Below are 144,179 nucleotides of genomic sequence, written 5' to 3'. Positions count from 1 at the left end.
ATCACCGACTCTGTGGACATGAGTTTGAGTGAACTCCGGGGGTTGGTGATGGACAGGGAGGCCTGTCGTGCTGTGATTCATGGGGTCACATAGAGTCGGACACGACTGAGCGACTGAACTGAACTGAACTGAAGCTTCAGTATGTCTTTCCTGGGCAAGTGGCCACCTGGAATCAATGGTAATGGGAACCATGACTCTTAATTGGTAATCTGTGAGTGACTTTACTTACAAAAAGTCTCTCAGCCTGACCTAAGAGAAAATCAAGCCATGCTATGCCTTTTAATCTCCAGTCACCAGAGTTAGCAGGTGTCCAGTTCTGAAGCCCACATCTGATTAAGGTTAGAATTCAAGTTTGCTTCTGCCTCCAGGAAGGGTCCCATGTTGCCATGCCCAGACCTCTCAATGATGGCAAGTGAGGCCTTTGGGATGCTAGGTCTACACTAATTCTCCACACTCTCCAGAGCATTCAGCCACTGGTAGCTGCCATGCAGGGGTGCTGGGTGACACACGTCCTTGAAACGACAGTCCCTTTCAGTTTGAAGATGCCTAATAATCACAGAACATGCTGGAAAGATGCCCCCAAAGGACATGCATGGCTTCCTGAAAGGTACAGAGGATTAAGGGGAGCAAAATTAGGCTCAATGACAGTGTCTTTCAAAGCCAAATGCCATAACCACCTAGTGCTACAAGAGAACGCTATGTCCCAAGGCCAACTGAGTTGAAAGTGGAATGGACTGACATTGAAATAATCAAGGTTTGCATTCTCCATGTTGCCAGCTCTTATTTTACTTTTTTATATTTATTTTATTTGTTTATTTGGTTGCCCTAGGTCTTATTTGCAATATGCAGGGATCTTTGATCTTCATAGCAACGTGTGGGATCTTTAGTCACAATAGGCAAACTCTTGGAGCTTCCCCAGTGGCTCAGCAGTAAAGAATCCGCCTGCCAATGCAAGAGATGCAGGTTCGATCCTTGGGTTGGAAAGATCCTCTGGAAAAGAAAATGGCAGCCCACCCCACTATTCTTGCCTGGGAAATCCACGTATAGAGGAGTCTGGCAGGCTGGCGGGCTACATTCCATGGGTTTCCCAAAGAGTCAGACATGACTTAGCAACTAAACAAAAACAACAATGCAAACTCTTAGTTGAGCATGCAAACTCTTAGCTGTGTCATGTGAGATCTAGTTCTCTGACCAGGGATAGAATCTAGGACTCCTGCCTTGGGAGCATAGAGTCTTAGCCACTAGCTGCTGCTGTTGCTGCTAAGTCACTTCAGTCGTGTCCGACTCTGTGTGACCCCATAGACGGCAGCCCACCAGGCTCCCCCATCCCCGGGATTCTCCAGGCAAGAACACCAGAGTGGGTTGCCATTTCCTTCTCCAATGTGTGAAAGTGAAAAGGGAAAGTGAAGTCTCTCAGTCGTGTCCGACCCCTAGCGACCCCACGGACTGCAGCCTACCAGGCTCCTCCGTCCATGGGATTTTCCAGGCAAGAGTACTGGAGTGGCTTGCCATTGCCTTCTCCGTGATAAATAATAAATGATTATAATTTTAAGCTACTAAACTTTAGGATTGTTTGTTATACAGTAATAGCTAAATGATGCATTATTTTATACAGTTTCTACGATTATCAAATGATATCATTTATTTAATATGCTTAACACAGAGCTTAGAGCAGCCTAAAAGTTAGTTGTGTCCAACTCTTTGCAACCCCATGGACTGAAGCATGCCAGGCTCCTCTGTCCATGGAATTCTTCAGGCAAGAAGACTGGAGTGGGTAGCCATTCCTTTCTCCAGGGACTGAACTCAGGTCTCCTGCATTGCAGGCAGATTCTTTACTATCTGAGCCACCAGGGAAGCCCAAGTGCTCAATAAACACCAATTTGTACTATTAATAGTTACAGTGCTCATAGTAGTAGCAAAAACAGAAGAGAATACTCTAAACTTCTTATCGTAATGTTCAGTGTCTCTTGTCTATTTTATGGCACCTGGGTTTAAACCAGCTTGAGCCCCCTCCACACATACTTTGCATTTCTCATATCTTGAGCTTGATCTAGACGCTTCCTCCTACCTGAAATGTTCTTTACGATGTGTGCACCTCCCAAATCATCTCAAACCTTGAAGGCTTAACTGAAAAGCTACCAACTCTAGAAACTTTCGGTGGTGCCCATTATAGAATCCATTTCCCATTTTTCTGTGTATCAGTAACACTTGGACAATTCATCATAAGATCCTACTTTGTCTTGTTTTGGAACTAATTACACCTGCTCCACCACCTCTGCGTGACTTTAGGCTTTCTGAAGGTAAACCTAGCATGTGTTCATCTCTGCGCTTCCGCAGGAGACACAACACAGTTCCTAAATCAAGGATCGCAAAAACTAAAACTTAAAATTTGGGGTGCAAATTATCCCTAATCAGTTGGTGGTCTTCCTGGAGTGCTAAGTTGAAAAGGATTGTGAGGTTGTGTCCAGCTCAACTAACAACAACTTTCATGGGCACAAACGGGAAAGGGGCACCATCAGAGCCCCTCAAATTACAGTTTTAAAAGTCTGTATCTGAAACAAAAAAATATGATATTGCTTTTGTATATCGTGTCTAATTATTATTGCATTTATCCTCATGAAAGCTCTGTATTTATTACTCTCCACTTTACTGAAAATGTTAAATGGCTTGGCTGAAATCACACAGCTAACAAGAGGCAGAACCCAAACTTGAATGCAGATTGGCTGCCTCCAAACTTAAGGCTGCTTTTATTACGGGATATGAATTGTCCTAATTGACATCATAGCCTTGAGTTTATATTTTCATGCACCATGGAAATTCACTAAAATTATGTAAATTGGAATATTTATTTAAAACACAGGAAAGCACAATATGGCCAATAGCACACAGGCATATGGGCAAGCGTACATGGAACAGAGAGACATAAAATCAAAGAGCTTGCTTTCAGTTCTTTCCTACTATAATTCTCAATGCGGGCAACTGGGCACAGACATCATTATTGCTATAATTGTATCATAAGGTCATAATTTAATGACTGATTTACTCGGTAGAAAATGAAGACAATATTTCTAGCAAAATAGTCTTGGCTGGGGAATAAAGGTGTTCTGGTAAATCCAATGTTCTGGTTAATAAAAAGGGATGACATGGAATATATAATATACACAGTAGTGAGGAACAATGAACCAGACACACATAGAATGATGTGGACAGATCACAAAACAGAAGGCTTCATGAGAAAAGTAGGAAAGAGAGCAATATGCTTAGTATAATCCAATTCATATAAATTACACACACACACAAAACCGCATTACATATTTTACATATATCACACATATCCTTACATATGAAGGGGAGTGAAATGGAAATCACAGAAAAAAGGAAATAAAGTTAGCAAGAAATATTCACTCAGTGTTAATAACTGGCTAAGAAAAGAAAAATATGAGTAATATAATTCCATTTTTTAAATATTTATTTGACTGCACCAGGTCTTAATCGCAAAATGCAGGATCTTTTAGCTGTGACATGTGAACTCTTAGTTATGGCATGTGGGATCTAGTTCTCTGACCAGGAATCAAGGCTGGGCCTCTTGCATTGGAAGCATGGAGTCTTAGCCACTGGACCACCAAGAAAGTCCCAACATAATTCTATTTTTAACTAAAACCAAATAAAAGTTCCTGCTTTAAACAGAAAATGGATTCAAAATACACAAATACTTCAAAGCGTGCTTTATTATTGAAAATCATTTTCTCTACCTGCCATTCCATCAATACATAGGGACCACTCTCTATGATCTAGATGTTGGGAGTCCAAAACAACGTAGACTCTCAAGGAACTTAAGAACTGCTAATAATTCATGTCAATGTATGGCAAAACCAACCAATATAATATTGTAAAATAATTAGCCTCCAATAAAAATTAAAAAAAAGAACTGCTAATATTTATTGAACACCTATTAAATGCTAAGTTCTGCTGAAGGTATGCTACATATATTAAAATTAATTCTTAGAACATGATAGCGGTTATCATCCCCTTTTTAAAGAAAAGGAAATCCAGGCTAACAGAAGTCAAGAATTTTACCCAAAGACTCATCCAGGAAGTAGCAGAGCTGGAATTCAGACTTTCATCCCCCTGTCCATGAAGCCCAAATTTTTTCCATGGACAATTTTGTGCAATTTGGTATTGGGGCAAAGCAGGGATGGAGATATAAAACATATACTCCTGTTCTTATAGTGTCTTGGTGTAATTATTATAAATGTTGCACGGACTATGAACTCCTTGAGGGCACATACCAGTTCTCATTTATCCCTACAGTGGCAGCACTCAGCACAATGCCTGACTTCACATTCTTACCAAATGAAAAAAGTAATAACACTAAGAATAGAAGAGCATGTTGCTGGTTGAGATCCCTTTTTTGTATTTGTTCTTTTATATATAGACTAGGCAGTTGCATAGACCACCATAGGTATTGACACTTAATTGGTTTCATATATACAATAAACCGTGCACCAGTATGAGCCAGGGCTTCCCTGATGGCTCAGCTGGTAAAGAATCCACCTGCAATGCGGGAGACCTGGGTTCGATCCCTAGGTTCGGACGAGCCTCTGGAGAAGGGAACAGCTACTCACTCCAGTATTCTGGCCTGGAGAATTCCATGGACTGTATAGAGTCCATGGAAAGAGTCGGACATGACTGAGTGAGTTTCACTTTCAGTATGTGCCAGAGAAGATGCTCACCCCTGCCCAGAACTGGAGATTAGCTGGGTTCTTCTACTTAAATAAAAGGATTTGAATCCAGTTACTATATCCTGATTCTGAATCACTGCCATCATCACCATCACCATCGCCCACCCTCATTATTACCATCACTATTGCCATGATCATCAAGCATATTCTATGGCCAAATCCAGAGCTAAGCATTTTACATGCATCATCTCATTTAATAACCTTACGAGTTGATGCCATTATCTATCCTATTTTACAGATAAGCAAAAGGACGACTCAGAGAAGTTACTTGTCCACACAGGCAGTAAGCAATATACTAGTCAGGATAGGTTAGAATCTGCTGCATTAACAAATATCTCCCAAATCTCAGTCTCTTAATTCTTGCAAACTTTGCTGCATGTCAGAAAATCTTAAAGCTAACCATCCTCCATGCAGTGACTCTACCATGTCCACATGAGACCTGCACATTTGCAAATTCAAGGAAAATGATAGCCCTCTCACACAGAGATTTCTCATTGCCTTAGCCTGGAAGTGACTCATATTGTTCATTATCCTGTGGCCCAGACTAGTAACATGGCACTGTCTAATGGCAAGGAAGCTTGGAAGTGTCTTCTCCGGGCCACCAAAAAAGGAAAGAAGTATATAGGTGAACAATAAAAATGCCTACCACAAACGAGGACTCTAAAGATCTCTTGGTTCCTGGAGAGACCCTCACTCACCATGAATGTTAGATGTGACTTCTTAAACACTTCTGCAGGAGCTGGGGAGGATTCTCATGTGCTGTGCCTGGACCCTGTGCTCACACCCATACAAGATCACTTGCATAAATGATCCTCGAACATTCACAATAACATCGCAAGATAGGCACTACTGTCCCCATTTTATAGATGAGGAGACTGAGGATCCGAGAGGCAAGGTGACTTTCCTAAGCAAAGCTGAGACCCAAAACAATGATTTTCTGCCTCCAAAACCCAATTCCAGCAAGATAATCACATTCACTCATGTGTTGTTTTACAAAATGCTTTCAGTGAGTTCTGAACTTTGCACTCATGACAGTCCTATAACGTCAGTAGAAAGACCCTCATTTCACAGGTGAGGATCCAGGAGCTCAGCAAGTTTAATTACATCACCCAAGAGTTCCAGCACTGGGCAAATGAAAAGTAGGTGCCCCCAGCCCCCAACCTTATCATGGTAGCCCAATCCTTGGGGAGAGAGAAGGCAAGAGAAATTCCAAACCCTACAGAGTTCATGCTCTTAAACACTTATAAAAGCTTTAAGATCCAGACAAAATCCAGACCTAAGTGCAAAGGTTACTGGAGTTGGGATTTTATTGCCAGATGTAAATCCATCTTCTCTAAGACCTGTTCCAGGTCCCTTGTGCCTCACTTGAAATATTTCATGTGTGCTGAATGGATTTGTTGGCTCCCTGTTGCCTTCGTAAATTATGAAGTCCAAATTTCTTAGGGCCAGGATCCAGCAGAGGTAACTCTAACTGCCCTCCTCCAAGCCCTGAACGGAGGATAACTTTGCTCCACTCCTGGAGATTGTCCTGATTTATTCTTTGATCCACCATTTTAGATTTCAAAGTGTTGGTTGGTTTATAACAGGTAGACCCCGCAAGCCTCAGTGCCCAAGTTTGGGCCATCACCCCATCTTTCTGTGGCCACAGATGATTGGTCCAGTCACAATAATACTGGACTGAAAATGGACCAATCATATTCTCTCTCTCAGGAATATCACACTTATTAAAAGGGATATTGTTATTGGATGCTTAATGACAGCCTTCTGGAGGAAAAAGTCCTCAAGTCTCTTGCTGAGATCTCTGAATGTGTGTGCTCAGTCACTCAGTTGTGTCTGACTCTTTGCAACGCCATAGACTGTAGCCCGCCAGGCTCCTCTGTCCATGGGATTTCCCAGACAAGAATAATGGAGTGGGTTGCCGTTTCCTTCTCCAGGGGATCTTCCCTACCCAGGGATCGAACCTGCATCTTCTGCAGCCGAATTTTTTATCCCTGCAACATCTGGGAAGGCTGAGCTCTCTGGGTGTGTTTTTCTAAAGTAGGATGCTAACTTGTCCTAATCCTCTCTCCATTTACCTTTTTGTTCTTAACTGAGCCCGGCTTCATCTATCGTAGCAACAAAAAGAATCTTGACTGATACCTGTGTTAGCACCCACTCTCAAGACACAGGCATATCATCTTCAGCCTTCCCACAGCCTTTGTTGTTGTTCAGTTGCTCAGTCATGTCTGACTCTTCGTGACCCCATGGACTGCAGCAAAGCAGGCTTCCCTGTCCTTTACCATCTCCCAAAGTTCGCTCAAACTCACATCCATTGCTTCAGCGATGCCATCCAGCCATCTCATCCTCTGACACCCCCTTCTCCTCCTGCCCTCAATCTTTCCCAGCATCACAGTCTTTTCCAGTGAGATGGCTGTTCACATCAGGTGGCCGCTTCTCTCCCAAACTCAGCTACGTTCACCCCTTTCTTTTGGAGCCCCCACAGAATGGGACAGCCTGGAGGGTGGGAAAGGAAAGACGCTGAGAGTGTGCACTGGGCAAGGGTTGCTGCTGCTAAGTCACTTCAGTCGTGTCCGACTCTGTGTGACCCCATAGACGGCAGCAAGGGTTAGAGCTCTAGAAAATGCTGCATTTGTCATTTATGACACTCCCAGATCCCAGAGACATGAATCAGAGACCATGATTCATGTCAGTGGTACCCAACACCCTTCTCAGTCTGTTCACATCACCTTCTCTGGCCCCATCCCATCCATGCCTCCCCATGTACCCTGTTATCATCCCCAATATCTCACTTCATGGCGCTGCCTATGCTAATTTCCTCTCACAAGGAATGCCCCCTCCCTCCTTCTCTGATCAAAAACCCAGCTTGCCTGTCATGGCCAGCTTATTCCCTGGTCTTCAGCACAAGCTATAAGCCACAATTAGGTAAGATTAGTCACTCCCATTGCCCTTTATGATATTCTCCCTCATTACACTTCACATGTTACGGTATTATTATCTGATTTATTTCAGGTATGTGCCCCCATTGGACTAGTTGTCATTTAAACACTCCTTTCTTCATAGGATTAGTGTCACCAAATTACCTATAATGTTATCTCTGTACATAGAGGACTTCTAGGTTGGTTTCCTTGTTTGTTCGTTTACTTGTCTGTCCATCCATCCTAAAACAAGAGATGCAGCCTCATGAAGGAAAAGTCTGCAAAGATCCAGTTCTTAAATGCTGAAGTAGAACGTCTCATAAATGCTTCCCTGTGAGTGTGCCTAGCTCTGAAAATAACTAAAGGGGAAAGTTTATTGGACAAGGAGCTGTGAAAAGGAAAAACTAGCAAAGATAAAAGAAGGCCAATCTCAGCAGATTCTCCTTGTGCTGTTAGCCAGTTGCTGAGTGACATAAATCCTTTTAGAACACGATCCTCCATCAAGAGGGCTCATTCAAATGTCCCATGGACATTAAGAGAAAAAATACTGATCTCTGTAGTAAGGAATAATACACTGGGGTCCAAAGGAGGGATATCTGTGTGCCTTCTGTGTATAAAGTAACAAACACTTTTGAGTGGTCACAGTGTACCAGAGAGAGCTGTATATGCTTGACCTCATAGTATATTAATCATCAGAAGAAACTGTGATAAGCTTGTTATTCTCATTTTCCTAATGGGGGAAATTGAAAAACAGGAATTAAGAAATTTATTCAAGGGACTTCCCTGGCAGTCCACTGGTAAAGAATCTGCCTTCCCATGCAGCAGATGTGGGTTCGATCCCTGGTCAGGAAAGGAAGACTCCATGGACCCCAGGGCAACTAAGCCTATGGGCCACAACTGCTGAGCTTGAGCATTCTGGAGCCTGTGTCCCACAACTAGAGAAGCGTACGTGCTGCACAAAGAGCCCAAGACCCAGCAGAGCAACCAAAAACATTTTTTTAATTAAAAAAAGGAATTTATTCAAGATAATCATGGCTAGAAAGTGTTGGAGTCACTACATAGGCAGCCTGTATATCATGCAATACTATATAAACTGCATATATAATACCTATGCTATACTGCATAGGTTGCCTATATCTAAACCTCCAACCTCCATGCTATCCTGTCATTAATTGTGTGTGTGTGTGTGTGTGTGTGTGTGTATGAGAGAGAGACAGAGAGAGGGATTAGGAGATTGCATGTATAGCTTATATTTATATGACTTGTATTAACATAGAAAATTTCTGGAAGGCAGCCAAGAAACTGTTAGGAGTCTGTGCCTCTGGAGAGTGGGGATGAAATAATCAGATGACTTACTTGTCTCTTTGTACCCCCACTACACTGTCTCAGGAATTCATTCAGCTGAAAGTAATAGAAAACCCAATTAACAGAGACTTAGACAAAACCAGTTTGTCTGACATAACCAGAGGTAGTGTTTATTTGGCTCCCTGATAAAGGAGTACTTTTGTGCAGGCATCTTGACCTTTCACTCACAGTCACTCTCCTTCCTTGTTTTCTTTTTTTCCTCCATAGCCTTTCTCTTCCTCCAGAATCTCTGTACTTTTCCTGTGTACCTTGTTTATCGTCTGGCTCATGCCAGAATATCAGCTCCATGAGGATGGAGATTTTGTTTTGTTCACAACTATACCTCCAGATCTTAGAATCCTACCCGGTAAAGAGTAAGTGCTCAATAAAACATTTGTTGAACTAATGAACAAAGGAAATTTGCTGTTCAAGACTGAAAAGAGAGTGTGTGTGCCACCATTGCTTCTGGCCTCTCTTATCATGAAAACAAGTGCTTGCCCAGAATCCTCCATGCAAATCTCCTCTATGCTTTATTGGCCAGAATTGGTTCCCATGGCATGCTCCTCTCCCTCATTGAAAGGTGCTAGAAATCCATGAGCAAGTGGTTACAACTGTGCATAGTCACCCCAGACAACATCAGAACATGCTTAGCCAGGAAGAAGCAGGGAGTGGGTACGAGCTAGACAATCAGTCATGTCACCCACAGGTACTTCAGCATTTTATCACATGCATATTCTATTTTTATTTTTCTATTTTATTTTTTTCTTTTTCCTTTTTAAAATTTTTATTTTATATTGGAGCATAGTTGATTAACAATGTTATGTTAGTTTCAGCTGTACAGAAAAGTGATTCAGTTTTACATATATATATATTTCAGATTATTTTCCCATGTAGGTTATTACAAGTATTGAGCAGAGTTCCCTGTGCTATACAATATGTCCTTATTGGTTATCTATTTTAAATATAGTAATATGTAGATCTCAGCAACATGGATGGACCTGGAGATTATCATACTAAGTAAAATAAATCAGATAGAGAAAGATAAATATCACATGATATCACTTATATGTGTTATCTAAAAAAATTATACACATGAACTTATTTACAAAGCAGAAATAGACTCAAGATTTAGAGAATGAACTGATGGTTACCAGGGAGGAAGGGTGAGCCAGAGAGATAGATTGAGAGTTTGGGACTGACATGTGCACACTACTATATCTTATATTTTTCTTGAATACAGATGTCCAGGCCACACTTCAGGCTTGCTCAGAATCTCAGAAGGCGAGGCTGGTCATGTGTACTTTTTAAAAATGCTCAAAAGATTTAAATGTGCCATCCATGATAAAAAAAAAAAAAAAAAGAACTTTCCAGAGAGTCTGTGCTTATAAAGGTAGCAGAAGAATTTCTAAGTCCTGGAAAAGAAAGAGTGACCTGACTCCCAGAAAGATGTGAGCCCAAGGGACCCTTGTAGATCACAGAATTCAGGCCCTCCGTTTTGCAGATGAGTAAACTGAGGCTTCCAGAGGGAAAGAGACTTGTCTAAAGCCTTCCAGACAACCAGCAGCAGGACCAGGGCTAGATTCCAGCGTTGTCTCTCAAACCAGTGCTCTGCTCTGTTAAGCTCTTGGCCATCTTTTCCTCTAACACCAAGTGTTTACAGCCAGGGGCAAGACCCTCCCGTTACTCACATTTAACTTTTACAGAGAAACAATCAAGTATCAACTTTCTCTTTCTCCGTTAACTGCATAATCTAGAGTAATAAATTAGTACCCAAGCAAAAAGATGTCCTTAATCCCCACACTGCTTTTCCATATCCCTGTGGTGTATAATGTAAAAGGAGTTTTAGTGGTTAATATCCACTTTCAGCCTTCCCCTTTATACATGTATAAATTTATATTTCATAATTATAGTTGCAGGTTTCCCCTCTGCTCTGCCCCTGCCCTTGAGCTGGAGAGTGACACAGGAAATGGTTTATGTTCTCCGGTCTACACTGACAGTCTAATCCCACTCATGTATTTCATGCTGTCTCCGTCAAGTCCATTTTCTCCTGGCCATGAGATAGACACTGTGTCCAGTGTCTCCATCTCTGCAGGTTCAAAGCAGGGAGCTAATGTAGGTATCCCCTCTGAAAGACGTCAGCTTTGGGGTTTCAGAAATGCTGGCAGGAGATCCAAAGTCCTGTTGGTGGATTTATTACTGTTGATTAAATGTCTCACACTCAGTGTCATGCCCTGTCATTGCTGTGAACACTGCAAACTTTCTCTTCTGAGCTCTCTGTTAGAGTAAACCTGAAACATCAGAAAGCTTCCCAGGTGGCTCAGAGGGTAAAGAACCTGCCTGCAATGCAGGAGACAAGGGTTTGATCCCTGGGTTGGAAAGATCCCCTGGAGAAGGGAATGGCAACCCACTCCAGTATCCTTACTTGGAGAGTTCCATGGACAGAGGCTACTTAGGCAGAAAGCAGAAGCATGGATGCTTTAAAGCTGCCAGGGGAAATCTGATAGCAAAACCAAAATGAAAGAGCAAGGTGCCACCTTCCCAGAGATATAAAGAGCTGCTAGGCTACTTCCCAAAGCCTGTATAGGAATCCAAGGTCGGACTGCATGTTTTCTTGCAAAGGGTGCTGGAACCCGTGAGAAGACCATGCATCAGTTCAGCGACCCATTGGTTCCAAGGTTGTCTCAAATGCTACTCAGTTATGTGCCCTAAACCAGAGGTTTAATCCCTCTGAACCCTGGTTACTCATCTGTGAAAAGAGGGTAAGAAAACCTCCCCTATTTAACCCTCAGAGTGACTAGGAGAATGGAAGAAAGTAAGTAATGGACCTGTAATAGATGTACCAGATAATATGGGTAGATTTGAAGCAACTGAGTCACAGCTCAGCAGTGCTCCATCTCCTATGCCCATCAGCCAATATTTATGAGATGCGTTTTCCTAGTCATTTAGACATTATATACAACCCTAGTCATCAGTACATCAGTCAAAGGCAAATGTAAAAACTAACCCCTGAGAAGCCAAGGTGTTGGTGTCAATGGGACCAAAACATCCACTTAGCTGCTCCATTGTTTTTCATTTCTATGCAGAAAATTGGTATTACATAGACTTTAAAAGGTAGGGGAAGCCAATAATATGCTATAAAAAATAACACAGCAATTCAGATCATCTGTATGTTAGGGGAGGTGGTTATTTCTTGAAACAGCATCATCTCAGCAGGTAAGTATTTTATCAGAAATGTTATTTTCCCCAGATTTTAAAGCCAGAAGTTAGTTCAAACCCCAGATTTTCAGAACTAGCTCTGTTACACTGGGCAAGTTAAGCTCTCTTAGGATCCAACTTCTGCAAAACAAAACAAATGATTTCTAATATCAGGTAGACATTACAACTAAACTGTAAAGTCCATGGGGACAGAAATTTTCATCATCTCTTTGAACTAAATTCACAGCCCCTAAGTCAGTGCTCTTAAAAAACAAGAACTCAGTGAATACTTGGCAAAGGAATGAATGAAGGTATAAAGGTCCTTAACTTCATGCTAGAGTCTTGTGAGCATTCAATAAATACTAAGCCACTTTCCCAAAGTATTACAGTGCTAGATAAGTGATTTCAGGATGATGCAAATAATATTTAACTCATTTGAATGTAGCATTCATGAGGCAAGAAACTGTTTTGTTCAGTTCTGAATCCTCACCTCCTAGAACCAGGCCCAGCATTCAGTAGACACTCAGAAAATGTCTATTGAATAAATGATTTGTGTCGTTCTTCCCAGACAGGCCATGTGCTACTTGAAGGGAAGAATTTTCTTATATTCTCACCCCGACTGAGAATATAAGAAACATTCAAAGCAGATGAGTTCAGTGGACTATCACGGGCTCAAGGTTTCTTAGAACCACCACCATCTGTCCATTACATGTAAGTATCATGAGGGTTATACAGTACTTTTGAATCCAAAGTAATGGAAACATCTTCTATTGCCCTGGAAACTCTTCCTGCAGACAGAATTTTGAGAGAAAATTGCACAAGAAAATACTCACTGTGAAATTTCACAACCTCTGTCACTATGAAAAATGTCATGGAAAAGGATTTTTCTTATAAAACAGCAACTTATGAAAGTAATCAGTGCTGGAAAGCTCAAAGATAGATGAAGAAAACAAGAGGAACCGATCCAACAGCTCTGGTTTTATAAATAGACGATTCCACCACCCCACTCATTTGTAAGATTCTCATGAGATCTTTTTTTTTACAGCAGGTTATGAATCATCTTCATGATATCTTTAAATGGATGATCAATACTATATTTTCCCATAAAATGTTTGGTTTGAAATCCGATTTTAAGTGCATTAGAGTTTTTGTGCACTGAATGGGTGAATGCCATAATAAATTGTCATCAAATATGAAAGAAATATAGCAGAGATTAATTGCCATATTTATTTATGAGTCTATAAAATACCTTGTGAAAGTCCTGGCACATTTTTGGGATACCAATTTGAACCTTCAGGAAAGTTAAAAGCATTAAAAGAGACTGCAAGGAGATTTATTATCAGAATGTTTTTAATTGCAGACCTAAGCAGACATGCAAGTATTAGAACGGCTATGCCCCTAATGGGCATGTCTCATATGTTTCTCTTTTTTTTCCCCCTTTAAAAATGATATACTTCCCATATTTTTATTGATTTGTGAAGATTTGTCGTAAATTACTCTGGCCAGCACGTGACATCACAAATGGTCCCAGCTTCCCTAAAGTAGTGGGCCCCAGGTGGCACCAAAAAGAAGGCTCCTGGCCAGTTCTAATGCTCAGTTTTAAAAGTAGGAGAAACCACAGTGAAAGAGAAAACTGGCGGAATGCAGCTAATCAGACAAAATGTGTGTGGCTTGAAGCTGCTCGTATTTTAATTGAAGCCTTAAAGTCTACGACAGTGAAATACTTTAGGGAGAAGAATGACAAAATAGCATCCTTAAAAATGGCCTATTAGCATTGGTCCAGTTAGAGAGCTGTATGCAAAAAGGCACAGTCCCTGGCTAGAATCAGAGCCAGCACCAAATCAGCTCCCTTTCCTACTGGCCTTGGCCATGTAGGTCTGTTCCCTAATTGTACACTCAAAACCACTCTCAGTGGTTGCAAAGGGGGGAAAGTACACAGCATCCTATCCTAGCAAGTCTTTATCTGTTGTCTCTTTCAGGTCTTTGTTTTTACATGCATTTTTTTTTCCCAAAGACTTTGGCTTCTGGAAGTGTCCCCTGGCTTTCAAATCCATACATCTCTTGTTGACTTTCAATTCCTTGAGCTATCATAAGAAAAATGTCAAAGATAAAAATAATGAATTTCTATACATAAAAGCTGCTTTGTAACTGAGAAGTTAATGCACCAATCCCCCCAGTCTACTGATGCAAAAACAAAGATTAAAATATATATATATATACAAATATAAATAATTTGGTTGGTAAATATATGTATATATACTGATCCAGGGATCAAACCCGGGCCTCCCAACTATGTATATAGGAGACCCGAGTTCTATCTCTGGATGGGAAAGATTCCCCTGGAGAAGGAAATGGCAACCCATTCCAGTATTCTTGCCTGGAGAATTTCATGGACAGAGGAGACTAGCAGGCTACAGTCCATGGGGTTGCAAAGAGTCAGACACAACTGAGAGACTAATATTTTCACATATATATGTGTATATATATATATATACACACACACACGTATATATATGTATCTTTCTGACACAGTCACTAACCAAATTGCATTAATTGTTTTATAAACCATCATAGATATATAGACATAATCTTGGGTGGATTTTTTTAGAAGTTTTTTGTTGTTTCTGGGATTTTAAATTATTATTATTCTTATCCATCACAGATGGGTCTGTTTGGCATTTTCTATTTTAATTAATGATCTTCATCAAACTTCTAAAACTCCTAAATTATCACATAAGCTCTTTCATAAAACAAGTTGATATAAAAGCATGTAGTAGAGACTTGAACTAATGTGCTTACTGTGGTGTCTCTTCAGATATTTCTGGGCTAAATTACATTGTGCTATTTCAGGGCACTACATCTCCAGCTGTATCTGGCTTTATATATGCTTGAAATAAGGTTTTGTGGAAAGACCCAAACTGTAGTTCTGTTTCCTCCTCTGTCATCTGTTCATTTGTGTGATCTGAGGTTTGCTTCCCACCTTTTCAAATTCTTTATCATGAGCCTTAAATAAGATAAAGCAGAGGTGTTTAGAATAGCTCCCAAGAATCTACAAATGCAAAGCTATAATTTTTTTAAGTCTGAGCTCAAGTTTGTACCTGGCTTGCTGACACACCAGGATCTCTGCATTGTCTCATCTTTCACTTTATCTAGAAGTTTATTCTTTCTATTTGCCACCTTCCTAACAAGCAACATCAACACCCTCATCTGGGAATTATTGCCTTTTTATTTTCCTCTCCTGATGCCAGAGTTGCTGCTGACAATATGCATTCAGGCAAGGCAGGGGCTCACTGTGTTTCACAATCAGATGCCATGCACACTACTTCCGTCAAAACAATTAGTGTTCATTTCGGTTTTACTCGGGAAGACCTGTGGTGACTGATCAGTATAAATTATAGATGCACGTGTCCAGATGCACTTGTTCATTCATGCATAGATTTGAGGAGATGTCATCCTTCTCGGTTCAAAAACAGTCACTAAAAAAAATTCATACTTAAAAAATATAACACCACATTTTCATCAGTGTTATTTTATCCATATACTCACTCATTCCATCTATGATCTGAGGCATCTCAAGTTGATTTGGGGCATTTTGCAGTTATCATCCTTTCCCTGTAAAATCTGTTGTTTTTCTAAATCATTAGGAAATCAGAGGTATTTAAAATATTCAAAATAGTACAGTATAATTTCTTTTCCTTTTTTGTGTGTGTGGCACCTGCATTCAGGTTTACTATCAAGACACATCCTTTACTCTGCCTGCTTGAGACCTGAAGACATTTCAATCAAAGCAACCTGAACTTCAAATAAACAATGTCAGATTAGTACTCTCCCTGCTCCAAAGAGGCCTTTGACTGTTGACTGTTTCAGATTTGTTTTAATGAGCGGTTAGAGGCACTATCAGGGTATGTGGAATAACGCAATAAAAGACTCTGTATCATCTGTATAAAACAAGGTGGAATGACTCCCTTAAATATAATTGGGTCTGTATTCGATAGGTTTATTTACTTGCTTCAGTAAAATTCAATACGGACACACAGACAATTGGGCAATTCTCCCCAAACTAAATGAATCAGGGCTGAACAAAGCAATGAAAAGCTAGCACAGTGGAGAGGCTCAGGGCACTTGGCTGTCGATGTAACTATCTGTCAACAAGTCCGGAAGAGAGCAAATTCCATGGCAGCTTCCCTGAATCACTTTCCAGGAAACACTCCTTTTCACCCGAGGTTTCTGCCAGACAGAGGTTGATACTGGCTGAATCTGATGGTTTGGTTTTGTAATGAGGGCCCCCCAATAATGGGAAAAGGCACACTTCATAGGAACACTTTTAGGGAACCCTACTAAATGCTTAAGGTGGTGACAATCAAATGTCAGTGGCACCAGGTAGACTTGCTTTGGGTGCCACCTCTCTCCAGGAAAGCAATGTGAAATCAAGGTCTCCATGCCTGGAAAGAGCCGCCTTCCTCCCCAAGACATTCTTATACCTTAAAGCAACTTTGAACACAATAGAAAGAAAGATGCCTTAACAGAAAAACTGGCTCTTTTGTTTGTTTTCTTTTCTGCAGATGAAGAAAAATGCTGAAGTATTTATAGTCACACATCCCAACTCACTTCACCACTGTTCTTCCTCCTCTTTTCTTTTTTTTTCCCAAATCACATTCCTGTTTTTGAATCCTAGAGAGGGAAGACAAGAGGTAGGCCTGGAGGCCCTGCACACAGCACTGATACCACAGAGATCTTATAAATCTCCTGAAAATCAATAAATCCTATATGGTAGTTTCTCCTTTGCAACCAGATCGCCAGGGGACAGAACTAATGCTTTTTCTTCACCACCCTCCCCATTTTTCTGTCATTAAAAAAAAAAAAAAAATCTGCTTAGGAATGAATGGGCAAGCAAAGTTGCTGAGTAAGTATTTCAACTACCTAATTTTATTACTTTACAATTGACATACCTTCCCTCTGGAAATGCTTGCAATTAATTAATTAGCGGTAATCTTCCCCAAGGGACTAATTTAATGAATTCTCTCCAATCCTTACTTTAAAAAAAAAAAATAGATGTATCCCAGCTGCAAACGTGTAGATTGCTCCAAAGTGCATTTTGAAAAATCAAGGAATCTTATCTATTATGGTGAATTTTTATCACTAAATCAATCTGGCGATAACTGTAATTCTTCTTCTAATTAGGATTTTCCCGGGTTGAACGCAAGGTTTCTCCAAGGTAACGCCACTCAGTAGCCGCAGCCAGGAAACCTCACTGGGTTTGTTCGTATTTGGAATGGATCTGGTGCTCCTGTTAATAATCTCTTAGGCGGTGGAGTCTGCGGTTTGCGGCTTATTCAAGCTCGGTGCGCGTTCTGCAGAATCTGTAAAGAAAAAAGAAGCCGGTGTCGTTCTAAAGAGGTCGCTGACTTCCGGGCCTACTAGTCTACGCTGAAAGGTGCCTGAGGAAGGCTTGGGGCCAGGGACCCAGACCTTACCCGTCCCTGGGCTTCCTCCTTGCCTCGCCAGAATCCAGGTCAGAGATCTCAGTTGTTCTTAACCTCCAGGCCACGTTCTTGCGTTTCAGCTAGAAAATAAAGCTAGGCCCTTGAGCCACCACCCCCGGTTCCTCTGGGAAGGCGCAGAGAGGGCCTGGGAGAGTGTTTTTGTAAGATGTAAAGCTCGGTGACCCCTCGAGTGACATTCTGAGACAATCTGAGGTGTCTGGCCTGCAAACCTGAAAACCCTAGAGTTCCACTCGGATGCCGGCAGTATCCCCGGAAGACCTTCTCCCACCGGACTGACAACTCCTTTACGCCCCCAGATGTCCTGGGGTTGGAGGCCCCGGGAGGCCTGGGGATTGAGCCTTCAGGAGTCCAGTTTCTCCCGTACTCGCAAACTGGCGGCCCCTTGCCCTGGGGACACAGCTCCCTCCCAGGCACCAATGAGCTCGTCCGCCATCAGTGCCCCTTTGAGGGCCCCTGGGATGCAGGGGATGGTCAGATCGCTGGGCCCCGCCAGGAGACCCAGAGGAGCGCAGGGAACCGGCCGCCCTCCCCGCGCGCTGAACCGTGGCTCGCCAGCGCCACCCCCAGCGGAGCGCAGCGGCTGCAGCCGGGCCCCAGCGCCTTCGTGCGGCTCCCCGGTCCCCCGTGGACCCAGCGAGCGGCGCGCACGAGGCAGCCAGGTCTCGCCTTCCGAGAAGATGCCCAGGGGTCTCCGCCTGCCGTCTGCAGATGCCCAGGGGAGTCCGACTTGGCGCCTTTCCCCACGCAGTCCGGGGAGGGGGCGGGGGGGGGGCGCGGGAATCTGAACTTGACCTGGAGGGGGCGCTATTCGGTATATTGGAAGACCAGAGAGCGGCAGAGAAACCCTGGGGTCAAGACCCTAGTAAAGACCGGGTCATGAAGATCCTGGATCGAGGTAGAGTCCTAGGACGGGGAGCCAGGCCCCCGAGGACAAAAGACGGCAGGAACAGTGGCTCCACCGACGCTGCCCGCAACGAGCTGGGGGGCCAGCGGCGCGAGCAAACTTTCCTGCAGCGGAGGTGGGGGCGGGGGAGCCGGGCTGGAGGCTTGTCCCCCGAGCCTCTGCGCTCCTCCACCTGCAGCGTTCCACCTCCGCCCAGCCTTCCCCACCCCTGTTTCCTCCCCTCCCCCGCGCGCCTCTGCTCACTTAGACTCCTCATCTCTCCCCTCTCCCCTCCCCCTCCTCCCGCTAGCCTTTCTCCCCCACTTTCCTCCTGTTGTTTCTCCTGTCTCTTCTTTTGTATTCTCTCCTCCCTCGCCGCCCGGTGCTTCTCTCCTCCTCCGGGCCGCAGGGGAGGAGGTAGGCGCGCTGCGCCCGGGGCCTGCGCGGCGCGGTGGGAGGCGTTTCTCCTACTTCTCCCGGGTAATTTGGAGAGATTGTATGTGCGCGCGCGCGTGAGCTTAAGGCAAAAAGGGGTAGGATCCTGCGCCAAGCAGAGAGGGTCAGGGTCTTTGACGTTCCTCACCAGCTGCACAAATCTCCCAGAACAAGTGTGAGTGTGGTTAAGAGTGCGCGCGCGCGCACGGGCTGGCTGCGCTTGGCAGGCTTGGTGGCCCGGGGCCCCAGGGCCCGGGGGCCCGCCTGGCGGCCCGGGATTACCGTGACGTCACATTGAGCCTCTGGCCACCTTGGACTGGGGCACCTCGGGAGCCGCACAGCCCCGCACCGCGCCTCACCTGGCCTCGCCTCCGCGCGCTTTTGGGAACCCGCATCCTCGCCCTTCCCCTGCCCATCCATGGGCCCTTCTGTCTTCCGGACCACGCGGGCCGGAGGGGAGCCTTCTGGAGAGCAGGGCTCGGCAGCCGGGCTGCCTTCGGCTCTGCCTCCAGCCACGCCAAGCCGGCGAAGGACCCAGCATTGGGCACCGGCGACCGTGTAAGGAACCGAGGCCGCGGACGGCTGGAGGCGCAGAACCGCGGGGCTGAGGCGGCAATCCGCAAAGAAGAGGGCGGCGGGGTCACGGACAGTCACAATGTCCTTCCCGCACTTTGGACACCCTTACGGCAGTGCTTCCCAGGTAAGAGCCGCCCCCATGGGGGATGGAGGCAGACTGGAAGGAGGGAGTGCCCAGTGCCGGAACCTGCCCGCAAAGCCCTCCTCTCCCACGAGTTCCCAGGGAAGCCAGAGAAAGCAGGAACCTGGGTAGTGTGCCGCAGACCCCTCAGACATGCCCCATCCCTGGCAGAGAATGCGTCGCTCCCCCAGGCAAGCTGAAGAATCGTGTGACCCGAAACTTGGGCACTCTGACCTCGCGCTCCGCGAGGTGGCTAGGATCTCGGGAACCTTCCAGACAGGCCTCCTTGCTGTACAGATATCCGAAGTGGCCGGGAGGGTCTCAGACTCTGTCTCACTCTTTCTGGGCTCGTTCATTTGTGATCCTCTGTTCTTTTCCTCTCCCTTCCATGGGTCGGGCCAAGCTCTCGGCTTCCGGTTCCTTCGATTTTCCAGATCTGGGTGGACACTGTGCAGTGACAGGGTCTCCTGGGGAAATTCTGGAGACGCCCACCCCTGTTCAGTTTCTCAGCAGAGAGCCCGAGGACTAGCCCCAGCTTGACCTCTGCCCTGCCTTGTGATCTCGGATAAGCCTCCTATTCTCCGTAGTCCTCATTCCCTATCTATAAAGTGGGAAGAGTGAGACGTGGTCTCTAAGACAAACTTCAAGTTCGGCCTTGGGAGGATCCTGTGGCTGCGAGGAGGGCGGGTTCACCAGGGAACTGGCCGACTCTGGCTTTTGTAATTCGGGTTTCAGAACCTTCCCATGACCCGGAGCCCCTGGAACTCTGGAGCTTTAGCAAAGCTTTAGGAGTGTCTGTAAAGGCGGTTTGGATAAATGGCGTCTACGGATCATTTCCGTCACAGTCCTCAGGAGAACGCGCAGCACAAGGGGGAATTAAGTTCATACTGAAGGAAGGACTGATCTGGCAGTTCCGCCGCTGGCTCCCGCCAGCCCGAGGCGCCGGTCTCTGACCTCCTGTGCCCCCTCTCTCGCCCCCGTAGTTTCTGGTGTCTGCAAGTTCCAGCGCCACTTGCTGCGAATCCGCCCCGCGCTCGGTCCCAGATGTGGCCTCGGGCTCCACCCCGGCGGCCGCGCTCTGCTGCGCACCCTACGACAGTCGGCTGCTGGGCAGTGCGAGGCCCGAGCTGGGCGCGGCCTTGGGCATCTATGGAGCTCCCTACTCAGCCGCTGCAGCTGCCCAGAGCTACCCAGGCTACCTGCCCTACAGCCCCGAGCCGCCGGCGCTGTACGGGGCGCTGGTGAGTACCCGGGGTGGAGCCTGGGTCCGCGCGACAGAACCCACCCGCCTGGGGGCAGGAACGGCAGGGGCGAAATCCCGTGTGGTATTTCCATCTAGGAAAATCTAGGACGTACAGCACCAGTTTGAGGAAAGGAAATGGTTAGGCTTCTATATAAATTTTAAAAAAATAGAACATCTTTACAACGTTACAATTTGTAGAAGTCCATCCTGTTTGGAAAACATCTGTACCTCGATTAATTGTGTGAAGTAGGCAAGTCATCACTAGGCTCAGTGTACAGATGAGGAAACTAAGGTTCACAGTGGCTTGAATAACCTTACCCAAAGTCACAGAGATAGAACGAGGCAGAGAATGTGGCTCCGGAAAGGGAGTAAGAAAGTGCCCCAGCTGTTGGGAGGCAGTTGGGGAGACACAAGTAGCAACAGTTAAATGATAGCGAATATTGCTTATGCTGCACCAGGAATTCTGCCAAGCGTGTTTCTTCAGTAACCTTTAGGCATGATTGTCATCCCATTTACCAAGAGGAAACTGAGGCTCAGAGGGGTTAAACAGCTGTGCCCAGGATCACACAGTCAATGCGAGTTGTGGTGCTGCAGTTCTAACCAGACTTAACTCCAGAGTTCACACCCTTAGCAACTCCCCACCCCTCCTCCCCAAATGTAGTCCTTATTTCTTCCCTCCTCCCCCTCCAGAATCCACAGTATGAGTTTAAGGAGGCTGCGGGGAACTTTACATCCAGCCTGGCACAACCGGGAGCCTATTATCCCTATGAGCCGACACTGGGGCAGTACCAGTATGATCGGTAAGGCATGGGGCATTGGTGGCTGGCATCACAAGTCTTTCCTCCTCCCCTGCCAAGGTAGGACCAATCCACAGAGCATGGGGTGGGGGACTGTGGGCTAGGATGGTGAGCAGAGCCTCAGTTCCTTCAGGGACAGAGATTGTCTCCTGCCTGCAGTCCCAGGTTCCCAGCCCCAGAACTGTGAGCCAGGTTCCCCTGCAGGTATGGAGCGGTGGAGTTGAGTGGTGCTGGGCGCAGAAAGAACGCCACCCGGGAGACCACTAGCACGCTCAAGGCCTGGCTCAACGAGCACCGCAAGAACCCCTACCCCACCAAGGGCGAGAAGATCATGCTGGCCATCATCACCAAGATGACCCTCACCCAGGTGTCCACCTGGTTCGCCAACGCGCGCCGGCGCCTCAAGAAGGAGAACAAGATGACCTGGGCACCCAAGAACAAAGGCGGGGAAGAAAGGAAGGAGGAGGGTGGAGCAGAGGAATTGCTGGGCTGCCTAAATGGTGACACCAAAGGTACCCCATGTTCCCTGCCCCAACTTACCTGGGTTTTCCAATCATCAAACAGTTTGATTGGATTTTCACAACCACCCCATGGCATAGCGTCTGTGGAAGGCTTCCCCTGGCTTCCTTTGACACCTGCAACCCCTGCATGCCTCAGGGCCTTTGCCTGTGCAATCAGTTCCCTTTGCCTGGAATTCCCTATGGAACTGGGAACTGCCTTCTTCTAGACTTGAAAGCACCACCTCCAAAAACCTTTCCTGTGCACCCACACCAGCTAGCTTCCCAAGTTATTCTCTACCACATGTGCCTACTTTATTTCCTGTGGCATACTTACCCCCTTAGGGATGTCAGCTCCACCAGAGAGAGCCTCCACTGCTGTATTCTCTAAACTCCTAATACTTAAATGCCTCAGTGATGCCTGGCACATAGCTGGTGCTCAGTAAATATTTTCTGAATTAAATAATACACACCAGCCACCGGTGAGTGTTGAAATTGGATAAAAACTGCCCTCTGCTTTTTTAAGGCTGAGAAACTGAGATCCAGGTCTTAGGGAAAAGTGTCAGTTTCCTTGGGCTATCAAAGGGGAGGGCTCTTCCCAAGGGTGAGAACAGGTCTAACTAACGGCGGGAATTCTTTCCCAGCCGCAGGCGGGCAGCTCTGGGGCAAGTGTCGGAGGCGGTGTGGCTATCCTGGTGAATTACACCCAGCCTGCCCTGAGTGCAGGGCACGTCTTGCTAAAAGCTTCTCCGGGATGGGCACTCCCCGAGGATTTCCCTTGGGGCCTGGGGCTTTTCTCACTCCTTCTCGATTTTCCTCAGACGTTACTGCTGGCCAGGAGGCCCGGGGGCTCCGGCTGAGTGACCTGGAAGACCTGGAGGAAGAAGAGGAAGAGGAGGCGGATGGAGAGGATGCAGTGGCCACAGCTACGGACAGACTGGCTGAGCTCCATAAAGACACTCGGTCGCTGCCGGCGGCTCAATGTGCCGCCGCTCGAGAGGGCCGGCCGGAGCGCAGGGAGTGCAGTCTGGCGGCACCCCGCTTCTCGTTCACTGAGCCCCCAAGATCGGGAGAAGCCGACTTCCTCCGGGCCGAGCCAGGAGGCCCCAAGTTGACCATGCACTACCCCTGCAGCGAGAAACTACCGCGCATCTGGTCTCTGGCGCACACTGCGGCAGCCAGCGTCGTCGAAGGGGCACTTCCAAACCTGCCCCAGCCACGAAGTCCTGAGCACCATCTGATTCCCGGACAGCCTCCAGGCCCGGGCGCGCGACCCGCGGTCCCCAGAGACTCCGCGTGCCAAGAGTCTCCTCGAGTAGCCAAAGCCTTTGGAAACCCCACGTTTGCCCTACAGGGTCTGCCGCTGAACTGTGCACCGTGCCCGCGCCGGAGGGAGCCGGCTTTGCGGTGCCAGTACCCATCCGGAGCAGAAGGTAGTGGGCCCCCAACGGCGCTGGGCGTGTCTGACCAAAAGACCCCTCCCCACCTTCCCTCACCCCACTGCCCATACCCCAACTCCGGGGTACCCAGCCACTGCACAGGCTCTCTGCCCAGGTTCAGAGGTAGCCTAGCTCAAGAGTGTCTCACCGAATTCCTTGAAACAGAAGCTTAGAGATCAAAGTTCTAGCTCCTGAATCGTCTTAAAGCCAAATACCAGATTATGCTAGGAAACACTTAGAAAGTCATTGAGGAGAAGGACAGCTTAGATCTCTCCAACGTTTCGATCTCTCCAAATGTGCCAGGTGAGCACCGTCATGACCCTCCAGCCCAGGCATTCTTGTCCCCTGCCTGCCCTTTGGAGGAGGTCATCTGGCTCCCCTTATGGTCTTGTACCAAGAGTTTGCTAGGGCTCGGCAGGCACAAGGGCTTTCCCAGAAGTGTCAGGGGAAAGGCCAGATACCTACAGTCAGTTCAAGGCCAGTGCTTAAGGCCAAAAGTTCTCCATGCAGCCCACTGAAATTCCTAGGGGTGTAGTTCAGGTGAGTGCTACTGAATGGGTAGGGCCGTCTTACCCCAAGCTGGGTAGGACTGCCAATCAGCTGTCTCCTGCACCTGGATGGTTCACTGGTTCACTGGCTGTGTTGGGTTGGAAGGGAATTTCACCCCACAAAGGGACATTCCCAAAGCATTTGGAAGCCTCCAGCAATTACCTTCAGATGCTGCTCTTTGAAGTCATTTCTCTCAGGATTAACTACTAGCTTAGAAAATTGGGTTACACTGTTATTTGAATTTCCACCTAACAGGGTCCAAATGTTACCTCTGGCAAGCAAATTGCCTCTAGACCTTGGATTCCCTTGGGATGAGACACCACCGACCTCAGATTTCCTAGGAATAGCCCCTGAGTGGCCTTCGGGTTTTAATCAACCTTTCCTCTCTCAGCAGGTTAGCGCAATGGCTGCGATTAGCGTCCTGGAAATAAGCCCTGCTTTTTGGAACTCACCTCCACACTAAGAAGCTAAGAGACCTCGCCAGGGTCTGGGACTCTCACTTCACCTAAGAGACAGACACACAGAAATACTCCGAATGGCCCTCTTGGCACGCAGAGGAGGGGAGTGGCTGGCAGAGGTCCGTCCTTTCAGATCCCCGGAGAAGGTGGGAGGGCACCTCGGGGAAAGTCAGGTGGGAAGGCTGAGCCAGTGTGCCCAGGACACCCAGCTCAGCACTCTAGTCTGCCTCTTCCCTCTGGCTTCGGGTCTCAAGCCACTCCCTCTCCTGTTCACTCAGCCCATCACCCTCACTGTGTAACTGCAATGCTGACCTGGCTCCTAAGGACCATGCGTGTCTCCTCCCCTCTCTCACTCTTTGTGTCCTTAAAAACAATCCACCGAACCCAAGCTGTGTGGCCTGTTTGCAACTGGGGAGCTCGGTGAGGTCGGGGTGGTGGGGAGGAGGGGATGCGGTCAGGGGTGCTGGAGACAGGGCAGCATGGACTGCAGATTTCCGTCCCTTTTGTAGCTGGGAGAGAAACTGACAAGGTAATGGCCAAGGCCCACCAAACTTTGCAGACCCAACCAAGTCGGAGAGCCCATGGGACTCCTGGCTGACTCCGAGGAGTTGGAGGTGGGGAGCAAGTGCGCAACTTGGGGTTGGGGCAGGAAAGGGGAGAGGGGAGCTGTCAGGATATTTGGGTAGAAGCTGGATTTGTTTCCGAGTTCGTACTTGGGTTTTAAGTGTCTTAGGAGGAGGGGCGATGGGGGTCCGCTCTGCAGTGTCTGGGCCCGCTCCACCCCTCTGACCCAACGGCCAAGTCGGACAGCTTGCCGGGTCGATTAGAGGCGAGAAGAGGGCATCCTTCCCGTTTAATCAAGTGTCAGAAAACACTTCCGGTACAAGCCAACCAATGGGAGCCGACGAGCGGGGACAGCTTTGTCCCCGGAATGAGCAGCGTCCAGACTAGGGCTGGGGAATGCGGAGGGGCGGGGGTGAGAGCCCTGAGTTCGTGTCCCCGACCCAGTGGCTTCGGCTTTAGCCCACGAGTGCGGTCGCCGCTGTGCGAGAGGGAAGAGGGAGGCAAACCCGGGACCGTGCCCTAGAGGGAGGTCCGGGGAGCCGCTGGGCACGGGCAGGCAGCGGCTGCTGGGGTGTGAGCCTAGAGGCCGTGTCTCCACTGCAGGGCTCCAGCCCCTCTGGCCGTGGCTGGGTGACAGCCTTTCAACCAGCAGACTGGTCATTGAAGTCTGGGACAGGAAGGATCTGCAACCTTGGGAGGAGATTTTAAGAATCTTGGAGGCTGCAGAGAGGAAAAGTGGGTGTTTAAAAAATCAAGGGGAACAGGCCACCTCCCCGCGCCCTATTCTGCCTTGTTTTCTTATCTCAATGAATTACAAAAGCACAAACCCCTTCCTCAGATGAGGAAACTGAGGCCAAGTGACAGGGCAGGGACTGACTCAGGGTCATAGAGAACCCGTGGTGAAGATAAATCCAACTCTCCACTCAGCGTCCAAGGCCCCCTTTCGCTCTGACTCCTCTCCCTCTTCCTCTGGGGAACCCCCTCCCTGCCTTCTTTCTGCTCCTGGGTGACAGCTGCTCCTACCCCCAGCCTCTCCGGGGACCCTCCTGTCGCCCTCACTGGCCGGCGGCTTAAGGTCCGGGAAATTAAACTGCGAAAAGATAAACATTATTTCCAGTCGGCTTTGCAGGATTAACGCTTGTAATAAAGAGCATTAGCTAGAGGTTTCTTTCAAGGCACTTTCGACCCCACCCCCTCCTAGGGGGCCAGGTAAACCCACCCCCACCCACCCCGGCCCCACCCCACCGCCAGGCTGCAGAAGCTGGTTCCCAGGGCCTCCAGTTGGAAGTGGGGCACCAGCTAGCCATTCTGTGGAGGGGAGAGGGCGGTAGCATCACATGGAGTCAGATTTCCAGATGGGAAAGTGAATGCCAGAGAGAAGAGACTCACCTAAACCAAGGTCATGTGACTGAACTGGGACTAGGATCCAGGGTATAGGGAGACTGGTAGTGGGCAGAGGGTTTACCTGCACCGTGCCTCCAGTCATGGAGCTTTTATAGGATCCTGAACCTCAGAAAATAAAGTCCAGGTACCATCCAGGACCTCATCTACAGGATCCAGCCTCTCCCTACCTCCCACAACCCAGAACAGGAACCTGTAGCCCAGGCTTGTCCCAAAGATCTGGGACTGGTTGGCTGGAGTGTGAGAGGGGCCAAAAAGAGTAGCCTTCAATCCCAGGAAATAGCTTGGCCACCTCAATCCCGTTGCATTGCATGCTCAGTTGTTTCCTACTCTTTGCAATCCTATGAACTCAACCTGCCAGGCTCCTCTGTCCATGGGATTTTTCCAGGCAAGAATACTGGAGCGGCTTGCCATGCCCTCCTCCAAGAGATCTTCCCAACCCAGGGTTCGAACCCACCTCTCCTGTGTCTCCTGAATTAGCAAGCAGATTTTTTACCACTGAGTCACCTGGGAAGCCCATTACTTCCTCAATATGTGGCCCTTGACAAGCCCTTTGCCCTCTCTTAGTTTCCCCAGCAGTCAAGTACAGAGATAATCTAGCTCTCCATCCTTGTGCTCAGTGTTCGCTGCAGAGCTGATGGTCGGCTCCAGGAGTACAGCCAGAAGCCTGAGAATGGCGAGTCTGAGCCTGCGATCCCAGCCTCCGGCCCCCAGCAGCAATCTGTTCCCACTATCTCTGCCCCCAACTGAGAGCCTCCTGCAAATCTCCCAATATAATCTCCCAGAATCATATTTTGAATACTGTTTTGATTAAATGTCTGAGCAAGGGGAGGGGGGATGCAAGCTGGCTGTCCTTGACTGAGCCTACGGGGACCTGTAGACAGCTGGCCTGTGAGCTCTGCAAAGTGAGCGACAGTCAGGGCAGCAAGGTGACGGACGTTCTCAGGCTTGGAGAGACTATAGGAGGGTCTCTCCAAACTCCCTTGATGACAAATGTGCTTCTTCCCTCGGCTGGGGAGCAACCACCCGAGGACTGGGTAGAGAGGCTGAGCCGAGGGAGCCGAAGCACTTAAGTGCCTTCTTCCTTTATTGATTCCTTTCCGGCCAGTAGTCATGACTACAGTTGGCATGGGACTCACTAGATGACCTCTATGATCACTTTGGGCTGCAACATCCTATGACCCTGGTAATGATGATAAGAGCTTATAAAGCCCTTACCGTGTGCCAGACTCAGTGCATGTCCTTTAAATGCACTGACTCATTTATACGTTGCAAGAGTCCCAGGAACCTTTGTATTTTCTAGTATGTCCCATCTACTCAATGAAGAAAAAGAAGCTCAGAGAAGTAAAATACCTTGATGTCAGTTATCCAGTTAGCAAGTAAAGAAGTCAGACCCTGAGTAGGGCTGATTCTTAAGTGAAAAGTGAAAATTAGTTGCTTGGTCATGTATGACTCTTTGCGACTCCATGGACTATAGCCCACCAGACTCCTCTGTCCATGGAATTCTCCAGTCAAGAATACTGGAGTGGGTAGTCATTCCCTTCTTCAGGGGATCTTCCCGACCCAAGGATCGAACCCAAGTCTCCCGCTTTGCAGACAGATTCCTTATCATCTGAACCACCAGGGAAGCCCCTTAACCACTAAGTTCTACTGTCAGTGCATTTTCTGGTTTTAAATTTTTTTATTCTATTATGAATAACAGCCTTGTCTCTGAGACTCTGTCTATGAGTGTTATCTGTTGCCTCTGGAGCTCCAGGTTGCCCTGCTTCCTTCTCAGGAATGTCCAGTGGAAAAGGACTTTCAGTGCTTCCTGGACCTGCCTCCACATCCTGGCCAAGAGCATCCCCCACTTTCCCACTGCCCACCTTTCCCTGGGTCAAGACTGTCTGAGATACCCCTGGTCAGTGTTTGCTAAAATATAGCCTGTGGATCTCCACCATTGCAATTAGACCATGACTAAAGGACCCCGCTGAGAGGTGGGCTGCAAGATTTGCTTATGTGACAAGCACCCTAGGTAGCCTGAGGGGTCTCTGACCTGAGTAGTAGTGGCTGACCCTCAAGTGGCCAGACCCTAAATTCAGCCTGAGGCTTTAAAATGCCTGTTGTTGGCCAAGAGTAAATCACATCCCAGTAACAGGTGCAAATATTCCCTCCAGGATTTAATCTGGATTCACATGCAATCGCCTCAGCTCCCCACCCCTTATCCTGAAGCTCAAAGATTAGTTGTTATCGGAGGAGGAGGAGGTGACCTGGGAAACAAACTTGCCTCCCCCAGCGATCTGATGACTAACTGGGGTTCCAGCGTTGGAAGCATCTTTGGAGCTCCCAGCACCTCTTCATGTAAGAGAATTCTGCCCCCAGACCTGAGCCTGCTGTCCAGAATCCTTACATATTCAAGAAAAATCAACACCATGAAGGGAAGATTGTATCTTAAGCAAACTAAAGAAGTGATGGAGGGGATGAGTCTCTCACTGTCTCCTGTTGCAGCCTTGGCTGCAATAGAAGGTTCTTTCTTTTTAAACCAATCTTTTTCTCCACATCCCTCCTGAAATCAGTCTCTTGAACCAATGAGTCTCACTCTTCACGATTCCAGGCTGTTTGTCCTACCCCGTATGCCTTCTCGTTCCCGTGCCCTCTCAGTGGGATCTGCTTGGCCCTTACTCTGAGATCAGAGTAAGAATGGAGCCCAATGGCTGTCTCCCAGTTACATGGTGGAGGACCCCCTCCACTGGCATGATTTTCATTAAATACTAAGTTGGAGAGTGTGATTTTGAATTGTGGTGTTGGAAAAGACTCTTCAGAGTCCCTTAGACTGCAAGCAGACACAACCAGTCCATCCTAAAATAAATCAGTCCTGAATATTCACTGGAAGGACTGATGCTGAAGCTGAAACTCCAATACTTTGGCCACCTGATGCGAAGAGCTGACTCATTTGAAAAGACCCTGATGCTGGGAAAGATTGAAGGCAGGAGGAGAAGGGGACGACAGAGGATGAGATGGTTGGATGGCATCACTGACTGAATCGACATGAGTTTGAGTAAACTCCAGGAGTTGGTGATGGACAGGGAGGCCTGGCATGTTGCAGTCCATGGGGTCGCAAAGAGTCAGACACGACTGAGTGACTGAACTGAAACTGAAACTGGAGAGGGTGGAGAAGCAGTGACCTGAGTCCTTGGGCAAGTCACCAAAAGCCTCTGAGATTCAGCTTTCTTCTGGTAGGTTGAAATCACATTGAACCATATGGCTCTTTCACAATTTCTCTAGCTGCCATGGAGACAAAGATGTAGGTCAGTGTTACTTAAACTTTGGTCAGTGCAAATCAATGCCCTGATTTTTGCTAAGAGTTGGAGAGATGTTAAAGACATTCTAGCACCAAACAGAGGTTTCTCCTTTGTGAATCAGAGGATTCAAAGAAAGTTGAAGAGGGACTCATTTGGGTCATGCTGAGATTCAGTATTATTTAATGCCATGACCAGATCACATCAAGGCTGGTACACATTCAACTGTTTGGCGAGTTAATCTGTATTAATGTGAAGGGTGATTATTATTTATGAGATCATCAGAGACTGAGGTCTTCCCTCAATGCCTGGGACTGTCTCCAAATTCCAACTTGGCTTTATTTAGACTCTTAGACAACCTGCCTTAGCACAATAATGCCAACAATGATAATGATGATGAGTCTAGATTATTTGTTCTCAACCCTGGGGGTACATAAAATCAGCCAGGAAAGTGTTTTATTTTGTTTTGATTTTTCAGTCACTTCAATCATGTCCAACTCTTTGCAATCCTATGGACTGTAGCCCTCCAGGCTCCTATGTTCATGGGATTCTACAGGTCAGAATACTGGAGTGGGTTGCCATACCCTCCTCCAAGGGATCTTCCTGACCCAGGGATAGAACTCGTGTCTCTTAACATCTTCTGCATTGGCCAGCAGCTTCTTTACCACTAGAGCCACCTGGGAAGCCATACCCCAGACCAACTAAATTCAACCTCTAGGGGTAGGTCCCCACAGTAAATTTCAAACTTTTCAGTAATTCCAACGTACAGCCAAGACTGAGAACTGGTAACTACAACAAGGCTATTTCTCTTTCTAGCCCCAGCATTTTTGAGAACGGTGTAGGAGTAAGTAATGAGGTTTAGCAAAACAGTTGACGAGCCTCTAGTTGCTCCCTAGACCCTGTGGACTTCATGTTTTCCCCAGGATAAAATGAGGTATAACAGTTACATTTTTCTATTTTGTTTATGAAGGAGCTCAGAGATGGATGTCATCTGGGACATCAGTGGCCAGTGTCAAGCCAGGGAGACCTTCTTGAGCCTTGCTCATCTCATGTCCCAGCTGCCTGCACATAGAGTGGAAGGTCCTAAGCACATGCCTGGGACAGCTCAGAGATGGCTCTGAGCAGGGGTGGGAGCCCTTTGGAAGTGTTCCTTGGTGTTCCAATCATGTATTGCAGAGGGAAAAATCTCTCTCGAACTAAACGGCTCAACAGTCACTGATTTTGCCCATGGATCTGACATGTGGGCAGTGTTTAGTGGGAATGATTAGTTTCTGGTCCATAAGGTGTTAATAGATGCAGCTTGACTGAAATTGGAGGACCCACTTCCAAGGAGGATGTGGGGTTCCAGCCCCTGCATAAGTTTCCATCCTCCCCATGGGCTTCTTGAGTTTCCTTACATTATGGCAGCCAGGTTTGGAGAGCAAATGTTCCAAGAGGCCTGGGAGAAGCTGCAAGGTTTCTTATGACGCATCTTCAGAAGTCACAAAATATCACTTCCATTGTATTCTATTGGTTTAACAAGTCACTAAAGCTTGTCCAGAGTCAGGAGGAGAGGAATTCAACTCTACCATTTAATGGGAGGAGTAGCATAGAATGTGTAGTAGAGAGCTGGACCATAAAGAAGACTGAGCGCTGAAGAATTGGTACTTTTAAATTGTGGTGTTGGAGAAGACACTTGAGAGACCCTTGGACAGCAAGGAGATCAAACCAGTCAGTCCTAAAGGAAATCAATCTTGAATATTCATTGGAAGGACTGATGCTGAATCTGAAGCTCCCATACTGTGGTCACCTTGATGCGAACAGCCGACTCATTGGAAAGGACCCTAATGCCGGGAAATATTGAGGGCAAGAAGAGAAGGGGACAACAGAGGATGAGATGATTGGATGGCATCATCGACTCAATGGACATGAGTTTGAGCAAGCTCTGGGAGATAGTGAAGGGCAAGAAAGCCTGACATGCTGCAGTTCATGGGGTCACAGAGTCAAACATGACTTAGTGACTGAATAATAACAGTCTTTACCCAAACTGGGATCATTGCTGAAGGCACAGTTCTGAATGTACTTGCAGAGTTTATTATTCTCCCATTCAGCTTGTGGATTTGGGGTTCTGTCTTAGTCAGCTAAGGCTGCCATAACAAAATACCACAGCCTGAGTGGCTTAAACAACAGACATTTATTTTCTCACAATTCCAGTCTGGGAAGTTCACGACCAAGGTGCAAGCCAATCTGGTTTCTAGTGAGAGCTTTCTTCTTGGCTCACAGATGGCCATTGTATCATGGTACCCTCTCATGGTGGAAAGAGAGAATGCTGGTGTTTCTTTCTCTACTTACAAGGGCACCAGTCCTATAGGATTGGGGGCCTACCCTGATGGCCTCATTTGACCTTTATCACTTCTGCACAGGCCCTATCTTCAAATCCAGTCCCACTCAGGTTGAGGGCTTCAACACAGGGGTTCTGGAGGGCCATAAATATTTAGCTCATAGCATACCCTAACCGAGAACCCAAGTTAAACAAGTCCAGTTAGGAAGCAGGTGACTGAGAAAAGGGTTCTGACTCTCTGACCAATGATCTATACCAGCCACTAGCCAAGGAGATGCTGGCTGGGGCAGGCATCTAGCTGCCAGTCATATTCCCCCATCAACAGCCTGCCCTGGCGATCATGTCTGCAGCCTTGATGGGGAAGAAGAAGGCAGTAACATATAATCAAGAACCATTAAGTCTCTGACACCACATATACTTTCATAACACTCTATAAAGGAAGAAACTGAGTTTTAAGAAGCAAAGTCCTGGGACTTCTCTGGTGATCCAGTGGTTAAGAATCTACCTTCCAGTGCAGGGGGTGTGGGTTCGATCCCTGGTCAGGGGACTGAGATCTCACATGCTGTGGGGCAACTAAGCCCTCATGCTTCAACTAGAAAGCCTATGCGCCACAACTAGAGAGACTGCATGCTGCAACAGAGATCCAGCGCAACCAAAATTTCAAAATGAATTAGATAAAACACACACACACAAAGAAGCAAAGCCCTTTTTCCAAGGTGCCACATCTGGAAAATGACAGAGTTGGGGTTCCAACCCAGGTCAGTGTGACCCCCAAAGTCCATGCCATCCTTCACGGGAAGAGAGAAGGAGGCTGAGTGCCTCCACTCTAAGACCATGCTGGGAGCAAAGTGATAAGAACATGACTTCCAAAAGCAGACCTATGGGTTTAAATCCCAGCTCTGCCATTTACAGGCTGTGCCACCTGAGGCAAATGGCATAACCTGTCTGGACCTCAGTTTGCTCATCTCTAAAATGGGAATTATAATAGTGCCTGCCTCAATGGACTGTGGTGAAGACGAACAAGTTAATATGTAAAGCAGCATTAGAATTGTGTACTTGGTCCATAGTACGCATTATATAAGTTGCTACCTGAAACTTCTTTTCCTATGACTGTACCTGCATGGTCCCTGCCTCCCCATTGAAGCTTAAAATTACTGTCCCCACCCCCATCTGCCCTGTTCCTTCTGCCAAGTCGATGTCACAGCTCACACATATCCCTCTTACCTAGAGCAAAGACATGGGGTCACTCTCCCGGGTGTCCATTTAGGGAGAAACCTCACCCAGCAGATTTTTATGAATTGCTCACACTTCCCCTTATCAAGATTAATGGCATCATTGCCCACGGTCAGTCCTTCTGTGGTCTCAGCTAATGACTTCAACCCTCAACACGTTTCCTCTGCATTTGCTTCAGAAAATCGTTCTGAACAGCAAGACTGCTTTAATAGCCACTTGGTACTAATGATGCCTTTTAAGTGCATAAAGAGAATCTCTAAGTACCAAACGGGAGGCCCACTGACTGGTGACAACAGCTATTGACATTGACACGTGAGGCAAGGTCAGAACGCTGCCGACCACAGGGACTGTCGCTGGGCCTAACAGTGGGGATGTTTTTTTATTACATTGGAAAGCTCCTCATTTTTTCTTCTGGCTCTTCAAACACACCCACTAGCACCATTTACTGGATTCAGCTATGTTTGTGTCAGAGCTATCAGCCTATGCTAGTTTTCAGTTCACCTTTAAGATTCGGGCCGTAGCCAAACTTGCACCATTTTCTCTTGATATTTTTCTTAACATATACTCACTTTTACATTTTAAATAAATGTTTTTGAAAAGGAAACGTTGTATTGGTACCTACTCTTTACGTCTGCCCTTCCCCTGCTGTGTGGCCACCATGACACACTCAGCTAGTCGAGAGGTGGTGTGGTAGTGTGATTAAGAACGTGGCTACGGGGATAGCCCTGGTGGTCCAGCGGCTAAGACTCCACACTCCCAATGCAGGAGGCCTCAGTTTCATCCCTGGTCGCGAAACCAGATCCCACACGCCACAGCTAAGATCCAGCGAAGCTAAATAAATAAATGTGTGTGCGTGTTAGTCGCTCAGTCATGTCCAACTCTTTGCAACCCCATGGACTATAACCACCAGGCTTCCCTGTCAATGAAAGTCTCCAACTCCATTACTGAAACATGTTGGTTCTTGGTCTCACCTTATGCTCAGCTTTTTGTTGGTGGTGGTTGGTGTTTAGGCTCCATCCCTAAGGTTGGGGCAGAGCAGCGGGATGAGGCTATCCTTGGGGAGGGGAATCCTGAGCACTGGTGAGAGCCGTAAGCTTTCAGTGAGCAAAAGAGAGGGAAAGGAATACGTGGGGGAGAAGCAGAAATGGAGCCTGGATTGGGGAGAGGAAGTGAAACAAGGACACGAAGATGAATGGGCATGGAGAATGTCAGTTCAGAAACTTCAGAGATGAGGAGCCAGTTGAAGGGTGACCAAGCCTGGGACGTTCAGGAAATGAAGTCCCTCGATGGGTATCTAGAGGACTTTACTTCATGTGCAGTATGCTGTACACTGAATGCATGTGGCATAAGCATGGGCTGTGATTGCATTTAGTACAAAACTGAATACTCCAGCATACATTCTAACAGGAGCAGTTAGACACTTCTAATTTTTGATGTAGGCAGTATCCTTTCCACTGTGGTCCAGGAGGCAACAGGCCCTGGGATGGATGCAGAAGCTCTGTCTGTGGTTCCTCCCACTCTCTCTCCATCTAACTCTCAGCTCCTATTCAGCCCCCTCCCGTCACTGTGACATTTGACATATGACACCCATGAGTTTCACTTGACCCCTTTGTCGAGTGTCATTAAATGGCCTGAAGTTAAAATGTTAATTATCATTAATCATTTTTTACAAAATGGCTTTGCCAAGCCATAAATCCAGGAGAGAGAGACCTCTTGCATGGAGCTGACAGTTTATGGAATACTGACTGTCAGAGAAGGCACTTGAATATGTGGATGTTTCTAGAGGGGTAAGTTGTAAAGAGAAAAATGAGTGCCTACAGGTGGGAGGGGATGATAGTGACTCAGGACACAAAGGGCTTCCCTGGTGGCTCAGACGGTAAAGAATCAGCCAGAGATATAGGAGATCCAGGTTCGATCCCTGCGTCGGGAAGATCGCCTGGAGAAGGGAATGGATACCCACTCCAGTATTCTTCTCTTAGAGAATCCCATGGACAGAGGATCCTAGTGGGTTACAGTCCACGGGGTTGCAAAGCATCTGACACAATGGAGCGACTAATACCGCTAGTACTACAGGACAAAAAAACATAATGGCGCGATGAGTCCAGCGGTGGGGAGGTAGGGACCAAGTGCAGTGACCCATCAGAAGCAGATGTCCAAAAACCAACCTGGAAAGGTGAGCAAATGAGGAAGGAGAGAAGAGGCCAGGAAAAAGCAGGGAAAAGCAGGGGAGACGGAAGTTTACAGAGAGTTGGAGAGCAAATCAAAGGCATGTGAAAAGAAAAGAGCCCAAATGTGTGGCCTTGAGTTCAAGACCCTGGAGACCTCAGTATATATGGATCTGCTTCTTTATTTTTGGCCAAAGAGTGGTTTTCCTGTTTGATTTCTGTTCAAGAAAAATGTGCCCGTCATTAGTGATATTGCATTGTGCTCTTAAAAATCTGTTGTGGGGGTGAATCTCATGTCAATTCTTACCCCAAAACAAAACAAAAACAAACACACTCAAAAAGGAACACAAGAAAATGTTGGGAGGTGATGGACATATTTGTTACCTGGGATGTGGGCGTGATTTCACCAGTGTATGCAGCTGCTCAAACTCATTGAATTGTGTACATTAAATATGTGCCATTTTTGTGGATCAATTATACCTCAATGTGCTCATTCGCTCAGTCCTGTCCAACTCTTTGCAGCCCTGTGGACTACAGCCCACTAGGTTCCTCTGGCCATGGAATTTTCCAGGCAAGAATACTGGAATGGGTTGCCATTTCCTTCTCCAGGGGATCTTCCCACCCCAGGGATCAAAACCACCTCTCCTGCATCTCCTGCATTGTCTGGTGGGTTGCTTACCAGTTGAGCCACCAGGGAAGCCCAAATACCTCAATAAAACTGTTAAAAGTAATCTTCTTATAAGAATAGACAGAGAGTGCCAGATAGCGTCTATTATTTATAGAAAAAAATGTTCAGAAGTGCACCCCAAATATAGGTGTCTTTGTTTATAAATTACATGCATGTACTAAAATATGTAAATATACATAATATATTCATTTTTTAAAATAGAATGTAAGTGATAGTTTTAATACTTCCACCCCATCTCCCAAAGGAGAAATCCAACCTCCCTGGACACATTTTGGAGAAAGCCACTTCTAGAGTTGAGGTCCCCATCTCCCCATTCTCCAGCCAAACTAACCCCTGCTATAGGGTGCCAAGTTCCACAACAGGAAATAAAAACTTTGGTGTCAAATTTGACATTTATAAAACACTGAAAGTCTATAAAGCACTGCATAGTATCATAAAAGTGGAGATGTACTTCCTCCTGGCATAGTTTTTCTAGTACCTGTGGCTTCTTGGCTAAAGTAGTCACATCGCCAAAGTTGCCCTGCCACCTCAGCTTTAAATTCAAGCAGCAGTGGTTTTACTTTTAGGGTTTAATATAATCATACAGGGGCTTTCCAGGTGGCACCAGGGGTAAAGAACCCACCTGCCAATGCTGGAGACATGAGAGACACAGATTTGATCCCTGGGTTGGGAAGATCACCTGGAGGAGGGCATGGCAACCCATTCTAGTATTCTTGCCTGGAGAATCCCATGGACAGAGAAGTCTAGAGACAGAGGACCCTACAGTCGATAGGGTCACAAAAAGTCACACATAACTGAAGCAGACAGATGGGGGTCACAGAATGGACAGACATCCAGGGTGCATTTACCTCAACCTCACTCTGAAATTACCATGGCTTTCACCTTTCTACCTACTGTACAGCACAGGAAACTATATTCAATATCTTGTAATAACCTATAATGGAAAAGAATTGGAAAAATATATCATTCTGCTGTCCATCTGAAACTGACACAATATTGTTCATCAACTACACTTCAATTAAAAATATATATTTTTCAAGATGAAGTTTTCAACTACATGGAAATAGATGACGCTGCTTTTTATTTTTAAAAGCCTGGCTTCATTAAGGTGATTGTACCCAATACAATCACCCTTTTTCCCCTGGGGAGAAATGAAACCTGGGGTAAAGTTTTCTGAGGCATTCCCAACAGATTTCCAGTTGAGTACCTGTAACAGAGAATGAACTGTTTATCTTTGTCAACATACCGAATATTAAAAACTGTAAAGCAACCATGTAGTCCATTTTATCGCCAGCTCCCCATCTCTAAAGAAATAATAGTTAATTGGAATTCTAGTGCAGTAACAGCCATAAAAGCAAGGCTCTCAGCTGAGATTGAGAGGAAGTACCATTTTAACAATTACACTTCCTTTACATGTCAGGGGAAGGGATCTCTGCCCAAAGAATTCAGTCCTTGGCAAGTCTGGGTAAAATTACAGAAATGGAATCTAAACTGGTAGCTTGGGTGAAAAACACCTTGTGTTTTCCAGCCCACGTTATCCCTTTGCCCATTTAATGCTTTACAGTTTGCAATGTATTTTCATGTGCTTTGTCATTAACCCTCACAAGTGGCTATCCTAGTAGAGATTATTATCTCCCTTCCACAGTTAGCAGAACTGACATTTAAGAGGTTCACAGAGCAAGATTGGATTTCCCCTGGAAGCTAACTTGAAAGCAAGGGTTGAATTGTTGTTGTTCAGTTGTTAAGTCATGTCTGACCCTTTTGTGACCCCATGAACTATAGCCCACCAGGCCCCTCTGTCTATGGGATTCTCCAGGCAAGAATACTGGAATGGGTTGTCATGCCCTCCTCCAGGAGATCTTCCCAACCCAGGGATCGAACCAGCGTCTCCTGAATTGGCAAGCCGGTTCTTTACTGCTGAGTCACCAGGGAAGCCAGACAAATTCAAAAGAGACTTTAAATATGTGTTATGCTTAGTCACTCAGTTGTGTCCGACTCTTGGTGATCCCATGGACTGTAGCCCACCAGGCTCCTCTGTCCCTGGGGATTCTCCAGGCAAGAATACTGTAGTGAGTTGTGAGGTCCTTCTCCAGGGAATCTTCCCAAACCAGGGATCAAACCCACATCTCCTGCATTGGCAGGTGGGTTCTTTACCACTGAGTCACCAGGGAAGCCAAGACTTGAATACAAGTGGTTTCTTTGGAATATAGCCTCAGAAAATACCAGTGCAAGAGTTGAGAAAGAAGACAGAAAAGGCAAGGAAGTCAATTCATAGTGCATGGACAAACAAGTTACTTCTGTGGACAGTTGGGCTCAATCCCACTGGAAACTGACATGAAAAATGTCTTAGAGCTGCCCCACTGGAGGGCGAGGGAGCTGGTGTACATCTCCAGTGTTTCCTCCACTTCCGATTTGCTTGCAGAGGTATAATTTCCCAGTCCCAAGGGAATGCCAACATGCAGAAAAGAGAAACCCCCAGCCCCTCACAGCAGAACACAACTAGCATGTATGGAGAATGCCACAGAGATTCTGCAAGCATAGCCAATACATGGTAGGCGCCAGGGCTGCCGAGGAGCATCGTGCCCAATCCCTTCATCCTTACCTGTCTCCCAGCAAAGAGGTTTGCCCTGCTATCTCTGCAGCTAAAGTTGGCTTTCTTTTGGCCGATGAGATATAACAGAACACCCTTTGGAGGCTTCTGGGAAAGATTTTTTTTTTTCCTTTCCCATTGAAAGGAAACAGATTCACATGCTCACTTCCTGGCCTCCATGTGTTTCCTGCCTTTGAACGGGTTGTGTGAGGTCATGCCTGGAGCAGTGGCACCAACTGGGACCACTGTTTCAACCCTGACATCATCTGTATTCCAAACCAATACCAAGACTGCATATATCCAGACTTAACGTAATCTAACAGTGACTGTCCTTTGTTTGAAGCCACTATTGGTTGAGTTTTCTGGTACTTGCAGCTAAATGCATTCTTAATTGACACAAACTTTGCTTTTGTCTCTGAATACAAACCCTGTGTCGTTGTCTATTTTACTATTCTTCTTTGTTCTGCTGGGTGATATAAAGCATAAAGGCAGTCTTTGCCTTACATTTTTTTTTGCCTGCTCTGTGTGGCTTGTGGAATCTTAACTCCCTGACCAGGGATTGAACGCAGGTCCTCTGCAGCACAAACGTTGAGTCCTAACCACTGGACTGCCAGGGAATTTCCACCTTACATTTTTAATAATCATAATGAGGGTGGTGGTTTAAACCCATATATTTCAGCATATATTTATATTTTCCCATATAAATATATGCTGAAATTTAACATGCCATGTGACTGAAACAATCAAAATAGAAAACGAGCTATTATTTGAATAAATTTATGCTTGCATTTTTCACAATGCTCTTTTCAGCTTTTACACCTCACAATTTATCCTGGATATTACAGAATTCATCCCCCCAGCACAAGCCCTACCTTCTCTTCTCCCTGCAAACAGTTCATGAATCAGATATAATACGGTTCATCCACAATGGGAGGAAGGGACAGAAGGATAACTTTTGGCAGAAATCAAGTTCAGAAAAGACAGAAATACAAACAAAGCTTTACTAACAAATAGTAATGCATGCAAAGTCACTTCAGTCATGTCCAACTCTTTGTAACCCTATGAACTGTAGCCTGCTAGGCTCCTCTGTCCATAGAATTCTCCAGGCAAGAATACTGAAGTGGGTTGCCATGCCCTCCTCCAGGGGATCGTCCCAACCCAGGGATCAAACCTGTGTCTCCTGTGGCTCTTGCATTGCAGGCAAATTCTTTACCACTGAGCCACCAGGAAACTGGTTATTTAAGGAGCACAGGGGCAAGCTTTGGAATGGCAGGAGAGATGGCAGACAGAATAGGGAGTCCTGGGTTTGAATATTAATAGAAGCTTCACCAGCGCAAAGGGAAAACTCAGCTTTCCCTGTGTGGGAAGACCCCAGTTCTTTCTTAATATATGTTTCTGTCCTGTGTGCTCTCTGTACTCTCACACTACTGCCATGCTCACAAACAACACTTCACTTGTGACACGTCTGGCCCCAATATGTTTCTCCTCCACCACAAGCAATTCTTTGCAACACCAGCTGCATATCCTAACATTTAACTCACTTCTGACACTACCTACCAGGGGTAGTGTCAGAATGCCAGTTACAAGCCCAGATTGCCACCTGAGTTTCTGACCAACTGGCTATAGATTGGAGGGTCCAGTAACCTCTCTCCTTGGGTTGGATTAATTTGCAAGAGCAGATCCCAAAACTCAGGGAACCACCTACATTTATCAGTTTATTGAAGGATATAGTAAAGGACCCAGATGAGCATCCAGATAGAAGAGATGTGTGGGGCAAGGTATGTGGGATGGGACACAAAGCTTCCATGTCCTATCTGAGCTCACTATTCTCCCAGCAACTTCACACACTCACCAACCCAGATTCTCCCCAATCACCATACTTTGGAGATTTTAATGGAGGCTCCATCACGTAGGTGTGATCAATCATTAACTTTGTTTTTCCCTTCTCTCTTCTCTCGGAAATGGGGGTGGAGGGCAGTGGGGCTGAAAGTTCTAAACTTCTAATCATGACCTGGTTTTTCCCATGACCCACCCTCACCCAGGAACCCACTCAAGTTGTTTCATTAGAACAAAAAACAATCCTGTCACCCAGGAAATTTCCAGGGTTTCTGGAGCTCTGTGTCAGCCACAGAAGTCAAAGACCAGTATTAGAACAAGAGATGCTTCTAATGTTCTTACCACTTAGGAAATTACAAGAGTTTTAGGAGCCTTAGTCTGGGAACCGGGGGCAGAGACCAATAGATATTTTATATTATTTCATAACCAAGCACCTACACCAGGCTCTTGTGTAGGTCATTTGCCCCATCTAAGCCCAACTTGTCCCCCCAGTAAAATGAAAGTGCTATAAGGACTACCTCTAATGCAGTGGGATTCTAACAATGCCCTGATTTATCTTCATTTTCAGATTAGATTTTTATATCCCTGTTTTTCTCAAAACTGAGCACATATATTATTAGAAGCTGCAACCAAAGGTATGTTTGGTTTGCTGGTCACTTTTAAATCTTTATTCCAAATATTATTTGCAGAAATGTTCTAAAGACAAATAAAATAAAATAAATCAACCATGCCAGAAAATGGCATCCATTTATTTTAAAGTCTTCGGCTGCTACAAAGCAAGGAGCATGTTAATATGACATTTACAAATCACCCCCAACCACTCTCTAATTAACTTATTGTGTGCCTTCTCTAAACTAACATACACAGAATTAGAGGAGAAACACTTATTTGTTCTGTTGCTAAGGAACCAATATAATTTGCATAGTGAAAAAAAAATCATTAGTATATTTGAGCTGAAAATCTATCTATTTATAACAGCCAGATTTAAAACATGAGATCAAAATCTCAGCATTATTTTTTTTTTCTCCATTCTTAAGGAAGCAGCCCGAAGCAGGAGTGTGGTTGTACTTAATACATGATATTAGCAAGAACCTCTGGAGCACTTTCGGGTACTTAGTACTTCACAGTCAGCCGTAAGGACCAGCCTGAGGAAGGTCAGAATCAGTCAATGTAAGTGGACCACATTGACATTACGTGTCATTTGGCTTCATTTGACATTTCACAATAAACAGCTCAACATATACCTGGATTCCAAGTAAGTTCAGATTGACTGATTTATTTTTAGGCTCTGGATAAAGGTGACTATTTTTTCCTCTTTTCCAAACTTACTCTTCCATTTATATTTTCTGAGGGTGACGGAAAGGGCATTGGATTTAGAGTCAGAAAATCTGGATTTGACATCAGTTCCCCTACTTATTAGGCCTTGACAAATTATTCATCTCTATATAATCTTTTCCCATCTGTAAATTACACTAATAATAATATCTATTTCATAAGATCACAATAAGGATTAAGTGAAGTATTATGTATGAAAATATTTAGATCAGTACTACACAACTGTAGCTATTTTATTGTTGTGTATATATATATATTTTCAATTTTTTTAGACTTATACATGAAACTACAATTAAACATCTTAATACAATGAAAAAGAAAACCTGGATTTGAGTCTTAGGACATTGCCTCTGTGTCAGCTGGGTGACCATAGGCAAATGTCATTATTTCCCTGAGTCTTAGATTTTTCACCTATGAAGAGGGATTCCCAACATTATTATGAAGCATAAAAGAGAAAGTGGGTCAGAAAGAGCTTTTCAAAGAAGGAAGTAATTACTTTCTCCCAGTTTCACTAAGGTACAATTGACAAATAATATTGTGACATTTGAAGAGCACAGTGTGATGATTTATGTATGCACTGTAAAAGGACCTCCCTCACTGAATTAGTTAATATATGCATCAAGGAGGTGATTATTAATTAAGCATTCATTGAGATTTTTTAGAGCACCTTGACATAAGGATATCAAAATTCACATGGAAAAATAATCTTATAAGATTTTCCAGGAAAATTCTGAAAGTAAAAAATATTGTGGGGACTAACACGATAGGATATTAAAGCACGTTATGAAGCTGCAGTAATAAAAACAGTATGGTCCTGGTGCAGAACAAGGGAGGCAAATCAATGAATTAAAAGAATCCAAGCTAAATATATACAGGGATCTTACATATAATAAAAGTGTCATTTAAATTGATGGAGAAGCTATGGTTTATTCAATAAATGGTGCTAAGAAAACTGGCTAAACATTTGGGAAAAATGAAATTAATCATTAATGCATGTTTTACAACTTTTGCAGATGTCTCAGATATTTAGATATCGAATGTGAAACCATAAAAAAACAGCAAGTGAGCTTAAATAATTGTGTTTTAACAAAAAGGCAGAAGAAGGTTATTTCATACATGGCATACTACCCAGACACTATTATGTTAAAGACTGATAAGTTTGACTACATAAAAATATTTTGTGTGGCTAAAAATAAATCAGAAAACAAACTGAAAAAATACAAAGAAAAGGGCAAAATACATAAACATTACATGTTTTTTTAAAGAATTACCAATGGGTAATAAAAATGTGACTAGATAGTTAAAGGTGTCAGTAATTTGGAAAGTGTGAACAGTAAGATACTTTTCACTCACTGCATTGGATAAGAGTGAGTGGATTATCCAAATATGAGAAGATTGGATAATGTCTACAGTTATTGCCTTTGAAATTCAACAGACATTCTGATGTTCTTTTTGGAGCACATATATTTGTTGTAAACTGATTTGGAGTAATTTTAGTTGTTGTTTTATTCGCTAAGTTGTGCCTGATTCTTTTGAGACCCCATGGACTGTACCCCGTGAGGCTCCTCTGTCCATGGGATTTCCCAAGCAAAGAAATACTGGAGAGGGTTGCCATTTCCTTCTCCAGGGATCTTCCTCACCTAGGGATCAAACCTGCATTTCCTGCATTGGCAAGCAGATTCTTTACCATGAGCCACCAAGGAAACCCATAATTTTAGTAATAGCTACTAAATTTTGCCCCAGTAGTTTAATTCTCAGGAATTTTGTTCTCATGCATAAATTCACACAATTGTGCAAATATGTTTGTGTGATATTATTGTAACATTGTTTGTAGTAGCAGAAAGCTGAAGATAACCTAAATATAAAGGTGTCAGCTTAAATATAGTTTAGTAAATTCATGTAATGGAATAGTAGGTGACTTTAAAAATGAAGTGAGAAAAATGATCTGATATAAAAAGTTAATCTGTGTCACTTCTGCCCTTAAGCTTGACATGTATTTATTACAGATAGCTCATAAAGTCCTATGAGACAAGTGCTTTCACTCTGGTCCAGTTTTACAGATTGGAAAACTGAGAAAGGAAAGGAACTTGTCCAAGGTTATACTGCTGGTAGTTGGTGAGCCAAGGCTGTCTGACTCCAGAATGATGCTCTAAACACTAGGTTGCATTGCCTCTTTGCAGAGCCTGGCCACATCATTAAGTGAATAAGAGGTAAATCAAGTTACTGAACAACATAGCAAGTTGGTGTGGGAAGAGAATGAGAAATTTTGTATTTCCATAGAAATGTCTAGAAGGCTACCTAGGGAAACCACAGCTAGGGGAATGGATGGGGAAGGGGACTACTTTTCCCTCCTCATAAATTCTGGTTTCGAATTTTTTAAACCATGACAATGAATGACTTTATTATTTTAAATAGTAGTTATTAAACTTTCCCAGGAGGAAATTGCCACAGATCTCTCCATTTATTCTCTCTCCTTACAGACTCCCTCCTCTTTACCTCTTATCTTTTGGCTTCCAAGTACCGAAGAAATGTTGATTCATTCATTCACCTCTGTTGCAGGGCCACCTACAGTACAGCAAAGTGCCCAATGATGCCAGCTCAGACAGAGTCAGCCCGAGCCTCAAATGCCCTAGAAGCACAGCAGTGATCTCTGTCCTGTGCTCGTACTCACCGAGATTCAACTCTGCCTTTCTAAAGCAACCAGACGCCACTGTGGGTCCTTGGGGACTGAGCTCCAGTCTGCAGTGGATTGACTAACTGGACTTCATGACTCAATGGCCACTTGGAGTCAGCGACTCTGAAGGGCAGCTCCAGGCAGTGGTGCATTGGTTTACAACTGGCTGGCTCCGTAAGGCAGAGAAAAAGGAAGCTCTGATTCCTACTGTTGGCTGATTCCTAGAGGATAAATACCCTAAGTGCATGCTAAGTTGTTTCAGTCATGTCCAACTCTTTGCAACCCCATGGACTATAGCCCACCAGGCTCCTCTGTCCACGGGATTCTCCAGGCAAGAATACTGGAGTGGATTGCTATGCTGTCCTCCAGGGGATCTTCCCAACCCAGGGATCAAACCCGTGTCTCCTGAACTGGCAGGAGGGTTTTTTACCACTAGCACCACGTGGGAAGCCCAAATATTCCTACTCTAATCAATTTCCAGCTACCAATATATCACAGAACATGAAGCTGGGATAAGAGGCAGCTTGAATAGCACATATGATGTAACATTTCCATCACACAGCTATAGAAGTAATTTCAAGATCAGCGATATGGTAATAATAATTAGGAAGTGATGTCCTTTAAATATATATTACCTTTCTTTTGAATATGATTTACTTAACTGAAAAGTTAAATAGTCTAATTTTTAATAATGGATATGTGTAACAAACCACTTGCAAAATTCCACAATATGTAGTTATTAGATTTTGAGAGGTGGCTCAGACTGCTGCAACTGTTCAGAATTTTGGAATTGCAGCAAATTTACTGGTTATAAACAACGATTACTTCTGTTTGGGGTTAATTTTTCTTTGTGGAGGTTCCATTTATTTAAAGTCAGATTTGACTGACAACCATTATGTTTTAAGGCCCAATGAACTCTATGTTCCCACTTCCCTTTTCATTCTCAGATCCATCCTTAACTCCTTCAGGAAAACTCTCTTTTTCATGGCACTCACCCCGTTCCAATATTATTTAAATAATTAGCCTATTGTTGGCATAATATATAATATTGATATTGTAATATGTTTCATTATTTGTGTGATTCATTAGTTGTCTTTCTCCTTCCTAAACTGTAAACACTTTAAAGTCAGAATATTCTGTTTGGTTTTGTTTTCAGTGAGATTAGGGAGGCTCAGTATTTTCTTTTCAGCTCCTGTCTTAATTGCCTGACACAAAAGAGGGTCCCAAAGAACATTTGCTGTATATCTTCTCAGAAAAATATATCAACATCAACCCACCAGGTGGGGTTTTTGAATGTGCATGCTGCTACAAGTTAGAACAGCCATCTTTGGTTTTATTTTTGTGCTATTGGTTCTATTTGTTCATTTATTTAGTTTTACTTTGTTTAATTCATGAAGAGCAGAGGCTTTAGAGAGAACCTCCCATTCTACAGTTTGGAAAATAGAGTCTGGGGAATGGGGAGTACTTTTCTCCAGGGCACACAGCCATTTCATAGGAGCACTCATATCCCCTGGGTCTCACTTTTTACCACATTGTGTCATCTCAAATAAATTATTTATCTTAATCATGGTAATAGGATGAGTATTTTTAAAAAATTAAAAGACAGCAGCATCAATAACAACACTCCCTCCTTGAAGACAGGAGGGTTAATGAATATTCTGAAACTTTGATATATTTGAGTAGAACTTTAGTGAGGTCCAATGGCAATTATGAATTTTTGGATTTAATTTTCTTGAGTTTCTTTTCACACATATTCTCAAAAATACCCAATCACCCTGCATTTATAGCCTACCATTTTCTTTGAATGAGAAGGAATCAACCAGGCTGTCCCCCAGGACATAAAGATGGGGTTTAGTTGACTTTGCATTTTAAAAGCACGACCTGAGTTCAGGTGTAGGAATCGACAAACAGGAATCATTTGCATTTGCCAGGCAGACTCTGGGCAACGAGACAGTTGTAGTTATATGATCAAGAGAATCAGCTGAGACACTAAGAATCCATATTCCCAGGCCTTCCCCAGAACCACTAACTCATAACTGATAGAAGAGACATGGATATCTGTATTTTTACATAACCACGTGGGTTTCTTATTATCAGATAAATTTGGAAGATCCTGGCAGAGCAGCCAAGGGAGTGGACTTGAGAGTTGCCAGTGATGCATCTTCCTAAGTGGTTAAACCTGAAAGAATTAGTTGCTTAACCTCCCAGGGCCTCAGCTTCCCCATCTGAACAAAGGGGATAATAATAATCACAATAATCTCAATAATAATAATAATGGCAACCCATTCCAGTATTCTTGCCTGGAGAATCCCATGGACTGTAGCCTGTCAGGCTCCTCTCTCCATGGGGTTGCAAGAGTTGGACACGACTTAGCGACTAAACTACCACCACCACTTCCTAAGGTTTCTAAGACAGTCTGCTCCAGGGTTTGAGAAAAGTGTTTAAAAAAGAGCTTTTCTAGTGAGTTCCCTACCCAAGATAGCTAGTTTCTTGCTACTAAGAGGTACATTATTACAGCATGAAGAGGAACAAGAAAACTTACCCAGCTGATATAACAGAACCAAGTGCTGGTTTTTCCAAGTTGCCACAAAGCGTGCTGTGCTGTTGGGTAAAATCAAAGGGCAAACACCAAGCAGGCAAAGCGGGCTGTGTAAGAACATTAGTTCAGGAGTCTGGAAATCTTATGAATTTCAGCTCCAACACTCACTAGAAAAATTGCCCTCAATTCAAGAGACCAGAGTTTGATCCCTGGGTTGAGGAGATTCCCTGGAGAAGGGAATGGCTACCCACTCCAGTATTCTTGGCTGGAGAAATTCCATGGACAGAGGATCCTAGCAGACTATACAGTCCATGGGGTCACAAAGAGTCAGACACGACTGAACGATTAACATTTGAGAAGAATTGAGCTTTTAAAAAAAAATCTTCAAGGCTCAGTTGCATTGTTTATATAATAGGAAGTAATAAAGCATGCTTTATCTAGGCTGTTAGGAGGCTGCAGTTATCAAATGATATAATAAATATCAGAATGATTTTTATTTAGAAATAGAAGCCGGTTCTATAAGAAATGCTCATTAAACAAAACAGAGAAACTCCTAGATAGAGTTTTTAAAAATCCATTACCTACAAGCTACCCAATCCAAGACAATGATTTTTTTCTAGTTTCATAACATTCACGATTTGGGGTTACACTTTTTAAGGAAAATAAATTGCTTTTTCATGTTCTAATCATAGGGTCTATACAGTTTTGCTTTTTATCTTCTATTTAATATTACCTCATATGTATCCTTGCATCATTGAAATGACAACACAAGAACACCATTTACTTCATCAGTCCTGCATTGCTGGACCTTGCTTTGCTACATACCTTGTGCTGTGATAAAAATCACTGTCATGAACATCTTTGTGCTTTAATATTTCAAATTTATTTTTACTATTTCTTTTCTTTTCAAGTCATTCCCAGAAGGAATACGGAATTACTGAGTCAGAGGCACACAATTCTAATCTCTAACACGTTTCTTAAAACCACAAAATGTTACCCAGTAAGGACTGGCTGCAGCTCACATTTATCAAGCCCTTCCCACAGCTGCGTGGGACTGTCCTCCGTGCCCCAGGAATAACTCACAGAGCAGCAGGGAATCCTTGTGTCAGTCCTAGAGACACTAATAAGTTAATAAGGATGACAGAGATGAAATCAGCAGAAACCCAGCCCTCAAGGAGCCCTCCCTAAGGAAAGCAGAACGATATCTTCATAAATAACGTCAGCAGATCCAGCCTCAGCTCATCCACTGACGAACTGTGCTACCAAGGGCCAGACACTTCATCTCTAGGGGCCTCTGTTCCCACTCAAAAACGAGGATCTCACACCAGACGGCCTCTCAGAGCTTCTGAGCTCTGGAAGTTCTCTGATTGTGCCCCAAAATTGTAGTTTATGTCTTCTTGCAGGGATTCCAAATACTTTACTGCACAAACTGAGTGCTCAGCACTTGAGCATGTGAAAGATGGGACCAATAGTGCAGTGGGCAGAGCAGGCCAGTGACCCCTCCGCCTGCTCCAGACGTGGGATGCGCCACCATGCACTTATAGAGGGTTTGCCTGAGCAAGGACCATGATTTTCTCTGCAAAGACTCAGTACTTGGGAGAGACAGATGTATCTTCCCTCATGGGCATGCTGCTTCTTTTTCTAGCTTTGGAAGGAGTCAATCATGCCCAAGTGAGATGAACTCTGTTCATCCATGAAAATAAAAGGTAGTACCATCAAGATGGGAAATGAAAATGTTTTCAGGCCCAAGTGTAAACAAAACTAGCGTATTTGAAATGGAATGATGTAAATTACTTCACTAATATTTTTGTTTTTAAAATACTTTAAAGCAGTATAAATTGATCTCAAAGTACTAACTTCAGTGTAAGCTTATGCTGGGCTTCCGTGGTGGCTCAGACAGTAAAGAATCCACCTGCCAATTCATCATGGGTAAAATCTAATTTTAGAGACAATGGCGGGATGAATCCAAAAATATCTCCATGGTAACTTTTCCAAACATTTTTATTGTGTTGTTCTTTTAATTCAAATAAGATATCTTGTTCTCTGTGAGTGTGATGCCTCCCTTGTTTACTTGAAAAATCTTCAAGAAAATCTCCCTGATTCTGACCTCATTGATTTTGCAGAGTGGGAGGTTTGCTAGCTGAGAGTGGGGAAATCTGGGTCCGCTGCCCCACCACCCACTCATTCTTTGCCCTGGAAAAGGCATTTTTCTCTTCCTGAACTTTAAGTTTATGATGGAAATCAAGAGAACTGTATTATGTATATAGAATTAGAGAACATTCCTCCTTTCTCTAGTTCAATAGTCTTGCTATTGAACTGGGACTGCATTGAGATGCTCTTTGTATCTGAGAAGATAAACAAATAACCAGTAAAGTCACAGAAAGAGATCTACTCTTGTGCTTAACAAAGAGGGTGTGGAGTCTACGTTATTGACCCAGATTCATCACCCCACTACACCCCACCGTGTCCATGCCTTTCATCACATATTTGTTGTATATTTCTCTGCCCTTTGAGTTCAGCCCTGTGACTTGCTTTGGCCAATAGAATGTTCACTGATGTTACTGGGGCTTGAAATGTGCTCGGTTGATTGTGCTTGCAAAAATAGGCTTGCTGTTTTGCTTCTCTGCCATCAATCGAAGATCATATCCTGGTTAGCCTGCTGGTTCCAGGAGTAGAAAGAGAGACATGGAGCAGAGCTGTCTCAACTGCTGCATCCTAAAGCAGAATCTTTCAATGTATGAGCAATAATAAATGATCATTATTTCAAGCCACTGTGTTTCGGCATGGCTTATTACACAGCTTTGCTGTGAGAATAGCTGAACAATATAAAAGGGAGCTTTTTATAGAAGGGAATTTATATTGGCCTATGAGTAAAATACCAAGTAAAAATAAGCTTTATTTGTTGTAAAATATAGAATTAAAACTTCCTACATAGGCATCCTAAATTGGATTGTGTCCTGTATGATTTGGGACTGATTAACTTCTCTTGACCTCAGTTTCAACATTTGTTAAGTGGGATGCCTGTGTAATTAGATTTACTGTGAGGATTAAATCTGAGATCTCATTGCAAACATTTAACACTGTGCCCACACACACAACAAGAACTCAATAAAAGGTAACCTTCAGTTAGCCTACCATCTTCCAAACTTCTATGAAACAAAATTCCGCATATATCCAGGAAAATAACAGGGAAGTAATCATTCTGATGGGCAAGTACTTTCTTACCCAACAGGAAAGCATCTAAAAGCAAAACTAGTTTCTGGGTCCAGCCCAAAGGAATGGGGCCACTGTGAGCACTTTGAGTGAAGTCAAATCATTCAGTCCTTTCTTCACTGTTCTTTACATCCTTCTGATTATCAGAGAGATACTCTCCACTGGTTCTAGCACATCTTCAGCACCTTTCTGACATAGGACACAGGATAATCCCTCTTTTTAATGAAGAAAGAGAAAGCCTGGGGCTCAGAAAGCCTTAGGCAAGCAACAATTATTTTGATGGTTACTTTGTGTTGGTAGTAAGTGATATCATTAGTGAGTTTTTTTCCATTTATAGAAGTGATACAAACTTCCCCTTTAAAAATAAATTTAATTAATTAAAAATTAAATCTGCTTGAATAGAAAAATAGGTAAATAATAGTATAAGTTATACTTGGATCTGACCAAAAACAAAGTTGGTGCTTGAATGATGTTTGGAAATCACTGTGTTAACAAATACTTAAGTGATTAAAGCAAAAGATCTATTTACATATGGAACTTAGAAGTTGTATTTGTTCTGCTAAAGCATTCACTAATTCAGATTTGATTTAGTGAGTGACCTTATTTTCTATTTAGTGATCTATTGACTGGCCCTATTTTTCTGCCCCTGAATTTTAGTCCAAATAACTGGATTTGATGGTGTTTCTGGTCTAAAAACATAAGGAACTCTTCTGGAAAAAAAAAAAAATTCAGCATAAACACTTCTCATTTCAACACCCAGGGCACTGACAACCAGCCCCTTTCAATAGTCTGATGGAAAAAAAAAGTACGGATTCTGTGTTTTCCAATTTTATTGGAGCCGGCAGGAACCATCTGCACACATGTAGACATGCAGGGTGACACCCATGACTCCAATAGGCTGGCAAATTAGGCCAAGTGTATCTTTGTGTCTACAATTATCAATTTCAAATCCTGGAACGATGTCTATAGAACAGAATCAGAGGGAAACAGGGCTCACTCTCATGTCTCCGTGCAAACAGCCGTTGTTCAAGACCAATTAGCATTACTGGTGGTCCCTTCTTTCCGAGGTTTACACTCTGGGCTGCAAGCATCTGCTGTACGTTTTTCATTTCTTTCCCATTTTGAACTATTTGGTTCCTAAGCCCTCTTTCCTTGTGGCTTCCTGGAGTTCTGATGACAAACCACCACACTTTGTTCCTGTCCTTTAAGGCCTGAAGGGCACTGGAGAATGTGCAAAATTTGTTTCTAATTTTGCATCTGCCAAAACATTCCTGGGGTAACAATACAAGCCTGTAAAAATAGGATGCACCATCCCTCTAATTCCACAAAATAAACAAATCCAAAAGGAAATCAAACACAGTCCTTGAAAATGTGTATTTTTTGCACCCACTCCCCCTTTCCTTAACTGGTGAGAACTTGTTCCTGAATTATGATTTGAGATCGCATATTTATCCTTTTATGTTTACAACCAATATCATGACATAAGCAAATGAAAAGAAACACTAGGGCTTTCTTCTTCTTCTGGGCTTATGTCTTGTAAAATGAATGTCCCTGAAGACAATTTAAGAGAATGCGGAATCCAATTTCCTCACTGGTGTTAGGAGTTTTATTTTTAACTCAACTACTCAAAATAATAGACATTCCCCATGTATTCTTATCCACAGCTGGAGTATACATAGGCAGAAAGAAGAATCATCTTTCCATTTTCGTTTTCATATAATTCAGGGAACTTAGAGTTCTGAATTCCTGAATCTTGGCCAAGGTGATGTCATTAAATCTATAATGAAAACAGTGTCACTGGGAGAATTAATTCATTATGGTGGAATTAACTTAAATCCTTTATGATATGCCATTAAGTACCCCTACTAACTTGCTTGCATCAACCTGAATGAAGCACATTCAAATACAAAAAAGAAAAACAAGTTCCAACCTCAAACCTCATAGAATATTAGATAACTTTCAAAGTTAAATTCATTTAACTATTAAAATATTTATAAATCTCATGGTATTTAAGTATCTTAAGATGTCTTAAATGCTGCTGTAGCCAAATACTTTGTGGTTTATATAACATCTTTGCCTAAGGGAGTATAACTTACTGTATAAATCATTATTACGTATTTTATAAATGTTTTTGCCTTGTTTCTCAGTTCCTTACAACAACCAAATAGCACAAGAATTGCCCAACATTTCAATAATCCTCAAAATATTACTATCTCAGTCCAGAGATGATAAAGCAGCATTGCCAGAATTTGAAGTAACTTGGTCAAGATTTTAAAGACATTTCTCATCCCCAAGACTACCATAAAACCAACAAATACTTATGTCGTTAGGGCCTGCAGAGAGGAATAAACAAATGAAATCTATTCCCTGTCCTCTAGGATTTTACAGTTCAGTCCGGAGTCATAACGTATTCGTGTAAAAATCTATCCCCTACAACCTGGCCAGTAAAGGAAGAACTACACGACTATTAGCCTAGTACTTACAAGGGGCTATTTCTGCTTCTGACACCAAATTTCTGCTGAGTCCAGGGAAACTTCCCACTTCCGCTCTAAATCCTGGCTCACCACACACTTATGTAGAATAATGACTGCTTAGGAAGGGGGTTGGATCTCTTAGAGAAAAAAAAATTAAGAAGGTATTGAATATGAAAATGCCAATGTTAATAGTTCTGTTTTGGTTGTTGTTTTTCACAAAGGTCATTGCTTCAAAAACTAGGTCATTTCATACTGGTGAAAGAACAGAAATTTTTAAGAGACAGTGAAAAAAATCTTAATTTGTGTTCAAAGCACCCTGCTTCCAACACATGACTGTTAAGTGACAAACGGAAGTTTCCCCAACTCAGTAAAATGAGTTGACGATAGGCTGTGTAGAGTTTCTACAGAAGCTGGCTGTCAAAAAAGTTGTAGCCATCACGCATTCCATCATTAATGATGACCAGCCAAGTTCTTTGTCTGCAAAGACTGTGGACTAAATATTGTCATAGCCCGGACTGGCTGTGGCAAGTCTTTTTTTGTTGCCACCTTCCTTGCAAAAGGAAATTTTACTTTTACAGATTGGCTCTCATTACAACAAATATCACCCCAAACCCTTGAAATAACAAAAAGAATTCCAAGGCCCAGCCAATGACCTGCTTGCTTTATACAATATTGATAGGGCAACCCCTGGACAACAAAGGAATTCTGACGGTGCCTTGGTTCTCTTTGTAATGGGGTATTGGCCAGGATCAGGAAAAGCATGTGTTTCTTTTTTATTTATTTAAAATGGATAGCCTTCCTGCTTCTCAAAAGGTTTAGGATAGCCTACAAAAACAAAAATACAACAGAAAAACCGCCTGCATTAGGACTGGTACAAACATGAAAATGAAATGTTAAAAAAAAAATAGAATGTTTTAAAAGCAAGAAAAGAAAAAAAGAAAATAATGAAACACATCACTAGCCTAGGCAAATACAGCTCCTATAATTGAGCATTAAAGGAACTTTGAGGTAGTATTTCCTGTCCAAGAAGCAAGCTGGACAGAAACTCAGCTGAGACGCTAGCACAACTTACCAGACTTAACCAGCTGTTTTGCTTTCGGCTGGCTTCCGCTCCAGTTGGAGGGTGCTGATGCTGTACTAGTTGTTAAATATGTTTATCATCACCCCAGGAGCCAGGCAGAGAAGAGGCACTCGATGATGCAGGGTAGCAGGTATTCAGTTCACATATATTTGCAATATACAGAAAATATATTCATGTTTTCCCTCTAAACAGCTGCCTGCTAAGTGCCTTCTGCCAGCAAAAGAAGACAAGGAATCAAATCGATCTTTCTCTGGGTTCTATTTTTCCTTAGTAGACGAAATGAGCACAAGAGGCCTCTGCTCAACTGACGTTTACCAAAAATCTGATTCTTCTTCCTAACAGACTTTGCAACACCATTATAAATTAATTGAATACTGCACTGGGGTACCCCAGTTCTGCTCTATTGCTGAGAAGTATGCAAACATGATATGGAGTTATGAGCTTACAGCAAAAAGACAGGAGTTGGGGGGGGCTCACTCTCCTTTTCTTAAATTTTCTTATATTTAAGCTTTCCACCTCTGGGAGACTTCATGGAGCTAATTGTGCATTTTCCCTTGTGTGAGTACAGGACAAGTTGCCTGCTTTCACTTCAAATTGCCTGGCCCTCAATCAACATCACCATAAATGTGACAGATGAATATTAAATCCAAATATTTTATTGGTGCAGATAAATATGATTTGTAAAAAGAGTCAAATTAACAATCCATTACATACTAATGGGTTCTAATCAATAAGTTTAATTTGACTAAAAGGAGACGGGCGGGAGTGGGGGGGGGAGGAAAGTGACTCAATTACACACAAATGGTGCAATTTAAGATTATAAAGGCGACTGACTTCTACAACTTTTGAGCTGTAGTCTGACTTAGTGGCTTAGGGAACCAAGGCCTGAGCTATGTTGAAGGTGGACTTCTGTCTGGGGTCTACATGCTCATATTTCTGATTATTTTTCCTTTAAAAAAATTACTTTAAAAACAGAAAAAGCACTGAGAATAATAAAAACAAACAGGCTTTCACAACCCAGAAAGAAAAAAAGAACGCTAGTGTCATATTTGCATCAGATTATTTTTATACAAATAAATCAATGCACAGAAAAGTTTTTTGTCCCCTTCTCTGTCTCAACCTCTCTTCTTTCCCTTCTCCCTCTCTACAGCCCAGGTTGAATGCTGTTTGTTTCCCTCTTGTCCTTAGTTCTATATTCTTCTTACTAAATAGATAAGGCTCTGTAAGTCAGCACAGTATCACCAGATGTGCTTGTGAAATTCTACTGCTGGTTCTTCCCACTTGGCACTCTAAGTCATCTCTTTTGATATTCTGACTTGTGATTTTTTTTTTTCCACACATTCATTCCTCTCTTGCTAAGGTTATTCTGACATCAGTTAGGAGAAAGGTGCTTACATCCCTTGGTCATTGATGTAGATTTCAGGTCTTAGGACAGGCCACAGCCTTACCTGTGGGAAGACCTACACCCCATCCTCTAGGACTCAACCATGAGAGATCCAAGTGACAAAAATATCCCCTACTCCTGCTCCTCTGTCTCCTCCTCAGCTTGAATTTTATGTGAGGACTCTGATCAGTTTGGCTCAAGCTGGCAGGAGCCTTTGAGCGTGAAACGTATCCTCCTTCCCTCTTTTCTCTCCCACTCTGGCAATAGACAGAACCGAAATAAAGAAGGAAACAGACAACGCTTTTCTTTGCAGCGGCTCTGCCTCTTCAGACGGGGTGTCTGCAGCACACCCATAATCCTTGTGTCAGTCTGCTCCCTAGCGTCGCAGGCCGCGTCCAGCATCTGACAACCTCCAATCTGCAGCTGCCGGCAGCTCCTTTCTGAGAAGCAACTCACAGCTCCAGCCGCCCTCCTGCAGAAGAGAAACAAAGCCCAGCGGACTATCTTGCTATCTTCTGGGTGGCAAGGAAATCTCAATTATACACCCAAGGGATGTGGTTTATGAAAAACTAGAAAGAATGTTTAAATTGTATACGTAAATTGTTTTGTTTTATAAGCTGGGGTAAATCAGCACATTTGCAGCCCATATTTATCTGATCCACTCCATAAGACTCTTTTTGAATGTATGCCATTGATGTGGGGGAGATGCCTATGCAAGACATAACCGATCCCCTAAATTCAATTAGGGCATTAGCGGGGGGAAAATGGAAATTTTGCTCTGGGGTTAGTCAAGACTGCTGAGAACTTCTCTGAATAGTTCCTTGGCTGTAACCGAAGATTGAAATCGAAGGATAAAATTTCCAACGGATGCCAAGTAGTCAGAAGATTGGCTCGGGCTCGCCCTTTTAAGAAAAAAATGGCAAAGGAAATGCCCTCTTTTTGCTTGATTTCTAGCTCATTTTAAAAACTCTCTTCTTTGTGTCTCCCCCAACATAGCAGAGTCAACATTTATTGAACTAGATATAAAGCTTCATTCACATTCTCTACCCCAAGGATGATAGATGGTGGAAGATGAGAATACAAAATTCCACAGGACAAACCATAAATTGGGGGAAAAAAATACCCCAAGGAAGGAAATATTTGAAAACAGTGTTTTACTTTTATACAACTCTTAGCAGCAGAGCACACCCCAGGGATGTGGTTGATGAAAAAGTAGGAGTGTTTAAACCATATATGTAAACTTATTTTGTTTTGCAAGCTGGGGTAAATCCCAGATAGAGGTCACAGTGATGAGAAAAGTTTGAGGTGGCAAGGGAAGCTAGGCAGGAATAATCTCCTGGTTTTGACCGTGGGCTGCTGAGCCCTAATCACTGATAACAACCATCAAGCTACCGAGGGACTCCACTTCATATCAATATGGCATTTACTTCTCCAGAAAGTCTCCCAATCTGACCGACACTTAGGGTGAGATAATTAATAGTCCCCTGAGTTATAGATTCTGAGTTAAAGGTAACAGTACATAATAGAAGTCAAGGTCATGCATAATACAGTAGCTTCTATAACAAAGGAGATTATTACCGCAATTACCGTCCTATTGGAAAGAAAGATTTTAGAAGTTTTCATCGTTTTAATTCTTAAACCTTCCTCTTGCCACTGAAGTTTAAGCTCACCAATTTATGACAGAGGAGTAAAAACAAAAGCTTTCTCCCCTGAGCATTCAAGTGGTTACTGGGGAGGAGACAGAGAATGGTGATCCTATTTAGCAGGAAGGCTTTTGAGAAGTTTCCACAGACTGGACCTGTCTACTTTGCTTTGCTCCTTCCTGTGTTGTATCAAATACACACTCAAATCCCACCTTAGATATAACTTTTTTCTTTTCTTTTTTTGCTATACAAAATGGGAAAGAAGTTTCTAGTTTTGTGTATAACATTATTTATTCATTTTGGCAGCCACTGATTCTGCCGCCCACCCCACCAGGTCACAAAGATTTTCGAAGGCCCTTGAAAAGTTTGAGGCTCTGGCCCCTTGCCGGTTGTGTCCAGTGAAGGCAACAGCTCTGTGTGCCAAGACCTAAATTGGACTTGAACCCAGGAGCATGTTTCCCACCCAAACTATTTAGTAACTAAATTTGCTCCTGGCTGGAAGAAAGCTAGTTCCTGTCCTTTAAACCAAACCAAACCAAAACAAAACAAAACCTGTTTTTAAAACTTCTTAAAAAAAAAAAAGAGTTCTGCTCTAAAAATTGTAATTAGTTTAATAAGACATCCTGCACAGAGCCGCTCAGAAGCTCTCTGTGCCATTTGAGTGAGCCTCACGAGCACAGTGGTGACAGACAGCGTCGCACAAGTGCTTTATGAAATGGTTTCTAACTAACACTGCACTCATTTTTATGACCTGGACAGTCTTGCCGTCTTTCTGCTTGGGGACAAAAGAGCGAGCAGACACAATCATCTTTTGAGAATGATGGCATCGTCATTGTCTGCATAGCAGGACTGTAATTAAGCGCCAGAAATAGGACAGCTGAGAACAGACAAAGAGAGGGGAAGGGAGGGACGGTGAGCCGGCGTCGCGGTGAGAGGCCCAAGCAAAGATAGTAGCTGAAATCGAGCACACGCATAGATGAGGTCATCCTGGGAAAGAGCGTGTGTTTGAAGTGAAAAATGGGAAGCAGGCCAGAGGAAGGGAGGCCCAGCGAGCTGCCTGGTGTCGGGCCCAGCTCACATGCTCCCTCCTCCAGGCAGACCTCAGGGATGGCTACTGGAAGAATTATTCATGTACCAAACGTTTATGGACATAAATGTGGTGATCTCTATTTTAGGTACTGTAGACTCTCTGTAAACAAACCAGGCCCTTGCCTTTTTGGGGACACCTGAATGTCAACTCCAAAAGGAACTAGGCATCCGAAAATCCAGGGGAAGAGCATTTGATGCAGAAGGGACAGAAATGACAAAGTTCCCAGGGTGTATTTCTGCAGGCCAAAGGAGGCCAGAGCACTGGACCTGAGGATGCTAGAGGGTGGAGTCAGGGGTGAGATTGGAGAAGTGCGCAGGGCTCCGTCACATGGGATCTGTGGACCCCAGGTGAGGATTTGAATTGGGGTCGCTGAAACCATGGAACTGCCATGGAACTAAGATACTTCATTTGCCCAGAACGGTGCATATTCACAGGAGCCCTTCTTTCCAGGTTTCTCACCTCTGATTCAGCGCTTCCAGAGAACACACACCCACAGCAGCCACCTCATCAAGGTACCACGGAATTGAAAATGGGTCAGGATTTAGGCGAGGACACAGACTGTGAAAGCCCACTGATTCTGGGTGCTCCCTGCAGACCTCACTTATGCTCAGCAAGTTGGTAGATGATGACAAATAAAATAAGAGCTGACTCTGAAACGAAACTCTCCAGGAGGGTTCAAAGAGAATTCCTACAAAACCTTGTTTTGATTTCTTTCATCCCACAGTTGATGAAGCTATAGAAAAATGTATTTCTCTCCAGAAATCAATAGGTCAGTCATGGGACTTTCCTGAAGGTCCAGTGGTTAAGACTCCTGTTCCCACTCCAGGGAATGCCAGTTCAATCCCTGGTCAGGGAACTAAGATGAAGCAAGCCAAAAATAAATAAATAAATAAAACCAGAAAACTTCTTGAACTGAATAAAAATGAAAAACCAACAAATAAACTTTAAAAATTTATATTGGAAAAGTTATAGATTAAAAGAAAAATCAATCATGAGTCATTTATTATCCACCCAAATAGAAGCCCAAGTAGAGTGAGTATTCAATAAGAATAATAGCATTGAAACATATACATTAACATATGTAAAATAGATAGCCAGTGGGAGTCTGATATATGATTCAGGGTACCCAAAGTCAGTGCTCTGTGACAACCTGGAGGGATGGCGTGAGGAGAGAGGCAGAAGTGGGGTTCAGGAAGAAGGGGACATATGTGTGCCTATGGCTGATTCATGTTGATGTATGGCAAAACCATCCCAATATTGTCATTATCCTCCAATTAAAATAAATACATAATTTTTAAAAAAGATATGCAGGTGAAAACAAAACAGAAAGACTATATACATGAACGTAGTACATAGGATGGAGAAGGAAATGGCAACCCACTCCAGTATTCTTGCCTGGAGAATCCTGTGGACGGAGGAGCCTGGTGGGCTGCTGTCCATAGGGTTGCACAGAGTTGGACACAACTGAAGTGACTCAGCAGCAGCAGCAGTAGATAGAAACTCATTTCAGGCATGAACAAATGGATTTCTTCATCTGTGCCTTGGACGACTCATCTATGCCTTGGACAGCTCCATGAATTTGGGGCCTAGATATCCCGATTTGGGGGCCTGAAGAAAGAAGACTCCTTGACTCCAGCTCTCAGCAATTCCCCTGAGTTATTTAGAGATCCTCTTTAGTGAGTATAGTCATATAGCATCAGAGCAGCAAGTTTAATCCCAGCTGGAAACTCTGAGGCCCAGAGAGGGGAAGTGACTTGCCCAAGGTCACACAGGCAAACCAGGACTAGAATTCTACATAGTGCTCCTTCCAGTGTACCCCACTTCCTCCTTTTAGGTTAAAGAAGGGCAGGGGAAATCAGTTCAGAACATACATATATGAATGAGCATTAACTAACAAAGGAAGACCTGAACAGCAGGCAGAAACTTCTCTCCTTTTCCTCCCTGGGCCTGCTTTGTAGGCCCACCCATGATGGGGCCCTTTCAGCAGGGAACCCAGACTCTGGGGTTTCCAGGGCAAAGATCAGAAGAGGATCATGGGCTTTGGGTGGGCATGCCCCCTTAATTTCCTCATCTGTAAAGTGGGTATAATTATAGTACCTATCTTACAAGATAGTTGCATGGTAGATTTTATCCATGAAAAGTTAATCACAATGCCTGGCATGTAATTAAGTCCTCAATAAATACCAGAGTAGCCATTGTCAATATTGTTTTTTTTTAATGATAGAAAATATAGAAATATATACACCAAAAACATCACCCACTATCCCAAACCTAGAGATAACCATAATGAACACTCTGAGGATTATCTTTCCAGTCTTCCTTCCAAATCTACATAGTATATATGACATTGAAGAATATATGTTACACATAGTATATTTAATGTATACATTCTTTCATGTGTGTGAGTGCATGCTCAATCACTTCAGTCATGTCCAACTCTTTGCAACCCCATGGACTGTAGCCCACCAAACCTCTCCATTCATGGGATTCTCCAGGCAAGAACACTGGGGTGGGTTGCCATACCATCCTTCAGGGGATCTTGTGGACCCGAGGATTGATCTCCTGCATCACTTGCATCACCTGCGTTGCAGGCAGTTTCTTTACAGCTGAGTCACCGGGGAAGCCCACACTATTTTGTACTTTACTCATTAATTTCAAGTATGTAATAAACATTTCCCATGTCATCAAATCCTTCCAAAAATTATTGTTTTCATGGCTCTTTTAACCAACCTCCAATTATTGGAAATTCAGTTTCATCTACTTTGTGCTATTGCAAATAGGACTTCAGTAATTATTCTTATACATAAATCTTTATAAATATTTATGATCATTTCTCCAGGAGAATCCCTAAATGTTGACTTGCTGGGTCACAGGGCATGCATATTTTTCAAGCTTTTGATAGAAATTTCCAAAGTGCCCTCCAAAAAAGTTGGATCACTTGACACGCTATTAAGCAAGGTACAGGAGTTGATGTCCCCATCTCCACCAACCCTGGGTGGCAACTCTTTAAATACCTTTACCTTTTAGATAGGCCCAAAATATTGTATCTTGTTGTTTTCAATTCCTTGATTGCTAGGAAGTTATGAAGGTTGAACTTTCCTCTGTACTGATTCATTTAGAAACTGCCTTGCTCAGTCACTCAGTCGTGTCCTACCCTTTGCAACCCTATGGACTGTAGCCTGCAAGGCCCCTCTGTCCGTGGGTTTCTCCAGCCAAGAATACTGAAGTGGGTTGCCATGCCCTCTGCCAGGGATGTCTTCCTGACCCAGGGATCGAACCCATCTCTCCTTGAGTTCTTGCATTGCAGGTAATTCTTTACAGCTGAGCCACCGGGGAAGCCCAGAACTGCCTGATTAAGTCTTTTGACTATTTTTCTACTTGGGTATCTGTCTTAGCAGAACTATTCCATCTTGGTCGAAACAATTTGTAAGAGGATGTCGTGTAATTGGGATGCTAATGTTTTGGCACATTATTAACTGAAATATTTTTCCCGTGTTTTGCTTGTAGCCTTTTAGTATAGTAACCAAAATGTTGGAAGAACACAAGGTTGGTGTGATGTTTATCTGAATCTGCTATGCAGTCACTGGTGACTAGACAGTCTCATTCCTGTTCATTTGTGTTCCCCAATCTGTCACCCATGTGGGTTGGGAGTTGCTCCAGGAGGGGTCCACTATGGTGACCACTGGAGCCCTCTCTAGCACCCCTTTCAGTCCCAGCACCCATCCCCCTTCCAGTAAAGACCCTCTTTAGGGCCTGGAGAGGTATCTCCACTTGAACGCCTCCTTCTCTATGTCCCGAGATATACAATTAGCACACAAAAATTCTGGTGGGTTCCAGACAAGGGATATTGTCTTTGAACAAAGTGGAGGTGAGGGAGAGGTAAGGGTAGCTGCTGGCTTTTTTTAAGCAACCTAATTTAAGTGTGAAAATCAACTTTTCTTTTGAACAATGTGGCAACAACCTGAAAGCTGTGAAAGATGGTGCTAAAGCTAAGGAATTTGTGAGGAAAAGCTTTTATCAAAAGCCCAGAGGGGAAGCTGACTGCATCTGTGCTTACAAAGGACCTCCCTGACCGGCTTGGTTAACCCACCATGGCTCTTCCTTAACTCTTCGAGGATCTCTTCTTCGTCCCCATCGGTGACCTCTGACCAGGAGACACATCCCGTCTTTAGCTGATGTGATGGACACTGACGCCCCCAGCTGTACTCTCCCTCCTTCTAGTGACAGGACTCCCATTTCTCTCTGACAAATGCCTTTCTCAGTTCATGTATTTGAAGAGAAGTTGACTCCAATGCCAGTGCCAGGGATTTATCTCACAGTCAATCTGAGCAGCGCCATACTTGTGGTCTCAGCTATCTGTGTAGGGATGGACACACGATTCAATTCAGGCCAGTGAGAGCCAAGCCCAGAGCTTCAGGGCTCAGAGCTCTGAAAGCCTGGGGCTGCTGGCAGTCAGCTTGCCACCCTGGGAACCCACAGAGAGAAGTCGAGGGGAGAGATGATGATTAGGGAGCCCACAGATGAAGCCACACCTGTATTTTCAGTGGTGTGAGCCAATCAACTCCCTAGTTAACATAACCGCCTCCCCCATTTTTTTTTTTTTCTTGGCTGCACTGAGTCTTCCAAGCAGTGTGCAGGATTTCTCTAGTTGCAGAGCATGAGCTCTAAATCGTGAGGGTTCAGTAGTTATAGCACCTCTGTGGTTGCAGTGCTTGGGCTTAGTTATCCTGCCACATGTGGGATCTTCCCAGATCAGGGATTGGACCCGTGTCCTCTGCATTCACAGGCAGATTCTCAACTGCTAGACCACCAGGAAGTCCCCCAACATAAGCCCTTTTGAGTTGGGTTTCTATCACTGACTGTGGAAGGACTCCTCAATAATATAGTCCGGTCCATCAACTGGATCTCTGCCTTGAACAACTCAATTGAGGATACCCATGAGCCCAAACCCAGATGAGTTTAGTGTGTGGGTGGATGGGGTGGGGGGCATTGGTAGCCCAGTGAGCTCCTAGGACAGGGACCTGGAAACACATGTGAGGAATAGTTGAAGGAAGCAGAGGAGAACTCCAAGAAGATGTGACAGTCCGTTATCATGGAGACCCCACAGGATAGACCACTGGATGAAGGATTTTTAGAGCTGGGTTTTAACTCAATATAAAGAAAAGTTACTGATTCTCAGACGTGAGGAGGTAGTGAGTTCCCTTCCCCTGGGGATGTATAAGAGGAGAGTGTCTAGCAGGATGTCATGGGAGAGATTCAAGGACTGCGTGCAAGTTGTACTATAGACCCTTGATGTTCCCACTAACCCTGAGCCACGATGAATCTGTTTTCTGGATGCAGAGGCTGGTGTTCAAATCAGATTTTCCTCTTTTGCAACCCAGCTTTTCTAGCAGGAAAATTATGTTTATGAGGGTACAGTTGCTATGGAGATGATTAAAATGACAGATTCAATGCACAAAGCAAGGAAACAGAGAAATTGCCTTCTTCACCCAAGCCCAAACCCTTACCCATTTCTGTTACCCAGCACACACACACTTCAGGGGGCTCCCCCAAAAGGAACTTAGCTCCCAGGAACCCAGAGTTTAAGGCTGGGTAGATTGTGGGGCAGAGCAGAGAACAGGGCACTGTCCCAGGGTTTGCCTTACTTAGGTGTCAGAAGGACCCCATGGCTAAGGTCCCTTGTCTTGGTCAGTTCCTACCAAATATGGGATTCTTGATCCACTGCTGTCCTCTCTCCTCCCCTCAACCCAGAACCACTTGCTCTTTTCTAAAATGGAAGCTGAATCTCTATTCTGCCAAGTGGCGGAATGTGTCTTAACACAGTGGCCTTACTGTGTCTTTCAGGCTTTTGCTGCTTTTTATTATTATAGATTATCATTATTCTGCATATTCACATTCATATTTGGGCATTATTTTGAGAATCAGTTAATATTTCAAAACTCTTTCCAGTTACTGGTGTTTGTTTCTCCATTTCGATGTTTTTAAACTGTGTGTGCGCATGTGCGCATGCGTACTTTGCTGCCATTTTTCAAGTCTATTTTAAAAGGTCAAGCAAAAAAATGTTCCAAAATACAGATTAGCTGTTTATAGGCGCCTTCTTTTTTATGGAATCTATTTATTTTGCCGTGTCAGCCATACCTAAACTATAGGTGTTTTTATGACCTTTCTGTAGGTCTAATACAACCATTGGGAGGAAGTGATTTTTTAGTAAACTACCTTTAAAAAAGAAACGAGAGACTTTCCCCTTATCTCAGCATCTTTCATCTCTCTTTCTTCTCATTTGGGTAAATACGTACCATGCCTGGGACTCTTATGACCCATAATCCACCAAAAATAAAATGTACAGATGTTTTTCAAATGGGCCAAAATGGACATTTTCCATATCTCACTCCTCAGGGTATTTTATTATTGATTTTTATTTAGGGGAAAAGATGCATCATCCTTTTGGCAATGAAACCAAAGCAAAGGCCTGTCTTTAAAAGCTGTATCCTTGTGACCCTGATGGGAACACCTGGTATGAGTGGACCTAGTAATTAGGAAACTTTTCCTAAAGCAAAAATGCCAAAATACCAACAGTGTTATCTCTGGGGTCTGAGAGATATGATAAATTTCTATTTTCAATTTTATACTTTTCCATGGCTTCTGGACTATCTATAGCAATCATGAGTTAGTTGAAAAATAATTGAATATGTGAAGACATATCCCTTGAAAAAAATGAAACATTATCTATAAAGTTAAAGTCTCCTTTGACTTCTATCCCTTCTCATCCTGGTTCCCTCTTTAGATGTAACTGCTGTTAGCAACTTAGTCTGTATCCTTCTAGAACCTTCTTTGATTAATTCACACACACACACAGGCACACAACAACATATGCATTCATGTTGTTCTTTAAAAATCAAGGGGAAAAACAACGAATTTGGTGAAAGCATAGCCGAGAATACTTACAAATGTTGGAACAAAAAGAGTTTTGCTTTCTAGTCCAACTCCCTCATTTAACAAATGTGGCACTCAGTTCTCCGGAGCCTCTCTTCCCAGGAAACCACACTCTGATGCAAGCCATATTTTGATATGTGGGTCTTCAGATGAGCAGGAAGATGTGTAAATACTTGTCTCCCAGGCCTGAGTATGACTTTTAATAATCAAATATGGAGCTTGAGCCAACATTTTATTCAGGCACTAAATTTAAAAGTGGAGCCAAGAGACTTTAAAAAATTTATGATTCCACAAACGCAGGGAATTTTCCCCCACGATTGCTATCTCAGAACTAAAAGCGTAAAACCGGCCCTGTGTGGCTTGGCTCTCTTTGCCTGAGCTCCAGCTCTGGGGTGTTCTGAAGTCTCAAGCAAGCTGCCCTAGCTGGGGGTCCCTCCAGGCACCTGGTGTGGGGAAGGTGCCCACCCCCACCCTCATCCCTGCCCCAGGACTAAGGAGTCCTCCTGAAGCCATTTGGCTCCCTTATCACCCCTCTCCCGGTCCTCCAGCCCTCGGAGCAAGCACCTGAGTGCCCTGTGATAAAGATAGTGTTTCGACTTGAAAGAGTAATTGCTGACACACATTACTGTTTCCCTGGAGGAAATCAGTCCAGACAAATCCTCTGAAACCTAGGACAGCAAACGCGGCAGATTATGGTAGGAGCCGACCTGGCTTTTGGTCTCCCTTGTGAAGCAGCTCTGTCTCATTTTCAAGACTTCAAATGCCTGCCATGCCCACAACATCCTCAATCCTTCCCACCCAGCCAGGCCCATCACCCGGATCTGAACCTCAGACGTTTGGGCAAAGTTTTATCCTCCTTCCCTGCTGCTAGGAGACTTGGGGGACACAGCAAACCCCTCCTACGTGAAGCTCCAAGGACTGGGGGCCAGTAGATATCCCTCCATCCCGGAAGGAAGAAGCCCATTGGACAGAGGCTACTTTCATAGGAATTTCTGTATCCCAGCCCTCATTCATTCATTCATTTGACTGTGTTCATAAGCGTCAACTATGTGACTGCACAAATAGGTAATGATAAGCTCAGGAAAGAAAAAATGAAACAAGGCAGAGAAGATGGCAAAGGCAGGCGAGGTGAATTTATTATTACGTAAGTGGTGAGCAGGGATGACCTCACTGATTGGATGACATCTGAGCAGAGACCGGAAGGAAGAGAGGATGTAGATCATGCAGCCATCTGATGGAAGAACAGTCCAGGCAGTGGGAACAGAAAGTGCCAAAGTCCTGAGACATGAACAACAAAAAGGCAAGTCTGGCTAGAGCAGGATAAGTGAGGGGGGAAATGGGAAATGAAATTGGGGAAGGAGATTATTTATGGCCATTGTAAGAATCTGATTTTTCCTTCAAGTAAGAGAAGCTATTGGAGGGCTTTGAGAAGAAAAAGGGCATAATTGGGTTCAGATTTTGACAGCATGACTCAGACTTAATTCTATACATACTGTGACAAGAATGGAAAGAAGGAAACCAGATAGGAGGCCACTGTTGTCATCCAAGCAAGAGGCAGTGGTAGCTTGGCCCATGTTAGTAGTGTGGAAGTGGTGAGGAGTAGGAAAGCTCCAGTTATATATAACTGGACCTCTCTTCTCCTGTATATACAGATATCTGTGCACCTTTATCTATATCTATGCACACACACACATACATATATATAACTGGACCACTCCTACTTCAACTTCATAAGTTGATCTTATGGAAAAACCTAAACATTTTGGCCAACTCAGTACATATACATATGTCAGGGTCAACAGGAATTTGGCTTACAATATTGGGGAAATGGAGGTATTGGGTTAATCAAAAAGTTGTTCAGGTTTTTCCATAAGATCAACTTTTTGGTCAACCCAATAAATTCTGAAATGGGACAATTGCAAAAGAACCAAGTCATAAAGAGTGGGGAACTTAGGAATTTGGACATGCTTATTTTGAGATGTCTTTTAGACACCCAAGTGGACAGAGATTCTGAAGTTCAAGAGAGAGGTATCATCTGGAGATATGTTTTATGATGGTTTTTAAAGCTATGAGACTAAATGAGTAGCTAGAGAAGAAAAAGCATTAAAGCCTGTACAGAAGCAGAGAAGAGGGGAAGGATAAGGAAGGGGAATGAAAGGAAAGGCAACGGAAGAGAAGAGTAAGAAAGGAAGAAAAAGAATCTAAAGGCTGAGCCTGGGGATGCTTCAACATTTAAAAATTGGGAAGACACGGAAGACCTCTAATTAAGAAAGAGTTTCCATGGAGATAGAGAGCGGGGGGAGTGTGGTATCCTAAAAGCCAAGGGAAAAGTGTTTCCTGAAGGAGACAGTGATCAACTACATCCAACACTGTCGATCAGGTGAATAAGATGAAGCATGAGATTTAGCAACATGACCTTGAGAAGAGATTTCTCAGTGGAGAGGAACCTGATGGAACTGGGTTTAAAAGAGAATGAAAGAAGTAGAAGATAATGAGAAGAAATAATTAGTTCATGAAATTCCATAACCTCAGATCTTGGAGTGTTGAAAAGGCACCCAATGCCTCCATGGATTTCCATCCAGTGCAAGAAATCAGTTCCTTGTCAGTCATTGCATTTCTGTATGCCTGCACTTGAGAATTTACCAAGAGTCCCAAGTATTCAAAAACAAACAAACAAAAAAAAAATAGGATGAGCATTTCTATAAAGTTTCTCTATTGCCCTTTTTTGTTTCAGTAAGGAAAAAGATCTTATAACACAAATTAAAATAACCATATGGCTTTCCAGCGAATGGCTTTTGCTGGAAACATTCCTCATTGTTGGAGTTTAGAGGATCCTGTAACTCTCACTTAAACTTTTAGAGACTATTGAGCAATCTGACTTTTTTCCAAATCAACCAGGAAAGAAAAATAGCTGGTCTTAAATAATTCATCTATTAACGTCATGATCCAAGTGTGGTAGTCATAGCTATTAGTGTTTAGTTGTTTAAAGACTACAAGAGTATCATGTTTTCATATGTATCATCTCATTTAATCTTCACAGCTATATAAGATGGCAGGAACCATTATCTCCACTTTACAAAACAAGAAATGGAGAGTCAGAGAGATTAGAGACTCATCCAAAGTTATTTAAAAAGTAAATGGTTGGACTTCCCTGGTAGTCCAGTGCCTAAGACTCTGCACTCCCAATGCAGGGAACCCTGGTTCGATACTAGGCGAGGGAATTAAATCCCACACACAGCAATTAAAAGCTCATACATGCCTGCCTGTTGTCACTTAGTTGTGTCCGATTCTTTGTGACCCCATGGACTGTAGCCCACCTGGCTCCTCTATCCATGGGATTCTTCAGGCAAGAACACTAGAGTGAGTGGCCATGCCTTCCTTCAAGGGATCTTCCCAACCCAGGTATCAAACCCATGTCTCCTATGTCTCTTGCATTGGCAGGCAGATTCTTTACCACTAGCACAGTTCACATAATGCAAATAAGATGCATGATCCCACGGGCCACAACTAAGACCCAGCACAACCAAAATAAACAAATTGAATAAATAAATATTTTTTAAAATGTAAAAAAGTAAATGATGACCCTTCAGACAACATTACTTCTCCCTCTAAAGATGATCCTGACACTTCCCAACACACACCTGATGTGAGATGGATGGACAGAGCACTGACGTGAGCCAGAGAGCCAGACAAATTCTCCCTGGACATTTCCCTTGCATGGAATGGGTTTCTCCACGTACTGAAGTGGCTTCCTCTGCCCAAATGTGTATCTGACATTGTAGCTGACATTGAGTGAACTTGGAAAATCCTCTGCAAGCTGTAGGGAACATGGAAAGTTCACAGTATTCTTTGTACTTCCCCTGACCAAGGAGTTTGCCCTCATCTTTTACAAATGCTCAGTGATCGTGGCCAAGACTTCCCACCAACCATGCGGACAATATGTCAAATGACTAATGGGCAAACACAGTGTTTCCAATCAGAGTCTTGATAAACCACTGCACTAGTCTGATGGAAGTCTGCCCAGCTGTAAAGTCTTAATGGTAATGGGTCCGTGTCGTCTTTGACCTCACATCCAAAGTTCTCGGTTTTTAAATATTATTAATGTGCAGTCATTGCGTATGGATTTATTTTAATCAACCAGCAACAGCCATTGTGGCCTTGGAACATGAGTAAACAGACGTCCGTAGATTAAGAGAAAGTTTGGAAACAAACTCAAATTTACATATTCATTTGTATGATAAAAGAGGTATTTCCAATAAGTTAGGAAATTAATAATGATTTAATGAAATTGTGCCAAGGAAATTGATTAACTGCTTAGAAAATACAAGGTTAAAGCCTCACCTCACTCTCCCTGCTCAAATGAATTCCAGTTCAATTAAAGACATAAATGTAGAACTAAGATAATACAAGAAATAGACTAGATGATAGGGAGCTTTTTATCTGACCTTCAACTGAAGAGGATTGTTGTAAATACCCACACAAGGAAGGAGCTGTGTCTGAACATATTAATAATTTGAAAAATATTTTTCTGTTTTTATTAACTCATGGCTGTGCTGGGTCTTTGTCACTGCACTCAGGTTTTCTCTAGTTGAAGTGGTGGGTGCTCATCTCTAGTTGCAGTGCTTGGCCTTCAGCAATTGTGACCTGGGAGCTCAGTAATTGCCGCTCAAGTTGCCCTGGGGCATGTGAGATCTTCCTGGACCAGGGTTTGAACTCTTGACCCCTGCTTTGGCAGGCAGATATTTAGCCACTGGACCACCAGGGAAGCCTTCTATTTTAATTAAAATAGAGTCTTGCTGCTCATGGCCTTCCCCCATTCTTACTGCTAAAACTCCCTTTTCCACTCCTTCCCTCTGACCCTGAGTCCTCCTAGGATCCAAGGAACGTCAGGCCAAAATTATTCACTCATCTTGAGAAAGGGAAACCAGAGGCCCAGAGAAAGGAAACAACTCATCTAAGAACAGATAGCCTGTAGAAAAGAGCTGGATGGCTTGGGTTTGACTCTCATCTCTGCCACTGTGTACCACAGTGCCCAAAGCTGTGTGACTTTGGACAAATCACCTCTCCTCTCTGAGCTTCAGTATCCTCAGCTTATAGCGGAAGAAGAAGGAACTAACACTGTCCTAGTGGTTTGTTGTGAGGATAAAATGAGTTAATCTGCAAAGTATTGGGAACAGTGTCAGCTCTATAGCAAGAGCTCAATAAATGGTAACCCTTACCTCCAGCTTCCCTGGTGTTTCAGAAGGTAAAGAATCTGCCTGCAATGCAGGAGACCTGGGTTCAATCCCTGGGTGGAGAAGATCCCCTGGAGAAGGGAATGGCTACCTGCTCCGGTATACTTGCCTGGAGAATTCCATGGACAGAGGAGCCTGGTAGGCTATAGTCCAGGGGTTTGCAAACAGTCAGACATGACTGAGCAACTAACACCCTTACCTTATCCTGGAAGATAGGGTTTACATGATACATGTCCTCATCACAATGGTAGATACTGGGCCAGCATTAAATCCTCAAGAAATACTTATTTCAGATAGAAGCTGAGTAATTGTGTATCGCACTACTGCCTTGAGACCTATTCTTTCATTTTAGACTCAGAACAACATTGGGATGCAAACAGGGCAAACAGAACTGTACCCATTTCAAAGATGATAAAACTGAGATGTGGAAGTCCTTGCCTTCAGCCACAAAGACTTGGGAATAAGCTCAAATATCCCAGCTTCTCCACTACACTTCCACACTGAAAACTTAACCCTGTTCCCCCACAACCAAACAAACGATAGCTGTGGTGCTTGTTTTTTATAATCAAAGTCCTCCCATTAATTAAGCTTATCATGTACCAAATTGATCACTTATGCTGCACAAGCATCATCTCATTTAATCCTTAGCAATCCTGGGGACTAGACATTCCTATGTACATTTTATACCTAAGGAAATCAAGAGTTAGATAATAAGCCTAAGGTCATAGAAGAACAGAACAAAATCCTTATTGTAATGGAGGTCTATGTGATAATAAAGCCCAGGTTATTTGCCATTTTTCTAATAGCAGAGGAACTGGGAAGCAGAAGGGCCCAATTCTTGCCTTAAAGCGGTCAGGATTCCACCTTGGGAAGATGCCACAGCTTAGAATAGGCATCACCAGGATTCAGACTCAAGTTGTCTGATTTGGGGGCCTGTATATTCATTCCCATGTTACCCTGCCAATTAGTCCCCAAACAATAATACTGAAATACTCAATGGTATTCAAATATATTAAAATGGTAATACTGAAAGAAATCATTGTGTACCTACCCAAAAACAAAAGCACTATCTGGGAACCACAGAGATGCATCCGTTGATTATTAATACACCAACAGGTCCATCCCACTGATGTTGATTCCTGCCCCTTGCCAAGATGCTGGTGACAATACCACACCAAAGAGCTTGCTGAAAGGTTAGGGAGAAGAGACAGAGTTAGACAACAGGAGAAGTACTCATTAAAGATGAAAGCAAGAGTTCGGGAAAAGAGTTCCAAGAGATGGGATCTTGGTCTCTGTTTTCAAAACACTTAAGACTTTTTTTAGACAAGACACAGAAATCACCAAGGGAAAAGTCCCATGATAAAAGTAAATAGGGTAGATGATCGTAGAAAGGCAGCCAATGAATTGCCAAATGAGGAGTTTGAACAAAGCGTGGTACTGGGAGGGTTAGTGGAAGTTAGAAAACTGCGGAGCACTCATGCAGACTTCAGGGCCTAAGCTAGTACATCTGTGACTTAGATCCATAGATAATCTTATTTCCCTGAGTTTAAAATGAATAATAATAATAATAAACTAAAAAAAAAATAAAAAGTAAAAGAGCAAAGCATTGTCTCCTTCCCCAGCTGCCCTTCCTCTCCCATTCCCAATCTTGCAGGTTGTCACCCTTCTCTCTAAATTGCCTGGTACATAGATCCCTGTGTCTGATGGAAATCGAGGCAGGGAGAAATTCTGAGATCATGTTCCCTTTGCCTTGCTCAGCCCTTCCCCAAATCACTTCTGACCCCACTGTTAGGAGACAATATTGAAAACAGTCCAAAACCACCCCACTAAAAACATGAATCAAAAAGTCGCGACTCCTGGACATGTTTTTAAAATTGCTTAGCTGCATGCAAGTCCCTTTAGTGCTGGAAGGACTTTAATAAAATTGATTTTCTGAGTATAGCCTTTTAGCAGCTACTGTATAAGCTTGAAATATGAACCCTTCATTGTTGAAAGTGTTTCATTTTTGGCCTGTTACTAATGATGAAGGGAAAGTGTGGGTTTGGAATTCTCTAAGGCTGACATTCTCATAATTAAATAGTGTTAATAATAAAGCTTTTGCAGATTTTAAACAAACTGGCACAGAGGTGGAACAGTTTGCCGTATTTCATTTAGAGACCACAGCAATTAGCCTTTAATGAATAGTACACAGCGACATAGAAGCAAGTCATTTCTCCCTGTCGTTTATTTGCCAAATCACAAAAGGCGATGTTTTCATTCTGCTGATTGAAAATGATGCTCAGGATTTCTCCTGAAAGCCTCTTAAGTAATTGCCTCATGAAACTGAAAAATAAATAAATAAAATGAAAGGGAAGAACATTAATTGCTTTTAATATCTCCGGTCTAATTTCGGCCAAACTTAGCACGCTAATAGCTGGGGATCTCAAGCTGTACAACAATGGATCAAAAATAGAAGGCTCATCGTGGTTGATATATTTAGAGGCTGATGTTTTTCTTTTATAATTTTAGGAGAAAGATGTTCCCGGGCACATTGTGACTCGTCTCTGTGAACTGACACGGGGCTGTTTTTATAGAGGACTCACAGGTGGGGTGACTCTGAAGTCATTGCCAAAGGAAGATGACAATGATTATCCTGAAGGTGAGACGAGAAAACTGCTCCACGGTCAAGGTTGTGAACAACAAAGGAACGGTTATCCTTTTAGGGTCTTCCTCCTCCAGGCTTTTGAGGACAAAGATGAATTATTTTTAAAAAGGTAGGTAGCCTCTAGAACTCTTTTTTTCCACACTTGAAAATATTATTTTTTATCTCTGAGACTCAATTTTCTTATCTGCAAGCTCATGGAGGAAGGAAAGGCAGGAAATAATGACTTAACAGGATAAATCCTAACATCACCTGGATGCTGTTAAACATCCAGTTTCCATTTGGAATCCACCGAATTGGAATTGCTAAAGGAAGGGCTCAGGGATTCCACCCTTTATGAAAGCAGGCTCAGGGGTCCTGAGTACAGGTATCCCCCACTATTTGAAAGTTCGCTTAACACCTCCTTGCTTTTAGGAAAGACCTACGTTAGTACCTGTTTCACTAACTGAAAGAAATCCAAAGAGAGTTTTTGCCTTTAGGAAAAAAAGGGAAAATAATGATCAGTGTTTGTTTTGCAGAAGCCAGTATGGAGGCACCTGGAACAGTGAGGGTGGTTCCACCAGGCTCCTTCTCAGGCAGTACACTCAGCATCGCAGCATCAGGCCATCACGGCTTTGAACTATGTCTGTGAGCATCTGTGCTTTATCTCGACTGATTTTGTGCATCTGTTGGCAAGATGTGTCACGGAGTATCGTTTCTTCACTTGACACCATTTCAGCTTATGAAAGGTTTCATGAAAATGTCGTACTTTTGGACAGCAGAGAATCCTGAACCTGGTACGTGTGGTTAACTCGCTTGAGCATCTTTGGACCATCCAGTTCCACGGGCGCTGACAGACTCAGGGACCGCCATGTTTGAAGCAGTGGATTGTAAGAGAGGGCAGAGGCTCCCTTCACAGCGCCACTTGAGAAATCACAGATCCCCAGCCTGAGAAAGTCTTCCAACCAGTCTACCACGGTGCCTCAAACAGTTAACCCTTCACTGTGATGCTGAAAGAGCAAGGGTGGTGTTGAAACAACTTCCTAGACTCAGTGTGGAGCTTCTCCTGCCCAGGGTGCAAAGTCAGCAAACCGAAACTCAGACAACTTCCATGTTCCTGTAAATGACTCTCCTGAAACACAGGCTGTCCAGTCAGCCAGTCCCCAGACACCAGTTCTGGGCTCTATACTTACTTACTTGTTCCTTATCCATTTTCTGTCTCCTCGTTGTTCCTTATTCTTTACCCAATGAAAGCTCCGTGCCTCCCACCCCATTCTGCAGTTTTCTGGACCCCTGGGGACAGAAAATGCCTGCTTCGTGGAGTATTCAAGTTTGTATCACCCACATGATCTTCTTTAATCATTTTTAACAGTTATAAGGAACAGGATTAAGGAAAAGTATGCTGTATCAAGGCTTGGGTGGAAGGTCAGGTGATGGGGGAGGCAGAGGCCCCACAGGGAAATATATGTTCAGTAACAGACAATACAAGACAGACCAACAGACAATTTGAATGTCCCATGTGCCACACCCCCTTCCATGCCCAAAGGCCTGAGTGATGCAGGGGCCTTTCCTCTTTCTTGGTCTCAGAATGCCCAGCTAGAGGATGCAATGGGTGAACCAGAACCAAAGGTGCCTTCAGGTTGTGGCATTACAGCTCATAACACTTGGCAGCTTTGCTGGGGTGGTCCAGACTTCTGCTGGGATAGTCTAACCTAATTCTGCTTTGCAGGAAGGGCCTAGGTAAAATACCTTGATTTGACCTTCTAGTGAATTCCAGATGGTATAACAGGAGCTGGCCTCATCCAGAATTCAGTTCAGTTTAGTTCAGTCGCTCAGTCATGTCTGACTCTTTGAGACCCCATGAATCACAGCACTCCAGGCCTCCCTGTCCATCACCAACTCCCAGAGTTCACTCAAACTCACCTCCATCGAGTTGGTGATTCCATCCAGCCGTCTCATTCTCTGTCGCCCCTTTCTCCTCCTGCCCCCAATCCCTCCCAGCATCAGACTCTTTTCCAGTGAGTCAACTCTTCACATGAGGTGGCCAAAGTATTGGAGTTTCAGCTTTAGCTTCAGTCCTTCCAATGAACACCCAGGATTGATCTCCTTTAGAATGGATTGGTTGGATCTCCTTGGAGTCCAAGGGACTCTCAAGAGTCTTCTCCAGCATCACAGTTCAAAAGCATCAATTCTTCGGCGATCAGCTTTCTTACAGTCCAACTCTCACATCCATACATGACCACTGGAAAAACCATAGCCTTGACTAGATGGACCTTTGTTGGCAAAGGAATGTCTCTGCTTTTTAATATGCTATCTAGGTTGGTCATAACTTTCCTTCCAAGGAGTAAGCGTCTTCTAATTTCATGGCTGCAATCAGCATCTGCAGTGATTTTGGAGCCCCCCAAAATAAAGTCTGCTACTGTTTCCACTGTTTCCCCATCTATTTCCCATGAAGTGATGGGACCAGATGCCATGATCTTTGTTTTCTGAATGTTGAGCTTCAAGCCAACCTTTTCACTCTCCTCTTTCACTTTCATCAAGAGGCTTTTGAGTTCCTCTTCACTTTCTGCCATAAGGGTGTTGTCATCTGCATATCTGAGGTTATTGATGATTTCTCCTGGCAATCTTGATTCCAGCTTGTGCTTCTTCCAGCCCAGCATTCCTCATGATGTCCTCTGCATATAAGTTAAATAAGTATATAAGTTAAATAATCCAAAATGGCAGGTGTTAACTTCACATCCAGGCATTTTAGAAACAAGACAGCCTTAAAGATTGAAAACTAAGATTGTTTTGTTTGCTTCGTTTTTAATAGTTTGCTTTTTCTAAATGAGGAAGAATGAAAAACAGCCTGATACAAATACCTGTCATCAGAAACCAACTTAAACATCTCAAGTTTTTAGCACCATTTAACTTTTTTCTCAACCCTCTTGCAAAGTCATTATTATATCATGGTCTGTATTTCATAAAGCACCTCATGCCTTACGTGGCACACAGCAGGTGCTCAATATGTGTCAGGAGAGCTAATTGATACGTTAATAATTTATTGAAGTATCACTGTGCTAAATACTTTTCACGTGTTGGGTCATTTAATCTTCATAGTCATCCTTAGAGCCAGGTAGGTAGGTGTGAAGTGGCATCTCACTGTAGTTTGGATTTATAGTTCCCCAGCAATTAGGGACGGTGAGCATCTTTGCATGTGCTTCTTTGACCAGTTGTATATCTGCTTTGGAGAAATATCTATTCAAGTTTTTTTGTCCATTTTTGAATCGATGTTCATTTTTTGTTGTTGAGTTGTGAGAGTTCTTTGTATATTCTGGATATTAATCCCTTATCAGGTAAGAATGGACATGTGGCTACATGGGGGAAGGAGAGGGTGGGACAAATTGGTAGAGTAGCGTATACACACACACACTACAATGTGTAAAGTAGATAGCTAGTGGGAACCTGCTGTAAAGCACAGGAAGTTCAGCCAATGCTCTATGATGACCTAGATGGGTGGGATAGGGTATGGGTGGGAGGGAGGTCGAAGAGGGAGAGATATATCTTGACTGATTGCTTCATTGTACAGCAGAAACTAACACTACATTGTAAAGCAATTTTACTCAAATAAAAAATCCTTTATCAGATATATTATCTGCAGTCCTATTCCATAGGCTGCTGCTTCACTCTGTTGATGGTGTCTTGCTTCATAGAAATATTTAAGCTTGATAGTCCAATTTTTCTATTTTTTTCTTTTGTTGCCTGTGCTTCAGTTGTACTTCAAGAGCTTGAGTGATTTTGATGTAGCCAAATTTGGGGACCCTAAACCCGATCCCTAGTCTAAACTATTTTTTTATTTAGACAGTGTAATACTCACCTCCCTCTCTTTTAGTTTTTCCAAATAAAAACTCACTTAGAAAAATCTATCTTTAAAAGAAAGAACTTCTTGAATGAACAGTTCTCTTCCAAGTGAGTATCTGATCCCCAGAGCATCAATATCCCACAGCAGTAACTTTAGAATAACCTCCGCAGGTTTAAAAAGCATTGATCTAGTGATCAAGCCTCACCTTTTTAAATGGGATCACTGAGTCCTAGAGAAGGAAAATTAATTTCTAGAAATAGACGGTGTCTCTGCTGCCTGCCCCTTCGAGCTTTGTCTGGAGGACACTGAGGGGATCAGCCATGGCTGATAAAGGGAGAATCCCTTGATTCCTGGCTGGTCAAGATGATCAGTTGATGTAAAAATCAATGAAGAAGATGTTTCCATGTGTATGGAGAGCTCTGAAATAAAAACATATTACTAAGGTAAAATAAGACACAATTTCTTTTAAAGAAAAAAAAATCACCCAAGTTTAACTAGGTAATTAATTAATTCACAAGTAGGTCCAAAGTGAGAGCGATTACTAAACAAAGACAAATGATAAAGAATAAACCCTAAGGTAAGTGATGATCAAGAAGATGAAACAGTTTTAGCTTGGAATCCTATTACAATTCTATTTCAATATAAATAAGCTGACACCAGAAGCAAACGATTAACCCCAAAGCCACTGGCTGTTCATTAGCTAAGGAATAATTTTACATTTCATTATTATTCGTGTTGGCTAAATTTCCATTAAAACCAATTTAGTAAACTGGCCTTCTGATGGGCTTGAAATTAAAAGGAGGAAGAGAAGGCAAGGAGGGGACAAAACAGAGGCCACCATTTGAGCATCAAGGGACGGGAAACTCAGGAGGGCAAACTGCCACTTTAATTAAAAATAATGTCTCAATTCACTTTCAAAATGAGCCACCAGAAAGTGCCTGGGAAATTTTCCTTGGCCAGAATGTCTGGCTCGTTCACCAAGTGGGTAATTTCTGTTGCTGGGGTTTCTGATTGAATGGAGGAATGGCCGGCTCATTCCCAGGTCAGCTCCCCCCACCCCCAGCTGAGCAGTTTTCAGTTGGGGAGAAAGGGCCTCAAACTCCTCAAATACTTGCCCCAGAGCCTGGGTAAAGAAGCCCATGCTTCATTCTTTGGGCCATCCACCGTGCAGTCTTAAGGACCCGTATGTAACATTAAAATGGGACCAAAATACCAACAACTAGCTTAGCTCACATTTCAGGAGCACTCACTTTAGCCACACCCTGTACTAAGTACTTTCTTGAATTAACTCATTTAATTATCTGAATCTCTCTAAGGAGGTAGTCTATTTATATTCCTATTTTACAGATGTATAAGCTGGGGCACAGGAGGAGTAATGGATATTACTCAGTAAAGATGGCCCAGAGCTGAAATTCAAACCCTTCATTTATACCAGAGCTGAGTGCTTAACCATTAAGCTATACTGCCTCTTGATAAAACAATGAAATGACTTTGTGCTGTTTAAGTATAAAAACCGACAGAGCACAAGGTATATAGTGAGTTGTTAGGGAAGACAGTATCACAAAGGTGAGTGGGGGACACTTCTGGGTGGGACTTAGAATGCCAGGCCCAGGGTTTTGAACTTGACTCTTTGGGGATTCACAAAGTACAGTCCCAGACTACTGGGAGTCCATTAATAGATTTTAAAATAATATTTTGTAGCTATGTGTATGTTTTAAGTTTATTAGAAATATATTTAGCTCACATATACAGTCAGGCAAAAAAGATAATCCTTAGTTAAGAACAAAAGAAATTTTATTTAACATTTGTAGTTCCCAGGTGGCACTAGTGATAAAGAATTCTTCTGCCAATGCAGGAGATGCAGGAGACTTGGGTTCGATCCCTGGGTCAGGAAGATGCCCTGGAGGCGGGCATGGCAACCCACTCCCGTATTCTTGCCATGGACAGAGAAGCCTGGAGGGTACCGTCCGTGGGGTTGCAAAGAGTCAGACACGACTAAAGTGACTTACATGCATGCACATATTCTCTTACTGTGTATCAGGCATTGTTCTAAGTGCTTGGCATTTTAACTCAGAACAATTCTATAAGGCGGGTACTATTTTCGCTTCATTTATAGATAGGGAAACGGAGGCAAACAGAGGTTAACTTATGCAGGGCTCCCAGCCAGCAGATGACAGAGCCTGGATTGGAACCCAGGCATCTATCTCTAGGCTAGGCTCTCAATGATTATGCTAAGTGACGAAGAGATAGGAGGTGGAATATAAGCATCATGGAAGCAATTGATGTCTGATGACCGGCATCTGCTCCAGGTGATGTCGTCTGGGATGTGTTCTTCCCGAGGGCTGCTGGGAGATGTGGCTGGCTCCCACCCCTGTGAGAGGCGCTGCCAGCAGACCTGCTGTTTGTAGCCAATAGGGCAGGATTCCCAGCACATTTCAAGGATCAGGTGTCCACATCGGAAACAAACTCTCAGTGGCCAAAATCACTTTGCGGGCAGTGAAGCTTTTTCACTCCTGTGCAACAGACCAGTATGCACCCACTCTGGAAGCTAGAGGCCCTGGGGACCCCTCAGCCCAGCCGCTTTGGAACGTGGTAGAAGGAAGAGCAAGAGTGTGCCTTTGGATGGCTCCAATGCAGGAAATATTACACATTCACAGAAGACATAATCATGCCACCTCCCCTGACCTATGATAGCAGAAGCAGACCTGGAGACTGCCCTCCCCTGCACATCAGCGCCTAGTCCATCTCCATCGGAACCATCTCACTGGTGAGTTCTCTACCTGGACCAAGGATGCCTACTCCCACCCCAACCCACCTTCTTTCCCAAAAGCTCCACTGAGGCAGAAATTGTGTCCTATGCCCCTTTCCTGTCCTGAATGACCACCATAAACATTTGATGCCGGATCCAGAAGAGGAGGGTGGTCACCAGCCCAGGCTCTGCCACCACTCACTTTTTACTTTCTATCTAAATGGCCCCGGGCAAGCCCGGTAACCCCTCTGTGCCCACTCTCTTCATCTGAAAAGGAGACTGACTGCAGACCCAAGTCATATGCTGGGGTTGGGAGGGTTATCTAGATAACGTATCTAGAACATTTGTCCCAATACCAAAGAACATATTGAGTATTAGATAAATAATAACTTTGACTCAATAATATTAGTACGCTTCAAGTTTGCTGGTTGAGATCTGAAGTTTGGAAATGGGCAAGCGTAATTTACATCTACCTGTGTTGGGTTTGGCTTCAAGTAGGCCCTGCAAACTCCCAGACCTGACGCCTTCTTCCCTTTATTAGATTCTCTGCTTTCCTTTCTGGCCTCTAACTAATGGGAGGAGTGATTCTTTGCCAGAGAAAGGGGAGACATCCTTAGAAAGGCATCTGAAACGTTGCCATTTACGGTTTCAGAGAGAAGGCCATAGCTACTCTTTCAATGACACATGCACAAAAGCTCTTGTTATGGACACAAATAAGAAAAGTGAACCCTTCGCCTGGTGTAATTCACTTCATTTATTGACCAGAGGCCTCTCCCCCAACCCCGATTTCTTTGCGTTTGTCAGCGGTTCAGAGACCCCTGGCATTCAGCATGATTTGTAATGTAAATTATATAATTGTACTTTCACATATTTTAACATCAAATGAAATGATTGACTACAGAATCGGAGCTGTCTACAGGTGGGGGTCAATTACCATCTGAATAATCACAGTGCCACACAAGAATAGCACAGCCGCTGAGCGTGACATATTTTTATCTCTATGCATTTCAATGAAGTCAGGCTGGTACATAAAAGGTTATCACCTAGGAAACATATTTTCCTAAGCACAAGTTAAACATGCAAGTGAGATCAGCAAAGATATTCAATTTAGCCAGTCAACCCTAACCTATTAATATTTTAACAAAATCCAGTGAGGATAATTTTTTTCTTTGATCCCATTTCATGTGAGCAGCCGGGAAAGGGAAGAAAAATTAAAAACAAAATAGTCAAGCATACAGAATGAGGTTATGTATTAAGTGGGCTATTTAATGTTTCTGGCATTTCATAGCCCAGGGGGAAAGTGGGGATGGATTTAACCATCAAGAGCTGTGTTCCCTTGGCCACAAAGTTCGAGAAACATAAAATAATCTATACTTCCAAGCTGACAAATCGTACCTGACACCCGGCTTCATCTCACCGGGACTCCGGAGATCAGCATTAATCATCTGTTACAGGGAGTAAAAAGAAAAGTAAATCATGCCACGCTGAAAAGTGAGATGGAAGGTCTTCGGGCAAGGATTTTAATCAATAATATGTGGGATGATAACCAGAAGCTATTGTTTTAATCTTTCGATATGAAAAGAAATGAATGCAAAACACAAAACTTCCGTGAGGCCTCATAAGAACTGAATTGTTTGGCAGCCCAACTTTCCGGCTTGATTCATGACAACACACACACCATTTCTTTTTAAAGGGAGTCAAGTGCCTTCTTGGCATGGCCTGTTTCTATAGCCTCAGCTGTTGCCCAGGGGCTGGACCGGGGTTCTGATTTGCTCAGTTTCCCTTGTGCAGTAAATGTCCAGGTTTTGCGCATGCAACATCCATGACTGCCTCTTCTATGGGCACCTTCATTTTCCTCAGAACCCTCCCCTCCCCTGCTCCCAGTTCCTGTGGTATGGGTTGTGTTGACTTCACCAGGGGCTCCAGGAGAAGACGTGTCTCTGTTTCAGCATTACTGTGATTACTCAGTTCAGGGATGGGTGTGTGGTTCACTAGAACCCACGAAATGCAGCCTTGGGTGTTCTTGGCAGTATTATTGTGAAAGAGGCTGTTATGGTTTGAACTGTGTTTTCCTCTCCAAAATACATATGGTGAAGTCCTAACTCTAAATACCTGACAATCTGATGTTATGGGGCCATAGGATCGTTGCAGATGTGATTAGTTACAACGAAGTCTTACTGGAATCAGTGGGACTCCTAACACACTGTAATCTTTATAAAAAGAGGAAGTTCAGGCATAGGCTTACACATAGGGGAGGGCCATGTAAAGATGAAGAGGTTGGGGTGATGCTTTTACAAAGCCAGAGAGCACCAAATACTTCCAGCAAACCAGCAGAAGCTAGGGGAGAGGCATGAAGCAGATTCTTCTTACGGCTCTGAGAAGAAAAACCAACCCTGGCGACATTTTGATCTCGGACTTCTAGTCTTCAGAACTGGGAAACAATTTCTGTTGTTTAAGCCACTCCGTTTGTGGGACTTTGCGACGGCAGCTCTTGCAGACTAATACAGAGGCCCACTCTGTTATTCCCACGTACCGGGAACTTTGAACATTTAAACCTCGTCTATGCTGTGGTCTGAATGTGTTCTCCCAAAATTCCTATGTTGGAATCCAAACCCTGACAGATGGGGTATTAGGAGGTGGGGCCTTTGGGAGATGTTTAAGCCATGAGGGTGGAGCCCTCGTGAATGGGATTAACATTCTATAAAGAGGTTCCTGAGAGGTCCCTAGCCCCTTCCACCATAGGAGGATACAATGAAAAGTCTGTGACCTGGAAGAGATCCCCTCACCCAAGCATGCTGGCACGCTGATGAAGGACTTAGAGCCTTCAGAACTGTGAGAACTTGTTTATGAACTGCCTGGTCTGTGCCATTTTGTTATAACAGCCCAAACATACTAAGAGAGCACGGCGGGCATTTATCTTTCCTAGCCATGGAGCCAACGATTGCAAAGTTGAGAAAATACTTACAGAGATACCTACCTCAGACAAATGTTGCTGATCCCCTGGACCCATTCATCTCTGTTAAATTCCCACTTTTACTTAAGCTAGTTAGAATTTAATTTTCATCATTTACAACCAAAGGAACCCTGAATGGTTTATTCTGAATGCAATCAATATGGTCTTGCATGTGTGCAGGCGTTACTGCAGTTCTGTCTCACTCTGCGCAACCCCATGGACTGCTGCCCACCAGGCTCCTCTGTGTCCATGGGATTCCCCAGGCAAGAATACTGGAGTGGGGTGCCACGCCCTCACTTAGATCACTATATGATCTTAGGATGAATTAATAGATACTAAGTCTTTAGAACAAATTAGGCACAGGAAGATTGCATTCAGTGTGAGGCATCATACATTCAAAAGGGATTCAGGTAAATGTGGGCAGAGTGTTTGAGTGGTGAGAAGCCTGGACAGTGAATCACAGGAGGCATAAAGAGATGCTTGTTGTAGGCACACACACAAAAAAATTATAGAAAACATGACAGATGACCTCAAATATCCACAGGCATGACAATTAAAGGAAAGACTGGAATTTAATCTCATGTCCCCAAGGATAAAAATAAGAAACCACAGGAATACAGAAAGAAAACGCTGATTTTCTAATGCTCCCAGCCATGGGAGAAAGTAATGAGCTGGCCCTGAAAGCAGTGAGTTCTGTGTCACAGAAGTTATTCCAGCAGCAGAGGGGAATTCTGTCTCCTGATGGGTACTCACTGAAGGGGTAGATAGGTTGTGTGTTTGCTGTGCTTAGTCGCTTCAGTCGTGTCCGACTCTGTCGACCCTAGGGACTGTAGCCCACCAGGCTCCCTTGTCCATGGGGTTTTCCAGGCAAGAATACTGGAGTGGAATGCCCTGTATTGCCATGCCTTCCTCCAAGGGATCTTCCCAACCCAGGGATCAAACCCACATCTCTCATGTCTCCTGCATTAACAGGTGGATTCCTTATCACTAGCGCCACCTGGGAATTTGGATGACCTTAAAGCCTCTGATTGGCCACCTCATGCGACGAGTTGACTCACTGGAAAAGACTCTGATGCTGGGAAAGGTTGGGGGCGGGAGGAGAAGGGGACGACGGAGAATGAGATGGCTGGATGGCATCACCGACTCTGTGGACATGAGTTTGAGTGTACTCCGGGAGTTGGTGATGGACAGGGAGGCCTGGCGTGCTGTGGTTCATGGGGTCGCGGAGTGTCGGACACGACTGAGCGACTGAACTGAACTGAACTGAAAGCCTCTGATGCTGAGAAGGATTGGGGGCGGGAGGAGAAGGGGACAACAGAGTGAGATGGTTGGATGGCATCACCAACTCGATGGACATGAGTTTGAGTGAACTCTGGGAGTTGGTGATGGACAGGGAGGCCTGGCGTGCTATGATTCATGGGGTCGCAAAGAGTCGGACACGACTGAGCGACTGAACTGAACTGAACTGAAAGCCCTTCCAACTTCAACTTTTAAATCTGTAATTCCTTTACTAGAACCCAGGTGACTTGAACATTTCCTTTCCCACTTGTGGACCCCAGTTTCCCCATTTGTAAAACAAGGAAGTTGGGCCTGATGGTCCTGAAACATTATTTTGACTAGAACATGCCATGATTTCATTTTTCCAACTTCATCCTTTCTGCCTCAACTTCGATGGAAGTTGAGCTTGGGCTCACCCTGAATGCAGAATATCACACCACTAATCTTTTTCTTTTTTTAATGTGACCATTTTACTGAATTTGTCACAATATTTCTTTTGCTTTATTTTTTTTTTTTTTGACCACGAGGCATGTGGAATCTTAACTCTCCAACCAGGGACCAAATCTGTACCCACTGCATTGGAAGTCCTAACCACTGGACCACCAGGGAAGTCCCTTCCCCAGTAATCCTTGACTCAAGGAGCAGCTAACATGGATGTGGGACTGGTGATGGCAGGGGGACACAAAGCAGGGGTCATCTCACATTCTTTCTCTCTTTGCTTTAATGAAATTGCCCACTTCACAGCAGAGAGCTGAGGGGTGACATTAAACTTATAATCTATATGGCTTTAGATTTCTTTTGGATGGCTCATAGGCACACACTATTGGCCAGTTAAGGAACAAACTGGATGAAAGCTTAAAACGGCATCACAAGCTCTCTCTAGTCTTTCTTTGGAAGATGCTGGGATTTCGTGCTAAGGAGCAGGGAAGGTGGGATGTTCATCTTATCTCTCAGCCCCAGGTTGCCCTCTTCATCTGGACTATTATCGTTTGTAGCCCTTGTCACATGATGGCCAGACAGTTAACTGCCAACTCAGCACAGGATTTAGGTTTGATATTGCAAAAAAAGAAGCCTGGGCAATATAAGAGAAAACATTCTTGTTTTGCCCAGTATGAATGTGGGCTGGGCCAAGTGAAAGACAGTTGTTTATCATCAGGAGAGAAATCAAGAGTGAATTGTGGGAGAGTTCCTATTCACTGGGCTGGGGAAAAAGTCTTGAGATTGTTCTGGGCAAGGCACGTCCCAGCCATTTTGAAAAGACTCCATGCTGCTCTCCAGCATATTAAGATCGATCCATTTACTATCTTGGCCTGTTTAAGCACTTCCTTGATTCTAAATTATTTTTCAAGTCAGCAATCTTTTTTTCTTTTTCTTCTTTTTTTAATTGGAGGATAATTGCTCTACAATATTGCATTGATTTCTGCATATCCTATATCCCATTCTCGTCGGACATGGCTTTGGGGCTTCCCTGATGGCGTAGACGGTAAAGAATCTGCCTGCAATACAGGAGACCCGGATTCAATCCCTGGGTTGGGAAGATCCCCTGGAGAACGAAATGGCAACCCACTCCAGTATTCTTGCCTGGGGAATCCCATGGACAGAGGAGCCTGGCGGCTACAGTCCATGGGGTTGCAACGAGTCAGAGACAACTGAGCAACTAACACTTCCTTACTAATCTTTAAAAAGAATCCCCAACATGAACAGGAACACTGTCTGTTTAGAACATCCATAAGGTGCCATTATTTTGAGGGTTTCGCCTATTCCACTAAGAGGACCCATTTCTCAGGTTGGAAGGCGTTCTTGAAGAGAAAAGAAGTTAAGTGTTTTTTCTCAGAAAGGATTCATTCTTCATGAAAATAACATTTTAAATTCGGAAAGTCCTTCACTTTAAAATAGTCTTACAACTGAGGACTCCCCAGAGTGAAAAGCAAGGACAGACTGTAAAACTAATAATCCCGAAGGTCCCACACTGTCAGTAGGAGATCCTAATGCCTGCATGAAGGGTCTTGAGCATAGGCACCCCCAAGGTCATTGGCATCTCCCCACGCCCCTGTGAAGAAAGCATGGCTGGAATTACTATTTTCAGTTTGCAGGTGGGAAAACAGATTCAGAGAAGGTAAATGTCTTGCCCAAGGCTACAGAACTAATAACACAGTGTCAGAGCTGGAACCCAGATTTCTCAGCTCGATTTCCACTAGGACTGGCAGCCTCTAAACAGTGAGACCAGCAGGAATTTGAGGAGGGAAGAATTTCCTGATTGTTTAGACACCTGTTTGCCAATTCCTTAGAGTCCTGGTTCTCCAAGTGTGATCCCTGCACCAACACCCTTAGCATCACCTCGACATCTGCCAGAAATGCAAGTTTCTTGGGTTCTATCCTAGACCTTTTGAATCAAAAGCTGGAAGAGGGGCCAGAAACTTGTGTTTCCAAGCCCTCCAGGTAATTCTGATGAACGCTCAAACTTTCAGAACCGCTCCCATAGAATTTGAGGGTGTTTTGTGGGTTTGCTGAAATGGCTGCTTCGAAACACGAGTCAAAATTCCAACTCATCACCTCCAAATTCCATTTAGCCAAGGCCAGAGTCCAAAGCCTTGCAAAGCTTGTTATGATTCAAAGTTGCCTTCCGCAGCTCTGAGACCGCAGGAATAAAGACTCACTTACACTCCTATAGAGGCCTGTCCCCAAATTCTCTGCCAGTCACTCACCATTGGCACAGAATTAAGCCCAGCTCAGTCATGCGGCTGATTATATTCTGGGACTGGGTGACCAGTAACTTTAATCCTGTAATCTTTGGAAAACAAAGAGCTAAAGTCTCCTGGATGTCTGGGGTAAGCAGAGGAGGCCCCAGGGGTTTGGTTTCATCTGTATTAGGCCAGAAGGACCATGAATGTGTCTGTACACATGCCCCATGCTTGCTCCCTCTTGGATCTAAGCATTCTTCTGTGGGAAATATTAATATGCAAAGAAAACAAACCTCACCAGAAAGATGGAAAGTACAAAGAGTCAGTGATTATTAAAGTTGGGAAAGCAGGACTGCGTTCTTTCCCCCACATTCAGATGGATTCTGTGCTGTGCTGTCACCTCAGTTGTGTCAGACTCTTTGCAACCCCATGGATTGTAGCCTACCAGGCTCCTCTGTCCACGGGATTCTCCAGGCAAGAATACTGGAGTAAGTTGCCAAGCCCTCCCCGGAGTATCTTCCCAACCCAGGGATTGAAACTGCTGCTCTTATGTCTCCTGCATTGGCAGGTGAGTTCTTTACCACTAGTGCCACCTGGGAAGCCCCAGATGGACTCTAAGACCTGCTAAAAACCAGGCTGCCATGGAGAGAATTCCACTACCCAAGCTCACCAGCCTCTCCATTGGTGCAATGGTCTGGCACAGAAAATCTTTGTATAGGGATGGCTGCCACAGATAACCCTGGGGAAAGAGGCTGACAAAAGGAAGGAAATTTCAGTGTCTTCAAAAGGCCAGGTGGTTTAGGACAAAGTTGAAAATCATACACAACGATGTAACTCAAAGATCTTTGCAAACTGGTAGTTCTCAAGCTGAACTTGACCTCCAGTATTTTGTTTAATCCACACTTGGCCCAACTCAAGGGTTTCATCTTAAAGGTGAATGTGTTGCCACTAAATAAAAGTAAGGAAAGTTCACAGAAAAATTTCTGAATTGCCCCGTAACAAAATCAGGAGATCCAGCTGCATTGTGTCCACTGCTCCTCACGGCAGCAGTCTCTCAGTCTCAATTCCCGCCAGCTGCCCCTTTGTATATGACTCACCTGACCTCAGCAGTAATTTAAGTTAGCAAGCCCTAATTTAAGCAAACCCTGAGTTTATACCATTTAGTATCACAGACCTAAACTGGTTTTATAATAGTTCCAGGCTAAAGTAGAATTGTTTCTTGGGTGGCTATTTTCCAGTGAGTAATCAGCAATGAAACACTGATATAAAATCAAGATGAGTCTTTAGAAGTCTAGAATCAATGACCCTGTAAATGTTCACATTCTCTGCCAATAAAATCAAATGAAAAATGTAATAATCTGTTAAAATGACAGTAAGAGAAGCTAACTAATGACTTAAAAATCTTTGTATTCATTGATTTTTTTTCCTTTTTTTTGCCTGCCATTGTGACTAGAAGCCCCATGAAGGCAGGGACTTTGTTCTGATCACCACCATGTGCCCAATGCCTAAAACAATGTCTAGTACCCTGTAGGCATTTACCAAATATTTGTTGTGCAAATGAACAACAGTAGTAATTGAGCCATTGCTCTGGGCAGTTTATAAGTAAGATTTAAGAGATGAGGAAACCGAGATTAAAAGCAGGCAACCAACATGCCCAGTGTCACCTGGCTGGTCAGTGATGCAGCAGACCACTGACCATTCCTGGCGCCTCTCTAACCTCTTCAGTTCAACTCAGTTCAGTCGCTCTGTCATATCCAACTCTTTGCGACCCCATGAACCTCAACACGCCAGGCCTCCCTGTCCATCACCAACTCCCAGAGTTCACCCAGACTCATGTGCATTGAGTCGGTGATGCCATCCAGCCATCTCATTCTCTGTCATCCCCTTCTCCTCCTGCCCTCAATCCCTCCCAGCATCAGGGTCTTTTCCAGTGAGTCAACTCTTCGCATGAGGTGGCCAAATATTGGAGCTTCAGCCTCAGCATCAGTCCTTCCAATGAACACCTGGGACTGGTCTCCTTTAGAATGGACTGGTTAGATCTCCTTGCAGTCCAAGGGACTCTCAAGAGTCTTCTCCAACACCACAGTTCAAAAGCATCAATTCTTTGGCGATCAGCTTTCTTCACAGTCCAACTCTCACATCCATACATGACCACTGGGAAAACCATAGCCTTGGCTAGGCGGACCTTTGTTGGCAAAGTAATATCTCTGCTTTTTAATATGCTATTTAGGTTGGTCATAACTTTCCTTCCAAGGAGTAAGCATCTTTTAATTTCATGGCTGCAACCACCATCTGCAGTGATTTTGGAGCCCAAAAAAATAAAGTTTGACACTGTCTCCCCATCTATTTCCCATGAAGTGATGGGACCAGATGCCTCTTCAGTTCAGTTCAGTTCAGTCGCTCAGTCGTGTCCAACTCCCTGCGACCCCATGAATCACAGCATGCCAGGCCTCCCTGTCCATCACGGAGTTCACTCACACTCACCCCCATCGAGTCAGTGATGCCATCCAGCCATCTCATTCTCTGTCGTCCCCTTCTCCTTCAGCCCCCAATCCTTCCCAGCATCAGACTCTTCCAGTGAGTCAACTCGTCACACGAGGTGGCCAAAGTATTGGAGTTTCAGCTTTAGCATCAGTCCTTCCAATGAACACCCAGGATTGATCTCCTTTAGAATGTGCAGCTCAACTTCTCAGGCTGAAACTGACTAACGAAGGCTCCCTGAGCCAGTGCAAACCTTTGAATGTCTTTCTGGTGCAAAGTACACACTCACTAAAAGCTTTCCAAATTTGAGTTATTAAAAGTGTTATTTCCCTGAGAATAAGAACAGGAGGACTCTTAAAGAAACCTGTGTTCTACCCAAAAGGCCAGAAGTCAGAAAGTTAAAGACCCTCTCAGGGATCAGTTTCTATTTCTGCTTCCTCTTTAAATCAGTCCTTCAGCCTTCATAGGTTCCTGTTTTCCCATCTACAAAAATTGGGAAAATACTTTCTCTGACCTCCTTTTCAAAGGAACATTTGCTGGGGGAAATATGGTGGAGGAAAATGCAAAACATGTAATATTTATAATAATACACTTACTTGACAAGTTTAAAATGTGGTTTCCAATTTCTTATCTTATTGTCTCTGTCCCCAACTCTAAGAACTCTGTTAATAGACCATGGATTGTTAATTCTATAAAAATAAGAAAAGTGAGGCCGAAAAGTAATTATCACTTTCCAAACATCACCGAGTTTTATTGTTTAGTCACTCGGTTGCATCCAACTCTTTGCGACCCCATGGACTGCAGCACACCAGGCTTCCCTGTCCTTCACCATCTCCATGAGTTTGCTCACATTTACATTCATTGAGTCAGTGATGCCATCCAACCATCCCATGCTTTGTTGTCCCCTTCTCCTCCTGTCCTCAATCTTTCCCAGCACCAAGGTCTCTTCCAGTAAGCTGGCTCTTCACATCAGGTAGTCAAATTATTGGAGCTTCAGCATCAGTCCTTCCAATGAAAATCATGGAGTTTACAAATAATAAAACAGGGGCTAGAACCAACCCACTTCTTCTAGGCCAAGTGTTGATCAAGAACTACAGGGAGAATGGGATATTGCTATAAATGTGCTCGGTAACATATGGGGATGGAGTGATTCAGGTAAGCAGAAGGTCAAGCACAGGCCCAGGTTGTATACCTCACAATGAAGAAGAGATAACAGGCTTCCCAGAGCTAATGTTAAGCCATGAGCAGCATAAGGGAGGAGAGATGAAGGGCAAGGATTCCAGATAAAGAGTATTTGCAAGGAAGTTCAAAGAGCATTCCGGAAATGGTAAGTGCAGAGGCTGTCCACGCCAGATTTGAGATGCTAGCCGATATAAGAAGGATCAGGGACACTGAGACCTTGAATGCCAGGCTACTGACATAGCTTGTTTTTCCTAAACATTTGGAAGCCCATGGGATTTTCTTAGTGGGAAGAACATGGGCGTAGGAGGTAGCAAGTCCTGGATTCAAATCTCGAGACTGCCTCTTTCTGTTTCAAATCATTGGTTGGCTGATTGGAGGCCAAAAGCCTGTCACTGAGCACAGCAGCGACTACTCCACTGTCCCCAAGCTGGCTGGACAGGGACTGGGGCGATGCAGGCAGAGGAGATGAGAGTCCGAGATGCCTGGCTGCGGGTTCATTAGTGGTGTGAGTGTCATTCCCGCCTCCAGGTTCTGCTGAAGTACAGAAGCATCTCGATCAGGCAGTGCAGGGGAAGAGAAGGGGGTGTTGCAGGCTCCAGTGTTGATTTCCATTCGAGTGTTTTATACAGAGAGCTCTCTCTTCAGACTTGCAACAGGCCCATAATTAGGGAAACAGGGTGATGGCGTCACTCGCAAGTTGGCTGATGCATTCCACTCTTACCGTCACCTTTCAAGTGTGTCTTTGAGGGTTCTCTTTCTGGATTGTTCTGGAAGAGTCTTATGTGAATAGATAACCACCCACCTTGCACAGTGTGGACCAGCATAACCTTTCTACACACTTTGCAGCCCCTGCGAACCTGACAAAGCATCCTCCATAATCAGTGTTCTTATTTAGAAAGGCCAGCTTTATTATTATTTTTTGAGAGCTATTGTGTAGGAAATAGATACATTCAAGTGGAAGCAGGCAAGCTACTAGCCATTAGAAGGAAAGAAAGAAATAATTGCTTTTTAATACATTATTTATCACCTGTTCAATGCTAACATCTTACTTGTGGAGCTCAGAACTTCAGTCATACTAAAGTAGGCTCTTATTTACTCACCATTGTATAAATGTAGACAATAAAACTATGGGGTTTCCTTGGTGACTCAGACAGTAAAAGAATCTGCTTGAAATGCAGGAGATCCGGATTCGACCCCTGGATCCAGAAGATCTCCTGAAGAAGGGAATGGCTACCCCTTCTGGTATTCTTGCCTGGACAATCTTGTGGAGAGAGGAGCCTGGCGGGCTACAATCCATGGGGTCGCAAAGAGTCGGACACGACTGAGCAACTAAACAACAACGGGAATTAAGATTCCACATGTCACAGGCAAGGCCAAAAAAATAAAAAATAAATAGCACAACCCAGACATGAATTGATCCTGGACATGTGATGCTGTTCCCTACCCCTTCCACTAGGCCCCAGCTGTTCTGCCGTCCCTCTCCAGCCCTTCTTTGCAGGAAACTAAACTAAGGGGTTCTGAGATTAGTTCTGGGGTTTGGAAACTAGATCTGGACCAGCTCTCAGGGAGCAGATGTTCTACTAACAAATACTTCCATCGTGATTGGCACACGCTGTCACCTTGGTGGGCTGGCTCAGAAGCAAAAGCCAACAAGTAAATGGACCATGGAAGCTGAATTACCAGCCCAGCCCTTGGTGGTTTTTAAATTATAGATTTTTAAACAAAGCTAAATATAGAGCAGTTAAGAAATGGCTCCACATTCTACTCCAAAGAACAAAACAGCTGAACTGGAGTTAACGCCACACATGCATATGCATGAGATGAACGGAGGGAGCTGCTTAGAGTAAAACCCAAACCCTCTCGCTGGGATTTCTCTAACATAGCCCACAAGTTCCTGCCTCAGGGCCTTTGAACATGCTGTTCCCACCACCCCATCTGATCCCCTCCCATTCCACTCTCCTCTTTGCTAGCTCTTTCTCCTTCTTTTGAACAGACATCTCCTTAGATTCTCCCCCAATTCCCCTCTCAGTCTGTTTTATCTCTTCTCATGGGTTTTACAACCACTGGCCTTTTTTTTTTTTTTCATTTATTTCCTTTTTTTTTTTGGTCTCATTCCCCTACTAGTGCTCAAAGCCTCTTTTTCTTCATCTGGACCATAATAATAATATTTCCACTTCTGCCTGTTGCTGTGACAACTGAGATGCTGAAAGCTAGTCACCTTCACTGGTCTCCCCTCCTTTGGTTCAATAGGACTGCTAGTCTGTTTTATAGAAACGATTGCTATGGTGGTTGCCAAGGGCTGAAAGGAGAGGGAAATTAATGGATATACAGTTTTAGTTTGGTAAGGTGAAAAAGCTCTAAAGTTTCATTGCATATCAATGTGAATATAATTTAAAGTACTGAACTATACACTTATGACAGCTAAGATGGTAAGTTTTGTGTATGTATTTTTTACCACATTTTAAAAAAATTAATGTATATAATATGATAACTTTTGCGTAAGAAACATGAGGAAATGGGAATTATATACAAATAGTATTTTTGTAATATATATTACAAAATAGTGTATTTGAATATGTATTACATATTCAAATATTATATATTAAATTACATATTATACATATTTAAAATATTATATTAAAATATATATTACAAAATAGTAAATTTGAACATAGTATTTATATATATATATAGTATTTTTGTAAAAAGAAACTGAGGAAAAATAAACCAGAAATGAATGAAAATGGTTTCTCATCATGATGGGCTGGAAAAGGGCAAAAGAGAAGGAAGGGGTGGGAAGGAGAGTTTAGTGAATACACCGTTTTAAATAAGGTTCTGACATTTGAACCTTGTGACTATTCTAAAAGAACAGAGTTAAATTTGAGAGAGTCTGGAAAGTAAACCCTAACACTGAAATCAAACAGAAATGAATTAACTAAACAATCACAATGATAATATAATCACACACTCACACAAAAGTACTTGTAGCAACTTTTGAACGTAATATTCCAACAGTTAACATACAGTGGGATATAGTCTAAGAACAAGAAAAGTATAAAGAAATCTTGAACTTTATTTAAAGCATCTTTTATCCATAGGAGTGTCTGTGTGGTAAATCTGAACGATTTTGTGTATATTGTAGGAAAGGCCAAATGAGTCAATACATCAATATTGTTGGTACCCAGTGTTCTCCCTGTTCAGTTCAGTTCAGTTCAGTTCAGTCACTCAGTCGTGTCCGACTCTCTGCGACCCCATGAATCACAGCACGCCAGGCCTCCCTGTCCATCACCAACTCCCAGAGTTCACTCAAACTCATGTCCACAGAGTCGGTGATGCCATCCAGCCATCTCATTCTCCGTCGTCCCCTTCTCCTCCCACCCCCAACCTTTCCCAGCATCAGAGTCTTTTCCAGTGAGTCAACTTGTCGTATGAGGTGGCCAAAGTATTGCAGTTTCAGCTTTAGCATCAGTCCTTCCAATGAACACCCAGGATCGATCTCCCTTAGAATGGACTGGTTGGATCTCCTTGCGGTACAAGGGATTCTCAAGAGTCTTCTCCAGCACCACAGTTCAAAAGCATCAACTCTTCGGCGATCAGCTTTCTTCACAGTCCAACTCTCACATCCATACATGACCAAATGTATGGAGTGAATGAGGAAACTGAATTGAAGATATCACATTAATCCAAGAATCATGACTGGGAGAGGAATCATATGAGGTCAAAACTGTTTGGAACAGTTCTCCTTAATATGGTTCCCTGAAGAAGCATTCTGTGCTACCTGGGTTTTAGAGGAGTCCTTGATTCTTTTAGCGTGGCTTTTCCTTTATTCTTAGAACAACTCCATGCTTTTCTCTGATGGTCAGTTTTATGTGTCCATGTGGCTAGGCTCTAGTCTCCAGTTACTTAATCAAATACTAATGTCAGTGCTACAATGCAAGAATTTTGTAGATGTGATTAAGGTCCCTAATCAGTTGACTTTCCATAGGGAGATTATTCTAGATAATCTGAGCACAACTAATTCAATCAGACAAATGGCTTGAAGAACAGGATAGAGACTTTCTAAAACAGAAGAAATTCTGCCTGTGGACCACATCTCCAGTCCATGCCTGAGAGGTCCAGCCTGCCTTCCTGAGAGCCTATCATACAGATGGGACTTGCCTCATCAGCCAATTCCTTGCAGTAAACCTTTTAATTATATCTTATACTGGTTCTGTTTCTTAGACTGAACCCTAACTGATATATCTTCTAATAGACTTCTTTTGTTTCTCCTTTAATTCAATTTCTGCTACTTATCACCAAGTAATATAGCCCCACTTAAATCACAGTGTTGAGAATGTCACCATCACTATTTCTCTAGAAACTTCTCAGAGAAGGTCAGCCATAACCTCTGCCCCTCATCAGACATGGGCCCTGTATTGACCAAGGACTCCTCCTTCCAGATTTGGGGGCCCTGCAAGGATTCAGTGAATAAATAACTAGCTCTATTGCAACAGCCTATAAGAACAGCCATTTCTGGGGTTCCTCCCTCTGTGTTCTGTTAATCAGACTTGGGATTTGTCAGAGGCCCTGAAATATTCATGAACAACTGCTTCAGTGATTTCAACAGCTGCACAAATAGAGATGAAGTCCACTGGGGAGGCAGGAAGACAGGGGTTCTGGGGTTTTCATGTCTTTTCATTTATTCTCAATCCCATCAGACAAAGAAAGAATTTGGGAAATTCCAAGGAACTCTGATAGCCAGACAGTGCCAAGCTTCAGGCAGGAAGCTAAGGACCTCAAAGGCCAGGGCATCAGAATCCCCTGGCTGGGGGTGGGGGTGGGGGTTCTTAAAATACAAGTTGCTGGGCTCCACTACAGATTATTCAATCCAGTAGGTCTGGGGTGGGGCCTGGAATTTTGCATTTTTAACAAATTCCCAGGAGGTGCCCATGATGCAGTTCAGGTAAACTTACTGCTTTACAGTATTAAAGCAATAGCTCAAAAAGACAAGAATGCAGATAGTCGATGCTTTACCTACCTAATGAAAACCAGTTTGAGTCTTTTTCTCATTTGAGTCTCTTCTCTGAATTTTGGGCTTTGCACTGAAATGCTGGGAGCTACCTGGTCATTACAGGATGTGATCAGAGGCCTCAAAGTCATCAGTTTGAAGGCCATTCTGAGCAAGACCCATACCACTATCTCTAGATTCCAGCCACTCCTGTAAGACTCAGTTCCACAACTTTCTACCTGTATGTCTTGGTAAATGATTTTAAATCTCCATTCTCAGTTTCCTTATCTAAGAAATAGGGACAACATTGGTCACTACTTTCTGGACTGTTGTAAAGGCATCCTAAACTGATGTGGATATAGTGGTGGCTCATAGCAAGCAGTTGTATAAGTCAGAATCCTGGTAAGAAACAGAATTCACTTGAGGGGTTCCAACAAGAAAGCTGCGATGAAGGAATTACTCACAAAGCTGTGGGCAGGTGTGGGGACCATGGTGGGATACGGAGGCACCTAAAGACTAGCAGCAGAGAAAAACTGTTCCATCTCTTAGTGCCAAAAGACAAGTCGAGGAAAATGTGCTACTGGAGGCCAGAGCATCTGGGGCTTGGACGAGGGCCACCCTGGCAGGAGCTGTAACCATGGAAGGGGGAAGTCATGGCCAGAGATGCAGCGCCAGTAAAGGGAGGGAAAAAATACTCCTCCTCTCTCCTCCCAACTTACGATTTCCTGCTGGCCTTCCCATTGGCTGAAGCCAAAGGGCAATGAAACACAGAGATGCAGTACACAAGAGTCTACTTCCTGGATCACAGAGCAGGGACAGAAGGGCAGAAAGAGGATGGAGCACCGCAGCACCAAGTTGAGACTCAAGAACACAGTGCTCCATAAATGTGTACCACTGTGATCGATACGGTGAACACACATTTCTCACTTCCTGAGACAATTCCATTTTATTGTTGTTTGTTTTTTAATTGGAGGAAAATTGCCTTATAATGTCATCTTGTCTCTGCCATCCAAAAAGGTGAATCAGCCATAATTATACAGATAACCCCTCACTCTTGAGCCTCCTTCCTCAAAAGACACATGTACCCCAACGTTCATTGCAGCACTATTGATAATAGCCAGGACAATTCCAGTTTATGCCCCTGGTACATTTTCATTCCCAAAGTTTTCCCAGTTGGGAAGATAAATTATATGATCACCCTAGATATTTATCAAATATACGAAAATCTGATCTGCAATGGGAAGAGAGTTCCAAAAAAATCACTTTGGTTCTTTGGAGACAATGTGTCCAAACTAATGCTCTGTTTATTGATGCATGTGGGGGTTACATGGGTGTATTCAACTAGTGAACACATATATACAGAAAGGTGCACATTTGTGATTTCCAGAAAACTTTTCTGTATTTATACTATATATCAATAAGTAAGTTTATTGTTTTTTGAGTATCCAAGCCACACCATGCTCAGAGTCAAGAACACAGAAAATAGCTATTTCACTAGAGCACACTAGAATGCTCTGTAAAAAAAACCTAACCCAGGAAATGGGGTGGCAGGTGCACTTGTTGTTGTTGTTAAGTTGCTAAATCATGTTCGACTTTTTGCAACCAGATTTCTCTGGGTCGGGTCCACCAAGCTTCTCTGTCCATAGGATTTCCCAGGCAAGAATATACTGGGTTGCCATTTCCTTCTCCAGGGGATCTTCCTGACCCAGGGAGTGAACCTGAGTCTCCCGCATCGCAGATGGATTCTTGACCGCTGAGCCATCAGGCAAGCCCACTGGATCCATGCTTAAGAAATACCCCAAGGGGACTATAAGGATCCAGGAGAGAGTTAAGTCTCTACTCCACACCCCTACTCACTTGCCTTATCTGTTCAGCAAACTCTCCCCACATCTCGCCTCCTCTTTGCGCCTGACATCTAGCAGGATCTTTGAAATTTATTTTCTCCTTTTAGCCTGCTGTATTTTTAATGTCTGAGTGAAAGAACAAAGGAAGGCGAACACCAGACAAGATCGTTTCATTCCTCCAACGAGCTGTTGTGTAGCCCGGTTCAAGCTCAGCCAACATAAATGTTTTAAAATTCTGCCTTTGCACAGAACAAGTGCTGGTCTAGTCATCAACTCCAAAGTCAGGCCCCTTGTTTCTGCCTTTCATTGGGTGACATAAAAGGCCCCTGCATCAATCATTAACAACCTATTAACACAAGCAACCCAGAGAAGTTTCCCTGGTCCAGTTGGTCAACCACAGTGGAAGAAATTCTTGTCACCCAGCTGGCTGGCCATCCGCGTGATGCAGGCTGTTTTTCAGCTTTGAAAAAGGCCTGCTGATTTCTCTTTCATCTCCCTTTGAGTAACAGATACCTGGTAGGCTTGCTTTCCTTCCCCCCGCCACTGCAAATTTATCCACCTGCCTCCTTGCCTTCTGGCGTTAAGAGACGCTTGCACAAACACTGACAACATTGATTCTGTGCAACCGGCGTGCCAGGCTGTTAGGACGTCTGCTCAGCATGCGGGCCAGCATCAGGTCTGTTCATCCACACATGTCAGGGTGAGCAGGGTCTTGAAGCGTCTTGAGAAGGCAGTCATCTGCCTAATGTTTCTGACGCTTGCATCTAATTGGTTTTGATTTGAAGCAAAACAAATCAACATGAACCTGTTTTTTAAAAAGGGCTGTGTGGCTTAGCCAGACACACCCTGGAATCTTGCAGACCCAGAGAATCAGATTCAGTCTTAATTTTCATCCTGATTCACCGTGTGACCTGCAGGAAGCCATCGGTCTATGCCAGGCTTGTTTCTTTCTTTCTTTTTTTTAATTATGAAAGTATGAAAACACATTTACAAGAGGCTTGGAAAATGCAGAACAAAGTTGCATATAGTTTCACTATATATTACAATTATTTTTAAGTAGATAAATCAAGATTTTTTATCAAAGTTTCAATATCAAACCCTCAAAAATTAATAGAATGAATATACAGAAAAGTAGGATATAGTAGAGCTGAAAAGCACCATGAACCAATTCAACATAATTAAGAGTTATACCGTTTTCACACAAGAGTAGGATACAAATTCTATTCAAGTCCCACAGACTATAAACCAGGAGACACTGGAACATATCCAGGGACATAAGACAAGTGGCAAAAATGTGGTCTAGAGGTATTAAAATCATGCAGAGTCTGCTCTTATCACTCAGACTGGTTTCTTTGCATAGGAATGAGGGGCAGACTCTAGAAATCCTGACCTCAAAGTCCCCACCTCAGATCTGACACTGACCTTGACTGCATGTCTTACTCCCTCAATGCCTCTCCTTCCCCATCTTGCAAATAAGAATATGACTCACCTTCCCTTCCTCCAAAAAAAGCTTCTGTGCCGGTCAAGGATGGAACAGCAATTTAAAGGACTTGGGGAAAGTAAGGAATCAAAGTTCCAAGGATTTTAGAGCAAAAGGTGTAGCTACTTCCAGTAGGTGCTGGGTGGGGTCTCCCCATGCATCTTGGGCTTGAGGGTGACAGCACTTACTTTGGGTCTTCCTCCCTATGTGCAACTGTGATTTTCTAAGAGAACAGACCACACTGTGTCTGTTACCTAACCCAGGAGCTGACACCCAGTAACTACTCACCAAATCTAAAGGGTAGGAGGAACCAGTGAATAGATAAGAGCAATGGGCACCACCTAAATTAAGCCCTGAGGATGTCCCTGATGGTCCAGTGGTTATGAGTCCGCCTGCCAATGCAGGGGATACTGGTCCTATCCCTAGTCTGGGAAGAGCCCACGTGTCTCAGAGAAACTAAACCCGAGTGCCACAACTACTGAACCCATGCTCTATGAACCCATGCTCTAGAGCTGCAACTACTGAAGCCACGTGCCTAGAGCCCCTGCTCGCAACAGGAGAAGCCACCGCAATGAGAAGCCTGAGCATCACGACTAGAGAGTAGTCCACACACACCACAACTAGAGAAAGCCTGCACACAGTGCCAGAGACCCAAGCAGCCACAACTAAATAAATAAAAATTATAAAAAATAAACAAATGAAGCTCTAAGCTGGATAAATCTAGAGAATATCATGCTCAGTGAAATAAGGCAGACAGAAAAAGACAAATACAGCATTATATCACTTATACGTAGAATCTAACAAATAAAACAAACATCAGTTCAGTTCAGTCGCTCAGTCGTGTCCGACTCTTTGTGACCCCATGAATCACAGTACGCCAGGCCTCCCTGTCCATCACCAACTCCCGGAGTTCACTCAGACTCATGTCCATCGAGTCGGTGATGCCATCCAGCCATCTCATTCTCTGTCGTCCCCTTCTCCTCCCGCCCCCAATCCCTCCCAGCATCAGACTCTTTTCCAGTGAGTCAACTCGTCGCATGAGGTGGCCAAAGTATTGCAGTTTCAGCTTTAGCATCAGTCCTTCCAATAAACACTCAGGACTGATCTCCTTTAGAGTGGACTGGTTGGATCTCGTTGCAGTCCAAAGGACTCTCAAGAGTCTTCTTCAACACCACAGTTCAAAACCATCAATTCTTCGGTGATCAGCTTTCTTCACAGTCCAACTCTCACATCCATACATGACCACGGGAAAAACCATAGCCTTGACTAGATGGACCTTGGTTGGCAAAGTAATGTCTCTACTTTTTAATATGCTATCTAGGTTGGTCATAACTTTCCTTCCAAGGAGTAAGCGTCTTTTAATTTCCTGGCTGCAATCAGCATCTGCAGTGATTTTGGAGCCCAAAAAAATATGCAAAACAGAAAGAGATTCACAGATAAAGAAAACAAACTAGTGGTTACCAGTGGAAAGAGGGAAGGGGGAGGGGCAAGATAAGAGCATGGGATTAAAAAATGCAAACTACTATGTGTAAAATAGATAAATTACAAGGCTATACTGTACAGCACAGGGAATCATGGCCATTATCATGTAATACATTTTAATGGAGTAGAATCTGTAAAAACACTGAATCACTAAGCTGTACACCTGAAACTAATATAATTTTGTAAATGGATTCAATTTTTAAAATAATTAATCAATTAAGCCATGAGAAAGAAGAAATGGGGGAGGACAGTGGATTACTCACCACCTGCTGATTCCTCTGTCTTATTTTATCTCAGCAGACAAGTATTAATTCTTTTTCTGCCTTTTTAAATTTTAACTACCAAGGCACTGCTAAAGTCAGTATCCGAAGAGTTATATTTTAAACTTTAAGCCTGTCAAGGAGACAGGATTGGACAGGTACCAGCATTCCAGTTCGGGAATGAGCCCGTCTACTTCTACAGCCAACTCATCCTTAGCATTATCTCTAGTCCCACTCTCACCTCCGTCCTACTTAGTCAGTCTACATGACAACTGCTCCCTTTGGAAGGTCAGGACTCTGTCTTCATTCATTTATTAACCTGGAAAATAATTATTGAGAGCCCATAATATGTCAGGTATTATCCTGGGTCCAGGAACTAGAAAAGTGAATAAAGTATGAATATCAGTCAGGAGGGTTGGATCAATGCTGCAAAAACAAGCATCTCAGAATGGTTAAAACAGGGAGTTGACTTCACTGGTCAGCAGGTGGCTCTACTCCTCCTAATTTCACAGAGACCAAGGCTGGACAGAAGCTTCCGCATTTCTGCAGGAGTGGGAAAGGAATGTAGTAAATCAAGTACACAGTCTATTTTTATAATTTTTATTGGAGTATAATTGCTTTACAATGTTGTGTCAGTTTCTACTGTATAGCAAAGTGAACCAGCTACATATGTATATATCAATGGACATATATTAACATATATAAGTATATATTTATTAATAGAGCAAGTCCATTCTAAAGGAGATCAGTCCTGGGTGTTCATTGGAAGGACTGATGCTAAAGCTGAAGCTCCAATAGTTTGGCCACCTCATGCGAAGAGTTAACTCACTGGAAAAGACTCTGATGCTGGGAGGGATTGGGGGCAGGAGGAGAAGGGGACGACAGAGAATGAGATGGCTGGATGGCATCACCGACTCGATGGACATGAGTCTGAGTGAACTCCGGGAGTTGGTGATGGACAGGGAGGCCTGGCATGCTGTGATTCATGGGGTCACAAAGAGTCGGACACGACTGAGCGACTGAACTGAACTGAACATAATTCTATATTAATATTAACTATAATTAATTAATAATTATATATATATATATATATATACACCTTCTTTTTTGGATTTCCTTCCCAGTTAGGTCACCACAGAGCACCAATTTCCCTGGGCTGCTATACAGCAGGTTCTCATTAGTTATCTATTTTATATATAGTGTCAATAGTGTATATATGTTAATCCCAACCTCCCAATTCATCCCTCTCCCCTTCCCCCCTGATATTTGTTCTCTACACCTGTGTCTCTATTTCTGCTTTGTAAATAAGATCACCTATACCAAGTTTTTCAGATTCCACATATAAGTGTTAATATAATGAAAAGCCTGGCTTAAAATTCAATATTCAAAAAAACTAAGATCATGGCATCCGATCCTATCACTTCATGATAAACAGAAGGAGAAAAAGTAGAAGCAATGACAGATTTTATCTTTTTGGGCTCCAAAATCACTGTAGATGGTGACTGTAGCTATGAAATTTAAAAACACCTGCTCCTTGGAAGGAAAGCTATGACAAACCCAGACAGCATATTAAAAAGCAGAGACATCACTTTGCCAACAAATGTTCATATAGTCAAAGATATGATCTTTCCTAATGCAAGGATGTGGGCTTCCCAGGTGGTGATAGTGGTAAAGAACCCACCTGCCCATGCAGGAGATATAAGAGATGCCAGTTAGATCTCTAGGTCAGGAAGATCCCCTGGAGAAGGTCATAACAACCCACTCCAATATTCTTGCCTGAAGAATCCCATGGACAGAGGAGACTGGTGGACTACAGTCCATGGGGTCACAAAGAGTCAGACACGACTGAAGTGACTTAGCACATGTAAGGATGTGAGAGTTGGACCATAAAGAAGGCTAAGTGCTGAAGAATTGATGCTTTCAAAATGTGGTGCTGGAGAAGACTCTAGAGAGTCCCTTGAACAGCAAGATCAAACCAGTTGATCCTACAGGAAATCAACCCTGAATATTCATTGGAAGGACTGATGCTGAAGCTGAATCTCCAATACTTTGGCCACCTGATGTGAAGAGCTGACTCACTGGAAAAAGACCCTGATGCTGGGAAAGATTGAAGGCAGAAGGAGAAGGGGGCAACGGAGGATAATATAGTTGGATGGCATCACCAACTCAATGGACATTGAGTGGCTTTTCTTGTTTTGGAGCATGGGTTCAAGGAGCACAAGCTTTAGTAGTTGTGGCACACAAGCTTAATTTCCCCATGGTATGAGGGATCTTCCCAGACCAGGGATTGAACTCTGCATTGGAAGGCGAATTCTTTACCACTGGACTACCAAAGAAGTCAAGAGGGGGCTTTTTAACAAATAGTATTTCAACACTTAACGCTTTAGACAGCAGAATCACAGTATATCGGCCCCAATCCAGTCCAAACTCTTCCTATTCCTAATTCTGAATACTGAATAGCTGGAAAACAAGAACCCAGTATAATCAACAAAGAGAAAGAGAGAAGTCACTCAGTCGAGTCCGACTCTTTGTGACCCCATGGACTGTATGTAGCCTACCAGGCTTCTACGTCCATGGGATTTTCCAAGCAAGAGTATTGGAGTGGGTTGCCATTTCCTTCTCCAAGTGTAATCAACAGGATACAGGTAAACCTGGACCACAAAGCCAGTTCTAAAGTCCTTCCCTGATGCTCCCTGTCTGAGGGGAACTGAGAACCCAGTCGTGGGATGACCCTTTTCTGTCCTCTTCTGTTCCCCCTTCCCTGTGCCCATCCCTCTGGTCTGTGTTGCCCGGGCACGTGAGGCCACCCTGCCTTGTTTGGCAGCTGGAACCTTTGCCAAAACCCATATTTAGTTGTTGAAAGTTCCTTGCCTCAGCGCCTCTAAAGTTAATGATGGAATCTTTGAAAATGACATTAGAAGCAAAACATAAGCAGCAGAAGACATGAAACCACCTCGAGTCCATCTGTTCAAGCACGATCCACCTCAGAGCTCCCGTTTCCCATGTAAAACAGAAGATATGATTTATAATTCATATCTCACCAGTACAACCCTGATTGAAGCAAACCACTTTGATGAAATGTTGGTTTCATGCTAGTGGAACACCATTCCAAATCAGAGAATATTTAGAACTCTAACTCCTCTGCTGCCACTTTGAAGTAGAAAGATTTGTATTTTATATGCTTTTCTGAAAAAAAAAAAAGAAAGAAAGAAAAATATGTACACTCCAGCATGAATGTGGTGGAAATATGAAAACATTTATGTGTGAATCAGCCCCAAAATGTAATTACTGCTTAAAGGATTGAAAATATTTATAGACTCATATCTTGTGTTGAAGACCTGGTTCCAATAATGCTCAGAAAACTGCAAAATTCATACTTTGTTTTTCTGGGATTAACTTAATTGCTTTGAAATCCACAACACATGAAGAACAAAATTAAAGAATGTCAACTTTCCATCACCTCAACTAATGATCTAATAAAGTTGCTCTGAGGAGAGGTATGTATCTATATGTATATGACTTTTACTGGTTGAGAAAATGAAAGTCAGAATCAGAAAGAAAGACAAAAGTGGAAAGAGAAATAGATTGAAATTTGGAAGACAATCCTAACTATTCCTACTGGAACGACTGGAAAAATATCCTGTTACAACAAAAATATCAAACAATCAAGTTAATTCTCTTATTTCCCCCAAAAACCAAACTAGCCAGTTAATTGATATAATTATTTTTTCATTCATTCACAGGTGTTCATTGAGCCCCAAGATGCTGTAATAAGCAGTGGTTCTTATCCTCATGGACTATACATCCCAATAAAGGGTCAGAAAATAAATATATAACATGCCCTTATAAAATCTATAATAAACAATTTAGAAAGCAGATAATGGAGGCTTCCTGGTGGCTCAGTGGCAAAGAATCCTCCTACTGATACAGAAGACACGGTTCGACCCCTGATCCAGGAAGAGTAGGACAAGGAGCAACTAACCTGTGGTCTGGAGGCCAGGAGCCACAGCTACTGCAGCCTGGGGACCCTAGAGCCCAGGCTCCACAACAAGAGAAGCCACCGCAATGAGAAGCCCGAACAGCACAATGAAGAGTAGCCCTGCTCTCTGCAACTGGGAAAAAGCCCAGCACAGTCAAAAATATAATTAAAAGAAGAAGAAGAAAGCAGAGAATGGTTTTAAAATAGAAAAAGCGTATGCCAATTTTTATGGGAAAGGCTTTTTTGGAGAGATTTGAGTCATTACCTGAGTTAACTGAGGGAGACAATTGTGCCAAGACCTGGAGCTCAAGCATCCTTTAGAGAGGGATGAAAGGGGTGGAGAGGAGGAGGTGAGGATGACGTCAGGGAGATGGGCAGAGCCAGACCCCACGAGGCATGGCAGGGGTGCCATGTAGACTTTCTTCTGCATCAAAACCAGAAAGGGTGAGGTTAGCCACTTCAGGTCAACTTAACCACCATATGCTAAGTGTGTATGACGGTCAAGGCTCTGAAGGCCCTAGGCCCCATGGGAGAAGGAAAGACAAACTCACAATGATTGTAGATAATAATAATTATTATAATAAACATGAGATAAACATCATAAGAAACATACACAAAGGAATTTGTCTTTGACCTGAACTGGATATTTGGGCAAACAGAAATGAGAGAACAAATTGAGAAAAATTCATGCACTCAATCAATCAATATTACTGGAGTACAAAGCACTGTGCTATCAGGCTGTGGGAATATATAGCTGAACGAAAATAAAACAAGAGGACTTCCCCAGTGATCCAATGGCTAAGACTCCATGCTCCCAATGCAGGGGTTTGGGTTCTGTCCCTGGTCAGGGAACTAGATCCCACATGCCGAAACTAAGAGTTCAAATGCTGCAGTTAAAGATCCCACCTACTGCAATAAGACCTGGCACAACCAAATAAGCTAATTAAATAAATATTTAAAAATAAAAAAAAACAAGGTCCAAGCCCTCAAGGATCTTAGAGTTCAGTCATACATAAAAATACAGTTCTGACTGCAGGGAGTGTTATATAAGAGAGACTCACAGCAGACTCACCAAGGGTCAACAGAGAGACTTCTGGAGAAGGCATGGCTGACTAGGAGATGAAGGATGATGAGGTATTATCATCCTGGAGGAAAGGGGATGTATCTCTCCCAGTGGAGAGAACGGCAAAAGCAAAGATCCTGTGATCCAAAGCCTTAGAAGGAGAGTAAACAGGAAGTGTCGCTTGAGATGAGGTTGGTGGGGACTGGGAGAGGGCTCTGTGTTTTGGGCAATTTTTTTTTTCTCTTTTTTGAAATGTAGGTGTCCTTTTTTGGCCATTTTGTGTGGCCTGTGGGATCTTAGTTCCTCGACCAGGGATCAAATCCATGTCCCCTGCAGTGGAAGTGGGGAGTCTTAACCACTGGACAACCACTGGACCACTCCTCACCACCTGAGAGGAGAGGGGCTGTGTTTTAAGATCCATGGAAAGCCAATGAAAGAGTTTAACGTGAGGTGAGGGCAATGAAATAAAATTGCTTCTATTGACAAATTCACTTGGATTGGAGTTTGGACAGCAGATTGGGGAGAAAGATACAAGAGTAAATTCAGGGAAATCAGATCAGGGCTCCAGCAGACATCTAGGCAAGGGGAGAGTCTGGTGGTGACGGAAGAAATGGAGGAGAAGGTAAGTGATTTGGTTCAAGAGAAAGATTTAGGAGGCTGTGATAGGACTCAGGCTTATGACTGACATGGCCGTATGACTTGCTTGTCAATGAACCGTGACCAGAGGTGACACGTGCCAATTCCAAGTGCAAGTTTTAAAGAGCCAGTTAATGTGTGATTGCCCACACTTGCTCTTTCCCTTTGAATGACATTTATCATCATTTCAAATGCTGGCCACACATACATCTCGGGTCCCTTGTGCAGAGGAGAAATGGAGCAAACACTAGGTGATCCACTGGATATGTAGCATGAGTCGAAAATCAACTTCTGACAGTTTTGTTTTTTTTTCGACCATGCCACAGGGCATGCAAGATGTTATTCCCCCGGCCAGGATCTCACCAACTTCAGTGGAAGCACAGAGACCTGACCACTGGACCGCCAAAGAAGTCTCCACCATCTCAAGCCTTTGCAATCAGGGGATTGTTTGTTAATGCAGCATAACATGACCCATCTTGCCCCCCTCACCCAGGAAAAGGATATAAGAAGAAGGTACGACTGGGACACATTTGGGAGGATTTGGGATGGAAAGGACAATAATCTTGAGGTCTCTCAGGGCTTATTTTTCAGCCTGTTTTCAAGCACAATGCAGCACTTTAAGGGGGCCCCCTACTCCTTGTCCTCTCTAAATTCAATCTGAGATGATTCAGTGTGACACAAAAGAAAGGGAGTCTGTCTTCAGCAAATGTGGCCTTCAATGGTAGCAGAGTGCTTTGAAGATGAGACGTTCCCTTGTGAGTGTTAAGCATTATTGTTTGTCATCAGATGTGAGGATGCACTTTTTAAAAACGGATTCAATTTAACTGCCTTGCCATTGTTTTATGACACAACCATCAGGCATTTTCAAAGGGGTCAAGTTATGACAAGAATATTTAACTTCTAGTAAGAGCAGAGAGTAATTGAAGTGAACTAGAGGATGTGACTCTTGAGAGTCCCTTGGACTGCAAGGAGATCCAACCAGTCCATTCTAAAGGAGATCAGTCCTGAGTGTTCATTGGAAGGACTGATGTTGAAGCTGAAACTCCAATACTTTGGCCACCTGATGCGAAGAGCTGACTTATTTGAAAAGAACCTGATGCTGGGAAAGATTGAGGGCAGGAGGAGAAGGGGACGACAGAGGATAGGATGGTTGGATGGCATCACCGACTCAATGGACATGGGTTTGGGTGGACTCCAGGAGTTGGTGATGGACAGGGAGGCCAGGCGTGCTGCATGCGGTTCATGGGGTCGCAAAGAGTCAGACATGACTGAGCGACTGAACTGAACTGAACTGAGAGGATGAGCCAGGAACTGAAAGACCATGTATTAATTCAGCAGTGGGACCTGTGGGCAAGAGAATGTAAGAGAATGATGGAGTCAGTGTACTCATTTAGAAAGCCTAAGTGTACGGAACCCAAGAGGGAACTGGTTGAATAGAGCCAAGGCCCCAGCATCTGTACAGGGACAGGTGAGGCCGAGACAGCCCATCCTGGACATAAGGAACAGTGGATGGATACAGACACACACACACATGGTCATTGGTGTCTCCTGTACATCAGTGTCTCAAGTAAGTGTCTGGGTCTTGAGAAGCTGCGCTGGGAGACTAGGAAACTGTCCAGCTCAGCTCCATGACTCCCACTTCATATTTGCTGTTAGAATCTGTGCTGCATCTTCACTGCAAAAGAGATTGAGGAAGATGAGGAGGCAAATCATCATGGAAAATCAGAAGAAAGCAGGCTTAGAATTGTTGGGTGGCTGGGATGGTGCCAACAGGCAAACGTATTTTGGTGTAATATTAAGGCCAGTCAATCTTCCCATGGGTAGATTGGCTCTTCCCATGGTTTCGTGGGTAAAGGATCTGCCTACAATGCAGAAGATCCAGGTTCAATCCCTAGGTCGGGAAGATGCCCTGGAGGAGGAAATAGCAACCTACTCCAGTATTCTTGCCTGGAAGATTCCTTAGACAGAGGAGCCTGGTGGGCTGTAGTCCATGGGGTCACAAAACAGGCAAACACGACTTAGCGACTACACAACAGCAAGGTTCTACCATTACAAGGTGGGGAGGCAGGGGGGTCGCAATTTCAGTCATACTACTACTTAGATGTATACAGAAAATATAGCAGCTTTATTTTGTATAATTGATCTCATTTTCCCAAGCCTCTTGCCACCGGGGATATAGGTGGTGGGTTCAGGATTGGATAAACTTTCTATTTAAAGACCACTTCATTTCCTCAGTTTGAAGCACCTCCACTGAGTTCAAATAGTCCTGTCTAGTCTCCGTGTTTGTGACTTTGGAAGAGAAGGACATCTTCCTCTATCTTCCGAATACTCACTGGCGCCCTCTGCAGGGCAGCTGATGCTCCCAGAACCAAAGCCTCCCAGTGATCTATCCCACTTGTTCGGACATTCAAGCTGTTGTGTACGTAGAGGCTGTGGTCCCAGCATTTCCTCCCTAAGAAGGGCGGTCAGAACCCCGGTGGCCCAGTGCTCACATCCCCTACACGGCCGTGCTCTTCATTTTCCTCTCACCTCTCACCTGTCAAGAAGGGTCTTTCTACTTCCTCTTCTTGTCCAGCCTGCGCATTTCCTCCCTCGTATCACAGTCATTCCCAAGGTGACATTCACCCTTCATTGGCGCAGCCACGGGGGAATGGCTGTGGACAGCATTATTTATAGAGGAGTTGGATGAAAACCACAGGCATTTAATATTTTTAAAATATTTTCTCCATTACAAGAGGTGCATTCCTTTAGCCTAAGTTTTATTTCATCTCATAAAATGCAGATATGCCTAGGGAGTGTCAAGCAAAGTCTCTTCTATCTGAAGCACTCTTGGAAGAATGAGGTTGTTGGTGGCTCATCCAGCCCTAAAACCGTATAAACCCATCCATTCATTCAGTAGCTGGTCACTGAACACATCTCTGTGCTGGCCCAGTTCCAGGAAAGGGGGACCACAAACTACGGAGAGGAAGAGGAAAAGGATAAGAATAAGGAATTCCTGACCGGACACACAGGACAAGCACAGGATGCTGTGGGGATGAACAGCAGGCCAGGGGCTCTGCGAAGGTTATCTGAGCAGGAGACAAGTGGTGCAAGAGGGAATTATCAAGGTGGAGTGGGGTGGAGGGGACAGGCACCCACAACACAAGCAACAGGACATGCAGAGGCTTCAGGTGAACTGTGGAAATAGGCTCTTCGAGGGGATGGAGGGATCATTACGGAGAGAGGCTGGAGGCAAGGTGTGAAAGGAGGCAGGGAGCTAAGGCAGTCAAAACTCACCTTGAGAAGGAATTCCCTGGTGGTCCAGCCATTAAGACTCTATATAAACATCCACTTCAGGGGACAGGAGTTCAATACCAGGTCAGGGAACTAAGATCCCACATGCTGTGTGGTATAATCCCCACCCCCACAAAAAAAGTCATCTTGAAAAATTGATGGGTAAAGTCATGGCCACATTTTCATTGCTCATTAAAGAACCACCACCACCCCCCAGATGCTTTAAGCCTTATTCTCATCATTTCCAAACTGAACTTGGATGCCCCTCCACTTTAGCCAAGTCTCTGTGTTGTTGGGTTCTATCCCGACCCTCTGGGGGAAGACTTGTTGGAAGGGAGCCTCAAGATCACACTAACCCTGTACCTGCTGTTGACCAGGTCAGGCACCAAGTGTTGGGGAGGGAACTAAGCCATGGTCCCTACCTTCAGGGCGCCTGTTCTGGCAGATCCCAGCAGTGGGAACTGCCAAGGCTTTCGCCCTTCTGCCAGCACCCTGGTTACACTTCATCTGGGGGCACAAATCCCAAATCTGATGGATTTGTGCACATGCCGGCCATACTCCCCCTCACTCTCCAACCTCCAGCTTCATTGGCCTCTCTGAGCTCCTAGAAGCAACCAAGCTGCCACCTGCCAAACGCCCAGCTCGCCTCTCCACTCTTCCTTCTGCAGGCAGCCTTCCCTGATTGCCAGGCTAGCTCAGTCTCCCTTAGAGCCTCTTACTCCCATCATTCTTCAGGGCAGTGGTCTTATAGTGGGGTACTTACTGAGTGAATGGCTCCCCACTTGGTTCTGAGTTCCTTGAGAGCACAGAGGGTGGTGTGTGATAACACAGTGGGGAGATTAACTGGCACAGCGTGGGAGCTGCGTGGATATGAATTGGATGAAAGAAGTAACCACAGAGGGAGTGAGCAAAGATTATTCTGGCTTCCTCCCCAGCATCCTTGGACATGAAGACTACAAGGCCTACATGGTCTGCAACCCTTCCCCAGCCTCGTCCTCAGATATCTGTTCCACCATCTCCCTCTAGGACACTTAACTCTGGGCTCATCACCTGTTCCTGGTGTTCTGGCTCCCACTGTGTTTCTGTTACAGGAAAACTATATTCCGGCCTCAGGGCCTTTGCACACCCTGCTCCTTGTGCTGGAATTCTGTTTCCCCCAACATTCATGTGACTGACTCCTTACATCCTCCCATTCAGGTCTCTGTTCACAGAACGCCTTCCCCTTGAGGCCTTTCTCATTGCATGTGCATCACCTCTCTCCTCCACTAGATTATGAACTCCTGTGGGCAGCAGTGTGGTCTCTTTTGTACTCTGCCATGTCCCCAGTTCTTATTGTAGCATCTGGCATGTTGTAGACCCTCAATAAAGGTTTGTGGGTGAGTGAGTGAAGGAAGGAATGAATTCACTCATGCATCTTGGGCCCAAAGAGGCCCTGGACTTTGTCCTCAGAGACCATTTCTCCTCTGACCCTGTGGCATTAAAAAAAAAAAAGAACTTCTATGCCAACCAAGCTGTCATCCAAGTAGGCTCTAAATTCCCAGCTGCAAATTAACAGTAATAATAAGCCACTATTAAGTGCTAACTGATGCCAGATATTCTGCTAAGTGTTGTTATCTGTTTACATCTTTCTTAGAGTACTATTGTGAGAAAAGTAGTTACAAGCCCTTTTTGATAGATGGAGAAAATGATGATCAGAGAGGTTAGATCACTTGTCCAGTGTCACACAGCTAGTAAGTGACTAAGCTGGCATTCAAGACTCATCATCAATCTCTGGGGCAAAGGTCAGCAAAGTGTGGCTCACAGGCCAGCTCCAGTTCACTACACGTTTTTGTACAGCCTGTGAGCTAGGACAGGTTTTTACATTTTTGAAGAGTTGGGGCGGGGGAAGTCGGGAAGGGGGAGAATGTGCAACAGAAACCATACATGGCCCACAAAGCTTAAAATGATAAGAGAACAAATACACCAAATTAAGAATTCCCTGGGCACTCCCCACGTGGACACAGGAGTCACAAAGAAGAGATGCATATTTAATGTATTGGGCTCCCCTTTTATTCCAAGCACCAGTTAAGCACAGGCATGGACATTATCTTGTTGAGTCACCTCACAACCTCCAGCATAGAGATGATTTAAAGGGTCCCTAGAGGGCCTTCCCTGGTGGTTCAGTGGTTAAGAATCCGCCTTGCAATGCAGAGGACACAGATTCGGTCCCTGGTTGGGGAACAAAGATCCCACATGCCGTGGAGCAACTAAGTCTGCATGTCACAACTAGAGAGTTCACACACTGCAAGGAAACTAAGACCCAACATGGCCAAATAAATATTTTTTTAAAGGTGGGATGAATTGAGAGAATAGCATTGAAACATATACATTCAGTTCAGTTCAGTTCAGTCGCTCAGTCGTGTCCGACTCTCCACGACCCCATGAATCACAGCACGCCAGGCCTCCCTGTCCATCACCAACTCCCAGAGTTCACTCAAACTCATGTCCACAGAGTCAGTGATGCCATCCAGCCATCTCATTCTCCGTCGTCCCCTTCTCCTCCCGCCCCCAACCTTTCCCAGCATCAGAGTCTTTTCCAGTGAGTCAACTCGTCGCATGAGGTGGCCAAAGTATTGCAGTTTCAGCTTTAGCATCAGTCCCTCCAATGAACATCCAGGATTGATCTTCTTTAGAATGGACTGGTTGGATCTCCTTGCAGTATAAGGGACTCTCAAGAGTCTTCTCCAGCACCACAGTTCAAAAGCATCGATTCTTCGGCGATCAGCTTTCTTCACAGTCCAACTCTCACATCCATATATGACCACGGGAAAAACCATTGCCTTGACTAGACGGACCTTGGTCGGCAAAGTAATGTCTCTGCTTTTTAATATACTATCAAGGTTGGTCATAACTTTCCTTCCAAGGAGCAAGCGTCTTTTAATTTCATGGCTGCAATCAGCATCTGCAGTGATTTTGTATATGTAAAATAGCTAGTGGAAAGCTGCTGTATAGCACAGGGAGCTCAACCTGGTGCTCTGTGACAGCCTAGAGGGGTGGGGTGGGGGATGGGAGGGAGGTTCAAGAGAGATGGGACAGTTCAGGTCAGTCGCTCAGTCGTGTCTGACTTTTTGTGACCCCATGGACTGCAGCACATCAGGCTTCCTTGTCCATCACCAACTCCTGGAGCTTGCTCAAAGTCATGTCCATTGAGTCAGTGATGCCATCCAACCATCTCATCCTCTGTTGTCCCCTTCTCCTCCTGCCTTCAATCTTTCGCAGCATCAGGGTCTTTTCCAATGAGTCAGTTCTTCATATCAGGTGGCCAAAGTTTCAGCTTCAGCATCAGTCCTTCCAATGAATATTCAGGACTGATTTCCTTTAGGATGGACTGGTTGGATCTCCTTGCAGACCAAGGGACTCTCAAGAGTCTTCTCCAACACCACAGTTCAGAAGCATCAATTCTTTGGTGCTCAGGTTTCTTTATAGTCCAACTCTCACATCCATACATGACTACTGGGAAAACCATAGCTTTGACTAGATAGACCTTTGTTAGAAAAGTAATGTCTCTGCTTTTTAATATGCTGTCTAGGTTGGTCAGAGTTTTTCTTCCAAGGAGCTTTTCTTCCAAGAGAGGGGACATATGTATACTTATGGCTGATTCACATTGTAGTATGGCAGAAACCAATACAACATTGTAAAGCAATTATCCTCCGATTAAAAATAAATTTTAAAAGAATTACAAATGAAAAAAAAAAAAAAAAGAGGCCTGGAGATTAAGTGAGGTGGCCAAGACCACATTTTAAGAGGCAGAACCAGGTGCAGAATTACATAGTCATGGCTGAAGAGGCGTGGTTATCATTCATCTGGTCCCAGGTCCTTTTATGGATTCAGAACACAGAGTGTCCAAGTTTCGGGGAGACTGGGACACTTGGGATTAACACCGCAGCCCCTCTCCATCCCTGGGCCAGAGGTTCACCCTCAACTTTCCCTTCACTCCACCCTCATTTCCAAAATCTCCAGGCGTCTTTACCAGCCTGGGCATCCAGCCCATTTCCTCTCCCCATCCTGACCTTCCACCTCACCCACAGAAGCCCTGCTTGCAAGGACCACTCCAACTACAAATGAAGTGAAGGGGAAAACTGAATTGATACGATCTGAGCAACAGAAGCACGAAGGCCCCAATTTCCTCTCCACATTATACAGGAAGATCAGGGCCACGTGGGGAGCAGGCGCAGGGCCTTTTGATGTTTGCCTTCCTGCGAGCACCAAGCAAAAGGATAGGAGACGCCTTCACCTCCTCCATGCAAACTCACACCAGCAGGCTTCCAATCATGCTTGAAACCCAGCCAGAGATGAAAAACAAAGAAAGGAGGCGAAGACAGAAGAGAGAGACGAGGGTGGTTGAGAGAGCTTTAAGGATGACGAGACCCTTTAAAACTAGCAAAAGGATACATGAAAGAGCTTACACACACTCTCCCAACACAGCCCTGGGCTGAGCTCCTGGAAAAGTATCAACAGGGGAATCAGCCTGACCTAGAGCCTTCCTGATGGGGACACCAAATCCTCCTTCATTCACCCAAGCTGGGGTTACTAAAAGCCTGGGGCCAGGATGCTGCCATAACTCGCATAGTCAATTGCACCAGCCAGGACACCAGGTCTATAAATACCCCTTCAGACTCACATCTCCAACTCAGGTATCTATGGTTCAACTTGGAACATGTGCCAGTCATGTTGGCATTTAGGAAAGCACCAGTCAACCTCTTTTCTCTCTCTTTCTCATTCTCTCAAACTTTTTATTACAATGAGATGGATAGCTAACTTCAATCTAAATCACCTTGGGCTTATTCTGCAACACTAGTAACTCTGGGCCATTCCAAGGTACCAACTGAAGATCAAAGGTCTTGTCTCATTGAAACAACTTCCTGCCTTAATTCACCACATTGGCCACCAAAATTATTTAGGAAACATGGAAAAAATACACCCAAACAAGAAATCGCAGTGGCCTTTTCCTTCCAGAGAGAGGAGAATGAAGTAAGATCTCTTTTCTTAGTTGAACCCTATGACACAACTTTTTTTTTAAATTGTAGTATCGCAATCATAACATCTATTGTCATTATTTTATAGATGGTGGAACTAAAGGCTCAGAGAAGTTAGTTGACTTGTCTGAGGACCACATGTTACATTGTGATGTAGCCAGACGTCCAGCCTAGGGCTGTCTGATTTTAAAGCCTGAACCTTTTCAGATAATACCCACGTACATTCATCCTAAAATGACCATGTGGGCCATTTGTGAATGTAGAGTCAGACTGAGCCTAAATGTTCCTTGAAAATGATACCAGAGTAACCTGGATTCGGCAGCTGCCTGAACTTGTACTTGTCAGTGTTGTCCACGTTGCCAGCAAAGTTGGAAGGTGAAGGTCTCCAGCTGCTAATATACCCAAGTACGACCCTGCTTTGCCTGTACCTGGGAGCCCATTACAATGGATAGGAAAAGTCACTATAAATGCATTTACATGCTCGCCTCCATAGCCAAATGCCAATATGTAAGCCTTTGTGCATGGATAACTAAGCTCTTTGAACAGGAAAAAAAAATCTTCAGTCATATTTTCTCCCAAGCCTAGGGGTTACTCAGGAAGTCAGCTTCGGTGACTTACACACAGAGGCTAATGCAGATGACTATTGCCCCAAAGAGGGGGATAATGACCCGCAATTCACATTGTTGGAGACAGGCAGCCATTGAATTCGATCTTAATATTCTAGTCCATGAGCCAGCAGTTTCACTAGAGCCTGGTTTTTTTTTTAAAGGCAGGAAAACCCCACACACATTCTTTCAATTTCTAAAGGGAAATTTGACTCGAGCTGTAGAACAAAGGACGAAGAAATAGAAGTAAAAGAAAATCAAAGAAAAAGTGATTTGGATTCAAGGGGATCAGATGTTTCATTTATTGCAGGTTGGAGACCTTCAATCAGTCAAATGAAAGGAACATTTGTATTAAAATACCTACGAGGCAGAGAGAAAGCCTTGATCGGGCACGGGAGAGTTAAGTTACAGCAATCTTGCTGAGAGATATGAACCCACCTTCGAGGCTATCTGTTCCTAATATTGAAGGTTTTCTGTGTTACAAACCTGAGATGAAAGGTAGTTGTTTTGACGTCTGGGTCTGGAAGCCAGACGCCGAAATTAGCAGCGTTCTCCAAGTGTGTGTTGCAGGGATGAAGAGCCTTAGATGGCGGGAAAATGTATCTGCTTTTTTTTTTTTAATTTTCTTGGCTATGCTGGGTCTTCATTGCTGCACACAGGTTTTCTCCAGTCGCAGTGAGTGAGGATTACGCCCTAGTTGCAGTGGCTTCTCATTGCCGTGGCTTCTCTTGTTGCGGAGCATGGGCTCAAGGGTGAGCAGGCTTCCGTAGTTGTGGCTCCTGGGCTCCAGAGCACAGCCTCGGTAGTTGTGGCACATGGGCTTAGTTGCTCTGCGGCATGTAGGATCTTCCCAGATGAGGGATCGAACGTGTGTCCTCTGCTTCAAGAGGCAAATTCTTAATCACTGGGCCACCAGGAAAGCCCTAGCTGCTTTATTAAAATGAAAAGATGTTTAAGGCAACACTAGGGGCCCAAGTCATCTGTGAAAGCAGGGCATGGATGGAAAACACCTTCAGGTGGATGGGAAGGGGCAGGAGAGGAGCACTAGACACGGAACCAGGGGACCTGGGATACAGTCTCCTCTCCCCCTGGGGTGGTAGCTCCGTGGTGACCGAGATTTGGTCTGCCTGAGTCACGGTGCCAGGTATATTAGAGGCGATCCGCAGATAGAAGTCAGATGGACACATGGATGAAAACCTGAATGAGACATTGGGTGAACCCTTCTCCTCTTTGAGCTTAAGTCTTGTAAAATGAGAAGGTTGGACTAGCTGAGGATTTCCCCAGTGGGATGGATACAATGATGCTTGGGTACCATATGGATGGGATCAGGGAATAAATGTGAATATGGCATTAAATCACGCCGATGCACAGAGGGGAAAACGTATCACTTTTGAGCTCTCTTTCAAGCTTTCTGATTCCCTCCAATCGAAAGTCTCCAGTCCAAAACTAGTATGTCTTTAATACCTCTCTTACAGTCTTAGACCTTCTGCTATCATAATAAGAGGATTCAGGTTCCCATGCCTCCACAGGCAATAGTTTCCAGCTAAAGTTAATAACGTGATTTCTTTCTTTTCTCATTATGTTTACAGTTACCTATTTATGGCAAGTATAAGTAATTTTTCCTTTACAGAACTAATTTTTTAAGGTTTCTTTGTCAGAAAAATATAGATGAGTAAACATGAATTGACGTAAAGAAATAAGAGTTCAAGAGGGATGCAGGAAAGGCAAACACCTTGATGATGAAACCAAGTGCCTCTGACTTGGGAAAAAGTGTCCCAACTGACCTCCAAGGTTCCCTCTAGAACACTGACCATCTGAGCTGCACCCCTCTGGCTTGTAGAGCACAAACGCACCTGTCTCCAGCAAAGGGGCAGCCGTAGCCTCCACTTTAGGCTGCTGAATCATTCATTCATCTGTTCTTTTGATAAATTTTTACTGAGGGCATACTATGTATTCACTGCTTTTCCAGTTACTGGGGATAGAACAAGGGAAAAAATAGACCAAAAAATAAACAAAAATGCTGCCCTCATGGAGTTTCTGTTCTAGAGGTCTGAGCCAGGGCAGGGATCAGTTGAAGCAAATGAGGCACCAGGGTGCAAAACTTAAGGAATACTCACTGTCGGGGTCAACCTGGCCCTGACTTGAGGACAGTGCCCCATCCAGACCACAACTTGACATGGTTCATCATCACTTTGGGGGCCATGGATTCTGCTCCTGGTGCTGTTCAGTCTTGGGTGGGGACCCCCAGAATCAGCACTATTCCAGAGTTCTCCAGATGAGTCCATGTACATCATGATTGAGAACCACTGCATTATAGACCTGGACCAAGAAACCTTTAAAATTTATAGTCTGGCATTTTTCAAGATCATCTATCAATAGATGTTTACCAAATCAACTAACTAGTAAGTGAGTGCCAATATATTGCCACGCACCATAGTCACAAAAATCTGTTCTTTCCTCTGTGGAGTTGCTAGGGATCAGGGGCTCTTCTGAGCTTTTTTAAAAGATTTTTTTGATGTGGACAATTTTTTAAAAGCCTTTATTGAATTTGATACAATATCGCTTCTGTTTTATTTTTTGGTCGGGAAGCATGTGGGATCTTAGCTTCCCAACCAGGGATCAAACCTGCAACCCCTGCATTAGAAGGCAAAATCCCAACCACTGGGCCACCAGGAAAGTCCCCTCTTCTGAGCTCTTTACACTTTTTGCCCCATTCAATCCTCACAAGCACCTCCAGGAAGTATGATTTATTATCATCACCCCATTTTGCAGATGAGAAAACAGTGGCAAATTTCTAAGGAAGTTGCCCAATGTCATCCAGAAAGCCATATTCCTAAACACTGTGTCCAGCTGCCTCTGTGGGAGGGACCTTGATGCCTGGGTCCTTGGACATAGGAGTTATGGTGAAAGTGAGGGAAACGGGATCATTTGCAATATTAAATACAGCACATAGGAACAGCCATTACTTCCACAAAAAAATATGTCCTCAATCATCCTCTCCAAACACAAGGCCCACTCCAGTTTCATTTTACATCCACATCTGTTAAAGCCATGACTGTAAAATAATGTTCCCCTATGCAGGAAAACAACAACAACAATAATACATGCACTACACTACATATTAACTGTCATCCTTCTCTAGTGTTCGGGGAAACTTGGGGAATGGTTGGGAGTGTGGAAAATCAGAAAAGGGTCATGTTCAATGTCTCCAGCTCTTCTGACTTATCCAAAGAAACAAAAAATTCAAACCTAGTGTTAAAATTCCTGATTTCCACATGGGCTCTAACTTCTAAATAACTACATGGGGCAGATATGCGTTTGGGTATAAGAAATGAATGTGAAGTCAAGAGGGAAGGGTCAAAGCTGAAGGAAAGTCCCTGGGGATCTGGTCTAAGAGCTCTGTCTGGTCTGGGACCAGTGGCTGCATTTCTTTGTGCCTTGAATCTAAAGCTGTAAGAAGGATATAAAAATATCATGGATTCCTTCTTCAACTTTTAGTGACAGTTTCTATATATTTACCACTGTGCCAGATGGCAGATTTAAAGATTAAATCAATATGCTTATCACTGACAGAGAGACAGGGACAGTGAACTCTAGGTCCACGGGATGAGGGCGGCTATGAAATCAGAACCTGGGGGGAGTTCTGCCTGGAAGAGACGACATTTCAGCCAGGCTTGGAAGGCTAAAGTGATGCTTCTGGCAGCAAGGGCAGAAAGGAAAGGACTTTTCCTTGATACCAAAGTACTGTGTATGCCAACACAGCATGAATGTTTCATGAGTTCAAAAATCACACATACACACCCATAAATAATTTGAAGAATGTGCAGATTGGTACCACAAATCCAAAACTGCATCTTTTGTTTCATATACAAATTACTTATTTAAGTGTCAAACCAGACTCACTGGGTTTTCCATGAGCTGCTCCCCTTACTGGAGTCATGATGTCCAGGAACTCAGGTGAGGCACATTGGGATCACCTCCATTTCATCCCTCTTCCTTTTCCTCCATGCGTGATCCAGAGACCTGTCCCTCCATTCAAGTGCATGTCCTCACCTACCGCCCACCATCAGGCCACCACCATCATCTAGTTCAACCACTGTCTCCTGTGTGGGCACTTGTTTTCTTCCTGCTTTTCTTGTCTCTCTTCCAGTCAGTCCATCATCATTTCCAAAACTCAGATCTGACTGCATCGCTCTGTGGCTTTAAACCTTCATCGGTTCCAGTGGTCTCAGGATAAAGTATAGCATGGCATCCACAGCCCTTGGCACTCAGAGCCATGCTTCCTCTCCTCTCTCACCATCCCTCAGTCCAAAATCCCCTAAAACAGATGCCCAAGGTGCCTTCCATTCCTGCCCACCAAACATTCCACAGAAAGTGCCTGGCGCTTTCCTACCTGGGAACTCTGACGCAGGCTCTTGTCTTTAGTAACTCTCCTGCCCGTGTTTAGCAGTAGATTCACAGTCATGGCCAAGGAGTCCCTCCTCTGGATGCCTTCTCTGACTATCAACCCCCACCATTCCCCTCCAGCCCCCACTGGGGCACAGCAAGCCGGGGACAGAGCTGGAGAGTTAAGACAGGCGAAGCAGGAGAGATCTTGAGAGCAAAGAGGGAAAATTCATTTTTGCAAAACCCTCAACCCAGAAAGTCACTTTTTTTTTTTTTTTGCTAAAGCCTCAATTCTCCAAAACCTCTCAGCAAGCATGAAGACCCACCCGCAAAAAAAAAAGAGAAAGCATTTACATGTTGGAAAAAGGCCCGGGGCAGAAGACATGAAAGCCACAAGTTGGCAGTAGGTGCTGCAAGGTTGAGCAGGAAACCCAGATCAAATGGGAGGTTGGGATGTTTCTGGGACACACATGGACCCCAGCCCTGCTCAGGCAGGCACGCTTCTGAGGGGCGGGACCACCAGGTTCCCTAAGAGCTCTGACAGCCATGTGTCCCCAGGCGTTGTTCACAGCCAATGAAGGGGAGGGGACTACACTAGGCCTGTTCTGGGCTGAGGCAGGAAAGCCCAACAGGTTAGAGCAGAGCACACTCTGGGCTGTGCCCTTATCAGTCACCAGGGAAGAAGATAACACTTCCAACAGGAGTGTCTCCCTTTCTACCTCAAGGATTCAGACACTCTACTTGGAAAACAAAGTCACTAACTCCAACACAGTAGCTGGGCAGGTGACAAAAGAAAATAGTATCACCTAGCAGGGATCAAGATGAGCAGACTATGGCCTTGACAGGCAGGCCTAATTCCAGCTGACAGTCCCAGATCTGCTGACTTCTCTAGAGAGGTCAGTTATTGGGATTTTCATGGGAAATCTTATTAAAATGTTTGCTCCATTTTTTAAAAATACCATATAGTGCAAAAGGAAGAAGGCCTCTTGTGCCTGAACTCTGATGTTTGGGTTCAGATTAAGCTCATTATTTCTATGCAAAAAGAGAAAGAAAGAAAGAAATACAGCCCTTAGGACTTCCCTGGCAGTCTGGGGTTAAGGCTCTGAGCTTGCAACGCAGGTTGAATCCCTAGTCCAGGAACTAAGACCTCACATGCCATGAGGCCAAAATAAATAGATAATAGATAGATCGGGGCTTCCCTTGTGGCTCAGAGGGTAAAGAATCTGCTTGCAGTGCAGGAGACCCAGGGTTTAATCCCTGGGTCAGGAAGATAGATAGGTAATACGGCCCTTAAGTCTGCATGACTCCCTCTCTTTGCTGATAATTGCGATTCTATGGTGGAGTTGGACTTTTCTTATTGTCTAGGTATTTATCTGGCCCTAGAGCGATGGGGTTACAGTACCAGCAATAAAAGTCACCGGTATTTCTCTGTGCCTTCCTGTGTATCTGTATTTTTATTTGAGAGCAGCGTCCGTATCATTTTTTGTTTTAATTTTAAGCACAAGAAGAGTTCTGAGACATCGGCTCGCCTCCTCTCCCCTCCGTAAGTTCACAGTTCAGGAAACGGAGGCCCAGATGGAGGAGACAGGCTCACTAAAGCGCACAGAGCAACTGAGAACTTCTGATCCCAGGCATCCCCGCTACCACTTCTTGGCACACTTCAGCTGTATTTACAGAATATGCACACCCGCGCGGCTGTGTTTGCCTTTTCCCCGGTCCTGAGAGAAAGCCCACCAAGCTGCCAGATGTGCGGAGCTCAAGGGAGCCCGAGGAAGTGGTTTGCCAGTGATGAGAAGCAGGCCTGATCTGGGGATAATCGCTCCTCCGCATCAGCCTCGCCTTTCTGCCCTCAGGAGATAAGAAACGGGAATGGAGGAAACTGACAGGCAGGCACGCACCCTGCACCCTGAAAATGGTTCCCTCTGCCCTCTTGCAATCCATGGGCTTCCACAGCCCCACCACTCCTCGGCTTGTGCGAAGCCCCAGAACCCTGCAGTGCAGAGTGAGGAAGAGACACCCGCTTTGGGTGGATCCTGTCCTTTGCCCTTCCCTTCCATTAACAGCCCCCTCTTTCCCAGGGTCTCTTTTGAAAGAAGGCACCTGACATATCCATTTCTGCTTTATGTGTCAGTTCTTGCATTTCTCTAGGGAACCCACAGAAGAGACGTGGGAGCCAAACTCAAAAGCATGAGGTTCCGATTGTGACATCACAGGCTGTGGGCCGTGGGGGACTTCTTGGTCCACTTTGGAGGGCACCTCTTTGGGACTCCTTATTCCACCTTCTGATAAGACTGTCCTGAAACTCAAGGGGCTCTATCTGCCAGTGTCTTTCTTGTCCCACATGTCACATTTATTCTTGTCAGTGCAGACCTTGGCTCCAAACTATTTTCACTTAAAACAATATCTGCGCGTGTTTGTGTGGCTTCCCTGGTAGCTCAGCTGGTAAAGAATCTGCCTGCAATGCGGGAGACTCCGGGTTGATTCCTGGGTTGGGAAAAATCCCCTGGAGAAAGGATAAACTACCTTCTCCAGTATTCTCGGTTTTCCCTGGTGGCTCAGACAGTAAGGAATCCGCCTGCAATGCAGGAGACCTGGGTTTGATCCCTGGGTTGGGAAGATCCCCTGGAGGAGGGCATGGCAACCCACTCCAGTATTCTTGTCTGGAGAATCCCATGGACAGAGGAGCCTGGCAGGCTGCAGTCCATGGGGCTGTAAAGAGTCGGACGTGACTGAGCAACTTAGTACTCATGCGCGCGAGAGAGAGAGATAGGAGAGCAGAGAGGAGAGGAGGGAAGAGGGAGAGTGAAGCACCGACCATGTGCTCAGTCCTCCCCACAATCACCCATCCTATGAAATCGGGTTTTTTAATTTATTTTATTGAAGTATAGTTGACTTACACTGCTGCGTTAATTGTGCTGTACAGCAAAGTGATTCAGTTATACATATATATTCTTCTCCATACTCTGTTCCATTACAGATAAAGAAGATGTGGTACCGGTATACAATGGAATACTACCCAGCCATTAATAAAGAATGAAATAATGCCATTTGCAGCAACATGGATGGACTTAGAAATGATCATACTAAGTGAGGTAAGTCGGACAGAGAAAGACAAACACCATATGATATCACTTATACATGACATCTAAAATATGACGCAAAGGAACTTATCTGCGAAACAGACTCACAGCCCTAGAGAAGAGACTTGAAGCAGGTTTTCTCAGCCCGATTTTCCAGATGAAGACCCTGAAGCACCTCTTGCCTTCATCTCCCTCCCCTGTGTCCTTTCCTCCTCCCCAGCATCAATGTCATCCTCATGCACTAAGTCTAAGGAGGCCCATGCACATTGCTGGTCTGAGTATATAGGCCTGCCAGCCAGCACTCTGCCTCTCCAGGGCCCCATACCATGCCCCATACCGTGCCTGGATGGACACCTGGCCTCAGCAACTCCTGAGGAGTCACAGGACACTGCAAAATGCTCTTCTCCTGGGGGGATGTAGCCTTGGAACAGTGATGTTTATCACTGTGGTCAGGCAGCCGGGGGGAGAGGAGCCCCAACTGAAGAATCAGAGAGAGCAAAGGTGCCCTGCTGGTTGTGCCACCTCAGGTTAACCAATCAGCCAGTCTCCATCAAATGGGGTAATACTAACTAGTTCTAGTACTAAGTACTAGTAGTACTAACTCATGCTAGTGCTAACCACTAGTACTACTAACTCATACTGGCTGACTAACTACTACTAGTACTAACTAGTAGCTTAGGGTTGCCTCGAGGAGGAACTAAGTGTTTGGAGATGTACAGAGCCCACAGATGATACCCAAAATGATTTTAGGTGATGCTCAGATAAGACAGTAAATATCATCGATTTGCACAATTAGTACATTATGTTCTTATAAACTCCCTTTCAACCCTCCTAATAATATCAAGAAAGTCTCCATTTGATGCGAGTGTGCCTTTAACACCTGACATGTGTTTTCTTTGTGCTTTGAAAAAAGAGAAGACTTCAGGCACTGAGTCTATTCTAGGCAGCAATACCGGAGTAGAATTTAAGAAATTTTTTTGATCAGTATAATTTATACGGTTATTGGTTTTCTATTTACACTGGTGGTATAAATTTCGCTTTGTAAGTAAATGGATTTAAGTTTTAATAAAAACAGGTCCATTAAAGAGAGGGGAAAAGCACTAGGTAGATAAGATTCAATGGCATTCAAATATGGCCAAAGTTTTAAAGGGAGCCAGGCTTTCCAGAGGCTCAGCGCTAAAGAACCCACCTGCAATGCAATAGACAGTCTGCAATTCATGAGACGTGGGTTGTATCTGTGGGTCGGGAAGATCCCCTGGAGAAAGAAATGGCAACTCACTCCAGTATTCTTGCCTGAAAAATCCCATGGACAGAGGAGCCTGGCGGCTGCAGTCCATGGAGTCAGAAGAGTCAGACACAACTTAATGGCTAAACCACCACCACCATAAAGGGAGCCACGAGTGATGCAAGTTTGGAATCACTGAGAAAATCTACATCAACGGGTTCACACAGTGATTGTGACTGCAGTTTAGGCATCAATCCAAGAGGTGACATGGATTCTGAGAATCAGGACATGGTCCAGATCCAAACCGTCTCTCCCATTCCCTCCATCACCAGGCCTCAGACTGAAGAAGTAACCATAGCTCATAGAACATGGGTGAGGATGGAAGCTGGTGCCAGGGCTCTAGGGCTCAGGCAGTGTGGGCTCAGCGCGTCCACATGCCCGCCCTATGTATCCTCATCTAAAACAGGGAAGACAAACTAGGTCATCCTTCCCACTCTGAGGATCTGGCAACCCTTCCTTGTTTCGTCCATCATTTTTCTCTGTCTGTTTCAAAGTCAGATTCTCTAATGAGAAGTGAACCTCATCTAATGAAGCCCTGGGCTTCGCCTAGGGAACACCACTTCAGAAAGATGATCAACGCAAACAAACAAACAAAAAAATCCTCTGGGGTTAAACCAGTTCACCTTTCTGAGTCTTGGTTCTTCGTCTGCAAAATGCTATTCCTGATAGTACAAACCTCCTAGGATCTGTAGATTCACTAAGATGATGTAAATGTCTCACAAGGGTGTGGAGTTACCTCAAGACGTATGTGGACAAAGCGTTAAGTGACGTTGACACAGAAAGCAAGTTTCCTCATTGTACCAAGGAGGAAGTCTCAGTTTGGTACTAACATGGCTTGACTACTTCTCTGACACTTGCCAAAAAACCCTAACTTAAGCAGAGAGCAAAGCCTCAGGCTCTTGGCAGGCAGCAGGGTCCACCTGGGATGCTAGGAGGATGTTTAGAGGGACAGGAAGAATTTATCCCCCAGGTGAGCCCTGGGGACAGTACAGCAGCCACAAGGTCAGCAGCCTTTGAGTTGAGCCCTTAAAGAGGGAGGAAGTTTCCTCCACATAAAGCAGACTGGGAAAGATACACAGGTATGAGAAAGGGCTGCTGCTCCTGCTGCTACTAAGTCACTTCAGTCGTGCACGACTCTGTTTGACCCCATAGACGGCAGCCCACCAGGCTCCCCCGTCCCTGGGATTCTCCAGGCAAGAACACTGGAGTGGGTTGCCATTTCCTTCTCCAATGCGTGAAAGTGAAGTCGCTCAGTCACATCCGACTCTTCGTGACCCCATGGACTGCAGCCTACCAGACTCCTCCACCCAAGAGAAAGGGCAGTTCCCCTCAAATCAGGGTGTCTTAGCCTAGTGAGTACCATGAACCCCTTTACAGGACAGTGTCTTTTTTTTTTTGTATGTGATTTGAAAATATCTGTATTGTTTCCATGGCTTTTTAAAAATTGTGATAAATTACATCACATAAAATATAACATTCTATCCAGTTTTTTAATTTATTTATTTTTAATTGAAAGATAATTGCTTTACAATATTGTATTGATTTCTGCCATACATCAATATGAATCAGTCATAGGTATATATTCATGCCCTCCCTTTTGTACCTCCCTCCCACTTCCCACCCCATCTCACCCCTCTAGGTTGTCACAGAGAACGGGGTTTGAGCTCCCTGCATCACACAAAAAATTCCCACTGGCTGGCTGTTTTACATATGCTAATGTATGTTTCAGTGTTAGTCTCTCTATCCAGGGTGAAGTATGCAGTTCAGTCGCATTAAGTACATTCACACTGTTGTGCTACCATCTCCACCAGCATCTCCAGACCTTTTTTTATCTGCCCAAACTGAAACTCCGTATCTATCAAACACTAATGCTCCGTTCCCCCTCCCGCCAGTACCTGGCAACCAGCATTCTACTTTCTGTCTCTATGAAGTCAACTCTTCTGAGTATCTTAGATAGGACCATATAGTATTTGTCCTTTTGTGACTGGTTTATTTCACTTAATGTGAAGTCTTCAAGGTTTCCTACAGATAATGTGTTTAAAGGCATAAAATTTTAAAATAGGATTACAAAGAAAAAATCATATTAAAGGACAGCTATTCAAGTAAGTTTAAAGATATAAGAATTCATGTGCTTCTATTAACCTTTAAATAACAAGATATAGAAGTAAATCAAACAGTTATTATAATTTTAAGATAGTAATAAGTCCATTTTAAGATATCCTGGAGCAACTATAATACGATATTAAATATCTGTGATTTCTGTTGATGACAAAAGCCACATGCAGTGCCAATACAGTCATGGTTTGTTACCTACATTCAGAGTTGGAGGAAATGCTAACTTTCAATTGGAAGTTAGAAAGAAATTAATGTGTGTGTGTGTGTGTGTGTATACAGGCTTCCCTGATGGCTCAGATGGTAAAGAATCTGCCTGCAATGCAGGAGACCTGGGTTCGATCCCTAGGTTGGGAAGATCCCCTGGAGGAGGGCATGGATATATACATTTTTCCCATCTAAGTTCACAGACTCCCTGAATTCTCCCCCAGGAATCCTTCAGGCAGCTTCTGCTCTATGGAATTCAAGTTAAGAAGCCCCCCAGAGAAAGTGTGTTTTTATTCTCCACCAGCTTAAGTCCATCTTGGTTCAGAAGTGAGACAAAGGCCAGATTCTTCCAGCCTCCACCTAATCTCAGAAACCACTATACACACCAGTGGGTCAGTTTCCAATCCATTGGAGGTGCACAGTGAGGCTGAATTCTGGACATCAAACAACCTTCCCTGGGCTTCCCAGGTGGCTCAGTGGTAAAGAATCTGCCTGCCAACACAAGAGACACAGGTTCAATCCCTGGTCTGGGAAGATTCCACATGCTGCAGAGCAACTGAGCTCCTGAATTACAACTACTGAGCCCACGTGCTGCAACAATTGAAACCCACACACCCTTCGAGCCTGAGATGACACGACAATGAGAAGCCCGTGCACCACAACTAGAGTGTAACCCCTGCTCACTGCAACTAGAGAAAGCCCGCACAGCAAGGAAGATCCAGCACAAACAACCTTCAATAACCCCATTCCAGGCACTGTGTGTGGGCTGCAGCCCATGAAGGGGAATGATTAAAATAGAAGACAAGCCCATTTTTGCTCTGAAAGCTGCTCTCTTTAGCCTTGTGGTTCATTTCTATTTGTCATACACACAGCATCTGATGAAGATGAGGGGATGGCCTGAAACATGGGAGAGCCTCATCGTGTGGATGGGGTTTTAACCAACAGGAGACTCATGGCCCTGTTCATAGTAGTTGTTTAATTTTTCTCATCTGCAAGCAGGCTTTGGATCGCCAACCTTTAATTAAGATGCAGTTTTCTTTTCAAAAGCAATGTATTCTAATAAATACCATCTGAGTTGGGGCCGGGCAGGGGGTGGGGTGGGTGCTACAGAAATTATAACTGCAGCTGAAACACCAAAACTCGCACCAGACTAACCATGAAGACCTTCTGGAAGGGAATAGTTTCCATGTGCTTCAGAAAGGAGGACACGCCTGGTGGACCATGTTCCCGGGCTTCAAAGCCAAGCCACTGTGCCGTGGGTTCTGCCTTTTTGTGTGGAGAGAGGGCCAGAAGAGGCAGAGTTATAGCTTAGATGACCCTCTGGCCTAGCGTCTTGACTTCAGAATCAAGAAGGTACAAGGGGTGAGGTTAGAAGGACTTCTACTGCCCTGAGACCTAGCAGCCTCCGAGAAGGGAGTGCCTAGAAAAGAAAATCTTTCTGAATTGAAATGTCTTGGCATCCCTGTGTCTATTCCCTCACCCACCACTTAGATTTGCCAGATAAAATACAGGATGTCCAGTTAAATTTGAATTTCAGATCAATGATGAATAATCTTTTATTATAACTCTGTGCTGTGCAATATGCTAAAATATGCAAAAATATTATGGTTGTTTATCTGAAATTCAAATTTAACTGAGCATCCTGTATTTTTTTATTTGCTAAATCTGGCAGCTCTACCTTAACTCAAACTGGATCCTGCAATGTCTCCTTGGGATCTTGGGAAAGAAACGCTGGGCCAGCCTGGGACTTAACTGAATTTAGCTTATAGACTTCTCTACAGTCAGCATGGTGGTTAAGGATGTGGAACTTTGGGGTCTTAAAGACTTAAACTGGCTTCCAGTTCAGGCCTGTCACTGCCTAGTGGGTTGTCCTTGAGAAGGTTACTTGACCTCCCAGAGCTTCACTGTTGTCCTTAGCAGAATTTGGAGATTGAATATCATGGGTTATGTTCAACCATATCCAGATATGGTGTGTGGTCCAGCTTGTCCTTGTCATTTAAAAATGAAACCCTCCCCAAGTCAGGTGATAAATAGGGCTTCCCTGGTGGTATGTGTGTGCTTAGTCGTTCAGTCATGTTCAACTCTTTGTGACCCCATGGACTGCAGTCTTCCAGGCTCCTCTGTCCATGGGGATTCTCCAGGCAAGAATACTGGAGTGAGTAGCCATTCCCTTCTCCAGGGGATCTTCCTGACCCAGAGATTGAACCTGGATCTCCTGCATTGCAGGCAATTCCTTCCTGGGAATGGCTTCCCACTCCATTATTCTTGTCTGGAGAATTCCATGGACAGAGGACTGGTCTATGGTCCATGGGGTCTTGAAGAGTTGGACACGACTGAGTGACTAACACAAGCCCCCCTCCATTTTGCCAGCCATCCCTGCTTCCTGTGCCGCCCCCAGACCCTCACCTTTTCTCATCTTGAATGCGTAGCTGGCACAGATAAAGGCTTCACTCGGTGTCCTTTCTGATTGGCCCATATTGTAGTGTCAGTCAGTTCAGTTCAGTCACTCAGTCATGTCTGACTCTTTGCAACTCCATGGACTGCAGCACAACAGGCTTCCCTGTCCATCACCAACTCCCTGAGCCTGCTCAAACTCATGTCCATTGAGTCAGTGATGCCAACCAACCATCTCATCCTCTGTCGTCCCCTTCTCCTCCTGCCTTCAATCTTTCCCAGCATCAGGGTCTTTTCTAATGTGTCAGTTCTTCACATCAAGTGGCCAAAGTATTGGAGCTTCAATTTCAGCATCAGTCCTTCCAGTGAATATTCAGCACTGATTTCCTACAGACATAATGGAAACCACAGTTACAGAAAACTGACCAAACTGATCACTTGGATCACAGCCTTGTCTAACTCAGTGAAACTATGAACCATGCTGTGTAGGGCCACCCAAGTTGGACAAGTCATGGTGGAGAGTTCTGACAAAACGTGGTGCACTGGAGAAGGGAATAGCAAGCCACTTCAGTATTCTTGCCTTGAGAGCCCCATGAACAGTATATTGTACTGTACTGATAGTTACATAGATTAGCGATTGCTCCTGTGAGGAATGTGCACGTGTGTGTCCTCAGTCACTCAGTGGTGTCTGACTCTTTGCAGACCCACAGACTGCAGCCCACCAGGCTCCTCTGTCCATGGGATACCCAGCTCAAATGGTTGCTGCAAAGATTAAATGAAATGACACAGAACTGTGGGAAACAGGACCTCAGCCCATGGGTGACAGACATGCATGAATGAGTGAGTGAGTGAGTGAATGAATCCATATGCTGCTCATAAGGGAGAGCCTTGATTTTCCTTATACACAGCAGTTACTCTCTCTGTGAGCACATATTTATATGTGTGTGTAATGTATGTATTTATATTTATATGTGTATATATACACACACACATACATGTGTGTGTGTGTGCTAAAGTCACTAATTATACTGGCTTTAAGAAATCTTAAAGATCACTCTTTAAGTTCCAATTCAATTCCTTCCACTTTACACAGAGGAAAACTGAGATCTGGTTTTATTTACTGACTTATCTGAACAAGGCCATCTCTATGCATTGGAGGAGAATTGTTTTGAGGAATCATTGGAAAGATTTTTTTTGTTCAAAAATATCCCTTTCATCCAACTGCCACAAAGCCTAAAATTTCCCCATTAGCATTTTCACCATTTTTTTAAATTGAACTATGGCTTATCATGGTGTTCCTCAAAGCCCACCCTCTTTAACGGGAAATGACCCAGGGTCATTCAGAGAGACTTAAGCAGTGGGTTTGAGGAGGGAGGGGGGTGGTAGAAAGGAGATTCTAAACGAAGCTGAAAGGGGACCTAGGACTTGCCAAAGACACATGTGGCCAACTTGAAAACTTTGTGACAGGCTGGCTATGCATGGAATTGTCCCCCTGTGACAGCTGTATGCTTGTGCTGTTGCATAATACAGAAGGACAAAATGCATACAGACTAACTGATCATTTCATTCAAAAGCACTCCCGACAAGAAAGCGGGACCCCTTGATTCAGTCTTATGCTAAACAAAGCTAAAACTCTTTCTTATATTGTTGGTCAAGGGTTTTTCCACTGGGTGGATGGAAATGTTTTTCACAGATCTACAAAGCGTGGATGGTGAAACAAAGCCTCAAACTATCCAGAGGCAAAAATGTAGCTGTGACTGTATCTGCTCATATACACAAATTGGTTCCACTACTTGGGTTAACGCTAACTCTTGGGAGTTCAACATCCCTTGCATTCGGCTGTCTCTTTATTCCACCTACTTGCTATTTGGGGGACGCTGATACAGACGAGAATGTTGGCTCCAAAACATAATAAACATGACCTCCAATCATTTGATTGGCTTAGTTTGGAAGATCAGAGCCTTAGGGAAACGAAGAGGGAAACGAAGAGGGAAACTTCTAGAAAAACAGGGTTTCAAATTCTGATCTTTACTTCCAATATCAGTTCATTACCAATAGATGACCACTAAAACAAGGAAGGATTTTTTTCCCATCTGAATCTAATTAGTTTTCATTGCCTTTTCTCCGAGTTCTATTGTATTCCACTCTACCCATCGGCTGCCTGTTTTAATTAATTTTGCCCTGCATTCAAAGGTTTTTGCTTTGGAGCCTCTCTGTTTGATTTAAATTCCTTTTTTGCAAATAAATAAATAAATAAATATCAAAGCTAATGAGGCTCTGAAGATTTGAGATGTAAATATCATATGCAGATTCTTTTTTGGGGTCCCAGCTCAGCGGAAGACCAAAAATAACTCTTGGAAGAAGTTTGATTAAGAAATCTCAGGCTCCCCCTTCCCCGTCTCCCTCCAGACAATCTTTCTGCTGGCAAATCTCAGTTATTTCACAAAAAATCATGCCCCACACACGCAAAACCCCGAAGCAAGTTCCTTTCAAGAAGAATTCAGGCGGGTGCAAGATGGTGCAGAGCTACAGAGATAGGTCTCCTACCAATGGATTCATGTCCATCCAGAGAGGCTTCCTATGGACACACTTGTACGAACTCACACACCTACACACATACATGCTCTCTCCAGGCACTCACGTGCACCATTTATGCTCATGCATACAACACAAATGCCAACTCAGACAGACGTGTTCTGTGTACACATATCCTGACCCTTACACCAAATGCGTGGACCCATGCACGCACAAAATCATACACACTCTGACACCCAAACTCACCTACATTCATACACACAGACACCCACATATGCTCACTCACAAAAACAAACAGTGCACACATTTTCACGCGACCTGCACAAACTTCATTGCATCCACACACACACACATGTTCATCCACTCATACACACTCATATATACACACACACATAAACACATGCAGTCTCATACCCACACATATATCATGCTCCGGCCAGTCCAGGTTTCCCATCTCAAACCTATGCCACCTAGATTTGAACCATGTCTCTAATATGATCCCCAAAGACCTCACTGCAAGGCATCCCAGGATACCCCCCTCCTTTCAGGCATACCTAGGGCCTCCCCGGGCACAGTTATTAAACTGTATCCAAAGAGCTCTTACACAGTACAATCTGCTTTTGCCCAGGATATTTGTATCCTTTACCGAGAAAGGCTGATTCATTTCCCAGAAATTTTCATCTGCTATTAATCTTCCAGGATATAGTTAGTGTTGTGATATTTTCAGATATTGTTTTCGGGTGGTGGCGGGAGGGGAGGGTGGATTTCACGTGGCTGTCCCCTGGCAGTTTCTGAGATTACTCAGTGCACTAAGCAGCTCAGAACTGTGTGACAGCATTTCCATGCAAGGGACTTACAATCATGTTTCATTAATTCGACGTGAATGAAGCCTCATTTCTGGCCTTGAGGAGCTTAAGATTTATGTGAAATTAATAACAGAACAGATGTCTTCACAATTTGGTTCCTCTGGAAAGAAAAAAAAAAAAGGAACCTGATTACTTTGAAAACTTCAATGCTGGAAAATGCAGACCCAGGGAGTTTTTACTCCAGGGTAAAGAGTTATGCCTTGATATCGTCCACATCTCAGAACTAAGCGGAATTTAAATGTCAGATTTATATTAAATAGTCATATTCCCCATTATGACATATATAAACAACAGCTTATTACTTTCATTAATAAGATATGTTGGGCATTTAAACTAAAGCTTCCGAGATAAAGCTGGCACCTCATAAGCAGGAGACACTGGGGACGGCTGGGGGAAGATGCAGGCAGCCTGGTTTTGAGCTTGGTTTCTGATAATTTAATCATCGATTCCTCCTAGGAAAACAAAATGCATCTGTGCTCACACGAAACTCACCGCTTTCTAAAGGAGTCATCTCCCGCAGACGTTTGCGCCCGGGGGGGCCAATGCTCTCCATTTCACAGGACATTTTAAGTCTTGCTTCTTTATTTTTTCCTCTTGCCTGAAATCCATTTTTTTTTTTTAATCTAGGCTTCTGACGCACTAGGCACCTCTCCAGCTGAATTTTAACATTCCTCCAGGCTCAAGTATGGGTGCACAGCAGTGGCGGCTGGGTTTTTACTTCTCAAAGTCCAAAGAGGGAACCTGTCATGTGGAAAGATCAGCCACAGGCTCTGGAGGAGGGGGGGTCAAAGGACAAAGACCCAGGTATGGATGGATGGACAGACAGATGGACATTCCCCTCCTTCTAGCCAAGCAAGGTAAAGACGCTGCAGAGGGAAAGTGAAAGTCACTCAGTCGTGTCTGACTCTTTGCGACCCTATGGACTATACAGTCCATGGAATTCTCCAGGCCAGAATACTGAAATGGGTAGCCTTTCCCTTCTCCAAGGGATCTTCCCAACCCAGGGATTGAACCCAGGTCTCCTGCATTGCAGGTGGATTCTTTACCAGCTGAGCCAAAAGGGAACCCCAAGAATACTGGAGTGGGTAGCCTATCCCTTCTCCAGTGAATTCTCCTGACCCAGGAGTCGAACCAGGGTCTCCTGCATTGCAGGTGGATTCTTTACCAACTGAGCTATCAGGGAAGTGAAGAAGTGAAGTGAAGTGGAGTCGCTCAGTCGTGTCTGACTCTTTGCGACCCCGTGTACTATAGCCTATCAGGCTTCTCCATCCATGGGGTTCTCCAGGCAAGAACACTGGAGTGGGTTATCAGGGAGGGGCCTATTAAATGGCCAAGTCGAGAGTGGAGGTAGTAGGTTCCAGACTCAGGCCACTACTATGATTGTGATGACCCGGTCCTCTATCCCAAACCTCCTGGGTGTCATTGAAGCCGCTACCGCCCCCATTTCCTCCACTGAAAGCACAAGAGCATTGAACCAAACAGTCGGAAAGCTCCTCCCACCCTTCACTGACTCTGATTCGGGGCTTTCCTGTCTCTAACTCCCTTAGTTCTCCTCCCATCTCCCTTCTTTCAAACCTGGACCAGGTCGGGGGATCCCCTGCCCCAGTCACCTCTGCAGACTGACGCATAGACGATGGTCAAGGGAAGCTCTCAGGTCTGGCCTCGGCACTTCCTAAGGGCGTGGTGCTGGGTGAGGCACTGTCTTTTCATTTGTAAGTGGACAGTGTAACCCTGGCCCAGGGCTATCGAGACAGTCATGTGAGCTGATGCTGTAGGTGGGGGAGACGGTCCACAAGCAGCAGCCGCTGTTAGTATTCCACAGCTCCACGGGGGTGACAAGCAGAGGGCCTGAGGGAGACAGAGGCTCCCAGGAGTGACCTTAGGACACCGCGGGCTGCTGAGGGCCCCACCACCCCACTATTGAAAGAGGATTGTCTGAATCTTCTGTATCCTTGGCTGATCTCGGGTTCTGGCTCCAACAGCAGTGAGGAGAATGCAGAGGGCAGGTCCCTTCCAAACGGGCGAAGACAGCTCAGAGACACCCCAGGGGTACATGCCAGTGGCATTGTGGGGAAAAACTGGCCCTTCCACCTCTTCTTTTTTAATTTTTTTTTTTTTTTTTGCCATGCTGGGAGGATTGCAGAATCATAGTTCCCCGACCGCGGATCAAACCTGTGCCCTCCACAGTGAAAGCACAGAGTCCTAACCCTAGACTGCCAGTAAATTCCCTTCTTTCACCTCTTCAAACACGTTGGAAATATGGAGTTTTATGTGAAAGCTTCTTAGGGTTCCCTGGTGACTCCGACAGTGAAGAATCCCCCTGCAATGCAGGAGACCTGGGTTCGATCCTTCAGTGGGGAAGATCCTCTGGACAAGGGAATGGCAACCCGCTCCAGTATTTGTGCCTGGAGAATCCCATGGACAGAGGAGCCTGGCAGGCTACAGCCCATGAGGTCGCAAAGTGTCAAACACAACTGAGCAACTAACACTTTTGACTTTCCTGGTTTTAAGTAGAGGTCACTGAAAATGAAACTGTTAGTCACTCAGTCATGTCCAACTCTTTTTGATCCCATAGACTGTAGCCTGCCAGGCTCCTCCATCCATGGGATTTCCCAGGCAAGAATACTGGAGTGGGTAGCTATTCTCTTCTCCAGGGGATCTTCCCGACCCAGGAATCAAACCCGTGTCTCCTGTGTCTCCTGCACTGTAGACAGATTCTTTAGAGTCTGAGCCACCAGGGAAAACCATGTTTGTTCTAAAGGACCCACAATTTATCTTTTCTTCTCTTGCACCTCTCACAGCCCATGACAAGTCTCTACTGAGACCAGCACAGAGTAAACACAGGGTATTGTTGCTGCTGTTGTTGTTGTTCAGTCACTCAGTCATGTTTGACTCTTTGCGACCACGTGGACTGCAGCACAACAGGCCTCCCTGTCCTTCATCATCTCCCGAAGCTTGCTCAAACTCACGTCCATTGAGTCGGTGATGCCATGCAACCATCTCATCCTCTGTCATCACCTTCTCCTTCTGCCTTCAATCTTTCCCAGCATCAGGGTCTTTTCCAAGGAGTCAGTTCTTCGCATCAGGTGACCAAAGTATTGGAGTTTCAGCTTCAGCATCAGTCCTTCCAATGAATATTCAGGACTGATTTCCTCCAGGATGGACTGGTTTGATCTCCTTGCAGTCCAAGGGACTCTCAGGAGTCTTCTCCAACACCACAGTTCAAAAGCATCAATTATTTGGTGCTCAGCCTTCTTTATGGTCCAACTCTCATATCCATACATAATTTCTGGAAAAACCATAACTTTGACTAGATGGATCTTTGTTGGCAAAGTAATGTCTGCTTTTTAATATGCTGTCTAGGTTTGTTATAGCTTTTCTCCCAAGGAGCAAGCATCTTTTAATTTCATGGCTACAGTCACCATCTGCTGTGATTTTGGAGCCCAAGAAAATGAAGTCTGTCACTGTTTCCATTGTTTCCCCATCTTTTTGCCATGAAGTGATGGGAATAAGATGCCATGATCTTAGTTTTTTGAAAGTTGAGTTTTAAGCCAGCTTTTTCACTCTCCTCTTTCACTTTCATCAAGAGGCTGTTCAGTTCCTCTTCACTTTGTGCCATAAAGGTGGTGTCACCTGCATATCTGAGGTTATTGATATTTCTCCCAGCTTTCTTGATTCCAGCTTGTGCTTCATCCAGTCTGGCATTGTGTATGATGTACTCTGCATATAAGTTAAATAAGCAAGGTGACAATATACAGCCTTGACGTACTCCTTAACAAATATCACAGGATCGAATTTGTGTCTCCTGTGTTTCCTGCATTGGCAGGTGGATTCTTTACCTTCTGAGCCACCTGGGAAGCAGATATTGCTGTTGCTGTTGTTATTCTTATTTCTCCTATTATTCTCATGTATATTCATGCAGCACATCCACACATACTCATTCTGTCATAAATAGAGATCTAGGACTTCCCTCGGAGAAGGCAATGGCAAGCCACTCCAGTACTATTGCCTAGAAAATCCCATGGATGGAGGAGCCTGGTTGGCTGCAGTCCGTGGGGTCGCTAAGGGTCAGACACGACTGAGCGACTTCACTTTCACTTTTCACTTTCACACATTGGAGAAGGAAATGGCAACCCACTCCAGTGTTCTTGCCTGGAGAATCCCAGGGACGGGGGAGCCTGGTGGGCTTCCGTCTATGGGGTCACACAGAGTCGGACACGACTGAAGTGACTTAGCAGCATCAGCAGCAGCAGCAGGACTTCCCTGGTGGTGCAGTGCTAAAGAACCTGCCTGATAATGCAGGAGACCCACATTCAATCCCCGATCAGGAAAGATCCCACCTGTCACACAGCAACTAAGCCCACGCACCACAACTGCTGAGCCTGTGCTCTAGAGCCCAGGAGCCGAAACTACTGAAGTCTGAGCGCCCTAGAGGCCATGCTCCACAAGAAGAGAAGCCACCGCAATGAGAAGCCTCTGTACCACTGCTAAAGAGTGGCCCCCACTGGCTGCAACTAGAGAAAAGGCCATGCAGCAACAAAGACCCAGCACAGCTGGAAATTATTAAGTAAATAATTAAAAAATAAAAAGAAATACAGAGATATAGAGATAGAAATAAGCAGATGGATCTAACAGATGACAAAGTTACAAACACTCGTAGGCCTCACGTAACCCCTGTCTTGAGCCAACTTTATTTTTTATTTTTTTGGCCACACGTGGCAGTATGCAGGGTCTTAGTTCCCTGGCCAAGGATTGAACCCGTGGCCCTGACACTGGAAGTGCGGCATCTTAACCACACTGGGACTCAGATTCTGTCCCAATTTTACTATTTAGTATCTGGACCACCAGGGCAGCCTCTTGAGTCAACTACACACCAAAGAATCAAAAGGTCCCTGGGCCACAAATTTTTAAGCCACGTATCAAATAAGCTGTTTCCCTACCTTCCTCCAATCTTTCTGCTATCTTTTTTGTCATCTCCCACCCCAGAGCCACCACATTGGCCATTTTTCCTGTCCCCCACCCTTATTTATCTCAACTGTGACCAGGAGTTTCTCTTAACTTTTGCTAATAAAAACTGTATTCAATTCAATTTATATCTACTGATTCCCTTGGAGGTTGTCATTATCATGTCCATTTTACTGACCAGGAAACAGAGACTCAAGGAGTTTAAGTAGCTTGTCCTCAGTGGTGCAGCTGGGCCTGACCACTTCCTCCTGCCATCCTTTGACCCAGGTGGCCTGTCATTTGATTCTACCCAGTTTTCTTCTGTTTAAACTGGGGAGAATGAGAGTTCAGGTCCTATTCTTGAAGTAGGAAGGAAGTGGTTCATTTTAGTCCATCTTCAGAGAAGTCACCGTCATTCATTCATTTCCCATTTACTGAGTTCCTTCCTAGGTGGCGCTAGTGGTAACGAATCAGGCTGCCAATGCAGAAAGCACAAGAGACACAGGTTCGATCCCTGGGTTGGGAAGATCCCCTGGAGTAGGAAATGGCAATGCACTCCAGTATTCTTGCCTAGAAAATCCCATGGACAGAGAAGCCTGGTGGGTTACAATCCGTGGGGTTGAAAAGAGTTGGACACGACTGAGTGACTAAGCACTCACGCACATACTATATGTTAGTTCTCTTGACCCAAGATCGTGAGGATTTGGAGGGCGGAGGAGGAGGGAGAAGAGAGAACACTACTTGTTAAAGTGAAATTGGTTCCAAAATGTTTATTCTTGAGTTAAAACCTATGTTAGCAACCATTCACGGAAAATTAGCTAGCAGTATGTAGATGTATGCAGGAGACCAGGGTTTGATCCCTGGGTCTGGAATCCTTTGGAGAAGAGAATGGCAACCCACTCCAGCATTCTTGCCTGGAGAATCCCATGTACATAGAAGCCTGGTGGGCTCTAGTCCATGGGGTTGCAAAGAGTCAGACACAGCTGAGCAACAGTGCAGCACACACATGCAAATGTATAGCATCAAGGTCTATAATAGCAGGTAATACATGCATACACGGAAAAAAAACATCTAAATAGTAAAAGACTCTCTCTCAGGACTTCTCTGGTGCTCCAGTGGTTAGGACTCCATGCTTCCAACGCAGGCGTCCTTGGGTGGGAAACTAAGGTCCCACACGTCACATGGTGAGGTAAAAAAATAAAACAGTCTCTCTCACATTCAGCACACAGCCACCCTGTTTTTCCCCTTAGGGACAATGACTTTAGTTTTTCATGAATCCACCCAGAGCAGATAAATCTTACATCAAGGAAACCACTGATTTCTCCAGAATCCCCCCAAAACAATATATTATCAAAGTGTCATATTTGCCAATCTAATCCATGAAAAAGAGTATCTCATTTTTCTTGCCTGTTCATAGTCTTTGAACATTTATCTGTTCAGTTGTTTGACTTTTTCTTATTGCTTTATAGAGATTCTTTACATATTCACTAAATCCAACTTTGACTAATACAAATTACACAGTTTTTCATGTTTAAATTGCTTTTTAGGGGACTTTCCTGGCGGTCCAGTGGTTAAGACTCTGTGCTTCTAAAGCGGGGGGCCCAGGTTTGATCCCTAGTTGGGAACTAAAATCCCACATGCCACACAGCACAACCGAAAATTTTTAAATAAATTGCTTTTTAATGTTTTTGTTGTTGCTATTGTCATTGTTATGCAGTGTTAAATTTTTTTTTCTTTGTAGGAAATTGATCAATATTTTCTTTTATGGATTCTGGAGTTTCAGTCATATTTTGAAAACTCCAACCCATTCTGAGATTATTTTAAAGTTTCCCTATATTTTTTCCCAGTTCTTCTGGGTTTTATCAAATGTACAAAATATTGATTCATCTGGAATTCATTTCAGTATAAATTGTGGGGCAAGATCCACTTTACACTTTTTCCAGATGCTGCTGCTGCTGTTTAGTCGCTAAGTCCTATCTGACTCTGCAACCCCATGGACTGCTGCCCACCTGGCTCCTCTGTCCATGGGATTTTCCAGGCAAGAATACTTGAGTGTGTTGCCATTTCCTTCTCCAGAGGATATTCCCGACTGAGGGATTGAACCCAGGTCTCCTGCTTGGCAGGCGGATTCTTTACCACTAAGCCAACTGGAACCAGCTATTCCAAAGACATTTATTAAAGAAACCATCTTTTCCCCACTTATTTGAAATTCTCAAACCTTGGTAGCAGTTTCTATTTCAGCTTTCTTCATTTATTTCATTGTTTAAACTATCTCAGACTGATAATATCACTCACTATGCTTACAAGAATCATTTTGCACAAAACTTAGGAGATAGAGATAAAATGATGTTGGCACAGAACAAGAGCTGTAAACATCCACTCATCAGAGAGACACATCACACTGATGCTATGAATGGCTTGGTCCAAATATTTCCTATCATGAACCTCTCTGATTGTGCTCAATATCATGAACCTCTCTGACTGTGCTCAAGTTTCAGTCACCGAGAGAAAAAAAACTTGAATACCAAAATGAGACATAAAAGCACAGAGTTTTGGGGCTTCCCCGGTGACTCAGTGGTAAAGAATCCACCTGCCAGTGCAGGAGATATGGGCTCAATCCCTGGTCCAGGAAGATCCCAAGCCCGTGCACAACTACAGAGCCCATGCTCTAGAACCCGGGAGCCACAACTACTGAAGCCCACGCTCTAGAGTCCATGCTCCACAGCAAGAGAAGCCACCATGAGAAGCCCACACACTGTAAATAGAGAGTAGCCCCAACTCACCACAACTAGAGAAAAGCCCGAGCAGCAACGAAGACTCAGCACAGCCAAAAATAAATAAATAAAATTATTTTTTTTAAGTGCATAGTTTTGTAAACAAAAGTTTATAACATGTGGATTGAGGAGGTTCTCGTGTGAGATCAGCTTCAGGAACATGATGCTAATGTTGTGATTCTACAGTTACTATCGCACCAGTGCCCACCCCGCCACACACACACACAGACACACACACACCTCACCCTTTACAGCAACAATTTTAATTCCTGGGGCCTGTTTTGAGCTTGAGGTGAACCAAGGACCTCCTTTCCACTGGGGAAGGCCTGGGTGCCCTTTAATCTTCTTAGAGCAAAATCCACTGAGCAAAATTATAATTTGATATGGCCGCACTTAGCCAATAGAAACTCATAAACCGTCTTAACATCATAATGCATTGTGAAAAGGAATTGCTAAGCACCATGAAACATATGAGAACCCCAGGCCTCCATTCATCATCAACCTTATACCAGGGCAGCATGTTAAAGTGATTTCAACTTCAGAGCAGAGCTTCCCAAAGGGTGCTCCAGCTTTAATTAAAATGTCAATGAAGTACAAAAGTGCATGGGGGACATTTTCAGAAATCATTCCCTTTTCACTTCCTGATGGATGGCTATTCCCTTCCCTCAAGCCTTGCCTGCTTGTCCACAAAGGGCAGACACTTGGCCCACCCTTCTTCTCTGCTACAGGGGAACTCTTGTCCAGACCCTGTACCACCCCTTGGGAGACTGGAGGGAGGTGGGCCACAGGTGCCTACTCGAGGCTTCCTGTCTCTTGAGCTTCCCGAGTTAGCAGGCAGGGGAATTAAAAGGCAGGGGTTAGCATCACCTGGCTACAAAGCCCAGAACCAGAGAGTGAGGGGTGGGGTGGAAGAGCAAGGGGGAAGGAAGATGAGAAAGTCAGCCTCAGACTGACCAGGGCAGCATGGGTGAACCAAGGAAGACAGGAGTGACACAGGGATGCTTTTAACTCAGGAGTTGAAAATGCTGATACCTATGGGGCCAGACAAGGGACATAACTGAGGGTGTGGGGGAGGTGCGGGATAGTAGGCAGTGGTGGAGACTGTGCTTAACTCAAAATTACCCTCCCCTAAGATAAGGGAGGGCTTCCCAGGTGGCTCAGTGGGTCAAGAATTTGCCTGCAATGCAGGAGATGCAAGCAGACCTGAGTTCGATCCCCAGGTCAGAAAGATCCCCTGGAGGAGGGCATGGCACTCACTCCAGTATGCTTGCCTAGAGAATCCCATGGACAGAGGAGGCTGTGGACTGCAGTTCATAGGGTTGCAGAGAGTCAGACAGAACTGAAGCAACTGAGCACACACACACAAATAGGGCAGCTGCTACTCAGCTTCAGGATTGTTTACATGTGGAATTCAAGCTGGATGTCACTATGTCTTCTGACTTTTTTCAAATCTAGATATCTATATTTTTTAAATTTTAAACTTAACGCCCTTGTGTGGGTCACTTCTATTATCAAAATAAAACATACGCATAGATGAACTTTGACTTTCAGTCCCGGGAGGTACTATGAGGCCCCAGTTTTGTCCCTTCTTCAATTTCAATATCCATCCATCCATCTGTTTGTCTGTTCGTCTATCCATCTACCCATTTGTTCACCCATCCAACCATTTATTCATTTATCCATCCACATATCCATCCATGTGCATCCTTCCACCCATCCATTGAATATTCATTAATGGCTCCAGGTACAAGGGCATGTGATAGAAACAGAAATGAGTCTAATCTCAAGCCCAATCTTATCTCCAGCCCTATTCTGGTCTTCTGACCTGAGAGAGGGAGGCAGCCAGATATAGTTTTTAAATAATATTGAGTGTGTGTGTGTTTTAAGTACAGACCAAAAATCAAAAGTCAAGGTCTTTAGACCTATCTTGGCTCTTAAGTTCCATGTGACTTTGGGCTCATGCCATCCCTTCTTCAGGCCTCTCCTTTCCCACAGCACAAACTGGAGTATCTTCTTTGAGACTTGAAGTTGTCACCTGTGATCACTTCTGGTCTGGTTCTTAATTTCATTTCCGGCCCAAGGTCAACACTAACCTTGGTCCTGACAACACCTGAGTTTGGTGAGTTGGTCTGAATAGGCTCACCTGCCTGAATCTGCTATGACTTCCTCCCTGTGATCCTTCTGGACCATCCAAAAGAAATGCCTCCATAAATGCCTCCCCGGAAGGAGGGAAGAGACTCCTGGGACAGGGCCTGAAGATACGGGCTGATCTGAGACTCCACAGGACCTCAAGTTATTCTGAGTGGGCTCGTCTCCCAAGGAGCCCTTCCTCTCAAAGGTAGCAGGTGCATACTGAATATTTGGCTCTCATTCAGGTAGCATCTCTCAGGAAAAATTACTTGGCAGGATCTCCCGGGCCTCAGGTAGAGGAATCAACCTGGGAGGACACTTGCACTGATGGGGATAACTGTCCTGTGCTTACCGAAACTCCTATCTCTGAGGCAGCCTTTAACCCTCCAGAGGCACAAGGAGGTAATAAACCCTTCCAAAGGTGCATCCAACCTCAGCCTTCATCTGAAGAATGAAATATTAACTAGTTTATGTCTAGAGTTGCAAAACTGCAACATAGCTTCTAGGCTCTTCTTTATTAAAAGCTTAAGATGATACCTTTAAACCATGAATGCTTGCTCGCTCTGTTTCTCTGAGTTCAAGTTTCCCATTTTCTTTATCTGCTAATCTTTTCCTTTGTGTCTTAGGTTGTGAATCTGTACTGTCTCTTGCACGTATTCACTGATTTGGGGCCATTTCTGGTTTCTGAATCCAGCCTGGGGCTTTTGTTCAACTGTCTTTCAGAATTTATGGGTCTTCAGCAGATAATCTGGCCATAATTTAACATTTGTGTTTTTTCAACTCTGTTTCAAACATTCTTCTTTTATGGGGTTATGCAGCCCTAAAGGGACACAGGAATGGGAAGACATGCTTGGGTTTGTTCTGCCTTTGTTTGAGCCTATTGCTGAGAAATAGTGTATATTTTGTTCATCTTATCTTTCCAGCTTTTGATCGATAGCAGAGTGTGTTTTTTATATCAGAACGAATCAAATTTATTCAACAGATTACACATTCATTTTACCATTATGACATCGTACGAACAGATAATCCACACACACAAAAAAAAGCCTTGGATTTCTTAAAAGTGAATTTAATTATAAGTAGTCATGTGTGCTGGAGAATTATAATTATGAAAAGTCATGTTCTGTAAGTCTGAAATGACAGATTATATTTCAAAGGCTTATTGCAGAGGAATTAAGGGACCCAATTTATTAGTTGTAAATGTACGATTATTGCAGCTTTGCTTTTAAAAAAAAACCCATGCGCGCACACACGATCACAGTATATTCTAGCCGGATTTGCTACGTCTAATCCTTTCGACAAGAATCATATTTGGCACCAAAAGCTGCCACTCGGTTAATTTGTTTGTGAGACAGAGGCAACTAATCTTCGTCTTCTGATCCCTGAATGGCAATAATTTCCAGGACTTGGTGGGCATATTCTCCTTCCCTCATTCCCATTCTTGCAAAGTGATTAAGAAGTTGATGGAGTTCAAAGAACAGAAATAATGTTGTCAGGGAAGAAACAGAGACAGTCCTGTGGATGTTGGTGGGAATGGTGGGGCAGGAGATACAAGGTCTTCAAAGAACTCGGGACTGGACCACATTTGTTTCTGCAACAAACAGTTTTGGTGTGTCTACTATATTCCAGATACCATACTGAGTATTTTCTGTGTGTTATCTCAATAAAGACTCAGAAAAAAACCCTGAGGTTGCAACACTGTAAATTTGTCTTACTGACAGGGAAACTCAGGCTTGGAGAGATCACCAAGTAACTGATACCCAAGTAGCTGATTTCCTGAGCGATGGAGCCAGGACTTGACCAGAGGGCTGTCTGGCCCCCAAGCCTGTGATCACCCCAGGGTCCCCATTTCTCTCCCATGTGGGATTCACAGGCCCACTGGAGAGAAAGAGTGGAGGGCAGTGGGCATGGCCCAGTGGCAGTAAGCAGAGGTGGGCGGGCAGAGGAATTAATCATGTGGGTCGGGAAGCGGGTGGGGGGCTTTGGAGAGGCTCGAAAAGATCAACGACAGCCATGACACTGAGCCAGACCCTGGAGGACAAGGTAGGCTGCTCCAGGCAGAGGAAGGAACAGCCTCGAGAGGAGACAGGTTCTGAGGTGCACAAATTAAGTATCCTGTGTTTGCAAACACTTGTGTGATGAGGGCTTAGGGTGTAAATGAGAGCAAGCAAGTGGAGTTAGGGGCAGGAAGTAGGCTTGGACAGGCACTGGGAAGAGGCTTTAATGCTCAGCTATGAACCTCCCAGATGGCTCAGCAGTAAAGAGCCTGCCTGCCAACGCAGGAGACGCAGGTTCGATGGCTGAGCCAGGAAGATCCCCTGGAATAGGAAATGGCAACCTCTTCTATTCTTGCCTGGGAAATCCCACTAACAGAGAAAGCTAGTGGGCTATGGTCCATGAGGTTGAAAAGAGTCACAACTGAGCAACTAAACAACAACAGAGGCTCAGAAAGGAGACCAGCCTCCCTTAGCCCTACTCTGCACAGCTGGGGGTGATGTGCTTGGAATAGAAATATTCCCTCAGGAGACAGGGGCACTGCCCACAGGTGCACTTTGGAAACGCCCAGTCCTTTTCCCATCTTCCTGAGATCCCTCCTAGTGGCCTGCCATCCTGCAGTTAGTCCCTCTTGAATTCTGTGACAATGAGCCTCCATTGGGTGAAGCAGTGGGCAGGAGCCTCCTTGT

At 44.2% G+C, this 144,179-nt stretch overlaps 1 protein-coding gene and 1 long non-coding RNA gene across 3 annotated transcripts; both read left to right on the top strand.

Annotated features, from left to right (window-relative positions):
- The first annotated feature begins 19,673 nt into the window (after positions 1–19,673).
- Positions 19,674–23,864, top strand: IRX6 (iroquois homeobox 6). Its single transcript, XM_055411120.2, has 5 exons — positions 19,674–19,718; positions 20,699–20,956; positions 21,649–21,758; positions 21,960–22,267; positions 23,074–23,864. Exons 1-5 carry the CDS (start codon positions 19,674–19,676, stop codon positions 23,862–23,864), a joined length of 1,512 nt encoding a protein of 503 aa, XP_055267095.2.
- A 55,452-nt stretch (positions 23,865–79,316) lies between these two features.
- Positions 79,317–143,410, top strand: LOC129547098 (uncharacterized). Of its 2 annotated transcripts, XR_008684010.2 has the most exons (4): positions 79,317–79,601; positions 106,216–106,402; positions 122,146–122,260; positions 126,077–143,410. It is a non-coding gene; the product is annotated as an uncharacterized LOC129547098 (long non-coding RNA). The 2 variants fall into 2 exon arrangements; XR_008684009.2 differs by lacking the exon at positions 106,216–106,402.
- The last annotated feature ends 769 nt before the right edge of the window (positions 143,411–144,179 follow it).

This window comes from Moschus berezovskii, chromosome 22 (assembly GCF_049115385.1).
Source record: "Moschus berezovskii isolate FMDL1 chromosome 22, NW_MosBer_1.0, whole genome shotgun sequence".
Lineage (NCBI taxonomy): Eukaryota > Metazoa > Chordata > Mammalia > Artiodactyla > Moschidae > Moschus > Moschus berezovskii.
Note: the sequence above shows the minus strand (reverse complement) of the source record. Positions and strands in the feature narration are given on the sequence as shown.

Excerpts from the sequence above, each read along its gene's own strand:
- IRX6 (XM_055411120.2), top strand. The coding sequence starts at position 19,674 with ATGTCCTTCCCGCACTTTGGACACCCTTACGGCAGTGCTTCCCAG. Across the intron at positions 20,957-21,648 it reads CGGCGCTGTACGGGGCGCTG|AATCCACAGTATGAGTTTAA; the intron begins GTGAGTACCCGG and ends CTCCCCCTCCAG. Across the intron at positions 21,759-21,959 it reads GGGCAGTACCAGTATGATCG|GTATGGAGCGGTGGAGTTGA; the intron begins GTAAGGCATGGG and ends GTTCCCCTGCAG.